The sequence below is a fragment of the Eumetopias jubatus genome, unplaced genomic scaffold, assembly GCF_037043125.1.
Source record: "Eumetopias jubatus isolate StellerSeaLion01/CBP00866 unplaced genomic scaffold, mEumJub1_p1.0 scaffold_13, whole genome shotgun sequence".
NCBI classification, from domain to species: Eukaryota; Metazoa; Chordata; class Mammalia; order Carnivora; family Otariidae; genus Eumetopias; species Eumetopias jubatus.
The window spans coordinates 39,760,433-39,904,611 of record NW_028274819.1 but is presented as its reverse complement, the minus strand read 5'-3'; positions in this window follow the sequence as shown (position 1 = coordinate 39,904,611).

Sequence of the window (144,179 nt, the reverse complement as noted above, 5' to 3'; positions counted from 1 at the left end):
GGCCTTCTTGGCCATTTCTAAAACGTTCTGGTTTTAGGCCTCTGGGCCTTTGCATTTGCTGTTCCCTCTGCCCGAAAGGCCTTTCTCCTGGACGGTATGCCATCCACCTCAAATGTCGCCTCCTCAGAGAGGCCCTTTCTGCCCCCTTATCCTATTGTCTTGCTTTATTTTTCTTTGTAACATTGATTACTCTCTGGAATTCTATCACATATATTTGCATCTGTTTGCTAAAAATTAAGCATCATGGGGGCAGAGACTTTTGCCTGTTTGTTCATTGCTGTCTGCTCAGCACCTTGCACAATGGCATATACTTGGTACAAATCCAATTTATTTCTTGAAGGAATTAATACATTTTGAAGCTCTCGCCTCTCCATGGCTTTAGGTGTGCCCCGTTCCCAGGAACACTGATCCGGGCCTAGCTTGCCGGCACCTAAGAGGCAGCAGGACTTGTACCTTACGAGGTTCACTGGTTCCTTGGAGAGAGGAAGCATGTTTGGCAAGAGGCAGCCCCAGCCCCAGAAACCTCTGCCTGAACCACTGTGTCCCAGTCTGGGAAGCAGAGGTGGGAGCAGGGGTGGAAGCACCCTGAGGCTGGACGTGGACCCATCAGCTGGAGCAGGCAAGGATGGGCAGCGCTGGGAGAGGTCAGGACCGAGAGAGCTGGGACCAGGATCAGGACAGCAGGGGTCAGGGAGCAGGTCTTGTGCGTAGGTCAGGAGGGGCAGCAGGTTGTGAGGAGCCAACTGACAGGGTGGCACATTAGCCATGTCTGGAAGGATCGTGGGGTGCCCGTTCATGTTGCTCCTAGTAGGCACTGATTCCTTAGGGCTTCCCAGCTAGCCCTGGCTGGGCCCGAAAGGTCCATTTCCTTTTTTTTTTTTGGCAGCAATAAGGACAACAACAACATCGAAATATGTAAAGAACCTTCGTATCTATGATCTTGTAACAACTATGAATATAGTTCGGTCATTCGTGTGGTCAACAAACACTATTGACCCCTTACTAAGAGCCACACATTGCCCTTGTTGCCTTTGGTCATGTACAGTAAATCTCTACTTTGATGGGGGTAACATTTCTTCAACTAAATAGATTATTTGCTAAAATACATCAGGCACTTTATCATCAGTGCTAAGAATAGTGCTTGTCACATAGTAGACGCCCAATTAATATTTTTGAGTTGTTAGACTCACATATAGGTTAATCAGTTTCTCCATTTGATAAACAAGGAAAGAGCCCAGGAAAATCAGGTATGGGAGTCTGGTCCCAGGATGGTCTCACTCTTGAGGCCGGAGGGCTCTGATCTAAAGCAGAGGTTCTAAGATTTTGGGGTTTCACAGACTGGTACATTTCTAACCTGAAAATGCCAAAACACATTGGAGGGGAAAGGTCAGAAGTTGCCAGCTTTTCATTCTTTCCAAGTAAGGAGATAGAGAAAGAGGTTACTGATGAACCTTACTTCACAAAAGGACATTTTTTTAATACTCTGGTTGGGTGAGGGATGATCCCAGAATTTTGAAAAAAATTGGGGACCTTTTTGTTCTGTGGAAAAGCCATTACATGGTTTTTATTGTTCTCATTTCACTGAGGATTGTTGAAAATGTCTCTGGTCAGCGTTGAAGAGACGGGTCAGGGCTCCGATGGGCATCTGGGAGCCTCTGGTCTGGAGGCTCCAGCCCCTCAAGGCCCTGCCTCTCTCTCTCCAGGTGTTCTCTCTCCTCCTTTCTCACCTCTGACACACAGACACAGAGTCACCTTGCAAAGCTCCTAAGAGAAGCGGGCCATGTATCGGAAATGGATCTCAGATGGATAAGAAGGCAATCTCTCTTCCAAGTACTGAATCCCTAACTCTGCCAAGGGTGAGGGTGGGGGATGGAGCATCTTTCCCACTTTCCTCCCCACTGACCTTCTTTATTATACTCTCAGTATTTGCTTATGATTCCTATTAATCACATGTAATAACACTCCCAATTATTAAATTATAGAGACATGCATTCCCTCAGCCAAACAGAATAATTATTTACTAAAATGAATTAACATATAGAAAAGCCTCAGTTCTATGGAGGCTGAAACTTAGCATAATGAATTTATCAGGCTTAAAAGAAGCCCAGACAGGCTTTTTTTCGGTGAAATAAATATACTGATTACAGCGAAGCTCATTCGTGCTGGCATCATGCCATTTGCTATTTCTTTAATAAACACAGCTTGAGTTGTTTATCTGTTTTCAATATAATTTTTTGAGGCTCCCCTTCTCAATTAACAGCCAGAGTAGGGGTGGGGTGGGGGCAGGGAGAACATGTTCTCACCAGGCTCCTCCTGCAGGTCCGGTCCCCCAAGTTGCTCATTTGGGGCCTCCTTTGTGTTTTGATAGGTCTGCCAATCAGCGGGCCTGGTGCATGGATCTGCTCTGCGTTGACAATATATTTGTCACTTGGAAAGGCATCTCCAGGACATCAGCCTTAGCAGGGAGGTGAGCCAGTGAGGGGGAAACAATTATGCAAATTTAAATTCTCTGGAGCCCCTGCCATGACCTGGTGAGAGGATAAAGGTCTGCCTTCCCTCCTACTCCCTCGAGGCAATAGGCCTTCTTGCCACATGTCTTCTGGAGGGATTCCTAAATTACTGATGTTTCTTCAAGATGGCCTCATGGACACATGGTTTGGAAATAGGATTTATGGGTAATTAGGCCTGAAAACTCCTATTTTTTCACGGTGCCTACTAAGCCACTCAGTCTCCTAAATTTATTTTTTAATAGTGATTTGGGGACTGTGTCAAATGTTTATCAAGGGACATTTAGCTCATTTATCCACTCATTCATTCATTCATTCATTCATTCAACAAACATGTATTCTATAGTGCAGCACTGGGAGCCCATGGGGCTTACAGTTTACTTGTTCATTCATTTAAAAATGTACATTGAACATCTAAGTTTCAGGCACTGGCATAAGGAGGTGAAAAAGGCAGGTTAGGTTCCTGTTGTCATTGAACTTAGGGCTGGGTGATGGAGGATGGCAGCCATGACTTTTGGAAGTCATAGCTCTGTATAAATTCCCACTCTTGAGTGTAGGCTGGACCCAGTGAGTCACTTCTCAGAAAGAGAATATAGCCACAGTAATGGGGGAACATTTCTGATTAGGTTACAAAGGTCGTGACTTTCATCTTGTTAGCTCTCTCTCTCTCACCCTCTCCCTCACTCTGTCGAAGCAAGCTGCCATGCTGTGAGATGATCCATGAAGACACCTACCTGGCAAGGTAACAAGGGTGGCCTCTGACCAATGGCTCCTGAGAAACTGGGCCTCAGTCCAACACCAGGAGGAACTGAATCCTGCCAATGACTACATACATGAGTGAGCCAGGAAGCCGACCCCCCCAGCTCAACCTTGAGGGGCACGTGGGCCTGGCCAACACCGTGATTGCAGCCTGTGAAGCTCAAAGCCAGAGGACTCAGCGGGCCACCCTGGATTCCTGACCCACAGAAACTGTGAGATAGTAAATGTCATTTGTAAGCCACTAAACTCTGGGACAATTTGATATGTAGTCAATGATAGTAGTAGGGGGAGGAGATGATAAACTATAAATACAGTTGAATAGAATAGATATAAATGCAGAAAGAAAATATCAGCTGGTGACAAGGCGGTGCTGAGCATTAATAAAGGGTGGCATACTGAAGAGTGACAGGGTGGCTTGGTGACAGTTGGTGTCTCAGGGTGGGTCATACTCGAAAATTCCTTGGATCCAGTGCTTCAGGTGAAGATTCTGGGTGCTCTGCATGTCTATTCCAAGGGCATCCTGCCTTGGATCAAATACCCCTAGTGTTGGGAAATGCACATCTTCTCTCTTCTCCTTCCAGTGGCCATGCTCAAAGCCTGGGAATTTTTTCCCCCCTTGAGCTTTCCACAGACTGTACATGGAGGTGACAGGGGACCTGAAACCGTAGCCTTGAGTCTTGTCTTGGGACATTTGAGGGCCGGTGGTATGTATGGTGGTATGATTCTCCAGTCGCTGCCCCCCGAGACTGCAGTGGTGGCTCTGGGTGATGGACGCCACAGCTTTTTCTCCCAGGCAGGAACGAGTGTGTGTTTTTATGGGAGGAGGGTGGGAAAAGGCCTGCTGGTTCCTCTGCAGAGCACAGGGCCCTGGCTGGCAAGGACTGGAGGGGAGAAGGAGGTGGTCCCCCTTGGCAACTCTGGGTTTGTGCAGGTGGGTAGCAGCTGAGGGCTGGGGAAAAGGAGAGCAGGGGGGCTGGCAGCCCAGTCTTGCCTTAGAGCGGACCCCTTCCCTGGGGGAGTAAACGGAAGGCAAAAGGCAGGCAGACAGGGTCCCCTGCTCCTCGTCCCCAAAGAGGACAAAGCTAGCAGGTATGGCCCAGCAAAGAAACCCCATGCTTCATTGGTGACCCCAGTCAACATCTGTGTGAGATGATTTCTTTCATGGGGGCTATTGCCTGTTAAGCTGGGAGGCACAGCCCTGGCCGCTTTTATGGTCATCCTTGGGGCACCCGGCTGACAACTGTGGCCCAGATACCTGTGCATCTTCAGTGTTGACAGAGCCTCCAGGTGGTCTTTACATCATTCAAGGGTCACGTCCAGAGAGCTCTGCGGTTGAGGGTAGAATTAGGACATCTATGTTTCTCTATAAAAAGTAAAAGTTCAAAATTTTTTTAAATTGCAAAAAATATGCTCACAATAAAGGAATTTAAAAATACAGATGGTTAAAAGAAGAGAGCAAATACTCAAAAAAAAAAAAGCCTTAGTCATCCTTTCAGAAATTCTTCTCTGTACATATATATACACACAGGTAGAAAATGCGTTGAAGCAAATAAATATGGTTTATACTTTACAGACTGGTAACTGGCTTCCTACACCTTCGTACCCCCCCCAACACCCACGTCTCCATCAATCAGCATTCCCTTTTGACACCCACTTTGAAGAGTGATTATTCATTTTATGGGTGTACCCTGATTTATTTTACCAATTCCCATTTTTGGACATTTAGATAGTTTTCTTTTTTCTATTAGAATGAATAGCATGATGGGCATTTCTACAACGAAATGTCTTCATACTTCTCTTATTATTTCTTTAGTATGTCTTCCTGAAAATATGATACATTTAGTTGAAACTATTTAAAAACAGCTTTTGAAAAAGCTGAAAAAAAAGTCTCCTGAAAGTTTGTAATTTAAATAATAGCTTTGGCGCTTAAAGATGCTAATAAATCATCACTGACAGTATTTTCCGTGTGACAAACATTGCACAGGTTTTACAGCCATCATCTCAGTTTCCCCACTGCCTTTATGAGACAGTGTTGTTATCCCCACTTTGCAGATGGGAGAACTGAGACCCAACAGGACAAGGTAACTTGCTCAAGGTGATGCAGCAGGAAAAGGCAGAGCTGGGATTCCAGCCCAGCTCAGACTGACTCCAACCCCCTGCGCTTATTCTCATGCTGCCTTGCCTCTCACTTGCACGTTCGTGAAAACTGCTCTCTGAAGAAGGGCCTAATGTTTTTTTCCTTACTACTAAGCTAAGTGTTCCTGCTCCCCTTTTGCTGCTGTTTACATGGGCCGAAGAAGCTCCGAGTCTCTCAGAACCATTTTTGATTAATTAGATTTTTGTTGCCAAGGAATTAATTTGCTCCCGCTGCCCCTTCCTTCTTGCTCAAAAAGCACATGAGAAAATGATTTTAGCAGCGGGGATAATTACAGAAAATGCGGTGTTAACTCGGATGGAATGCAAATATTTTAGATTTTTTTATTGTTCCACAGGACTGCCAGAGTGGAATGAAGAGGGTGAAATAAGCACCAGCAGACATTAGGAGAGAGCAGGTGCTGGGCGCCGAGCCTGCCACTCACCTTCCGGGCTGGCCCCTCTGACCGTCTCCAGAAGATGCCCCCTCCGGGTTTGAGCCTGGATGGTAGCAGGGAGGACGGCAGCCCACTGGAATCACTGGGTAGACTTGCAGGTCAAAAAGGCACAGGTGAAGTCGAGGCCCTTGTTTTTCTGGCACTTTCCTTGCCTGGTTGTCATAGTTTCTCTCTGATGCATGTATGAATACCTCAGCCCTATCGCAAGTTCTCACCTGTGGGCTTAAACTTGGAAGGCTGCAGGAGATGCTTGCCAAGAGACGGGGAAGAGAGTGGCTCCATGGGGGGCTGGGGGCAGGGTGGGTGTCACTGTCCCCAGCGGTCCAGGTGGGCGTGGATAGGACTCCATCCTTAGATCCCCTTCACTGGACCTGTCTTATGCTTTCTGCATTTACTCCTTCATTTTTGCTTGAACACTTCCTTAGTAGATTTATACAAAAGAATCCAAGAGGATAAATTGTCTTCATTTTTGCCAGCCTCAACATTCCATTGTTCTGCTGTCTCACGATTGATATAGTTTGGGTATATAATTCTGGGCTGAGAACTAGAATCTTGAAGGCATTTCTTGTCCCACACTGCTACTCAAAGTGTGGTCCATGGACCAGTGTCAGTCTGCTAACTGTTTGCCTTCCATCTGTGATGAGGTCAGTACAGAAATTGAGAGTAAGCTTTTCAAAACTTAAACTAATTTGACTGTGGCATTTTATGTTTCTTGAAGCTGATAATAACATTTTATTTAAAAAATTTTTTTAAAGATTTTATTTAGGGGCACCTGGGTGGCTCAGTTGGTTAAGCAACTGCCTTCAGCTCAGGTCACAATACTGGAGTCCCGGGATCGAGTCCCACATCGGGGGAGTCGGCTTCTCCCTCTGACCCTCCCCCCTCTCATGCTCTCTCTCTCTCATTCTCTCTCTCAAGTAAATGAATAAAATCTTAAAAAAAATAAAGATTTTATTTATTTGAGAGAGAGACAGAGAGAGCACACACATGAGCAGGGGGGAAAGGCAGAGGGAGAAGGAGAAGCAGGCTCCTTGCTGAGCAGGGAACCCAATACGGGGCTCCATCCCAGGGTCCCAGGTTCATGACCTGAGCCGAAGGCAGACACTTAATCAACTGAGCCACCCAGGCATCTCTGATGATAACATTTTAATTTGGCTTTTAATTTGTAATTTTTTGCATAGTAATTATTTCTACTCTGTTTTATAAAAGTAGCAGTCAGTGACAGATTGAAAACAAAGTAAAGCCTCTGTCTCATACTTCTAGAAGCACCATTCTAGCATACAGTGTTGTTCTTGAGAAGTCCTTTTTCAGTCTGATCTTGGTGTTTTCTTTTTTTTTTTTTTAATATATATTTATTAGACAGGGAGGGGAGCGGCAGGCAGAGGGAGAAGCAGGTTTCCCGCGGAGCAAGGAGCCTGATGCAGGACTCAATCCCAGGACCCCTGGGATCATGACCTGAGCCGAAGGCAGACGCTTAACAACTGAGCCGCCCAGGCGTCCCCTGCTCTTGGTATTTGCTAAGTAGCTAATTTTTCTCTCTGAAGCTTTTAGGGTTTCCTCCTTATCCCTAGGGTTCAGAATTTCACTGAGAAGTCTTAGTGAGGGCCTTTTGTCATTCATTGTGCTGGGCCTGCAATGAGTCCTTTAACCTGGAGACTCATTCATTCATTCATTCATTCATTTTAATTAATTTCTTCCCCCTCTTTTTATTCTGTTCTCTTTTTCTGGAGTTCTTGTTAGTTGAATATTGGGCCTCCTGCTTCATATGTTGAGTTGTTCATTTGTCTCCATATTTTCAGCCTGTTCTTTTTGTTTTACTTCTTATAAGAGTCTTCAACTTTATCTTCCAATGCTTTCATTGATTTATTTAGGCTATCACTTATTATTTGTATATGCTATCTTTTTTAAAAAGATTTTATTTTTAGGTAATCTCTACCCCTAACATGGGACTCAGCCCTACAACCCTGAGATCAAGAGTCAACACTCCACTGACTGCCCAGCCAGGTACCCCTATACTGTCATCGTTTTAATTTCAAAAGCTCATTATTTTTTTTGATTGTCTCTTTTTCATAATATTCTCTTCTTGGTTTTTTTTTTTTGGTATGCAATAATCAGTTATTTTGAGGATACTGACTAGATATACTTTTTTTTCTTTTGCTAAATCTTTGTTTCCTGTATGAAATCTGTTTCCTTCAGTTTCCTTTTCTCTATTGATTGACTTTAGCCTCTCTTCACGTTGTCAGAGATGTTGGTTGTCCATTCCTATCTAATTGCAAGGCATTACAAAGCTGATGGATAGCTCTGTGTATGCATATGGTTTTAGGGGTTGTCAATTGGCAGACCTCATGTGGGCGACTGGCACTGGAGGAAAGCCAAATAACAGTCTGTGAAAATTTTTTCTTTGGGACTGTTTGGATTCTCCAGAGAAGAATTTCCTGATGTCTTCCCTGGGGGAGGGTGATGTGCATGTCTAGCTGCTGGTATTCTGCATATCCAGTGGGATAGTAGGATGCCTGGGTGGCTCAGTTGATTAAGTGTCTGCCTTCGGCTCAGGTCATGAACCTGGGACCCTGGGATGGAGCCCCATATTGGGTTCCCTGCTCAGCGAGGAGTCTGCTTCTCCTTCTCCCTCTGCCTTTCCCCCCTGCTCATGTGTGTGCTCTCTCTGTGTGCTCTTGCAGTGTTCAGATACAGCAGGTCTGTAGCTCTGCACTGCCCCTGCCCTCTCCATGGCAGTTGTATTGTTTATTTTTTTAAAAGATTTTATTTATTTCTGTGAGAGAGAGAGAGAGAAAGAATAAGTGCATGAGTGGAGGGTGGGGAGGGGCAGAGGGGAAGCAGATTCCCCACTGAGCAGGGAGCGGAATCTGGGGCTTGATCCCAGGATGCTGGGATCATGACCTGAGCTGAAGGCAGATGCTTAACCGACTGAGCCACCCAGGTGCCCCTCCATGGCAGTTTCAATCAAGTCTAGAGCTTCTCTAGGGTTCCGTGAGGCAAACTGGGGCTCTTTGCCCTTAGCCTCCTCTGCAAATTAATTAATTTGTGTCTTTCTCTGCCCTGCTCCATCATTCATCACTCTTCCAATAACTTCTCCCCTTTCAAAAATTTAATGAAATCTCTCATCCACTGATGCCCCCTTTCCCGTTCTTTTTGCCTGGGAGGGAAAGCAGATAAATGTTTATAATCAACAGATCGTTTTTAACCAGAAGTCTACACTCTGTATTTTCAGAGTTAACTTGTACAGGATTGAATATTTATTCATTTTTCATTAGGTTTAACCCATTTTGGACTCCACTGTGTCATGTCTCCCTGTCTTCATCCAACTAATGGATAAGAATGTTGCACAAGAAAAAAAAAAAAAAAGAATGTTGCACAAGACAGGATCCAGGAGAAAGCCCAGTGGCATATTCCTAAAGACCTCCACTGATGAGTTAGGCCCTGTGTCTGTCTTGTTCATGCTGCAGCCCCTGGGTGAGAACTTAGTTGTTGTATAATGCACATTTGTTGAATATAACCATCCCAACAAAGAAAAGAAATGAGGGTGATCCTGTGAGACTTGTTTCCAGCAACCCATGCTGGGTGTAGTGCTCACCACTTCCCTCTTGCTCATGAAATGTTATTATTTAATTATCCCTTATAGGATTTTTGTAGGGATGGATATTCAACTCATGGGTTGTGGCTTTTGGAACATGCCTTTTTACTCTTTCCCAAAAGAACAACACTACCTTTTCTGGCTTTTCTTCTGGTCACAGAACCCAGTATATTATAACACTGGGACTGGAGATGCCTCTCTACCCTGAGTTCGTTGGTGTGGGCTTGGTACATCCAGCTCATTTTAAGCAGCTGAAGACTATCTTACTAGTTCTCTTTACCTTGTGTTCAAGTGTCTTCCTAAGCATGTATATTCTATGCTTTCCAGTGTGAAGATTATAGTCCTTGATAGAACAAAAGTTAAGTAGATTTTGCTTTTTTTTTTTTCTGTGAGCATGCCCTGACACACTCAGCCAGTCACCTCCTTATTCTTCCTGGTCTGAACATTGATTTTAAGAAAAGGGGAAGCTAAGAAGTCGCTTGATCAGATGCCTAAAATCTTAATACTGCATGAATTTATTTTACTTTAATCTGTCTTCTATTGGTATCAATGAAAATAGGTGTGTTTTCCTTGGTAGGGGAGCCTGCTTGTACCAGTTTTAGAATACCTCCAGGCTTGCCACACCTGATAAATGCAGTGGACCTGAGCAAAGTCCAGAAGCTGCGAGCGTCCAGGTGAGGTTACAGTGAGAGCCAGGACTCCTGGACAATGGCAAGGTGAGGTCAAGGCCAGGCCCTGTGGCTCAGAAGGCCCCAGAAGGCTATGTCTGCTGTGACCCTTGACTACCTCTTAGCCTCATCCCAAACCATACTCTCCTTGCTTGTTCCATTCTGGCCAGACAGGCCTTTCTGTTCCTCAAACCACTGAGCCTGTTCTTGCCACTAGGCTTTTGGCATTTCTGTTCTTGATGGCCTGTTCTTTGTCCAGGTCTTCGCATGTGAGCTCCTTCTCTTCACTCTGATGTGAGCTAGAAAGCACCTTCCTCAGGAGGCCTTCCCTGACTACTCTAGCCAAACTGGGCTCTCCCCTCTCTCCCTATTTCTTTTATTGATCATATTTATATAACTCATCAATACTAGAAATTTTTTCATTTGCTTGTTTACTGGGTTAGTATGTCTTCCTCCATCAGATGTAAACTCTAGGGACTTTATTTGCTTTTGTACTTCTGACTTGCAGTGCTTGAGCTGGAGCCTGGCTCACTAAAGGAATATAATACACATCCATTAAATAAATGAATGAGAACAACTTTGCCAACTTCGTACTTCTTCTGAGGATAATCCTTGACTATTGCAGGCACACCTTGAAGATCCTCAGTCTATACTCTAGAGTAAGGGTCTGCAAAATTATGGCCCTGGGGTCACATCTAGCCCACCATCTGTTTCTATAAATACATTTTATTAGAACATGGCTGTGCTCATTCCTTTCCATATTTTCTACAGCTGTTTGTACCCTACAATAGGGTTAAGTTGGTGAGTCAGACCATAGTGCCTACAAAGCTGAACATTTTTACTAGCTGGGCCTTCACAGAAAAGTTAGCCAAGTGCTGCTCTAAGAGGAAAGATTCTCCGCATTACTTCAGACCTTTCTTTCATGTGAGTTGATGCCAGGATGGCAAGAGGCTTTGTGGCCTCCCAGCTCAGAGACCTCTCTCACGCCGGCATCTTTAGATATGGAACTAAATCTTTCTACTCATAAAATTGTTCGCCTTGACAATCTGCTTAATTCAGGTGGAAAACCACTTTGACCTGAATTATCCAGAGAACAGAAATCAATGTGTTTTCTCTAATTGTTAATTATCGGGATGACACATGGTATGAGCCATTCTGCCTGTCTGTCTTTTTATCTAGAGGAAGGGTTTAGTAATGTACATGAAAGACAGACTTCAACCGTAAGATTTTATTATTTTTATTATTTCCCTTTGCTTAGATCTCTATAAGAATCATGATGTTTCCAAGGCAACACATGGCTTGGGGAAATTGGAGAGAATACTCACAATGCAAAGGGATAACATCACAGCTACCACAACAATGCTATCCTGTGCGCAAATGTCCGATGTTCAGAGGGATCGAGTCATCTTGATTAGGATCTAGGAGGCTGGAGTTTCCAAGCGGAATAATCGTGCCCATGCGCCATACATTTGCAAGCCCTCCATATAGTGTGGTGGGGAAGGGGATGTGCTGAAAACAATGCCTGGGAAGAGGCTCCTGAGCTTACTCAGGTCACGGGACGACTGTCAGGGAACATTTGATTGCCTTGCCAGGAGGAAGTAGATGCTTTTGAATCTCTTCTCTGTTGTACACATCTAGTGGGAGCACAAGTTCCCCTTCCTTAGCCACCCAAAATATTAGGAAGCTGTTCCCACAGCCAGATCATTTTCCCTGAAATGACACTCATTCCCTAAAAACAAATTGCAAGTTTATTCCAACAAAGAATATGTTTATTGTAGAAAAACCCGAACACACGGTTATTTAAAAATAAGAAAACAAAAAATTAAACTACCACTCTGAGGTAATCATTGTTCATATTTTACTATAAACCCTTCCAGACTTTCCCTTATGTACTAAAATTAAAATAAAAAATATCTAATTCATATATGTATATATGAAATTGACATGGAATAGACATGGCAAAATACTATACATGCTAGTCTGTAATCTGTATTCTTTTTAGCTGAATAGTCTGTCATGTCATTTTTACACTCTGTTGGAGTCAGAATAGTGTGGTGTCAACGTCATGTACTCTGAAGCTCGACTGCCTTGTTTCAAATACTGACTCTACCAATTATTAGCTATAAGGCCTTGGGCAAGTTATATAACCTCTCTAGTGCCTCAATTTCCTCATCTGTAAAATGGACATGATAATGATGGGATCTGCCACATCTAGTTGTGAGGATTAAATATGTTCATACAAAAAAAGTCCATGATACAGTGCCCAGAACATGGGAACGTCTCATTAAATATTAGCAATTATTACCTTTCCGTGTCAGTACCTGCGTGCCGACCTCATAATTATACCGTCTGCATGGAGAACTATCGTACTGGGATGTGAGCACCCTTTTCTGCTGTTCCTCTGGTTTTGTGATTGTGTGTGTGCTTCAAGGCTGCACGTGCTTTAATCTTGTGTTTTCATGAACCAGGGAGTTGGAGCTGTATAGTGCATCTAAGCAAAGAGAACTGAGGAGCCTGTTAACCCTCTGCTGCCAGAGCTCCTGATGATGGGTAGATTTTGCTGTGATGGTGCCCAGTGGGTAAGGGGTGATGTGGGGACTACACAGGGGTTTTATGGAACAGGGTCTTGGACCTGCTACTTTCTGATCTTCATGAGCAAGCGACTTAACCTCTCTACACATTAATTTTCACATCTGTAAAATTAGAATTCTTTTGGTATCGACCTCCTTAGGTTCCTGTGAGTGCTAAATTAGATCACTGATGTGAAGAGTTTAGCACTTGCCTCGTACCTGGCAACCTCTTAGTAAATAGTAGGTACTATTATTAGAAATGGAAGCTGCCGTCAAATAGGATATTCATAATCAGAGATACTTCTACCCATATACTCACACATGCTTGTACATTCACACTCTTGATCTATGGAACAGTCACTTGATAAAGTATCAGTTTATATCTCTTCTTCCTTCTGTTACTGTTACAATCCTGTTGTGTCTCAATGCTACTTTTTATACTTGGCTTTGTGATGCTGGGGCTGGGACTGGTAAACCCTTATCTCCTTGGCCAGCTGGATCCCTATTAGGCTCTGCCAGCAGGGAGTGCTAGATGGGGACCAGAAGGCAGGACGAGGGAAAAAAGCACTTCTTCCTGTTTGCTCCCAGATCCTGTCAGCATCACCCCACTCACCTTGGCAATGGCAGTTGATTTCAGTATAGCAGCTGACCTTGGTTTCATTTTTTTGTCACAATCTCAAAACCAGCCTCCTTGTCCCTCCTTGGAGACTCTAGCCCCAGCCAGATGGCAGGCCTTCCTCGGAGGTCACGGTTCCATGTCTGTGGGCCTCCTTCCTGCTTCTGGGTCCTAGAGCCCCAACCTTTGCTCCTCCAGCCTTGGCAGCTGGAGCTGCTCCCTGCAGCCAGTTTGGTGAAACTTCAGCATTCTCTCTTTGCTGCCTCAATTTTCCTTTTTTTTTTTTTAATTTTATTTATTTATTTGAGAGAGAGAATGAGAGATAGAGAGCATGAGAGGGAAGAGGGTCAGAGGGAGAAGCAGACTCCCCGCTGAGCAGGGAGCCCGAGGCGGGACCCGATCCCGGGACTCCAGGATCATGACGTGAGCCGAAGGCAGTCAATCAACCAACTGAGCCACCCAGGCGCCAATTCCTGGTGAACAGAACAATTCTCCACCCCCACCCCCACCGCCACAGTTTTATCCCGAGATTATTGACATACAACATTGTATAAGTCTAAAGTGTACAATGTAATGCTTATATACATGTATACATTCTACAATGATTACCATAATAAGTTGTGGATGACTTTTTATACCAGATTATCTCTATTAAAATTACTAATTATTCAGGGCGGCTGGGTGGCTCAGTCATTAAGCGTCTGTCTGCCTTCGGCTCAGGTCATGATCCCGGGGTCCTGGGATCGAGCCCCACATCGGGCTCTCTGCTCAGGGGGAAGCCTGCTTCTCCCTCTCCCACTGCCCTTGATTGTGTTCCCTCTCTCGCTGTCTCTTTCTCTCTCTCTCTGTCAAATAAATAAAATCTTTAAAAAATTACTAATTTTTCTTTTTCTTTCTTCTTTTTTTTTTTTTTGGCTAGACCCTGTCCAATACTACATACAAACTCTGTTTTTCCTAAATGAGTCCCTTGAGAGGGACACCTTCATTTTATGAGCAAAGATGTCAGCGTTGCCCTGGACAAAGGATGCTGGGAGTCTGCTCTTCGTCCTGATGCCCTGTGCAGACTCTCTGCAGAAGCAGCTGGGTGAGAGACCACCTGGCCCCTGACTGCTCCACGGGGCCAGGGCTGCTCCAGGGGGCAAGCAGGGCTAAGGCTTCAATGTGAAGGGCCACACTGGGGAAGCCGGATCATCCTTTAGGACGGGCGAGAGAAGGAAGAGGAAGAAAGTCTGGTGGAGAGAGGAGAGCTGCTGTGACCGCTGGAGTCAAAAAGGACAGTTTCTGGGGAGGAGGTATTGCAGAAGGCCAGGTGGAAGACTGGTTGCCAAGGGCTGGCAGAGGCTGGGGGTGGGGAGAGGCAGGGCATCAGGAAGATTATTAGGACAGTGTCAGCCTTTCATTTACTTACACATAATAAAAAAGGCCTGCACAATAGCCTGGTCAACACCACTTTCCTGCTTCAGTGGTTTCCAAAAGGACTCACTGCTTCCCCGCTGAGAGATTATTTCCAGAAGCCTGGTTCAGGTCACTCCCTGTAACCTCCTTACTCTGTGCTCAGTTCCTCTGCCTCCCTATCTCTAGCTGTCTGTCTGTCTGTCTGTCTGTCTCTCTCACACACACGCGCGCACACACACACACACAGCGAGCGCTGAAATCCCCTGGCCTCAGCTGGGACACCCCCCCCTCCCCACAGCGGCAGTCCCACCCCGCCCAGATCTGACCAGTGGGGCTTCAAGAGAGCAGTGGCCAGGGCACCACTGGCCTCTGACCCTTGGCTGTGTGGATCCATGTGTGACCAGGATGCCTTTGTTGAGTTCAAGCTGCTGCTGGGGCTGCTGAGGGGGGAGAAGGCAGAGGAACTCTGGTGGGGGAGGGGCTGGGGGGGTCCCCGCAGGCGCCAGGCTGCCCTGCGTAGGGTGTTATGAGTCAAAGCAGAGAAGCTCCCGCCTTTGGCTTGGAAATTAATTCGTGGCTGAAAAATAAATTATGCTCTTTACTTCTTGGGAGAAAATGCAACTAGAACAAAAGCATCTAGCGCCTCCACTAAGATGTAAAAAAAATACGCTTTTTATTTTGGAAAAATTTCAGTTTTCAGGAAAGTTGCAAAGATAGTACAAAGAGTTCTCATATGTTCCTGCCCTAGTTTCCCTGCTGTGAGCATCTTACAACATTCATCGGAAGGCAGACACCAGGAGCGGCACATCACTAGGTGTTAACTGAAGTCTTCATTCAGATTTCATTAGTGTGTCCATTTATGTCCTTTTTCTGTTCCAGAATTTCATCTAGGATACTATATTACATTTAGTCATTGTGTCTCTTTAGTCTCCTCTGGTCTGTGAGGATTTCTCAGTCTTTTTTGTTTTTGATGACCTTGACAGTTCGGGCGAGTATTGGTATTTAAAAGAATGTCCCTTAGTTTGGGTTTGTGTGATGCTTAGACTGGGGCTATGGGTTTTGGGGAGGGAAGCCCACTGAGGTGAAGTGACTGTCTCATCCCATCTATTAACCCTTCCTCCTCCAAAGTCCCTCCTGCTTCTTCATCACTGACCCTTTTCCTCATCCCCGGCCCCTGGCAACTACTGTCTGTTTTTTGCATCTAGTTTGCCTTTTCCAGAATGTCATATAAATTGAATCATACGGTATGTAACCTTTATTTTTTTTTTCAGTTTTAAAAGCAGTGTTATTGAGGTATAATTGACATATAATGTGCTGTACGTAGTTAAAGTATACAATTTGGTAAGTTTTGACATATGTATACATCTGTTGATATCATGACTACAATCAAGACAGGACACATAGCCACTGCCCTAAAAGTGTCCTCACACTCCCTCGTGATCCTTCCCTTCTGTCACTTGGCCTCAGCCCTCTCCTCAACCTCCCCTCCCACTGCCCTGGGCACACCTGCAGAACCCCTCACCCTCCCTGGCATCTGGGGCTTGTTCCCACTCTTAAGCTCTCCTGCAAAAGTACCCACCACATCCTTTTGGTCTGCCCATCACTGTCCATCTTTCAAGTCTCTCCTTTAACTCCCCCATTTAAAGTTATTCTTTGAGAAGAATTCAGCTTACACTTGCCACTTCCTTCTCTGATACTAATATACTTATATATAGCTTCTTGAAGTCTTCTTCGTTTACTCCTACAACATTTGTATCTTATTCTCCTGAGGTGAGGCGGCCCAGTGGGTAGCAGCATGTGCTCTGGAGTTGGATACTTGGGTTCAGACATTAACCTCAGCCTTCTACTTAACCTCTCTACGCCTCATGTTCCTTATCTGTAAGACTGGGGAGATAATATAATACCTACCACAAAGGATTGTTGTGAGGATTAATTGGATTTATCCACGTAGAGCCCTTAGAAAAGAATCTTTTTTTCTTTTTATTTAAAATCAATTAATTAACATATAGTGTATTATTAGTTTCAGAGGTAGAGTTCAGTGATTCATCAGTTGCATGTAACACCCAGTGCTCATTACATCCAGTCTCCTCCCTAAAGCCCATCATCCAGTTACCCCTCCCCCATCCATCTCCCCTCCAGCAACCCTCAGTTTGTTTCCCATAGTTAAGAGTCTCCTACAGTTTGTCTCCCTCTGATTTCATCTTATTTTATTTTTTCCTTCCTTCCACTATGTTCCTCTGTTTTGTTTCTTAAATTCCACTTATGAGTGAAATCATATTTGTCTTTCTCTGACTGACTAGTTCCATCCATGTCATTGCAAACGGGAAGATTTCAAGGAATCTTGTTATACAGTGGGCACTTCATAAATGTCAGCTCTCATCATCAGCATCATTATTGTTGAAAGCCCTTTAAGAGCAAAACTACGGTGCTTACTTCACTTATAGGACCACGATGCCCAGCACCATGGTAGGCATACAGAAGCTTAGATATTTGCTGGGTTTGTGATCCAGGAACCATTTTGGTGAGTCCCAAGTTCCTGTGACTGTTTCATATCCTCTAGTACATCCTTTCTTGCATCCTGCTGTTAGGCAAAACATAAACAGAACAAGCCAGAAAGCTGTGATGCTTTTGTCCGGGTAAATAGAGCCATGACATGTCTATTTCCGTGGTTTAGAATATCACCAGTGGAAATCTACAGTGGAAAATTGAGTACAAGACTTTTATCACATGATTCGTTTTACTCATGTTTGGCTATGCCACTGGTTTGGGAGCCAGGTGGCTGAACCCTACACAGCGAGGAGTCTGCTAGGATGCATTTTGCATAGAAGGCAGGAAAAGATTCAAACAGTGACTGAGCATCTACTTCAGTGATGTGCTAGAGCTGGCTCAACGGTCAAATTTTCAGGAACTTGGCAAGCGAGTTATTAAATGCAGCCGTTATAAAAATTTAGATAGACTTATAACTAAATAAACTGTATTAAAAATAAAGGTAACAAAAATGATGTTCACATCGAATAGCAATACTCAACTAATTATTCTACTATTTATGCTTTTGAGGTTATTTACATGTATTGCATCTGTGTGGTGGAAATACTGTCTGATGGTGTGCTATTTCCCATCTCTTCCCATTTGTTTTCAGTGGTGTCATGTTGGTAGATTGAAATTGGCCATGGAAGGAGTATTTAGAGTATTTACACCACAGATATTGGCAAGCATTTCAACTCAGGGCTCTTCATTCCTGGGAGCGGTGGTTGTTAAATATTTCCCAGCACACCACTGATAGTGCATACCAGGCATGGCAGGTGAATGGTTTTAGTTGCAAGAAGCAGACACTCACTCATGTTAGTTCAACTACAGTGAGGAGGGGTTTATGCTGAGGGTATTTATTGTGAGAAAAGGGAGGTAGGTTATCCTGGAGATTAATTTTTTTTAAAGATTTATTTATTTATTTGAGAGAGTGAGAGAGCACACACAAGCACCAGTTGGGGAGGGAGAGAGGGAGAGAATCTCAAGCAGATTCCGCACTCTTGAGGCTGGATTCCATGACCGATGAGATTATGACCTGAGCTGAAATCACAGACGCTAAACTGACTGAGCCACCCAGGTGCCCCCTGGAGATTCTAGAACAAGCCCTATCGCAGGGCATTATGGAGCTGCGGGCAGGAGGGTGGTTCTGGATCCAAGGCTACTCCAGTGACCCCAGAACTTGGCCTTGGGCTCTATGCTCTGGTTCACTGCTTGTTCCCATGGTACCTGCTTCTTTCTGTCCTGGTCTCAGCTGGTTCCCACGCCCTTACCCTACATCATCTCTCTGTTATTGTTGCTGCTTCCTCATAATTTCTCATCTCTTTGGCTTGTATTGATTCATCATAGCCATTCCAGCTTTTCCTTATTTGCTCCTGTTGAAAGCTGTGTTCTATTCTATTGTTTATTTGTTGCTTTACTTTCTGCAAGAGGTCCGGCTCACTTTTTGATGCAAGGTGGTATCGGTTGGTAGTTGACCAATGATTTACTGGGATTTCAGCCAATGGTTTGTATCTGGCCACTATTGGCCAGGAAGGAAGGCAGGATCACACGGTACAAATTTTGGCCTCACTTGTATGTGGAATAAAAAAGGAGAGAATGAAAGAAAGAAAGTCAAGCTCCTAGAAATAGAGAATAGAAAAGTGGTTGCCAGGGACCAGGAATGGGGTTGGGGGGACAGAGAGAGGTTGGTAAAAGGGTACAATTTTCAGTTATCAGATGAATAAGGTCTGAGGATCTAATGTATAATGTTACCATAGTTGATAACACTGTATTTTATAATTAAAATTTGTTAACAGAGTAGAACTTAAATGTTCTCCCCTCCCAAAAAAGATAAATATATAAGGTGATGGGATGTATTAATTAACTAGATGGGGGAAGCCTTTCACAATGTATACGTATATCAAATCACCATGATGTACACTTTCACTATCTTACCATTTTGCCTGTCAATTACACCTCAGTAAAGTTAGAGAAAAGAAGATGAAGCAGCTATTACCAGAATGATTAAAATCAAAAAGACCGACAAAGTTTCATGAGGATTTGGTGCCTCGCTCCAGATTTCATACGTTGCTGGAGTAAATGAAAATCTGTACAGCTAGTTAGAAAACCATTCAGCAGTATCTACTAAAGCTGGTCATATACTTACCCTGTGATCCAGAAGTTCTACTCGTGCTCATACCGCTCATACCCAAAAGAAACGAATGCTTGCTTCTGTGACAGGACGTGCACAAGAATCTTCCTGTAGCGGCACCAGCCGGTGAGGGTCACACCAGCAGCCCCTGAGAGTCCATTCACAATACAGTGAGTCCGTCAGTTGTGGTAGTTTCAGGCAACAGAAAAGAATGTTATTGCTCTATGTCACAGCATGGAGGCATCTCAGAAACATAATGCTGGGTGAGAGAGGCCGTATTGCAAAGAATAGGTACTGTATGACTTCGGTTATAGGATATTCAAGAATAGGCAAAACTAATTTATGGTCAAAGACGTCAGCATAGCGGCGGCTCTTCTGGGAGATATTGACTGGGAGGGGCATGGAAGTGCGGGCAGTGTTTTATCTCTTGATCTGGGTGGTGGCTCCCCGGGTGTAGACATTTCTAAATGTTCTTGGAACTCTACACTGAAGTTATAGGGTCTTCACTGTAGGTATGCTACACCTCAGGAAAAAGTCAACAAAAGACAATAAAAAAGAATGAGGTGTGATCATTGCTTCTAAGAAGTTCAGAGCCCACCAGTAGAGGGAAGTGAGGAAACTGGCATTAAAAACTCGGAAGTATAGGGGTGCCTGGGTGGCTCCGTCAGATAAGCATCTGGCACTTGATTTCAGCTCAGGTCTTGATCTCAGGGTCAGGAGAAGTGCCTGTCCATAGACGAATGGATAAATATGTGGTATATATATACATATGTACACACACAATGGACTATTAGTCGTAAAAAAGAATGAAATCTTGCCATTCATGACAACCTGGATGCACCTAGAAGGTATTATGCTAAGTGAAATAAGTCAAAGAGAAATACCACAATTTTTTACTTACCTGTAGAATCTAAAGAACAAAACCAAACAAAAAACCCCCAAACAGACTCATAAATACAGAGAACTCGTGGTTGCCAGAGGGGAGGGGGGTGGTGTGTGGGTGCAAGGGATAAAAGGGATTAAAGGTATACGTTTCCGGTTATAAAATAAGTAAGTCACAGGGATGAAAAGTACAGCATAGGGAATATGGTCAATAACATTGCAGTACTGTTGTATGGTGACGGCTGGTGACTACACTTACTGTGCTCAGCATTTTGTACTGTACGTAATTGTCAAATCACTATGTTGTACACTGGAACTAATATGGCATTGCGTGTCAGCGATACTTCAATTACAAAAATATGCATGAAGTGCTATGGGACCTCAGAGGAAGGGGCAACTGATTCTGCTGGGAGAATAGAAAGAAGGGGATTCACGTGTACACAGTGTCTAGTGTGTGCCAAGCGCTTTAAATAAGTTCCCTCATTTCATCCTGCCATTCTCTTCCCGTGCCATAATTTATAAGACAGGAAAGCTTTGAATGGGCTTTTGAGTGATACGTGGGTATTCAATGCAAGGTAAGGAAAATAATTATTTCAGGACTGTGGGACTATTTACAATAAAACCCTTTTATAATGATGTATTAGTCTCCAGAGGCTGCTGTAACACAGGAACACAAACTTGGTGGTTTAATGCAACACAGATTTATTCTCCAACAGTTCTGGGGGGCAGAAGGCTGAAGAGGCTGGCAGGCTGTTGAGAAAAATGCAGCTTCCGGGTGCTTGGCACTCCTGGGCTTGTCGCCACAACTTTCCAGTTTCTGCCCCTGTTGTCACATTGCCTTCTTCTCTGTTTTTTTCTTTTTTAAAAAAGATTTTATTTATTTATTTGTCAGCGTGAATGTGCATGAATGCATGTGTTCCTCCAACCAAGGAGTTTGGAGTCGGGGGCAAGTATACAATGAAATATATTATAATCCTCATGATTATATATATAGAGAGAGCACAGGCAGGGGGAGCGGCAGGCAGAGGGAGAAGCAGGCTCCCTGCCGAGCAAGAAGCCCGATGCCGGGGCTCGATCCTAGGACCCTGGGATCACGACCCAAGCGGGAGGCGGATGTTTAACCAACTGAGCCACCCGGACACCCCTCTGTGTTTCTTTTTTATAAGGATCCTTGGGATGGGGCAGTTAGGGCCCACCTGGATAATTCAGAACTATCTCTTCATCTCAAAATTCTTAAATTAATTACATCTGCGAAGACCCTTTTTCCATAAAAAAACAACATTCACAGGTCTCAGGGATTTGATATAGACATTTGCTTACCACAAATGGTTCAGTTGAATTAATAATATATACCAGTTTATGAAAAATGGCTAAGTAGGTGTTTGCTAGGCACAGGGAAAGGGAAGTCTGTGTATACAGGAAAATCCTGGAATGTGCTTCATGAGGATTATAATATTTCATTGTATACTCGCCTCTGACTCCAAACTCCTTGGTTGGAGGAACACATGCATTCACACATATGTCCACACACGAGTGCACGCGTGTGCAAACACACAACTTTGGCCTAGTCTGGGATCTTCTGGAGATCCGGAGATCCACCTACAGCCCCTAATTCACAGCCCACAATGTGCCCCTCCAAAGGGAAAACATTCTGAACTCTCATCCGTATCCTGAACCACTTTTAGCTATAATCCTTTTCTTCAAACAAAAGCATGTTGGGTATGACTGATAAGAGCTAAAGCTTGGAGCCCCACTTCTCCTTGATGCCCTTGATCCATTCTCCAAAGGACCATTTGAAAGTTATTGTCTCAGATCAGGAGTCGGCAAGCTTTTCCAGGAGCGAGCCAGAGAGTAAATATTTAGAGCCTTCCAGTTCCTATGATCTCTGCAGCAACTACTCAGCTCTGCTGTTACTGAGAAACGAATGGCATGGCTGAGTTTCAAACAAAATTTATGGACACTGAACTTTGTGTTTCAAAGTGTTTTGTTTGTTTCAGTATAGCAGACACGCACTGTTACATTAGTTTCAGGTGTACAACATGGTGATTCACTTCTCTGTAAATTATGCTGTGCTCACCACAAGTGTAGCCACCATCTGGATGGACACTTTCATATCACTTTCACGTCATGACAAATTCTTCTTTTGATCCCCCCACCCCCACTATTTAAAAATGTAAAAATTATTCTTAGCTCATGGGCTGTGCAAAAAGGCAACTGGCTGGACTTAGTCCACAGGCTGTAGTTTGTCAATCCCTGTCTTAGATACTAACAACAGACCTGTGGAAGTCCTCTTAAGATTTAAATTCCCGGACCCCCAGGATTGGAAAGGACCTCAGAGGCTCTCAGGCCTTAGTTTCCACCATAATAGCCACCTGCCCTCTAGTGCCTCGCTGCGTTGGCATCCAGCATCTTCCTGAGCTCCTTGCAGCTGCAGGAAACACCACCTCCAGCCAGCTCATTCTGCTCCCACTAGACCGCGCTGATTGCTAGAGTTCTTTCCCATGCAGAGTGGCACCTGTCTCCAGTGAGAGCATCTACAGGATACAGTGGGAACTGTGAAGCACAGTATTAACACATCAGGTTAATTTCATGCTCTACTTGTCTTGGGCTGATATTAACGAAAATTAAATTTTGTGCTAATCAGTCTTAGCGTTCAGCATGCACGTTCAGCATGCACGACACAAATTTGTGATTTCTGGCAAGGGTGGTTAAATCATATTTATGCTATTTGTGTGGTGCCTGAATAACAGGGAAATACTATTACCAACAATTAAACTCCCAGGTTGACAGATGTCACCCTGAGCAGACATAGCCCAGTGCAAGTGCAGATTCTGCTCAGCAAGTTGCAGGTGGAAAGGACACAAACCAGGGAGCCGTAGTTACTTTTCAAATTTCCTCCTTTCCTTTGGAGAGCTAATTCTGAAATTTGACCAATGCAAATGATTTTACTCTGTGCCCTGATTTCACCCCTCTCCCTCCCTCTTTCCCCTTTATTGGCTTTCAAAAGTACACTTTTAGAGACAAGCAAGAAGGAATGTTTTCCTCTTTCCAGGATGCCACAGAAAGAGGTCTTGTGAGCACCTGAAAAGCATTCCTGTTAGTTGCAGCTGGCTTATTGGTGCGAGCAGTTGGGAGGTCTCGAAGTACTCAGCAGAGCTGGAGAAAGGAGGAGTGGATTAGTGAAACTAGTCTAGGTTCAGAGTGTCTTCCCCCTGCAGGGGAGAGAGGGTGCCCAAGTCCATGGCCAGAGCACCTGGCATTTTATCTGTGTTCTCTCTGTGCTGAGTCAGTCGCTAGCCGAGGTGCTGTGTGGGTGCGTCTCATAGGTCTTATTTCCTGGAGAAGGTAAGAGCCACTGAGCACACTGGCTCCAGATGGGTTTCTTTCCAAGGTCCCCTGTACTTCATCTTCATTCACAAGGAAGCATCAGGGGATTCGAAAGTCCTTAGGCTCTTGGATAAACATTTCATGTAAGAGCCACTGGATGCATCCAGGCACAGGCTCTTGAAAGGTACCTGGCACATCTTTCTTTCTAAAGAGGAGAGTGTGCTCCTGGTTACTAAGCTGCAGGTTCAGCCCCATGGGTGCAGTTAAAGCTTTTATATCTCCTGTCTATAGGGTGACCAGTTGCCCTGGTTGGCCTGAGGAGTTTCCTGGTATTTGAGACTTTCAGTGTCCAAACCAGAACAGTCCTAGGCCAACTGGGGCGGTTGGTCAACCCATCTTTAAGGACTCGTGGGGCCAGATGGGCAGTCCTAGGCTACCACCTGGTAAATTGCTAAAGGTCCCCAAAAAGGCTCTGGTGATTGCATCTAGAGTTTGGTAAACCCACCTCTGGCAACAACCTGAGCCCCCCAGAGCCCGGTTTTGTCCCTTCTCTTTTCTTTATCCACACTTCCAACAGGGGGTGAAGAATCCTCATTTGGAAAGATGGGCCTGGGGCAGAGATGACCAGCATACCACACATTTACTGCCTCTCTTCCTCCCTGACCCCGGGGCAGTTAGTGCTAAATGATCCTGTCCCCCTGAGTTGGCCACGGGCCAAGCACTGAATCCCAAGCAAGTACTATCAATCAATACGAGTTGGCACACAAGATAAGACCTATTTACCATCTTCGGACTGAGGCATTCCTCCAGAAGCTGATGTGACAATTGCAAATGGAAACCAAAGTGCAGAAGGTAAGACTCAGCCAGCGAAGCACCTGGGCGTGAGGGCTGTGGAATCCAAGAGCCACAGAGGCGGTCGGCTGATCCAGGACAGGCCCCATTTCCAGTTTATTCAGACTGGGTGCTGATATCGCGCTAAGGGGACTGGTAAGCTGGCTTCGGGGTACTTGGTCTGGCTGACATCTGGGGCCACCTGGACTCAAGCCTGTGCCCTGTCTACCTGGTACCCTGGCCGAGCATCCAGCCATGGGGCAGTGTAACAAGCCTCTGTTCCTCCCACTCTCTCTGGTGGGTCTGGCCTCGTGACAATGGCGCTCACACGCACGGGACACTCCTGTGGGTGTGCCCGGGACCAGGGCAGGCAGCTAGCCGGCTCCCATGGGTAAGGCCATGCTGGCTGCAAAAGAGTGGAAGGGTCTAACCTTGGTTGATCAAAGAGCCAGTGTCCCGAGACCCTGGAGGTTCCCACTTCTTCTTTCCCCTCCTACTGTTGTGGCCGCCTGCCCTTCACATCAGGACCTCCAAGTCGTCTTCATCCAGCAACCGAAAGCCATGCCCAGTGCAGAGGCAGCCTCTAGGACAGATCTGTGGGGTCTCATTTGGAATATCAGCACTTTCCAGTATGATGTGATGTGTGGTTCCTCAAGACCCGGCCCAGCCTCACACTTTCTCTCCCACCCAGGAATCACATCAGAATGCCTGCGATAAATATTACATATTTGCTATTTGTATTCAGAAGCTTTCCGACATCACCCCTTTATTATGAGTAGCAAATAATCCTGTGAACGGATACATTTGTAGGGCTGTAGACATTTAAAATGTGTTCATTTGATTGTCACAGCAACTCTATGAGGTACATACTATTATTATCCCCATTCCACAGATGAGGAAACTAAGGCATGGAGAGTTACCTAAAGTCATACTGTGTGTGAGTGTTAGGTGCAAGTGGTCACAGACAGCCCCTTGGGGTCCTCACAGGCTCACACAAAGCACGGAACGCAGTAGAATGTGGTCCTGTACACCAGGACATAGGGACCTAGCAGGCCTTGGGCCAAGGCCACTGGAGAAGCCATTTGTGTGGACTGACACCCAGAGACCAGATGGGCCCAGGAGCATCCCAGTGGATGACAGGGGGCCAGGTGATTGAGAATAGACACCTCTTTCCCCAATGTTTTGGTATCCCCAAACAAAATGAACAACATAAAGGAGAAGAGCTAAAAAAACACAACAAAACAAAACAAAAACCCCACCAGAGTGAATAAAATTTCACTGAGGTTAGGTTTTAGTATAGAAAAACACAGGTTATATTTCTTGCAACCATTTCTACTTAATTTTCCCTTCCCTGCTTAGTTCTGGGAAGGGAAAACACAGCCAGACTTGTCACCTGCCCAGGCCTTTACCTGGAAAGTGCATTCCAGGGTCTCCGCTCTCAGATGCTCGATGTGTCCTGCCCTGGGGCCTGGGTCATAGGTGGGGGCAGACAGGGCACAGGTGCTCTTCTTGGGGTTCCCCTGAATCCGAGCTCTCTGCTCACCCTTTCCCTCCTCCTCTCACAAGAGCACATGAGGTTACTTAGTCTGGGGAGCGATGGGGAGTGGTAAGGAGTGGCTTGGGCTGGTCACATTTTCTTCCAGATCTGTTGTTTACAGAATAAACTTTACACTCTGACTCTTAACAAGACTCAGGTAACTGTTGCTCAAAAGCCCAGGTCTCATCACTCAAGAGCCCTGAAGGCTTTTGAAAGCTCGAACACTAAGGATCTGGCCCTACAGTTCTGCCCTGCTTCTCTGTTCTGCTGTAGTCACCCAGCCAGGAGGCGACAAGTATCTTGTGCTCCTATTTAGCTACTCCAGCGGGGTAACTGGAAATACTAGGGGAAATCCATCCATCAATATCATCCACATGCCCACTTCTTTGCCTTTCCTAGGCTCAGTAATGCTTTTTTAAAAAAAATTTATTCATTAGAGAGGGCGCATGTGCACATCTGAGTGCAGGGATCGGAGGGTGGAGGCTTGGGGCCGGAAGGGGCAGAGGGAGAGAGAGCATGAGAAGCCCAAGCAGACTCCCTGCTGAGCACAAGCCCAGAGCAGAGCATTCTCATGACCCTGAGATCATGACCCCCAAAATCAAGGGTTGAACATTTAGCCAACAGAGCCACCCAGGCACCCCTCATTTACGCTTTTAAGTGTCAGTTTACTAGTACTTTGCCTTTAGTAAATTTCCTAAATAAAACAGCTAGTATAGTTCAAGAACAGAAGCCCAAGGCTTCTCTGGTGGCAACTACAAAGTACCCAGCCCATTTGGAGAAAGGTGACCTAGAAGCAGGCAGGCCCACAGCGGGAAGTCTGTTCCATATCTGCTCCGTGGTTGCAGGACCCAGGCTCAAGCTCCAAACCCCAAGATGCAAAACAGGTTTAGTCTCATGCAATAACTAACACTGGCTGCTGGAGTACAACCGTGTTAGGAAGGATCCTGAGGCTGAGTCTGTGTTCCGCCGAAAAGAAAGAAAGCGATTAGTTGGTAATGCCTGACATAGGCCTGACCATGGAGGAAAGGGCAACATTCCTGCCAGGTTCTTGCAGAACTTATTCAAACTCCTTCTCTCTGGAAGATGTAGTGAGAAACCCCAAGTGGTAAAGCAAAATGGTTTCCCCTTTATGTCAAAACCTCAGATCACAGGGGCACCTGAGTGGTTAGTACCCTAAAGCAGCCAAGCAGGACTGGGCAGGACTGGTTCTGAGACTCGTGTCTCAGACCTCGAGAGTGTTTTTATTTGTTATTTTTTTTTTTTAACTGCTTGGAGTTGCCTTTCTGTCATCATCATCTCTGTGAAAGGTACCAATAACCCCATGGGCAAAGTGAGCAACTGGCTCTTCAGGCTCTGAACCAACAGGGGGCAGCAGAGAGCAGAGAAGAGCCAGTCTCGCTTTGGCAGCCCAGGCCCCAGGAGAACCGTTCCAATCTTCTTCTCCCTTGGAAAGAGAATCCTTGTGGACTCACAATGCTGAAACTGTTATCCATACAGTGGTGTGGTCCAAGGGCACAACAAGAAAGGCCCAAAGCAGGGCTCGACTTTCTTCGTGGTTCAGGTGGAGAAAATCCATTTGTTGGATGCCAAGTTGCTGTGAGAGTGTTACGGAACCTGGACTGGATTGCCCAATGGAAGAACCAAGTGGCACCAGGAGATCTTGGAGGATAGGAGGTTTATTTAATGCCGGCGGGCCCAGAGGAGAGTGGTCTCCAAAGGTCTGAGCCCCGAGCACAAACAAAGGGGGCAATTTATACACTTCTGCTTCCGCATACTTGGCACTTTTGGCGCGTGCGCGAAGCGGGGCAGGGAGAAGAACCCGGATTGGTGCGCGGGGAAGCAGAGCAGGGAGAAGAACCTGGAAGAGCCCCGGGGCAAGGACTGGGACTGTCGCTGGTTCAGTCGGTGATCTTAGGATACAGATTTTCCTTATCATTACCCCCTTTATGCCCCTTTAAACACCTAGTTTAGAGGGCATCATTTTCATCTTCTAAGGGACGATAGTGAGTAAGGAGTAACTGGAGTCTGATTTTAGCAATTTGAGTAGTGATAAATCTAGTAAGGGCATTAAGAATACAAGGACCAAATGCTACCATGAGGAGAAGCAATAAGAGGGGGTCGACGAGGGGGGTGAACCAAGGGAACCATTGTGAGAGGGTATCCCACCAAGTTGTCCACTGGAGTGTTTCCCACTGGCGATGTACTCGTTCCTGTAACTGGGTCAGAGTTTCTTGGACCACCCCTGACTCACTAGCATAGAAACAACATTCCTCCTGTAAGAAGAGGCAGAGCCCCCCTTGTGTGGCCATGAGGAAGTCGAGCCTGCACCTGTTTTGGAGGACCACTGAGGCCAGTGAATTGAGTTGGCACTGCAGGGCCCAGGGCCGACTGAGTGAGGGCAGAAAAATCCGCCGTGAGTTCTTGAGTTAACCCCTGGTACTGAACCTGAGACATGCTGATGCCAGTGGCGCCGAGGGCAACACCTGATGTGGCCAGCAGGCTCACGATAAGAGGGATGGCCACGGGGGAGTGTTGAGGGTGCCTAGGAGGTCTCCATGTGAGTGGGGCATAGCTCCTGGGGAGGACTGAAAGATCGGGTAAGAGGCTGACAAGTGTGCATGGCTTGATCGTGCGGGGTGATGGAGATGTATACATCTTGATCACAAGCCAGAAAAGTGTTGTTAGGAGCACAGGCCCAACTGTGGCCCGTGATGGGAGAGGAAGGGTTGTCATACAGTGGTACCAGAGCCAGAAAGGGATAATCTGAGGTCCCTAGTGCTGAGGTGGGAGGTGACATGGTAGATTGGTTGAGAATGACACCTAGGTATTGGACGGGGCTGGGTTTCATACAGATCCAGCAGTCAGATGCTAGGCGTGGATTTGAGTGGTTAAGCACTTGGTGGGAGGCGTTAATCATACCTAACAGGTGCGCTATAGATGCTTGCTGCCTGTGGATGGGGTCCCAGGGATGCGCCAGGGCAAGTTATTTTCTGTCTGACTCTGAAGGTTGACTGTAAGGCTTGGAGTGAACATGGACTTAATCATAAATTTGGCCATGGGGTTGGTCCCCATAGGGTGATATTGGCCCAACAGGAGAATGATTCCTGTAGCCCATGATGTGGCATTGGGTTCTAAGACTGAGAGGGTGAGCGGTATACAGTGATTGTTGGGGCAAGAGGATGCGGTGGTGTTGCGTGACAAGGAAATCCGGATGTCACTGCGCTGTTTGAGGCACCACCTGGTGGACCATCGTTCCATTACCGGCCAAGTCGCCAGCCAGGACTCACACCCCCAGGCTTATGAGCAGAACTGAGGGCAGGTGTTTGGCTGTTGAGGCATGGGGGCCCCACAGATGTAGATACCTACCAGCCGGTAACCTGAGTGAGGACCATGGTAGGAACTCTGTCTATGAGGTTCCCAGGAGGTATCAAGAAGCTGGCATCCATCAAAATGGAGGTTAGCCTTTGGTGTGTGCCCATCCCAGGTGGAAGAAGTCAGTGGGGGCACTGGTGCGGGATTGAGGGAGATAAGCTGGAAAGTCCATTTACCAGTAACAGTGATATGAGAATTTGCCCCCCTTGCCTGGCTGGGCAAGCTAGAGGCAGTGAGGAGGAACAGCACACCAGGTAGCAGAAGACCAGGACTGAATGGGGCCAGGAAAACCATGGTGAAATGCACTTAGGAGTAGACAGTAGAGGACCAGTAAAAGTGGGGTCTACGACCTTAGGTAGAGGGAGCCATCGTGGCTAACCCGTCAGCAGATGAAACCTGTGGACAGGTAAGTGCAGTAATACACCCTAGGGACACCCAATAAGCAATGACAATAGTAACCGCTGGGGGAAGTCCAGTCAGGAGGGGCAACAATGTAGAGTCCGACTCCCAAGTTGAGGGAAATCATGCCGATGAAAGCCAGGGACCACGGTGAGCAGGTGTCCATCAGTCGGTGGGGTCTTGTCAAAGGTGAAGCTGGAGTGGGTTCGTGAAGTCTGGCTAGACTCTCCACTGGCACAGATCCTCGTCTGAATGATGAGCTTTCTTCACTCTGGAGTGGTGGACCCACGGGGTGACACCTGAGACCTTGAGGGCAGTAGGGTGGTTAGAACAACAGTGTGGGGCCCTGTCCACTGTGGTTTGAGGGGGTTTTTCTTCCAATCTTTGACCCAAACTGAGTCCCCTGTCTGGAAGGAGTGTACCTGAGAACCTAAGGAGATTGGAGCCCTCCCAATGGTGTACTTTTGTAATTTATTTAGGTTGGTCCCCAGGGCCTGAAACTGCTCTTTTATCCCTTTATCTCTAACCTGATGCAAGTTTCCTGGAAGGCTTCCCAAGCACGGGGGAGGCCGTCCATATATTAATTCGAATGGGAAGAAACCTGATGTCCCGGGCGTGCAGCGAGCACACAGGAGAGCTAGGGGTAGCAGATCCGGCCATGGGAGGTTAGTCTCCTGATAAAACTTTGCTAAGGTTCCCTTGGAGGTACGATTCATTCGCTCTACTTTCCCTGAACTTTGGGGCCGGTAAGTGGTATGGAGTCTCCAGGTGATGTTGAGAGATCTGGTCAAGACCTGTACCATGTCTGCCACAAATGCGGGTCCATTGTCACTATGGATTGTTAATGGCAGGCCGAACCGGGGCATGATCTCCAGCAAGAGGACTTTAGCTACTTCCCGGCTTTGCTCCGTCCTGGTCGAGAAGGCTTCGACCCACTCAGACTATGTGCACACTATTACTAGAAGATATCTGAAAATCCTGCTCGGCTGCACATCTGTGAAGTCTACCTCTAGATCTTTGAAGGGGGTTGCTCCCATCCTCTGGACACCTGGCAGGGGCCGTGGTGCAGACCGAGCATTATTTTTAGCACATGTTATGCATTGTTCACTTGTTGCTCGGCACAGTGCTGGCAGCTGACTGACGTAGTAGTGCTTCTTGAGAAGGGCCTCTAATGCAGTTTTTCCCAGATGAGTGAGTTGGTGGTATTCCTTGACTAGATGCCCTCCGGTTGCTGTTGGAACAAAGATGTGCCCGTCTGGCATCATCCACCATCCCTTTTCAGTCAGGGTGGCTCCCTCAGCCATGGCCTATTCCTTTTCCTTTTTAGTGTAACTGGGCAGAGGGACTTCTTCTGGGGGTGTTAGGGCCATGGTGAGAGGAGGGGCTCTGTCCATGTCCTCACTGGCTGCAGTCTTGGCTGCCTCATCTGCCAGATGATTTCCCCGCGCTATGGGGTCATCTCCTTTCTGGTGTCCCTTACAGTGCAGGATTGCTACTTCCTTTGGAAGCCAGACAGCTTTGAGGAGTCTCAGTATCTCCTCCTTGTTCTTGATAGCTTTTCCTGCTGCAATTAGGAGGCCCCTTTCCTTGTAGATGGCTCCATGGGTGTACCAAGAGTCAGTATAGATGTTGACTCGCTTGCCTTCACCGAGGGTGAGGGCTCGGACTAAGGCATATAATTCAGCCCATTGAGCTGACCATCCAGCTGGTAATGCCTTAGCGTCTAGGACTTCAGTGGTTGTGGTTACTGCATAACCCACTTTCAGGACACCCTCCTGTAGGTAACTGCTGCCATTGCTGAACAGCGTGAGCTCTGGATTCTTTATGGCCTGATCCCACAGATCTGGATGGCTCGTGTAGACTTCATCAGTCACCTTGGAGCAGTCATGGTCTGGTTCCCCCTCTTCCGTGGGGAGAAAAGTTGCTGGATTTAATGTCCTTACTGTTTTGAGGGTGAGCGTGGGTTTTCACAGAGGAGCCCTTGGTATTGTGCTAGCCGAGAGTTGGAAAGGAAGCGGTGTCCCTGTGTGTTCACGAGGGACAGAACTATAAGTTCTTGCCCCAGGGTAAGTTTGTCTGCCTCCTTGATGAGTAGGACTGTGGCTGCCAGCACCTGAGCCATGGTGGCCATCCCGCTGCCACAGGGTCCAGCTTCTTTGACAGGTAAGCAACTGGCCATTGCCAGGGTCCAAAAGTCTGGGTGAGTACACTGAGCACTATTTTTTCCTTTTCATGCACAAAGAGATTGAAGGGTTTTTCTACATCTGGTAGGCCCTGGGCTGGAGCCGGCCCCAGGGCAGTCTTTATCTTTGTGAAAGCAGCTTCTGCTTCCTCAGTCCAGGCAGGGGGTTCTTGATCTGGTCCCCCTAAGAGAACTTAAAGGGGTCTTGCTATTGCCAAGAACCCAGGGATCCAGATGTGGCAGAATCCTGCATCCCCCAAGAATTCTTGTAGGCCCCTTTTTGTCTGGGGCTGTGGCAGGGAGATGATGACCCTTTTCCTCTCCGGCCCTAGTTCTCTTTTCCCTTTGGTGAGGAGGAAACCAAGGTATCAGACCTGTTGTTGGCAGATTTGTGCCTTCTTCCATGAGGCTCGGTATCCCGAGTCAGACAGGAGCTGTAGGAGGGCCTTTGTGCCTTTTGGTCAGTCTTCTTGTGTGTCACTGGCGAGGAGGAGATCATCCACATACTGCAGGAGGATGCATCATGTGGCCCCTCTTGGGAAGCTGGCAAAGTCCTTGACCAGCGCTTCCCCAAAGAGGGTTGGTGAGTTTTTAAACCCCTGCAGGTGGAGCATCCAGGTCAGTTGCATCTGGCGCCCTCTATCAGGTTCAGTCCATTCAAAGGCAAATGGCTGGCTCTGGGGAGCTAAGTGGAGGCAGAAGAAGGCATCCTTCAAATCTAGGCAAGTGAACCATCTGGTCCACCCTGGGATTTGGCCGAGGAGGGTGTATGGATTCGGGACCACTGGGTGCAGAGAGATGGTCCCCTTGTTGATGGCCCGCAGGTCTTGAACTGGTCAATATCCCCCTCCTGGCTTCTTGACTGGCAGGAGTGGGGTATTCCAGGCCAACTGGCACTCGACTAGAATACCTGCTTCTTTGAGTTTGGTCAGATGTTCTTGGATGCCGATCTTAGCTTCTTGTGGAAGGGGGTATTGCCTTTGCCTCTGAGGCTGGGGTCCTGGGATCAGTTCCACAATGACAGGGGCCCGATTCCGGGCTAGTCCAGGTGGGTTGTTTTCAGCCCATACTGAAGGGAAGGCGAGTCTGAACTCTGGCGGGTTGCTCGGTTCGGCCTGAGCACGGAATAACCTCCATTCTTCTTCCCTTGGCGTGGTAATTGCTCGTATTTGAGACCCTGTCTCCTCTTGCCTTGGGTTCAGTCGGAGGCTAGTGTGTCCAGTGGGCTCAAAGGTTATCTGAGCCCTAAGCTTGGAGAGTATGTCTCAACCCAGGAGAGGGATGGGGCAATCAGGCAGATAAAGGAATTCATGTCGGACCTTGTGGCCCCCGAGTTTGCACTGGCGAGCCTGGCAAAAGGGCTGTTGTATCGCCCATGTCCCGGTGGCCCTGAGGATGGTTGCAGTCCTTTTGCTGAGAGGTGCCACTGGGGAGGTGACAACAGAGTGCTCGGCCCCAGTATCAACCATAAAAGTCACTGGTTGGCCCCCCACCTTCATTTTGACTGTGGGCTCATGGGGGCCAAGGAGGAAAGAGCCCGGTCCCCCTCAGTCTGAGTCCATTCCCGCAAAGCATATGAGGTCCTCCTCTAGGGGTTCTTCCTTGTAGTGGCTGGGCTTTTGAGCCTTTCCCCAGTTGGGACATTTCGTTTTTCCAATGCCCTTTCTCTTTACAGTAGGCACATTGATCCCTTGCCAAGGGGGTTCCGGGCTTCCCCCCTTTCGGTGGTTGGGGTCTCCCCGTCTTTGTGTTGTCCTTTTCTTTCAGGGCGGCGACCGGGAGGCTGACTTTCTTTTTCATCTTTTTGTCAGCTTCCCATTTGGCTGCGACCTCCCTGTTCATGTAGACCTTATTGGCAATCTCTGTTAGTTGGGTGAGGTTCATCCAGGCAAAACACTCTAGTTTCTGTAGTTTTTTTCCTGATGTCTGGGGTGGTCTGAGCCACGAAGGAGGTGTTTACCATCTGTTGGCTTTCCTGTGCCTGGGGGTCAAATGGAGTGTATATCCTGTAGGCTTCACATAGTCTTTCGTAGTAGTCCCCGGGGGACTCCCCTGGTTGTTGAGCGACCGAGGATACCTTAGTCATGTTCATGGGTTTCTTAGCTCCTGCCCGGATTCCCCGGAGGAGGGCCTCCTGGCACCGGTGGATGTGGGCCTGTCCCTCGGTTGTGGTGAAGTCCCATGCTGGGTGCTCTCTGGGTGTGGCCATATTAGCCCAGGCAGCAGGGTCGATGACTCCCACTGGTCCGTGCTCTTCCAGGTACTGCCGTGCACCTTTCACTATTCTCCTCCTTTCCTCTGTGTTAAACAGGGTGTGGAGTAACTGTTGGCAGTCTTCCCAGGTTGGCCAATGAGTCTGGAAGAGGGATTCTATGAGGTCTACCATAGCCTGTGGTTTCTCAGAGTAGGATGGGGTGTTATGTTTCCAGTTAAGGAGGTCAGTGGTGGAGAAGGGCTGGTAATACATCATGGAACGGCCGGGTTGGACCATCCTATCTTCATCGTGCCTCTCGGGTTCCTGTGTCTCTCATACCGGCATTTGGAGGGTGCTTGCACCCGGCCTGGGGTGCAGCTGGCTGCTGGTCCTGAAGAAAGTGGATCTTTTGGGCCTGGGGGCACCGGTGGATCCTCTGGGCCTGGGGCGCCAGTGAAACCGATGGCGGTGGAGTGTCTGGAGCTGAAAGGCCAGGTGTAGGTGGTCTTGGGGGTACATACGTTGGGGGCAGGGTCGGTTCATCCTTGGGATCGCCGCTAGGATTTGTGGATACTGGGGCTTTTGCTGATTTTTTTTAGGTCATCTGGATGAGGCAGTTAAGAGCCTGGCCTGTCCCTGCCTATTGCAAGCGAATCACACCCAGGGGGGAAGGGTCTGAGCAATTCCTAGCCAGGAGTCAAGGTACGGAAACTGGTCAGGGTGTCCTGGTTCTCCTGTTAGGACTCACCATACTTGACGAATCATTAGGACATCCGGTGTCCCTTCTGAAGGCCACCTGACATCAAAGGTGGGCCATTCCAATTCACATAGGGTTCTCAACTTGCTGGGGTTCATCCTGAGTCCATAGTCTCCCGAAAACCCCCTCTTGAAATTTTTGATCATGGTCTCTAGAACTGTAGGTTTACTCTGCCCTGACCCGATGGTGATGTCCCTGTGTGCGGTGGCGCAGAGATAGACAAAGGGGGGGGGTGCCTCCTGAGGTGAGGAGACCAATCAGATGCCCGTCTGACCATCCTGAAGAGCTTAGGTGAGGCTTAGCCGTAGCGGTCTCAACGTTGCGGGAACAGCAGAGCGGGGCTGGCCTGAGGCGACCGGGGCGCAAGACTGCCGAAAATTAGGCAGCGCGTGCTTTCTCCCTTATGATCCCTCGTTCCGTCACTGCCCCACCTTTGCCCCCAGACCGGTGGCAACAATGGGCCAGCGCGTTTGGGTTTCCCGGTCAGGGAACCAAATGTGAGGGAACCTGGACCAGATCGCCCAACAGAAGAACCAAGCAGCACCCGGAGATCTTGGAGGACAGGAGGTTTATTTAACTCTGGTGGGCTCAGAGGAGAGTGGTCTCCAAAGGTCTGAGCCCCGAGCACAAAGGGGGCAATTTATACACTTCTGCTTCCACATATTTGCCACATTTGGTGCGTGCGCGAAGTGGGGCAGGGAGAAGAACCCGGATTGGTGCGCGGGGAAGCCAAGCCGGGAGAAGAACCTGGAAGAGCCCTGGGGCAAGGACTGGGACTCTCTTGCTGGCTCAGTTGGCCATCGTAGGACACAGATTTTCCTTATCAAGAGTAGGAAGGAGGAGAAAGAATAAGAAAGAATGAGTGACAGTTACTATTTACTCAGCACCTATAAGGTGTCAGGCCCTCAGTGACTGTTCTTTGTACTCACTTTCTCAAAGACTACTCAAGGTAGATGAACCTCTAATTTGCAGATCAGCAAACAGGGACCCAGAATGGTGAAGTAACTTGCCCAAGATCACATGACTAAGGAGGGGCTGAGCTAAAATTTGGACTCTTATCTGCTCAAGCCTCTGAGTTATGATGCCTTTCCAGGAAGGAGGCAGGAAGGTACACGGGCTATCAGGATGTCCTGAGGGAGTTCTGTGGGCCCAAGAAAAGGCAAATAACCTTTGTGGTGCGGTTTCCTCTCTCCTGATGGCCTTGGATGCCCCACCATATTTAGCCACCTCATTGGCTTATGGATCCATTCACCATCCCAGGCAAGGCCAGGGTGAGAAGCTGGACCACGGTGAGGATGCCCATGAGTGATGTTGATGGAGTGAAATCTCTCAGTGAGTTGGTATTCTCAAGGAAGCACGTCTGCCCAAGGAAGCCCTCCAGTTGGGTGAGTGAAGGAGCAGAGTACCAATAGGAAGCACTTGACCCTGAGCCGGCCATCTCTTAGAACCCCCTTCCTACCTCTGACCCACTTGAAGCTCTTATTTGTTCTCTTATGTCCCTCATCTTGTGCGTCCATTTATTTTATATTCAGTGGCCTCAATAATTAATCTGCCGGGTGTGGACTGGAGCCACGGCTAAAGACAGTCCCAGAAAGAGTTAGGAAGAAAGACTGTAGAAACTTGTATGAACTTTCAACTTGTATGGAACCGCTCATCATGGAGGCTATTGATTTCATCACCCACTTGGGGGGTAGTTATGTCACCTTGGAAGGACAGGGGCAGAACAGGGATTAGAACCCCACTCACCCCCTGCAGGCTCAGCTCCACCTGGGCTCAGAAATCCAGCCTGGCCTCACTTAGGGGAGGATATTGATGCACATTTGAAATTGTGGGGGTGGGCTTGGGGGCATTGGCACCAGGGGTGTCTTACTGTCAGTACTGCCCCCAATTCTGAGAACTCTACTAATGCCACATTCCTGTGCCCAAGCCTGATGCTAGGAAGTGAGCTGTTGCCTCAAGTAACTGCCCCGTCCCCTGGGTCACCCCAGACCAGGTGCCTGCCTTCTTTGGCTGGCCAGTGTCTGTCTCCCCTACCCAGCAGTCTACCAACGGAACCTAACATGGCTAAATTCCAGCTGAGGTCCAAGTTGTGAGCTAACTTCAGCTCCTAACTCCATCACTTTTTTGGTGTTGCTTCTTCTTAAAGTATTTTTTCTGATCATAAATACAATATTTGTTAGAAAATATATTAAGGCATAAAGGAGAAAAAAATCCCTTTCTACCATCCTCCCTTCTTGATTCATTTTTCATGATTGCACTTGCTACTGTCTGATGCCCTGTATCTTTTTGTTATTTATGTGGTTATTGTCTGTCTCCCCTTCCAGAAAAGAAGCTTGACAGGAGGAAGGGTTTTCATGGTTTGTTCCATGCTAATTCATTAGTGCCAGGAACAAAGCCTGGCACACTTGTAGAACGAGTGAATTTAATCCATAATGCCATGCACTCAGATCTAATTTTATTTACTGTTAGAGAGGGAGCATTTGTTAATGTCAATAAGTATTCTTCAAAAGCATCGTTTATATTTATTTATTTACTTATGTAGAGAGCACATGAGTGGGGGGAGGGGCAGAGGGAGAAGGAGAGAGAGAATCTTAAGCAGGCTCCATGCCCAGCGTGGAGCCCAATGCAGGGCTCTATCTCATGACCCTGAGATCATGACCTGAGCTGAAACCAAGAGGTGGCCGCTTAACCGACTGAGCCCCTCAGGTCCCCTCTGGACCCTGTTCTTCTGGCGGCTGCCTGTGTGGCCTTCAGCAGGGGACCTGACCTCTCCTCCTGTCCTCATCTTTGACTTTCAGTAATGCTGGTTATAATTCTCTTGCCCACATCCCAGGGATTTCCCAGGAGTGAATGAAAAAAAAAAAAATCTATGTGAAAATGCTTGTAAAATTGCTCAGAAATCTACCACCCCATCCTCTTTCACCTCCAGTCTCCATTCCAGAACAGTCCTTTACAAGAGCAAAGACGTAAGCACGGAGGTGGGAACATTCTGCCTCAAAGAATGTCGGAGCTGTGGGGCCAGGCTTATTATACAAGGCATTTTAGAGTTTATTTGGTGAGACAAGACCCAAAAAGAGCAAAGGGCCTTGATTCCCAGTAGGCTCTCCCGACTTTGGATCCTTGCTTGAGCAATTCCCTCAGTCTGCAGTGCCCTCCCCCGCCTTATCAGCCTGTGGAAAGACCCAGCTTCCAAGAAGCCTTTCTGTTACCCTTCACAAGTGGGAAGTGAACTTGTCCCCAGGCACTGCACAGAGCTCGTGCTATTCACCCCGACTGCTTCTCCTCAGGGCACTTTAGTGCATGTTTGGATTGCCTAGGACAGTGGTTCTCAGCCATGGCTGCACATGGGACTCACCTGGAGAGAGTTAGACTCACCTGGCCACGTGAATCAGCATCAGCATAGTTTACAAGTTCCCCGGGTGATGCTAACGTGCAGCCAGGGGTGAAAACCGTGGGCTGAGACTTCCTCCCGCCTCACACAGAATTTTTCTTGCAGTCTGTTCTCGAAGCCCACAGGCCCCTTTCTCTCACGATCCCGAAGGAGAGATGAGTTTCCACGAAGACTAGACTTCAGTTCTGACTTGGTATCTTAAGCGGGAAGTGGAAAACCTAATTCTCAGTGTCAGCAGGGTCCTGAATTCTTGTTCCAACCCTTCAGGCCAACTGGCAGTCTGGACTGGGGTGAACGACAGATGTCTCCTGAGCAGGACAGCCAGGTAAGCATATGCATCCACAAGCTGCCCAGAGAACCAAGAAGCATCTTGCATCTAAAGGGCAAGGTGCCCACGTTTGCTGGTGAGCACTATGAGATGGAGTTATTTACCTACTGTTGTGGGGTCAGAAAGGTGCAATTCTTCTGGGGGAATTTGGGCCCATTGGGTCACTTCAGATCAGCAGCAAGGAATTCTTCCAGCTTCCTTAGTAAACGGGCATCTGCCTACTGCCAGTTGTAAATGAAGCTTGCTTGGTCCTGGGTCCTTAGTGAAGAAGACACAGAACTTGAATCGGTGGATACTTTGAGCACATGGTTCCCTGGTCATTACCTTCCATGGCTCACCACTGCTTGGGCCCTAAACCCAGCTTGAGCCTGGACGCGAGGCCTGCTAGCAGTAGAACCTCAACTGACTTTTCTAGACCTCATCATTAGAGATCTCCTAACCCAACAGTTACTACCTGGGCTCCTGGGGTAGGGTGGAAGGCGCCAGAAACATCCCTGATAATTTATACCAGATATATGTGTATTTTTTTTCTTGAGGAGCAAATCCATAACTTTCAGGTTCCCGAAAGGATCCATACACCTCCGGTGGTTAAAGAACTGCTGTTATTGTCTAGTTCCTTTGTTCTACAGAGGAAGACCCTGAGAGGGTCATAGAGAGGTGGGCTACGGTGCCAAGCCTCCAGGGGCCAGGCGCTCCCACTGGGCTATCACGGATCAGCCCTTGAAGTTCTCAGCTGTCTCCACGATTTCCCAGAGCTGACGGGTGCAGTGTGTTTTTCTGAACTGATTTCAGCAATACCAGTCAGGGCTGGCAGGAGCCTCCACAGGCCTCTGGCCCCGATGGCCTGGGTTGGCTGATGCCGTGTGTCCTGGCGTTTGCTCTCCCTTCATCTTTCTTGGGTCCTGAGCATCCGTTCATGCAATAGGCCACCCAGCTGTGACGTGAGTCTCATGCAGGCATTTCTTACTAACCTGCTTACCTTCTCTATATCCCTTGGTTTCTGATTCACCTTAATTTAGGGTGGATAGGGCTTTCAGGTGTTTTTAATTTTTAAATTATGTTGATTTTCATTTTTTCATTTTTTTAGTGTTTTGGCCTCTATCAGATTACCATCTCTTTTGATTGCTGGGGCACTAAGTGATGCTTAGTGGATGCTTCATTATTTTGCAACTCTGATATTAGTTGAGCACGACTTATAGTCACATTACAGACAGGAACGCTGAGGCATGAAGTCCCGGTGACGGTCTCTGCTATAATTTTTTAATGATTAAATATGTGTGCTAATGTGTGGTGGATGGGTGCCAACTGAATGGTAACGATTTCTATTGTTGTGGCTGTTTTTGTGGGTTCTGCAAAGACTTTGCAGATTCCTTGAGGGCAGGGATTAGGTCTTAAACCCTCATTATCCCAATTGCAAGCTGCACAACTCTGGGCGTTTCAGCACTGCTCCGTAAATTGCTGTGTGTCGATTTTAAATCAGCTTTTCGCCAGGTAAAGGCTGCGGGAGGAGATGCCTGCGAGGAAATGGTCAGCCTGGGTGTGGTGTCTGCTCTAGGGAGAGTGGGGAAGAGTAACTTCCTGGTGAGTGGCCTTCCTTTGTCAGGAGAATCCCTCATTTTTTCTTGGTCCCAGGGGCACCAGCTGATTGGGCTGGAGGTCAGGCTGCGGCTCTGTGACTATGTGTGTCCCCCAGCATGGTTGAAGCCAGAGACCCAGCCAGGGCCCCCACCAACCATGCCTCCACTGTGGTCCCCGCGAGGGAGCCTTTGAACAGGGTTCATGGGCTATGTGGCAGACCCTCCGTATAAGCTGGAAGCTTGAACATCTGCCGACTTCTGACCTTGAACCCAAGACCTGGAAGGTTCCTTCTGCACAGAGCATGAAGGCGGGACCTGTGGCCTGTGGCACTGACTCCTTACCTGCACCCAGGAACAGGCTCACTGTGCATTCGAGACATCGGAACATGGCTCCCTTAGGTCCCATCTCCCTCCCTTGCTCACCTCCCGCAGGCAGATGGCCCTGGGAAGCCCCCACATGCACACCATTCCCCTGTGAACTCTGTGCTTCTCCCCAGCTCTTCTCTCTGCGCCCCATCATTTCCTGCTTCTTGCCTGAGATGTCCTTTTAACTCCTCTCTGAGCCAAATCGGAATCCCCTCCCCGTTCTTCCCATCAACTTTCACAGACTTGGCAGCTCTGAATCAGGTCTGCAGGGTAATGTCTTCAGGGTACAGGTGAAATCGGGCTACTCCTCCTGGTCAGGATCATCGACTTTGGCAGCAGACACACCTGAAATCAAAATCTAGCTCTCCTGCTCACTGGCCAAGGGAACTTGGGCATGATCTTCCTTTCTTCTAGCCCTAGTTTTAGCTGTGAAATGGGGAGGGGGAGGTTTGTAATACCTGCTCAGCAGATTGTGGAGAGAATTAAGAGATGCCAAATGTAAATAATGTCTCAGGCCCACAGCAAGCCCTCAGGAAATGGAAGTCATTTTTAATGGCAAGTGTTCAGCTCACTGGCTCTTTAAGTGTCTATGTGCCCAGTCCCCCATCTGCTCAGGACTCTCAAGGATGCAGGGATGCCATTGGCACTTTCGTGGCACTATCCCACAGAAAGCATGTGGGGATTGTAGTGTGATGCTCATCCAGGAGGCTGCCCTCTGCGCCCTCATTTCAGGGAGGCTGGGATTGGAGGTGGTATCTGTTCAGAAGTCAGGGAGACCTGGCCCCCCAACCTGTACCAGGGTCTCTAACCTCAGTAAATGTCATCTGGATATCATGTGAGCCTCAGTCCCCTGATCTATGCAGCAGGGGAGTAGTACTTACCAGGGCTGGTGTGGACACTAAATGAACTGATGTACCATAGTGATCAGGGGCCCAGCCAGATTCTAGAACCAGACTGCCTGGGTTTAAATCCAAGCTCTGCCACTTACTAGCTCTGCAGTTTTGAGCAAGTTAATTGCCTCCTGGTTTGAGTTACTTTATTGGAAAGTAGAGACAATATTATTATCTATCTCATAATACTTTCAAATGTAAAATACTCAAAATATTGTTTGGCAATAGGTAAACACTTGGTAAATATCAGGTCCTGTTTTATGATGATGAGAGCACCTGCTACAGTGCCTGGCAGATTTTAAGTTGCTCAATGACAAATTTCCTTCCATTCCCCTTTCTGAATCCAGGGGGATTATGGTGCCTGAGATTCCACCATTAGGAATTTTTGATCTCCTAGAGTTTGATAATCATATGGAAATACCCTACTTTGAGGATAATAATTGCCTGGGTATCATTCAGTTCCATTACACAATATTTGGCTGTTCTTGTGCCAGGTGCCCCTCCCCCCAGTGAAGTGAACTTGAATGAGATGTGATCCCTGCCTTGGGCTCACAGCTCAGTGCGGATTGACTTATTTGTGCATTTGATCCCTTATACATTTGTGTGGCACCTGCCACAAGCCTGAGTAACTGTGTTACACATGCACAGAGTGCCACAGGTGCTGGGATGGGAGCGATGGAGGCACAGGGGAAGGGCCAGAGACGTTATCCCTTAGAGGTGTTGTTTGAGCTGAACCTTGAAGTCTGAACCAAAGATGGTTGAGCCTGGGCATGAGAGTGAGCAACAGCAGGGGTGGGAAGGACATGCCAAATGACAGCAAAATTGAAACAACAGCCTGCAGGCTTGGGAGTGTATGCCCTCCATATGGTGACATTGACTGAGCATGTGGGGGCACTGTGCTAGGTACTAGACACAGGAGGGAGAGAAGACACCGTCTCTGCTCTCCACTGGCCCACAGTCTCCTGGGGTCACACCCACTGTCTGGGGGAGAAGACCGTGCATCTCTCTGTGGCTTTCCTGCTCCCTCCCAAGCCTGTCAGCTGCTGCATGAGTCAGATGGGTTGTCAGTGTTGACTGGCTCACACTCATTGAGGGTGGGTGTGGGGTAACTGTGAAATTCAGGGTAAGCATTAGGTGTGGGAAGTGGGAAGCAAGGGTGTCATTGTGCAGAAATAGGGATCACGCTGAAGAATTTGGGGGTTCGTGCTGGCCTCGCACAGAGAAACTGGCCACAGCCTTCATGCCCAGGCTGTACAAGGTGTGAACACTATTGTTCGTGGCGGGGGCTTGGTGGGGGTCGCTGATGCCATTCATGAGCTTAAAGGGGGTCATCTGTCTACTGGCCTGCCCTCGTCCTGTGACCCAAAGAGAGGCCCACCTCAAAACCTATCCCTTCTAACTCCACCTGGCTGGCTTTGCCGGGGAACTCAAGTAGTGATCTTGACAGTAGCTGACAAAATCCATGTCCGCTACCAGTCCTGGCCAGCATAGCTCTCCATTGAGAATTACAAAAAAGACAAAGAGCACATCACAACTACAAGGAGAATTAGCAACTCCAAAGAGGGGGATCAGGCTGAAAAATCAGAGCAAATAATTCTGACTGAAACAGAATTAATGTATGAAACAGAAGGGAAAATTTAAATGTCATGAATATCCTCAGAGGCATTTTATTTTTATTTTTTTAAAGATTATTTATTTAACTGACAGAGAGAGAGGGGAGAGAGAGTGAGCACAAGCAGGGGAAGCGGCAGAGGGAGAAGCTGACTCCCTGCAGAGCAGGGAGCCCAATGTGGGGCTCGATCCCAGGACCCTGGGATCATGACCTGAGCCGAAGGCAGACACCCAACCGACTGAACCACCCAGGTGCCGCCTTAGAGGCATTTTAAAAGATATTGAATCAATAGAGAAAAGGCTGTCAAAAAAAAAAAAAAAAAAAAAGAGGAAATCAGAAAACATGAGTGTTCTAAGAAAAAAATTAAAAAGAAAAAAGTCAATAGTGACTAGCAGAAGGGGCTATAGCTAAAAATAGGATTAGTTCAATTCAAAGACAACTTGGAGCGAAATTTTCCTGAATGCAGAGCATGAAGATAGAGATGGGGATTATGATGATAAATGGTACGAAACATACAAAATTAAGCTAGCAGTTCCAAGGTCCACAAAGTGAGAATACTGAAGTAGAAAACAGTGAATCAAGGAAACAAACAAACAAAAGTTTTCCTAATAGAAGAAATGCATGAATCTAGATTGAAAAGTCTCAGTTTTATCAAGGCACAAACTGGTATATATCTGAAGTTTTGGAGTTCTAACCAAGAGAAAAATCCCATAATCTTTTAAACAGGAAAAGTAAATTGGCTACAAAGGAGGAAAGGTCACAGTAGTACTGGATTTCTCGTCTGTAACATTAAAGGCTAGAATATGAGTTAGAGGGGAAAATATAGGGACCCTATCTATAACCACTCAAATTATTATGTGAAGGCATGAGAAAAAAGTATATAAGACAGACTCAAAGTATGCTTGCCACCCACATAAACTTTAAAAGATAATTCCTAAGGAAGCTCTCCAGCTGGGGCACCTGGGTGGCTCGGTCGTTAAGCGTCTGCCTTCGGCTCAGGTCATGATCTCAGGGTCCTGGGATCGAGCCCCGCATCGGGATCCCTGCTCAGTGGGGAGCCTGCTTCTCCCTCTCCCTCTGCTCATGCTCTCTTTCTTGCTCAAATAAATAAAATCTTAAAAAAAAAAAAAAAAAGAAGGAAGCTCTCCAGCTAAGTAGGAAAAGAATTAGTTCAAGACACTCAACTAGGAGGAAGGCAAGTGTACAAGAAACAGTCAAGAGCGATGGAACTCACAAAGCATGGCTGTGGTCTAATGCAGGCATGGAGAGAGTGCACTCTGGTGGGACACAGGCCTTGGCGCAAATCCTGGCTCTTGTCCTGTTGCAACTGGAGATGTTTGGTCCTTGTGATGATTGGGGAGTCAGACAATAGCTAGACCCTGACTTCTTCTTATGCAATTGAGGATACCTGTGCTACCCGGAAACAGAGGAATGAGAATCAAAGCATAACCTAACCAATATTGGTGCAAGTGTTCACAGACAGGTGGTGTGGCAAAAGTTGAATTGCGTGGATTGATAGATGGAAGGATGGATGGTTGGATAGATAGATAGAACAAGCAGCCTGCAGAATGGACTCCATCCTAATTGTTTTTGCCAGTGCAGAGATGATAGAGAAAAAGCAAGCCATGGTCAGATTTTCCCCAGGATAGGAAGCCCCATCTGGAGGTGAGAAATAGAAGAGAGAACTTTGTAAATAGCTATGGACCTTTAAAGAAAAGTAACTGCATCAAAAAATTTTCCACTGAAGATTCTGGGCTCAGGCCCATCAAGTCAACAATTGACAGCCCCTTTGGTAGTCAGTAGTGAAGCTGACAAGGGAGTGGGCAGAGCTTGGATTCATGGGCACTGGGGCCGAAGCGTCCCCTTCCTCCACATTCCTCTCCTTTCGTTCTGTCTTAATCCACTGGTTTTAGCAGCCAGGCCCAGGGACAACCAGAGCTGTCCTCACCAGGAGGACCTTAGTCTCGCCTCTGTGTGGCTGCTCGCCTGAAATCTACTGCTCTGTTCTGCCCTGCTGGGACCAGCTGGGCAGTGCAGCCTCGGAAATGCGTCAAAGCTGATCATTCTTTAACTTGGGGTCACTCTTAGGAACATGTCAAGTAAGGGTACATCATCTAAAAATTTGCTTTTATGTTTTTCATCTCAAATTCTGCCCAGCTATGTCATCTACTCCAGTGCAGAAAAATAGACAGTGAACCAAATTAATATGAGACATTCCAAGTTTGAACATGAACTCTCTTCCATTTTAAGGTTCCATTGAGAAATTAAATTTCAAGACGGAATTCCTTCTGCATATAAAATCCCAAAGGGAAAGTGTCCACAATTTCCTTCTCTGCAATTTCTTTTTCTGCCCATTCCCAGCCGGAGAGGGACCGTTCAGATAAGTGGATAACATCTGGGTTTCTTCTTTGGTCACATCAGCCTCTGTTAGCTTTTGTTGAAGTTATTGAATACCTCTTCACCTTCAAAATTAAATTCGTCAAACCTCAAATCTCTCACATGTTCCAGTTCTCTCTCCCGGTCTCAGAGTTTCGGCAGGTCAGGGTAACACCTCTAAAGTGAGAGAGTAGACTGGCTTGGCAGAGCGCTTGACCACCAGTCTCAGATATGCCTACAAATGTTGTAACTTTCTGCCATGTATCTTTTTAACAAACCACTGAATTCATAAGGACCCCTAATTTTCCATATGATGTTTTTCTAACAGTCAAGAGGACTGGCCCCAAATGGCTACCTATGATTATGAAGGCAGATGCAAATCCTTCTCTATAGAATGTTAGCAAATCAAATCCAGAAAAATATTAAAAATACAACAACCATGACAGAGTAAGGTTTTGTTCCAGGGTAGACAATATGGCTCAACGTTAGGCAATTCGTTAATGAATTAATTTTACTGATAGGTTAGAGAAAAAGCATATGACTTTCTCCATGAGTGCTGAAAATTACTTCAGAAAATTCAGCATCTTTTCCTAATTAAAACTTAAATTCCAAAGAGGAGGAAAGTTTTAAAATAGAGTATAAGAAGTGAGCAGCAAACATCATATTTAGTGGTACAATATTAGAGGTCTCTTTCTCGTAAAGACAAGAACAGTATAAGGGACCTATTGTCTCTGGGATTTGTCAGGATGGTACTGGGGAGTCCTAGCCGAAGCAATGGGATAAGAGAAAGAAATGAGAGGTACGAATATTGGAGGAAAGGAGACAATTATAATTATTTGAACATAGTGAGATTATATGGCGAAACTAAGATCAACTATTAAGAATTTTTAGTGGTAATAACTTAAAAAGTTGTATGGTGACAGATGGTAACTAGTCTCATAGTGAGGGTCATTTCATAATATATAAAAATATTGAATCACCAGGATGTATACCTGAAATGAATAGGATAATTATATGTCAATTATACCTCAATAAAAAAATTATGAATTTTTTTATCTGAAAAATTTTTTAGTTGAAGTGCTGGGTACAAGCAAAATCTACAAACAACATACACTTTGTCCATATTAGTACCACTTAGTTAGGTAACACAACAGAGAAAATGTTCTCACAACAATATGGTCTATGAAGTACACGGGAATAATTGTGGCTGGAAAATTTCAAGACCAGTATGAAGAAAATCATAGACCTTTATGTGTGCACAAGAGGGCTTAAATAAATGGCAAAACACACCATGTTTCTGCGTGGGAAGGCTCAACATTGTAAATGTAATAATTCTCCTCAAATTAGTGTGTAAGTTTAACTTAATATAAAGAACCCGATGGGATATTTTCGGTGAGGTAGATAATTTTATTCTAGAATTAATGTGGAAGAATAAATATGAAAGAACAGCTGAGAAACTCTGAGAAAAAAAGCACACTTACATTACCATATAGTAGCACAAGCTATAAATTTCCAGTGCTTTAAACAGCATGATAGTGGTGTAGGCTGAGCTAGACTAGTGGAACAGAATAGAGAATATACATAGGAATTCAGCACATTCCTGAATTTTAAGTCAGAGGTGATAAGAATAGGTAATTTAAATATCGTTATGACAATGAGCTATCCCCTTAGGAAAAAAAAATCTAAACAGAACCTGAAGGAAACATAGGAGGGTATTTTTTATAATCTTGGGATGGTGGAAGCTTTCTTAAAATATACTGAAGTCCCTGATATGATACCAAAGACCGACAGATTCGGTTAGGTAAAAATTGTGAGTATCTGAACGACAAAAGACACCATAAACAAAGATAAAAGACGAGGGACAGACCATGAGAAAAGTATTTGTGAGTTGTATAACAGAGAAAGGATTTCCATCCAAGATATAAAAGATTCCTAACAGTCAATTGGAAAAGTGCTAAGAATCTGATAGAAAATGGCCCAAAAGTATTGGGTTAGATAAGGAATGCTCACTAAATGTAACAGATATCCCCCAAATCTCATGCAAAATCTGAAATGATTGTGTATAATTATGTAGCAGTTCCCCTGCAAGTGGTGACTGAGGGACTCAGAAAGCTACGCATGTAGCTTTCAAGGTTAAACATGTTCCACTGGTGGTAAGTCAAGGTCTTCGCTCAACATGGTGCTTTTATTTCAGTAAGGGGAGACAGACTGACTGAAGAAAAAAAACGAGGACATTTTGAAAGTGAGATAATTTCCAAAAGTGGCAAGTGCCAAAGGTAGGGGACCTGAGGTAATCAGTGAGTACCTCTCCGAGGAGGTGCCATTTGAGTTGTGACATTAAGGAAGGGGTGACCCATGTGAGAATCCGAGGGAATAGCACTTTGGGAGGAGGAATAGCAAGGGGAAAAAAGGCTCTGAGGTAGGAATGAGCTTGGCTTATTTGAGTTGCACAAAGAAGCTTGGTTTGGAGAAGTGAGCAAAGAGAAAGTTGTAGCATCACCAATGGAGGTCGGTCAAGTCATGCAGGGCCCTACACAAAAAGTAAAGGAGTTGGTATTTATGCCACGAGCGATGAGAAGCCAAGCTGTCAGAGTTTCAGGGCTCTCTGCTTGATGATACCACTTGTCTCATTCCACAGAAAAACAGAAAAACCTAGTGGCAATGCAGACAGATTGTGAAAACACTCTGAAGGCCTTTTTTGAACCAATCTGTGTTAGTTCTCCACCCTCTCTTCAGGCTGAGCTTTGCTGACTTAAGTAATTTAACAAGGTTTCGGCGGCGTAAGAGTGTGTAAATGTTATGCTGAATGAATTACAGGTCTGTAGACACTCATTTCAATAGAAATGGATTCTATTAGCAAAGTTCGCCTTATGGAGCAGCCCAAAATGATTTACCCTCTGCTAGCTTCTTAATAAATGTTTCAAATGCTGCGAACGGTAAGCGGCTGATGGAATTGTTAAGAGATGTCCATTTGGTGACCGGGAGTTCTAGCTCTGATTTTGGAACGTGGCTTGCATTTGTCATGAAAAGGTGGACCAGATCCTTCGATAGAACACCCAGCACAGTGCCTGGCCCCTAGTCCATGCTCAGTGCTGGTGAAGGAGTGTAAATGTCAGTGACCGGAGAGTTCTCTCTCCCTGGTCATGAATTGGATGCGCTCCGGGAGGATGGGGCTGTGTCCCCAACACCTACAACAATGTGTGTGTGACACATGGCAGACACCCAGTCCATGTGTCTAAATGACTGAAACGTGAATGATGAGATTTCTGGAATTCGACCACATTTTTCACACATAACAGACTGTACATCGCTTGGCACCCTTGGTTTGACAACATTTCGTCGGCGAAGTGGACCACGGGTAGGACTGTTGACATGGCACGTAGACGCCTGCCGGATCTGGCGCTTTCCACACCTCCAGCCTCATCTCCTGCCGCCCCTCCCCTACTTCCTACCGCCAGTGCCGGGGCCCTGGTGGCTTCTGCTAGATCTCCTCCTCTATGTGGAAAGACCTCACCCGTACCCCACCCTCCCCTCACTTGTTGGTCTTATTAACTCCAAATTCTCCTTTAGGCCCCAGCTCAGGTGTTGCTTCTTCCGGGAGGTTTTCGTGACCGCCCCTCCCCCCACCACGATACCACTATTCCCTATGAGGCATGCTTGTGTCCTTTTTCTCACGGTGATTATCAAAGTCTATGATATGGTTCTGTAATTACTTTGAGACCGCATTGGGTATCAGTTCTGCCATCTACAAGCTGCATGAACCTTGGCAAGGTACTTCACCTTTCTATATTCACTTCCCTGGCTGTACAAGGGGATGATAGTAGTAGTTGTGAGAATTCAACAATCCAATAAATGTAAATGCCACTTAAAGTTAGCTACAATTGTTTGATGAATGCGTGTCTCCTCCGCTAGAGCTTAAGCTCCATGGGGATGAGATACAGGGTCTATAGTTTACTTGCCATTATGTCCCTGATACTCTGTGGTGTCTGGCCTCTGGTAGGCTCTCAACGTATTTCTGTGAAAGGAATGGATGAAGAAGTATGGGGCTTTTCTCCAACAAACAGGTGTAGTACTGAGGGAGGAGGCCTGCTGCAGCGAACCCAGAAGGCCCCCTCGCCGAAATGCCTCCATCCTCGGTCCGCCCGAGAGCCTGTCATTGCTAATATGACTAAGCCATGAGGTCTGGAGAGTGTTGGGAAAGTCAACAGCGCACCTGCTGTGGGACAAGCCCTGAACACCACCCAGGCCCAGCCCGGCAGCTCACAGCCTATTAATTTTCTCAGACACATGCCAGGGGTCCTCATGTGTTAGAATAGGGCAGTGGTTTTCCAACTTTTGGTTCCATCAGGGTGAGCTGCAGATTTGCTAAAACACGAATTCCCAGCCCCAGCCCCAGAGTTTCTGAATTCAGTAGCATTTCTAGAACTGGCAGGTCTAACAAATCCTAGGTGCTGTGGACCCTCCTGGTCTCAGGACTATAGCTTGAGAGCCACTGGGATAGAGGCATGTTCTATGGCTGGGGGAGGCAGCATGCATGATTGGATTAGACATGGGGAGAGTGGGCCCACTGGTGGTGACATTTGAAGTGGGTCTTGAAGGACGAGCAGGGTTTTGCAGGATGGGGAAGGGGGTTACATGCAGACATGAGGCATGAGCAAAGGTGTGGAGAGTTGAGAGTGTGTTTGGAAAGCTATGTACGTGGAAAAGGCTGGAGGCTGGGAGGGCTGCCACCCTGTAGGAGTCCTGCTCATTCATCCCTTGTTCTTAGTCGGCATGGGAAGAGACAGCCTGAGGAGCAGACAGACCCAGGAGAGGACACGGTAGGTGAGAAGAGCTTAAGCTTTGGAGTTAGACCTGGACTTGCAGCTTGACCTCACTACTCACCACCTGCAGGTATTTCAACGGGTAGTTTACCTTTTGCAGCCTCCATTTCCTCATCTGTGAAGTGGGACCAGTAATAGCATCTGCTTCATAGGGTTTTGTGGATGGACAGAGCGGATGGATGTTTGGCCGCTAGTGGATATTCAGTAACAGCGCTGTCGGTAGGTCAGTCTGATGCAGAAGACGAAGATCTGGAGACCACAGTATAGCTGTCTACACCTCTGCCTCCCTCACCAAGCTGGGCCCCTCTGGTCACAGGCTGTGACACTTCATCTGGGTCTGCCCACCCCTAGCAGAGCCAGAGCCTGGATGGAGCCCAGATAGATGCTCTGGAAATGTGACTTGGGCAGGAATCTCTGCTTCCGCGCAGGGCTCTGGTGGACTGGGGCCAGCAGACACTTGGGGGAGGAGATGGGGCAGGGAGGCAGATAAGGTGAGGCAGCCTCTGCGGGTGCTCCAGCACGGCCTCAGACCAAGGGCCCAGCCCCAGGGGGTCCCAAGCCCAATTTCAGGCCGCAGGGACTCCTCTCTCACTGGACACTGGAGAGGGCTTGCCACAGCACCCTCATCAGAGCCTCTCCGGACTCACAGTGCCATGACCTAGACACTCGTGACCCGTGGTCCTAAGAGAGCAGGTGTCACATGATAAGCCCTGTCTTCAGAGTCAGAAGGTTTGGGTCCCAGTCCCTCCCACCTCTCCTCCCTGCGGCCTTGGGCAGGCGGCTTCCCGTCTCTGGGCTTCTGGCCTCATCTGTTCTATGAAGATGTCTTTTCTCTCTGAATGCAGAGGGCTGGGTCCCTTGTTCTCTTTGGGTGAGAGGACCAGGCCTGGGGAAGGGGACATAGAAAGAAAGGGGATCCAGCTTTCTGTGTTTCCCCCTCCTTCCCTCCTGCTGCCACCATTTACTGTGCTATATACCATGCGTGGTGCAGGAGACATAGCAGCGAGCAGGACAGATATTGCCTTGCATTCAGGGAGCTTCAACTAGGTGGATTAGAGGTGAGGAAAGCTGAGCCAGGTGAGAAATCAGGTCACTATTCAAGGCGGTCATAGGAAAAGCTCTGATCCTTCCGCAGTGGCCCTAAAAACAAGTCCTGGAGACTACAGGATTGAAGGCAGACACGGCCCAGGCACTTGGCAGCCTCAGAATACAGTGTTTCTTCAAAGATGCCACAAAAACCTCTCTCACTTATTCCTTCATTCCAGAGGTTTACTGAAAGCCTGCGGTTTACCAGGCACGGTTCTAGGCCCTTGGGAGGGTCTCAGGGTGCAGCTAAGTATCCCCCTCCTGAAGCTTGCATTTAGTGTGGGAAGATAGCAAATAAGCAAATACTGATATAAATCACTGGGTGATAAGAGTTCTGGAGAAAAATAAAGTGGGCACGGGGAGAGGAGCTGCGGTGGGAGCACCTGCCCTTGTGGAACACTCCTGCAGGGAGGAGGGGCTGGTCCACTCTTGGTGATTTGGGATAAAGAATGGGTCCTGCTCTCCTCCTTCCCATTCTGCTGGGTGCAGACCTGCCCTCTGCAAGCAGCAGCCCGCCCCGCTCCTCCAGCCTTACCGCTTAGGTGTCTCTGCTGCCCAGGCCAGCGGACCTGGTTGGGTGGTCCATCCACCTGGTGTGCTGCTTGGTACCCAGAAGCCTACTTGCCCACGGGTGTAAGCCTCATTTGCTGATGTCAGTTCTATTGGAAATGTAGGCAACACTTTGTTTTCCCATATGCTTTGCATTTTCCCCCTTATTTTGCTATTGAATCAGAGTTAATGTGGGGTGAAAAGTGCTACTTAGTGGCCCCTCAAACTTTCCAGCAAAGAGCGTTCATTCCAGGGTGATAAGAGGGATGAGGAAGGCCTCTCTGAAGAAGTGACATTTTAGTAGAAAGAGCTGAATGAAGTGAGAGAGAAAGCCATGTGGGAGAAGAGCATCCCAGGGAGAGGAAACACCCGGTGCCCTGAGGCAGGCATTTCCTTGGGGGTGGGGGGGGGTGTGATCGTGGAACAGCAAGGAGGCCAGTATGGCTGGAACATAGCAAAAGTAGAAGAAATGTTTCTTAAGAATTCCTGGCTTTCTGCCTCAGACAGGTATTTGTCTGGATTGGATAAAAACAGCAGGTAAAGAGTCTGGTACACCCCAGATAACAGATACACCCTGCATTCTGGAAGCCCCGCAGGCTTTTGTTCTGAGCAACCTGCAAGTCTCTTCATCCCTGTTTAGTGCCAGGACTCCCCCTCAAGTGCCTGGAGCTAGAGTGGTGTGCCAGAGAGCAGCCTGGAAGATGCATGAAGTCTCTGGGGAGAGCCTGGCTGGAAGGCAAGATTCACAAGACAAAAAACAGAGGTGACCCTCAAGTTGAAAGGCTTGAACCTAGCCGGGTGATTGATTACCAGGAGACCGCCCTGATTTTGTTCTCTAATTACGGTGTTTATTTGATGCATCATATTGGGCCTGAAACCCTTAATACCAGCCGGTGCTGTTCATTGTTACAATGTCCTAATTAAGCTTTGATTTATATGCTAATTTTATTCCAAGTGTGTTCAAAAGAGGGAAAGTTATTAGACTTTATTTTGAGATTACATTTTAATCCTGGGGTCTGCCGGGTGAGCACCATGTTTATTCTGTCGTCTTTTGTTTCCAGGATGTTGGTGGCAATTGTGATTATTTCCTTGGAGGGGAAAGATGATGAAGTGGTAGGAGCTGTTTAGAATCGGTGGGGCTTCTGCTAATTGGAATTATGTAACCTCTTGCCTTTGCCTTGACAGTTTCGCAATGAGGCTTGCTTTGACTGCCCAGCTGGTTAGGAGGGGACAACAGGGGTGTGCCTTGGGGATGTCACAGGATGGTAAACATTTGGAAGGAAGTCCATTACATGAGGGAGTGATTGGATTTTGGAATGCGAGTGGAAATTGGGCTTTACTACACGACTCTCTGAAATTTGCCAGGGCCACACAGAAAACTCTGGTAAGGAGAGCAGCTGGTCTTTGCTATAGAAAGAATGCATTTTGTGTATCGTGTGTGTGTTATGGGTGTGTTTACATTATCATCTATCCTGAGTAGACGGCATTTGGATTTTCTGTTCAAGGATTAAAAAGTCTTGCCATGAACTATATGTTTATCTCTAGGCCTTAGACTTCATAGATACCCTGAAATAATGTGTAAAACAGTATATGTATCTGCATGTGTGTATTTTTCTAGGGAAGGGTCCAAAGTTTTCATCAGATTTTCAGGAGTACTGACATTCCAAAATGTTAAGAATCACAGACTTGGAACGAGCGCCTGGGTGGCTCAGTTGGTTAAGCGACTGCCTTCGGCTCAGGTCATGATCCTGGAGTCCCAGGATCGAGTCCCGCATCGGGCTCCCTGCTCAGCGGGGAGTCTGCTTCTCCCTCTGACCCTCTTCCCTCTCGTGCTCTCTCTCATTCTCTCTCTCTCAAATAAATAAATAAAATCTTTAAAAAAAAAAAGAATCACAGACTTGGGAAGCATTAGGCTTGGATCTGGAATTTAATGTCCTAAGAATGTCTGTGTGGCCTGAAAAAGCCAATCACCCAGTGGCTCCTTCTCCCTACCCATCCAAAGACTATCTGCTCAGGTCCAGGAGGGTGCCCTGGGTGAGGGAGCATAGGAGCAAGTTGACTTGGGAGAGGTGTCTACCCGAGCTCGTCTTTTACTGAGTGGCATGGCCAAGGACCCAGACTCTTTGCTCTGGGTGGCCTGAAAATCCCTTTTTGTCTCAATTCCCGAGGGAAGAGCTGCTTATAAAATAGATGAGGACCTCTCAGTACACTCAGAGTTACCTGGATTTTGACTAAAACCCTTATCACCTGCAGCTTGTGTCTCCCCATGTCACTCTAGTAAGTGGCCCTCTGCTGGGTCTTCAGATTTTCTGATTGGGTTTTATGGTTTCTCATCCTCCTTGTGCACCCCCCACTCTCAATCAACAGTGAACACTAGATAAGAGAGGTTTACCAGGAGTTTCATAGCCTTCCATCGTGACTGGCGCATGGTCTGTGACTCAATATCTATTGCATTTGATACCTTAGTTTATTCTAAAACATTTAATTTAGGGATTCTTTTTCTAAAATAATTATGGAAGATAATGTTCATTGAGCTCTTCTGTGCTGAGCTTTTTACCAGTGTTATTCTCATTTACTACTCCTAAGAATCTTTGAGGGTAAGTCCTATTATTATCTCCATCCTATGGATGGAGAGCCTGAGGCTACAAAAGGTTGAAGGCTGTCTTGGGGTCCCATCTATAGAATGGAGTTAGTTGGGATCAAAGCTGGGTCCAGGTCCATGGTCAGGACCACTATACTTAACTGTCTCCTATTGGGCCATTACTTCTTAGTGTCTCCTTTTCAAAATTTTATGCAGAGACCATTCATCTAACCTTTTTTTTGGGTATAAGGATGTGGAGGACAGATCAGCTCCCCTAGTCCAGGATTGTATCTTTCAAGGGAGTTCCAAAGGCTGATTTGTTAGTTATCAGAACCATGCCTCTAATCTCTGCAGGGAGAGGGCCCCCGAGTTGGACAAACTGCCTTCACTTTCTTGGGATGCCTTGGTTCTGCACCCCTCCTCAGTCTTTTGTAGTCAAAGCCTTCCATCTGACCTAGTTGCCTTATGATGTGACTTTAGGAAGGTTCTAACACTTGCTCTTGATGCTTATATATTAGCACCTCTGCTATTCCTTGCTGTTTGCCTGTATTTTTAACTTTACACTTCAGGTTCTCTCAGCTTTTCCAAAGAGCTGAATGCCCCTATCACCTAGTGTTGCTCCAGAGGAAGAACATTTACCACTTTCCAAAGATGTTGACCCTGGGATGGAGATGTCTGTTTTATTAAGGCTCCAGGTGACCCTTAAAAGTTTTCTGTGAAAAACATACCCTTTTAAATGGATAACATAGATTTTTTAAAAAATCACATATCATCTGGGGCACCTGGGTAGCTCAGTTGGTTGAGCATCCAACTCTTTTTTTTTTTTAAGATTTTTATTTATTTATTTGAGAGAGAGAGAATGAGAGATAGAGAGCACGAGAGGGAAGAGGGTCAGAGGGTCAGAGGGAGAAGCAGACTCCCTGCCGAGCAGGGAGCCTGATGCGGGACTCGATCCTGGGACTCCAGGATCATGACCTGAGCCGAAGGCAGTCGCTTAACCAACTGAGCCACCCAGGCGCCCCAGAGCATCCAACTCTTGATTTTGGCTTGGGTTATGATCTCAGGGTCGTGAGACTGAGCTCCATGCCAGGCTCTGCACTCAGCATGAAGTCTGCTTGAGATTCTCTCTCTCCTTCTCCCTCTCCCCTTCCCCTGCTCATGCATGCATGTGCTCTCTCTTTAAAATAAATAAGTAAAATCCTAAAAAAATCACATATCATCTTCCCACCTCATTATAAGGAATTCATTTGTCCTATTCCCTTCCTTACCTTTGTCCATGTGCGTATAAATTTTACTTACTAATGGTAGTGGCATATATCCATTTTATGTTTACACTTCATGTAGTGAGTAGGAATTTCACAAGTTACATGTTAAGTGTGCAAAGATGGTCATTTTATTTTTTTCTATAACTTAAATCTCTATTTTGAGTTACCTTTACACCTGGTGGCAAAAACAAAGACACACACACATACGAAATCTTACCTAATTTAATCAATTCTATAGAAACTTAATCATCCAAAGGTTTCCTAGGCCTCTTTTGGGTAAATTCAGTTGATTAGAATGTTCTACCTAGAATGTCCTTCCCTCTGAGAGTGTGATAAATTCCCAGGGGTCTCACATGGCATTAAGACCTCAGTTGAAGGTGACAGAGGCTTTTGATCCTCATTAATCAAAGTCCAGTTAGGAAATAGAAGCCAAACATAATACAGAAAATGGGATGCATCAATTATGGAAGTGCCGAGAAGCCAAACAGAGAAAGAGACTAGCTACAGGGAAGCCACTGTCACCATTAGGGTTGGAGGGACACAGTAAGATGGTGGTGGTACAGAGCCCAGAAACCAGAACCCTCTGCCTAGAACCATGGCAGAGCCTGCCTGGCTGGAGCTCTCTGACTGCATCGGAGGGGCCATTTGGCAGGAGCTAGAATCAAAAGAGACGGCCACCAGAGGAGCTACGGTTTCACCTGAGGCAGGCATGAGAGAGGGAGAAATACCCTGGCTTCTCTCCTGCTCCATCACTTCAGCCTTCCCCCAGTGCCTCTCATTGGCCAAGCCAGTTGGCAAAGGAGCCTGGGAAATGTAGTTCCCTGAGATAGCAGAAAAGGGGTACTTTGAGGGCAGGAAACGGATCTGAGCCTAGACAGATGACCAAGCCTGACATCTTTTCACCTATGCTGGCATCTGTTGAGGAAAAACCAGGCCCTCTCTGATCTTTGATGGCTGGCATCCATTTATACAGGCCTCCACTGAGATGTCCTTGAGCCAGTTGAGGCCTCTAGTTATTGGCCTATAGACTCTTTATTTCCTTGTTCCCTAAGACCCCTTCAAATTCCACTGGACCCCTTTCCACCCTTGTCCACCCATCTTGGAGGTTATGGCAAATTTTGGATGATTTGTTATGCTCTGGAATGGGGGAGGATGTCACAGGAGACCTAAGGGACCACCCCAGGTTTGCTCTGTCTAGTTCTGTCCTGCCACCATGCCTACTCCACTGTGTGAAACCATGCTGGGGCAAGAATGGTGGGGACAATTTCCCTGAGCTTCCCTAAGGAAGTGAGGCATGGGTGTCCTTGCCTCTCAAATTCCCCCAACCCTATTTTTAAAAATGACTTCTACTCCTTCCAGGGCTTGGCCTTGAGGTGGAAGGGGAGGAAGAAGAGGGTGGATGAGGGCATGGGGTTTCTGTCTCAGAGGACTCACCAGTACCTAACACTGTCACTTTGTCTCCAAGTCCTAAGGAACAGGAAGGAAAACGAAATTTAGCTAACACCTCAAAATTTTATTTGGTTGCATTTGTACGGATACGTATTCAAGGAACCTTAACTTACTTAACCATTCCCTTATTGGGCATCTGGCTGGTTTTCAGTGTTTTACTGCTGGGTGTGTGTTTGAAAAGGTGGCAGAAGATGCCCACTTGACCCTGAGCCTTTGTCTCCTGCCCTCCATGCACCTTAAAGCTAGTAAAAAGAGGAGCCTGGGGCACTTGAGCCCTGCTCATGGCAAAAAGGAGAGGCTTTTGCTCCTTGGGCTTCCATTTTGTCCTGACTCTCCCCACCTCCCAGTCTTGGCCTCTGCTTTGCCCTCGATCCCTGCTAGAAATGTGGCATCTTCTTTTCAATGCTGGTCCTTGTCTCACACCATCTTCTTGGGTTTTGCTCTCCGGTTATACCATTCTTGGCCATCTTGGGTTACTTCCTCAGAGGGAGGAAGGACATATGAGGGGGGCTTTAATTCCCAGGGTCCATGTTCTAACCCCAAGCTACAGATAATACCTCCAAAATTTATTTTTAAAATTATGTATGGGGGCGCCTGAGTGGCTCAGTCATTTAAGTGCCCTCCTCTTGATTTCGGCTCAGGTCATGACTTAGCAGGGAGTCTGCTTGAGGATCCTCTCTCCCTCTGCCCACTTGTATTCTCTCTCTCTCTCTCTCAAAATAAATAAATCTTTAAAAAATTATGCTTAATTTTAAAGTAATTTATGTATGTGTGTATGTATGTATTTATTTTTTAGTTTAAGTAATCCCTACACCCAACATGGGACTTGAACTCATGACCCCCAGATCAAGAGTTGCATGCTCCTTGGACTGAGCCAGCTGTGCATCCCAGTTTTAGAGTAATTTAAAAAGGAATATCTTATCAGCTTAGAAGACATGGAAAACACAGAAAAAGAAATGGGAAAATTAAAGTTACCCCAAATTCTACCATTCAGAGACAACCACCACAAATTCCATAGGAGGAAGGACATTGCTAATCTCATTTACTTCTGTAACTCCAAGGCCCAGGCACATCGTAAGTGCTCAGTAGATATTGCTAAATTAATAAACTTTCATTTAATTTTTTCCATCCCTTTGATACAAATGGAATCACACTCTACCAACTGTTTTGTAACCTACTTTTTTGTGTGGGAATACATCATGAACATTTTCCCAAATCCATACATATTCTTCAACATTATTTTAATAGTGATAGGGTATTCAAATGCAAAAGGGACTGTAATTAATTTAATTAGTTTCTTAATGTTAGATTTTTAGGGTTTTCTTTTCTTAACCTTTTATTCTTCCAAACAACTTTATAGTCTTGTACATATATGCATGCACAATTGTCTACCCAAAAGGCACGTATACAAGTTTTTAAGGCTTGGATGCATTCTGTGTTCTAGGAGGTGGGTGCCTATCTAGCACAATGAATTATACCAGAACGTACATTTCAGGAACCAGGGATTTTGTCCATTTATGTCCTATACCACTGTGACTCTGGCCTAGAGCAATGCCTAGGTTCTTAATAAATATTTGTTGACTTTTGTTTCCCAATGCCCTCACCAATAGTACTTACTATTACTTTAACAAGGTTTTTTGCAGTCTGATGGCAAACATAATAACAGTTCCCACCTTTAAAAATCATAAACTCACTCCACCTTCTATCCCCTAAGGCTTAATAAGCCTGCTGGAGTTGGACCTAAATATTTAAAAACTATGCTCAAAACTTAAGCTAGTCAGAAATAAGCTCTTATAGAACTGGGATCTCTGGTTTCAGTGGTTCCCTTAAGTGCGAGGTGCTATGACCTGAACCTGCTTGCACTCACATAGAGCCAAGCATCCCACCCCTTGGGAGATTGCTGTGGGTAAAGGAAGACAATGAGATTCAGGGCTGTGGCACTTCATGGATCTACTTTTCCATGAAGGATACATCTTTGTTTCCCGCCCCCCCCCAAAACGAACTTATTGACCCAGAAAGAAGAGGTTTTCTTTTTCCTTTTTCTTTGACGATTTGGAATATGTAGGCTTCCATCAGGCAGCCCCAGGGGAGAAGACACGGCATAGAGTTGTGGCCTCACCAGACTTCAAAGATGCCTTGAAGTAGGTCTTATGTGAGGGTGTGGGCCCCTGGGGGCCCTGTTGATATGGTGCTGTGTGCATGCATGCATACATGCATGTGTGTGCGTGTGCATGTGTGTGTGCATGTGCAGAGAGGCACTAGTCAGGAGATAGCCAGGAAGCCATCTAAAAAAGCCAAGTTAGGTTTTTCTTCTGCGTGTCCTTGCTCAGCCTGCTGGGCTTTGAGTAGTTAGACCACTGGATGCACTGTGAGAGGAAAGGACTTGGCCTTGATTTCCAGGCCACGTTCACCCGATGCCACAGCACCAAAACATAAAATAAAAATAAAAGTAGAATAAGATAAATCGACTAGGGCCCCCTTTCAATGAAGAAACAAATTCTGGAAATGCAAATACTCCCAATGTGCTATGCAAAGTAGCCACACCAGAGGCCCCCACACCTGCCTTCCCAGGAAAGTTTGCCATCAGTCCACACACAGGAAGTGAGGGTGGGCCTTATCAGCAAAGCAAAGAGCCTTCCCTTTGAAGAATTTAGAGAAACAAAATATCAATGGAGAGTCACACACCCAAGAAACAAACACTATTCAGATGTGAAGTAACAGCGCATCTGACCACATAACTACTCCTTCTCCTGGTAAAAATCCTCCACCGGCTCCCTATGGTCTTCAGGAGGAAGCATGGCACTTGAGACTGCCCGCTTCTGCACCAACTGGCTGGCCTCTCCTCTTCAGTCCCCGGGCCTTTGAACACAGAGTTTCCTGTGTTGGACCCCCTAGACCCCTTCTTTCCCTAATTTGTTCTTGCTCTTTGCGTCCTATCAATGTGCCTTTCCCATGGCATCATAATGATTGTTTTACAAACAACAGCTGTGAAACCACTAACCACTAGCATAGATGTTTAATTATTACTTTTTTTTTTTTTTTTAGATGAGAAACTTGAGGCTCCAGGAAGTTAGAGTTCTTTACCCAGATGATAGAAATAGTAAATGGAAGACCTGGAGCTGAAACCAGACAGTGCAGTAAGTCTCCTCTTGACCTCACTAGATAAAACATGATCATTAGCAGCCTCAGCAGCAGGGCAACATCTTTTCCCATGTTTTTCACCACCCATGTTCAAGAGCCCTTCTCAGTACAGTCTGATCTAAAGCTTAGAAAGGATTTCAGCAGAGGCCTAAGAGCAAGACCTCTACAGCCAGACTACTTGAGTTTGAATTGCAACTCCACCCCTTACTAGCTGTGTGATCTTGGAAAGGTCACTTGGCCTCTCTGTGCCTGTTTCCTTTTCTGCAAAATAAAGATAATAATAGTTTCTATTTTATAGCATAGTTAGGAAGATTAAATTAGTTATTATATACGACTTAGAACAGTGCCTGGAAGGATGAGCGATATGGGGGTGCTAGCTAAGATTACTGCTGGACCTACTAATTGTGACCTGCAGGACACAGCACCTTTCAAGAGAGGCCGACCAACCGCAGCCCCAGGCTGTGGCACTCAGGTGGCCCTGCCTCCCCAGCCCGCCCTAGTGGTAAGCCCCCAACTCAGAGAGAGCAGGATAACTCAGAGGATGGCCTAGCATGAGGAGACAAGCCAGGTCGATCAGATCCTCCTTTGGGTACCTGAACCGGGTTGACCCAGCTATCAGTGGGAAGGGAGGCTGGAGGGAGCTCTGGGTCTAGGTGAGACAGCGGGCAAGCTGAGGTCCCGGGGAACTCCATGTGGAAGTGGAGGAATCCCACTGGGCAAATGTTCAAAGATAAAATCATGAGAGATTCTGTGATAGTGTGGGTGGTTCCTCCCTAAAACTGCCGAGACTCCTGCTGATTTTCCTGCCCACCCCCCTTGATGCCTCTCTTTCCAAAATATATTCTGAATTTGTCCTTTTATGTCCCTCTCCACCCTAGGCCACTGCCTGTCTTATCTGGTGACTTTGGTGGCCTTCTAACTGGTGCCCCTGCTTCCTCTCTTATCCCTGACAATCCAGTCCCAATAGTGCAGCCAAAGTGACCTTCTGAAAACACGTTCCCTTAAAACCTTCCCTTTGCACTGAGAACAGACGTCTCTGGCCTAATTTCATAGCACTCTCCTCGTCATTCCCCACTCTCTAACCACACTGGTTTCTTGAATGCATCAAATTTGTGGTGGTCTCAGGGCCTTTGCACTTGCTGTTTCCTCTGTCCGGGAGGTTCTTCCCCAGGACCTGCGTTTGGTTGGTTCCTTCTGGTCTAATTGGCATTGTTGTCTCCTCAGAGTGGTGCTCCCTGGTCACCCTATGAAATACTGCTCTCCCCACCTCAGTCATTGTTGATCACACCATCCTCTTCTACTTCCTCTGTGAAGGTTGACCCTTTTAAAAATTATCCCGGTTATTTGTTTCTCTGTTTAATGACTGGCTCCACTGCTCGGATATAAATTCCTTAAGGAAAGGAAACATATCTGTCATGTTCACTGTGGTATTTCCAGCAGTGACAATAGTGCTAGAAAACAGAACATAGTAGGCACTCAATAAATCATTGGATTTGTTTTAAATTGTAATTTTCACTCCATTGCTAGCCCACGTATGTCCCCGCTTTGCTTACAGATATCTTGAAAATCAAATGAGCCTACTAAAATTAACTAATAGCTTGGATCTTCTTATCCATTTCAACCTTGCTAGAATGTTCCACCCCGAGCCCCTTTCTCTACATTTGACTCCTCCACAGCCCAACTGATGTGCTCATGTCACCCGTGGGAGGTTCTCAGCAGGCTTGTTTTTATAGCATCCTCCCATGCTGGTGGAGTGCTGGGGCTGGGAAACCAGAGCCGGTCTGCTTCCACCCCTTGCCAGCTGACAATAAACTCCCTCCCAGCCACTGTCTATTTTAGACAATGTGGCATTGTGTCAAGCCATTGCAGTGGGGTAAACCGTCTCCTTACATCTACTCGAGCTACTCAGCTGTGGTGGTGCTGAGTAAAGGATGGTGAGAGAAAAGTTTGAGAAGAACTTGCCAGAGGCAGGAGGGGAGGGAGGAGCAGAATGTCCCAGCCCATCCATCTCTCCCCTCCCTGCCACGGCCACCATAACCATTCTGCAGATGAGGATGCTGAAGTGACTTCCATTAAGTCACCCTTCAGGGAAGTTGCAGAGGGTGGCATGAGGGGCACAGGCTACCTGAGAAATGGGGACAGTATAGGTGGGGGATGGCTTTTCTTCAAATGCAAACCTCTAATTACTGTTATCTGGAACTTATGTTGTTCAAGAACAAAACTTCATCTGCTTCCTAAAGACTCAGAATAAGAGTCGTATTTAATATGATCACAGCAAATTGATTTCCCCCCCAAACTGTGGAAAGGATTTATCCATTCTTTGTGTGGCACTATCCAGAGGGATAGGGTCTGTGTCTGGCTTACTCTCCAATGTATCTCCAGATGTTAGCACAATTCCTGGGACAAATTTATCGGTTGGAGGAAACCTGAGCCCCTACTTTGAGAACTTACTATATGCCCAGATCTATGCTAAACATTAAGAGGAATAAAAAAGAAGAGGTAGATACTGTCTATTTCTCTCCATCTTTTGATTTGGTCATAAAAGATCTAACCAGTTTTGTGACCAAAGGCAAGTTACTCAACCCCTCTGAGCCTGTTTCCTTCCCTTTCTTCCCTCAGAAAACAAGGGTAATAACAGTACCCACTTCATTGAGTTATTGTGGGGCTTGAATGAAATCAAGTATTTAAAGCAACAGGTATGTCTTAGACTTGCTCAATAAATTATAGTTGATAATTCCATCAGCATAAAACATTGGCTGTCCAGAATTTGAATCATTTTTGGCAGTTGAACTTTCCTAGGAGCCCTGAGTTTGTCTACTAAGTTCCATTTAGCCAATTTGTATGAAAAGCTTTCCAGGATACTAAAATCTTCCCTGTCTTATAAGACCTTTGTTGAATTGAGTCAGCCTTATGATGGGTTCATGCAGTTTGATGAATGGATGAGATGTGTAAGATTGATCGCCCATTCACTAAATGGTCCCAGATTGCCTGTACCTTTGTTTGGTTTTTCATAGGTTTATTGGCCTCCTCTCTTGCTGACAGATTGTCCTCTCTTGACTTCTCATAGTTGTCAGTTTGCCAACTGCTAGGGATAAATGCTTTCCTCTGATTTGCTGTGGGCTTGGAAACTAAATAATCAGCCCCATTAAAAGTGTGAGTAAACCAAGAGCATAAAGGCTTCGAATGAGGATCTGAAATGCTATAATATCTTTTATTGCAAACCTTTGTGTCCCCTTTTTTGACTTCTCAGAGATTTCCTGATTCTTCATGTGTTCTCATTAATGAGATCATACTGCACAGACCAGTTCTTGGCATATGTAGGCACTCAGTAAAATCTATCAACTAAATGAAGGAGGAGGAAAACATAATCACATAGGTATAATATACTGTAAACTTAAGGGGTCTGTGTAGAAGGAAAGGATGGGGTGAGAAAGCATAGAGGAAAGTTAACTTGAGGCATTTGAGGTTAAATTGAGGCATGTTGGAAGAGACAAATTGAGCTAAGCCTTAAAAGAAGGGAAAGATGGTGGGTGATGATAAAGCTGGTACCATGCAAGTGTGTAGAAAAGAGGAGGAGTGGACACCCCCCTGTCCCTGCTAGCTCCATAGGCTTGTTTTCTCCAGACTAATCTGCTCAAGGTGTTTGTAAAGGATTCATCCATCCATCCATCCATCCATCCATCCATCCAACCATCCATCCATCCATCCATCCATCCATCCATCCATCCATCCAACCATCCATCCATCCATCCAACCATCCATCCATCCATCCGTCCATCCAACCATCCATCCATCCGTCCGTCCATCCATCCATCCATCCAACCGTCCATCCATCCATCCATCCAACCAACCATCCATCCATCCATCCAACCATCCATCCATCCATCCATCCCTCAGTTCACTAAGCATCCAGTGTGCTTGGTTCCTTCCCAGGTGCAGGGGATAGGAAGAGAAATAAGAGACGGTCCCTCTGTTGAGAAGCTCTCTTTGTAACTCAAGGAAAACAAAAAAAAAACAAAAAAAAAAAAGAAGAGTTGATGTTACAGCCTTGAGTCCAAAGACAAGTATGGAAGCAGAGTTTCTTCTTCCTTGGGGGACCTCAGTCTTTTCTCATCAGGCTTTGACTAACTGGATAAGGACCACCAACATTATGGAGGGTAATTTGCTTTACTCAGTCTACTTATTTAAATGCTGATCACCTCTAAAAATTACCTTTGCAGCAACATCTAGACTGGCATTTGACCAAAAACTGGGTACCACAGCCTAGCCCAAATTAACCATCACAGGGGAAAACTGGGTCTATTGGCAAAAGCCCTCCTCTGCAAGGTACATTATTGCTTACAAAGCATTCACAGTCACATGTGATCCTCAGAACATCTCCGTCAGGAGGAATAGTAGCTTCTCTATTTTACAGATGAGGAAATTGAGGTTCAGAAATAAGAATGTATGGCTGATAAATGACAGAGAGGAGATTCCAGCCTAAGCTGTTTGATTTAGTTCTGTGTTCTTCTAACTGTATCACACTCCCCACAGCTGGGCACATGATGTTCCTCCCTACCATTCCCCTGCTAGTCTTCTTCCTTGTATGACCTCAGAGAGACTTGCAGGAATTGGCTGAGAAAGTGGCATGGTTTTCATTTTTCAGTTCTCCCATTTAAGTACTAACCAGACCTGACCCTGCTTAGCTTCTGAGATCAGATGAGATTGGGTGTGTGTGTTCATGGTGGTATGGCTGTAGACCATTTTCCAGTTCTAAATGGTCCCCTCTGGGGCATGACCCAGGTGTATAATACACGTGTGTGTGTTTGGGTGGGCATGAGAATAGGTGGCCTCCCAGCCCACTCTAATTCTCTCATAGCAGCAGTCTCACAGCTGGGCCTGCTATTCTATCAATATGAGGAGGCTCCAGCACCTTTCCTGCCACCAGACCTGGGGAGTGGTAGCCACATCTGGCTGAGTACTGTGTGGGCCTCATCAGTCCCTCCTGCTCTGATGGCAGGTAGGCCCACCCCTACTCTGAACTTGAATCACCGCCCACACCTCAACCAGCAGTAGAACTGGCCTTCTGTTTTGGTCTCTGTCCTCAGCCCCTGTTCTGGTGAGCCGGTGGATAGACTCTGCAGCTTGGTGGCATCTGTAGGCTTTGGAAAGGGCAGGCCACTCTCTTGCCAGGAACTATAGGACTCCTGGCCCTCTCAACTTGGACACCCCATGTGATGGAACAAGTTTTTTTTTTTTTTTTTTTTTTTTGATGGAGCAAGTTTTGATTGGAGGAGAAAATAGGGAAATATGAAGTCTTCAAGACAAAGGCATTCACCCAGCACCTCTCCTTTTACTCTATGTTTTGGGAACTGGCCTCATTTTAGGAGATGAGAGAAATTTTTTTTTTCCAGTTCCAATCTTATTTGCAAATACTGCTGGGATCCTGAGATTCCTACCATCCAGGCACTTATATATTAGACCACTTCAGGAAAGCGGAATGCAGGAATACAACTGAGCACAAACCTCTCTGATTTCAAAATGGCCCTGAGGGGAAGACAGAAGATGAAGGAAGAACTTTCTGAAGAAGGGTCACCAGGGAATAGTATGCACACTGCCTTCTAGTTTCTGAAGTCCTGACTGTTAACTGGCCAAGAAACCTTGTTCTGTGTGTCCAAGAGAACAGAAGTGGTTGTTGGGATGGAGGCAGGTTTCACTTCCGTGTTGGAAAGAACTTGCCCCCAGTCAGAACTCTGCAAGGCGGAAGGTACTAAGCATTGCCTTGGGAGATTGTGAGCGCTCCACCCAGGGAGGTGTTCATAGGCTGGACAGCTCCCTGATGGGAAGCTGTCCAAAGGATTTCTGGATTTAGTGAAAAACAGAATTGGGTGTCCTCATGTGTCTTTCGACTAGTTCTCCAGCGACGCAGGTCTTCCTTAAAGTGTCAGGTCCAGAAGAGGGATGATGCCAAAAAGGCAGGACCAGACGACTCTCTCTACCCACCTCCCCCAACCCCCCCCCCGGAGGCCCACCTTTGAATAGAGCCGCTCCAGAGAGACCCCTGCCTCTCTCTTCGGTCCCCTAGCCTGGGAAAGGGCTCGGGACCCTGCAAGGGGACCGGGATGGCGAGGTCGCCCATTGGCTGCAAGGCGCCATGTGAATGCTGTTGGTTGGTTGGCGGGAGGGAGGAGGAGGCGGTTTCCCGGGTAACGGAGGGGAAGGAGCGGCTGCAGCGGCGGCAGCCCGGCTGAGGAGCGCTGGCCGGAGCGCAGTGCGAGACCCGCTGGAGGCGGTGGCTCCTCGAAGCCGCGTGGGCGCAGGTAGGAGCCCCCCCGCGCCGCCTCCCAGGCCCGGGCTGGGCCAGACTGCCCCGCGCCAGGAGGGGCCGGGGGAAAGTTTGCCGTGCAACGGGACGAGCGGGGAGGAGAGGACTTGGGGATGCTCTGTGCTGGGCTCCGGGGCCGGGCAGGGCGGGGACTGCCGATGGGGAGAGGGCAGGCTCCGCACTGACCCGAGCAGGGGCCACACCTCCGCTCCGGCACCCTGATGGAGGGCTGGGGCCTCCTCGGCCCGCGTGGCCGCGGCACAGAGACCCTGCGGGCGGGCGCACAGCGACCCGCGCACGCCGACGGCCGGCGGGCCCTTGTTCTGAGACGAGCTGGGAAAGTCTTCCCCGGCAGATGCGGGCTGGGGCGTGCGGCGCGGGGCTGCGAGGCGGTGCTGCGAGCTCCCGGGGCGCACTTTCCCCGCCTTGGCTACGCTGCACACGCCCCCAGCCAGAGTGGGTGTGCGTCCCTCTGGGTGTGCGTGCCTGAGGCTGGGTGGATCTCCTTGTGCGTGTTCCTATGTTTCTGGGTGTCTTCTGTTTGTGTGTCTCTGTGTGTTCCCCTCTGCGTGATTGTATCTCCGGGTTATCCTCACGTCTGGGTCCCTCTGTGTTTGCTGTTGGCATGGGTGTCTGTGAACGCCCTCTCCGGATGCTTGTGTCTGATTATCCCTGGCGATTCTTCTGCCGGCATTTCTATGTATTTTCGGTTTGTGTGTATGTTTCCTCTCTGTGTGCTCGTCTGTGTATCTATGAGTGCGTGGGTGTGCGTGCGTGTTTTCTGTCTGTGCCTCTCTTTTCTACCCACCTCTGTCTCTGAATGTAGGTCTGGTACCTGTTTGCGTGTGACCCTCTCTGGGTGGATGTGCATCCTGGTGTGTGATCTCAGCTTCTGTAGGTATCTGGGTATGCGGGTGGGTGTGTGTACCTCTAAGTCTGCGTGTGTGTATGTCTGGATCTCTGCAAGTGTCTACTACGCTTGTGTCAGTCTGTGTCTGAGTCTCTTCACTGTGTCCATATCCGTGTGTGTGTGCGCGCGCGTGTGTGTAGGTGGATCCGAGCCGGGGGCAACTAGGCCGGGCCTCGTGTTTCCCTGGCGTTCTCTCTCCCACGCTCGCTCGCTCTGGGTAGCCACAGGCGGAGGGGCGAGGGCGAGGGCGCGGGCGGGGAGGGGGCGCCCGAGCGCCGGGAGCCGCGGCGCCTCCGGTGTGTGCGCTCCGCTGAGCCGGCTCCTTTCTTGCAGGCAAGGGGACCCTGGCGGCGGCGGCGGCGGCGGCGGCGGCAGCAGCAGCCCGCGCCGCCCAGCTGGGGCCCTAGTGACTTATTTTTGTGTGTGATCCTTTCTTTTCTTCAGGGAAGAGGCGGGAGCACGCTCAGCTCGCTTGCCGTGCGCAAATAAAGGCTGGGGTTGGTGGCTGGGTCAGTCCTCCTTGCCGGCTTAGCAGAAGCGGCCGGCTCGGCAGACTCCCTTTGGGAGCAAAAACCCCCAAATCAAAAACCCAGCCTGGAAACCACCATGCCTCCTTGGCTCTCTTTCTTACATCTTATGTAACTTATTTATTGATTGATTCATGAAAGGCCACGTTTCCAAGAAGCTCCTCGTTTCCCTTGTTGGCACCGAAGACTAATTAAAAATGCTGTGTTGGCGATGAGTGTTAATTAGACCATTGGAAACACGGATGCACCCTTGTTTCAGAGGCTTAACTCCAGTTATGAATGAAACAGATCAGGCTTCCCATTCTCACAAGCACCCCAAGGCCCCTCCCCCAGCCTCTAATCCAGGTTTAAAACCAGTTTCCCCAGTCTTAGAGCCACCTGGGGGAGGGAGGTTTGGTGGGGCAGGAGTAGCTAGAGAGGGGGAGAGAGGTGAAGAGAAGGCCAAAGGGGTTTTGCCAAATTTTAAAAACTTTGGAGAATTTAAGAAGGATGTTTTACAAAAACATATAAAATGGGCTCTGGGTTCCAACACCCAAGCAGAAGGAAGGAATACATTCTACCTGGGCTGGCCTGGCCTGTGACTTGTCTAGCACCTGGAATCACAAACTGGCATTTATCAAGGAATATAATTTTATTTCAGGAAGGAACCTCAGTGGGCCTCTTGGAAGAATGCCTCTACATCTGAGACTAGATCCTTTTCTGGATCCCCATATTCTGGACTCTACCTCCAAACCAGTCTTTAAATTTTTTTCACTTGGGGATTACCCAGAAAGCAGGAAGGGTTTGAGCAGATGTGGAATGGGAAGTTGAAGCGTTTTTTGGAGACTGTGTTTGGTCCTGGCAGTGTGTTCAGAATGTCTTCAATATGACTAGATTTGTCTTCTGGACTTTAAGGGTCAGGCAGGGGCTTGCCTTCAGTGTCCCATCCCTGTCTTACAGTGCGGTTGGGTCCAGCCTTCTCCTCGTTCCCCCTTCCCTTACAGCTGCTCCTGGCAGACTTATGGCACAGAGAGAAGTTAGTGACATGTTGCTGCATTTAGGGATCATTCCAGCAAACATACTGACTTTTTAACAATCTGGTTAAATGTTCTCTTAGTCCCACCTTTCAGGTTTTTTTGTTTGTTTGTTTGTCTGTTTTAAATTCAAGTGTGTTTAAACTTCCTGAGATTTCTATGGGCAGTGAGAAACCAGAGCTTTTACATCAGGACTTGCTCCAATGAAGCCTGCCCTCCCCAATCAAGAAACAGATTGGATAGGGCAGCTAGCTGACAGCAGCATCCTTGCTTCTCCCCTTTCTCGAGTTCCCTGTATACTCCCCCCTCCACCACCACCATCCCCAGCACCAGAACAGTAATGACCCCAAAACGGGAGGAGACTGGCTCCCAGAAAAAAACAAAAGGCTCCCAAGAGGTGTTGAGCATCCTCTCACTCCCTGCTGATGGGGAGGGACTTCTGTTGTGAGAACGTCTGTCCCCATGTGCACTTGGGGCGTGTGCGCCGGCTGGCATGATGGGATGTGACAGGGTCTCACCCGGGGGAGAGCTAGAGCCCGGTGCAGAGTGCAGAGCTGTTCTCCTATATGGAAGGAGCCCAGAGCTGTGAATGAAGCAGTCCCTCTGGAGAAGGCCCTTCCAAGTAGGAGACCCTTTGGCACCTGTCCTTTTTCTTTTATTATTATTCATGAGGAGAGCCAGGAGCTGTAAAAAGTGTGGACTCTGGATTCAGGCTGCTTGTGAAAAGCCACATAGCAGTGACCCAGCCAGAGAGGCACGGATATGAGCAAGGACTCTGAAAGTCAGACCTGAGTTCAAATTTCAGCCCTACAGTTTACTGACTGTGTGACTTCAGGCAACTTACTTGACCTTCCTTATCGTCAGTCTTCTCACCTCTAACACAGGGCTAAGAATCCCTAACTAAAGCAAGATGGCTGGCAAAAAGTCCTGGAGAGAGATTTGTTGAATGGTTGAATGAATGTGTAAAACAGCAGACAGGGCCTGGCTAGCGTTCGTTCACGCTCCGTCACCTACTCTGTGTCAGTAGGTGATCCATCTTTCCACTCTTGTGTGTTGTCATTATCCCCACTTTACAGATGAGAACACTGTGGCTCAGAGAGTTTAAGTTACTTGCTCAAGGTCACACCGTCAGTTAAGCTGCAGAGATGCAGACCTAGATCTGTCTGAGCCTCCTAGTGTGAGGTCTCAGTTTAGATTCAGAGAAGGGTACTATTTGAAGCCAGTTTGCCAGAGTTTATTTGCGTTGGGATCTGGAATGATAAAAAAAAAAAAAAAAAAAAAAAGATCTGAGGTTTCACCTTTGTCAGGGATTCCATGAAGGGACTTTGAAAATGGTGGTGGTGGGCAACCAGATGGTGCCTACTTCTCTGGGAGCTCAGTTATTTCCTGGGCTAGCAGAGGGCTTCACTCATGCTGTCTTTTTTTTTTTTAATTTTATTTATTTATTTGACAGAGAGATAGAGAGAGCACAGATAGGCAGAGCGGCAGGCAGAGGGAGAAGCAGGCTCTCCACTGAGCAGGGAGCCTGATGCGGGGCTTGATCCCAGGGCCCTGGGATCATGACCTGAGCTGAAGGCAGACGCTTAACCGACTGAGCCACTCAGGCGCCCCCCCCCTTTTTAAAGTTTTTATTTATTTATTGGCGGGGGAGGGAAGAGAGAGAGAGAGGAGAGTGCAAGCGGGGGAGGAGCATAGGTAGAGGGACAAGCAGACATCGCACTGAGCATGGAGCCCATCATGGGGCTCCATCCCATGACCCTGAGCTCACGACCTGAGCCGAAATCAAGAGTCGGACGCTTAACCGACTGAGCCACCCAGGCACCCTTCATGCTGCCTCCCATGTCAGCGCCCTTGGCTAGAGGAGGTGCCCCTCTTCTGGACATTCTGCTCTCATCGATTCTTGCCAAATTCAGAACATTTGTGACTTGGGAATTCGCGTGCCAAAATCTGCTCTGGCTGAGTATTTTCTGTGGTTTAGGACAAGCCTTCAACCTTTCTGCAACTTCTTTCCCTAAGAGAAGCATTTCCCATCTTCCTCCTCACAGGCCCTTTGTGGCTGAGTCTCTTGTCCTCGTTTTAACCTGCTTTGGCATTGAGCCGTGGTGCGGAAGCCCCTTTGTGATGGGGGGTGGCTTCGGCCTCATTCCAAAGTGGCCACCGGTCAGGACAGCTGCAAGGGATGGTCTGAGGGCTTCTGTCTCGTGCCCGCTGTGGCCGGATCTGCCCACGGCTCTCCCGGAGGCTGGCGCGGCCTGAATTGCAGAATGGCCAGTGAGTTGATTAGAAACGCTGGCAAGAAGCTAGTGCCTTTTAGTGAAGGGCTTTTCCCCCGTTTTTCTTTCTTTCCTGGCGCTGCTGGTTCTATGTATGGGAAGAGGCATTCATAATTAACGTATTGGTGCCTCTTGGTGGGAATTCTCAGATGTGTTCCCCACCTCTCGGATGCGTCCACGGAAGGGCACAGCCCGTGTGAAATGTTTTCCTGGGTGGGGAGGTTCCTCCTCTCTCCTCCCTCCCTGTCCCTTCGAGCTGCTGTGACGTCAGCCGGGAGGTGACTGGGTGCCTGCTCTGCCTGCAGGTTCCAAGGCAGGGAATGCAGCTCCGTAGCACACCCTGCCTTTCAGCCCGCAGCTGATCCAGGCTGCTCTTTTTCCCCTCCCTGGCGGACCCTGGTGTCTTGCCTGCCACACACTGCCTCCGCCGCTGTAATTGGGGTGGGGGGGATGTTGATGCCTTTCTGCTTCACAGACTCTTGCTTCCCTGTCTCATCATACCTGGGTGCCTTCTTCCTGTGATGATGAGGAGGTTGATGATGATGCACCCCACATGGGTTTGAAAGAGAACCCCTTTCCAGCTCTGGTGTGCTTATTTCGAGAACAGGGTTCTCCGTGTGCCCCTCACCAGGAGGAGCGGGGAGCCCATGAGGCCCCCCGGTTGCTTGTCCATGGATGTGCTGGGAGGACTGGCGGGCTTGGAGGAAGATCGCTGGCTGCCGCTTGGTCGGGGCTGCGGCTGGTGGGCGAGACAGCTCACACCTGAGTTCTCCACAAAAGACACATCTGACTGTTGAACATTTTCTCCTCAGGTATGGGTCTCACTCCTTGAAGAAAGACGGCAGCCGGGGAGGGGAGCAACCTCTGTGATGAACACCCGTAGGACCTGTGAGGGGCGGCTTTTCGCACAGCGTTTGTGGTGATTTATGGGAGTCAGGGGCTGCCGGAGAGGGATGTGGATGCTATCAGCACGGCGGATTAAATGCCCATTTACATTGTTATTGACATATAAATTATTGGTGCCAAGGAGACAGTGAGGGAAAGGATTTCAGGGGCAGTAATGTGGCACGTGCCCCAGGATATGGACTCGTCTTTGCCCAAATTTGTCCTCTGGGCTCTCAGGAAGCCAGTCTTGGAACTGAAGTAAAGCCCCAATTCCCAGCTCTCACCATGCCGGCAGGAGCCGCCCTCATTGCTAAGGCAGTGATGGCGAGTGAGGTCCCCGAGTGGATTTTAAGAAGTCGGGAAGACCTTTGAAAGGGGTAGCGTGGATTTCCTCGGCTGTAGGGGACCGTGTCTGGCGGCGTGCATGCATCCCTTTTGCCTGGCTTATTTTCTTCCTCCGTGGATTTGGAAGCATCGCTGAAGGAGAGAGGGATTTTATTCCTGGGAAATGGAACCGGTCTCCGAGTCCAGCCAACAGCAGAAGAGAAAGCTGGTGACCCATGGACTGGAAGATCAAAAGAGGGTAAGTGGCAGAACTCTGTCGCTTGGCTCATGGCGCTGGAATCGCTAAGCAGGATTCAGAGAACCCAGGTGGTCGTCAGGACAGGACATTGTTTTCCTTGTTATGCTTGCTTGCATCTTTCTCTGGTTAAGCAGGCGGGGTGGTGGCTCCTGCTTTGCCCGGTCCTAGTGCTGGGCTTGACGTGGGCAGGGGGACAGAGGAAGGAAACATTTAATCCCGGGAGCCAGAAAGTCAAAGATTTGTAAGCTTTAGCTCCGGGAGTTAACAAAAAGTATTGTGTTAGATTCTGAGTCAAATGTGAGCTTCTTTGCACTGAAGCCCCCTTTAGGATTCATACACTCTTAGCACCTTTTGGAAATGGCGCTCCTGACAGCAGTGGTTTCGTTTGAGTTATTCTCCGTGTGGTCTGCTGGCTCTTGTGTTTATGGATCAAAAACCTATCCGACTCCAGTCTTTGGCCCCATCTGTGAGAATGTCACAGCCATTCAAAAAGGCCTGTTGAGTGTAGGTCATTTGCTGTCATCGGTCTGAAAGCTGCAGTCACCCAGGACCTGTGTCTACCAGTTAAAGTTCAACTTGTCTTTAAAAGCCGGACACATTCAGGAGTAGCATTGAGTGGCTGGCTGTCCAGAAAGAAAGCGGAAGCTGTGTCTCCTCACTCCCGGGGGACTTGCTAGGACCAGGGTGTGGCAAGGGTTAAACCTAGCTGAAGCAGAGCCAGAATCTGTGTTAATCTGAAAATAATTTCTGATATTTCCTCTGAAATGTTGTGGATGGTAGAAAAACTTCTGGTGTTTTCTCAGTATGGAGTGGAGTATTCCCTCTCCTTCTGTGTCTCAAAGTTCATTTCTTCCTGGTATGAAATCCACATGGAGGTGAAAACTAGCCTTACAACTTTTCCCTGTATTTAAATGGCTCTGTGTGTGTGTGTGTGTGTGTGTGTGTGTGCGTGCATGCAAGCGTAAGTGAGTGAAAAGGCTTTTGTATGGGGTTTTGTTCTGACTTTAGAAGGATAAAAAGAAATGGAAACAAATTACATTTTATAAACATAGAGACTGACTCCATTCCTAAAGAAAAATATTCCACTCCTGAAACTACACTTGCCATAATGCAGGAAGAATGTCCACTCTCTTAGGCGCCTAGATAAGTAAATTTGTTTTGTGCTGTTTGACTTACTCAACGTATAACCTACTAGGTCCGTCTGCTCCTATTTCTACAGGAGCTTTCTGAGAGAGAGGAAGAAAATTGATAATTGTTGTGAACAAGGACCTGGGATTGACTGCATTTTACTAAGTGTTAGCCAAGTTTGGTATCCAGACACTTCATGGAGGAACATTTGGGACCTCTGACACTGTAGAAAATTTTAATTGGGCCGGTACACCGAGATAATACGCAATTATGACGGCCTCTCCTTGGCTAGGTGTAGATGTCTGCATTTCCCATCTGTTCTTGGCTCTGGCTGTGTTGGGTCCACATGTACTGTGGAGTCTCTGGAAGTAGAATATAACCCCAAGTGAGGCTCTGCGGCAGCTGGGGTAACATCAATTGGTCATGCTCAGCTGACATTCATTTTAACTTGAACTCTAGCCGTCATGGCGATTATTAAATTTATAATGATATATGTAAGATCCATTTTAATGACTCTCCATGCTTGAGTGAGCTCTCACTTGTGCTGGCAAAATAAGGCTTAATAGAGTATTACATTTCATCTCCTACTGAATTTTCCAGGCTGTGGTCAAAACTTTGCTTAGGAGGAATGAGATCTTTTTTCCCGATAGGCATCGTGATCCAGTTCTGTGTTGCTCAAGTACAGTTTTACTCGAGTACAGTTTCTGGGCTTCTAGAAATACTGCCACTGCAGCAGCTTCTGTTGGTATGAGCATGTGTGTGTTTGTGGGTAAACACACACCTCATTTGCGTCAAGTGTGAAGCTAAACAAGGCTCCCGGCGGCATGCAGCCTGGAATGTCTTGTCCACGGAGCTGAAAGGCGACTCTACAGTGTTTTGGCTCACATATCTCGGGTGAGCTGAACACTCCTCTTCAGGGGGGATTGGCTGAAAATCCAACAAAGGCACAATCAAGGCATCTGCTGGGGAGCTGGGAAGTCTCCACCAGCATGCTTAAGTTACCAAGCGTTCATTGGCACCGGATCCTTGTGGCATTGCCATCAGTCTGTGTGTATGTGTGTGTGTATGTGTGTGTGTGTGTGTGCGCGCGTGCGCGCGTGTGTGCGTGCGCATGTGTGCACGCTCCTGCATGGAGGACAGTTGTGGGAAGCTGGGGAGACAAGGCAGAGGGAGAGTGGCTAGCTTCAATTTTGCTGTATTTCCTACTGTCCTGAGCAGCAAAATCCACTTCTCCAGGGTTTGGTTGGTTTCATGCAACTCATTGTAGCTTGGCCCTTGTTTGGGGTTTCATAGAGTCAGAGAGGCTATTCTGGGCTCCTTGGGGGCACATTTGCCTATGCTTTCTGTAGTGAAGAGTACCATGAGCTGTTGAACCCAGGAAGTTCGGTTCAAATGTCAATTGTGTTGTGTGCTAGCTGTGTAACCCTGGAAAAGCTGCTTAACCTCTCTGATCTTTAGATTCTACATTTTTAACAGGACGCTAGTATTTAATTACAGAGTTGTTAAGATTAAATGAAATAAAGCTGGTAAGGAATTTGGCACTTGGTGATTATTTAAGAAACGTTCTGTGTATTCTTGGGACAGTTAGCAATATGGGACTTTTTTCCCTCTGTTCTTAGAGGGCTGCATGTAATTTTGTTTTAAATCTTAAAAAAAACCCTCAAGTAATACATATTCATTACACATTCAAACATTACAGAAGAATACAGAATGCAAATTCCTCTTCTAATTCTACCCAGCACTGACTACTATTAACAGTTTGGTATATATCACTCCTGACCAGTTTTGGTTTGTTTCTTAATAAAAATGGAATTGCACTGTACATAGTTTTAAGAAACTTGCTTTTTCACTTAATATAGTGTAGATATCTGTCTGAGGCATTATATACACACCTTCCCCATGCCTTTTAATGACTGAATAGAGTTCCATTATAGAATGTGCCAAAATTTATTTAATTAATCCCTTAGAGGTGCACATTTAGGATGTTTGTAGGTTTTTCTTTTTGCTCTGCATTTTTTTTTTGGTATTACAAAATTCCTTTATTCATCCTTTCAACAAGTATAGTAAGTTCCTTCCATGTGCCAAGCACCATCCTAGGAGCTAAGCATAAAATAGGCCTCTGACCTGAACCTTACATTTTAGACCAGCACTGTCCCATATAACTTCCCGCAATGATGGAAATGTTCTATTTCTGCACTATACAAAGTAGTAGCCTCTAGCCATAGCTGGCCATGGAGCAATTGAGATGTGGCTAGTGTGACTGAGGACCTTAATTTTAAATCTCATTTAGTTTATTTAAACTGAAATAAACACATGTGACTAGCAGCTACTGTGTTGGGGAGTGAGTGCCTCTCTGAACAGAAAGCCACAGGCAAGTAACTACATCATTTATTTGTGGACAACGGCTTAGGCTCTAAAGAAAACAAATAGGGCATTGTGGTGTAATGGGTGAGGGAGTGGCATATTTCATATTTATAATTGTTTTTAATTTCCTTTTTAATAGAGCTATGACTTACATCCGGTAAAATGCGTGCTTCTTAAGGTTACAGCTCGGTGAATGTTTGTACCTCTTAGACACCTGTGTAGTTACCATACAGATTGAGATGGAGACCATTCCTTGCTCCCACGAGGGTCGATTTGGCTGAGTGTAGGGGATGCCTCCCTGAGGGAGTGTCTTTGAGTGGAGACCTCACCGATAAGAGGCAGCTGGCCATGGGAAGATCAGACGGCAGATTTTAGTTGTGAAAGCACCCACTCTCACCCTGCCATTCAGATGGGTGCCATTCAGAACTTCCCCTTATCTTGGCACCGTTTATGGACAGTAGGTCTCATGCATCCCCAGCACTTGTCAAATTTAAATTCTGTGCTGAAGTCAGGAAAAACCTAGAGGGGCACAGGGCTGCAAATTGCCACAGAGTGAAATTCAGTGAGGTAAGTATTGTTCAGTGCTGTAAGAACCCACTTAACTAGCATAGATGGAAGAAGTAAAATTTCCCTGACAGACACCTATTGATCAGTCAAGGGAATGACTCTTTGATTGATTTTTCTCTACTCCTCCTTAGAAGTTTGTCCTTCACAGATGGAGCTTTCCCACAGAGGATGATCACTGTAAAGTAAGAATTGTTCAGGGGTTTTTCAGATACTTGATGACTGAGTGGTGACAAAGATGGTTTAGTGTGAATTCTCCTGGCTGTCAGGTTCTCAGCATGAAAGCCTCCTGGAGACAGTTTTTAAAAAATGACTTTGGAGAGGTGAACTTAGGCTTAGTGTAATTAAATTCTCCAAGGTTGGCTGAACTGCTCTGGATTGCCAAATCCTGCCCTGCAAAGGGGAATATATTATCCTATTGCCCTATCGGCTTCTCCTCTTCATTTTTATTCACAGGACCCCCAGCTTCCCTGTCACCTGTGGTTGCAGCTCAGAATCATTTGACCTTCTGCTCCCCCCTCCCCCGCCCTCTCCCTCTCCCAGGGCCCTCTCCCCCCTCCCCCCCCCCCCCCCCACTTTGCCATGCAGGTATCAGCTGTACTTTCTTCTCCATGGCCATGTATGTGATAGCTTTCTCCTCTCTCTGATCTCACTGCCGAGTTCCAAATTCAGGAATTCTTGCCTGGTTGGTGCCACAGCCTCCTGGCTGGCTCTCTTGTTTCCGCCTCTCCTTTGGTCCATCCTCCCCTCCTGGCCAGATTAATCTTCCCAGAATCCAGTTATTATCACCTAGTTAATGATTTCCCCAGTGTGTCCTCAGAAGACACCGTCCCTAGCTCCCAGCACTGTATGCTGTGCCCAGCTTCCGGGGTATAACGGATAAAAGCCTGAAACTCACTGGGGTCTTGTTGACCTCAGCTTCAAACCTGGACAAGTTCTGTAACCTCCCTAGGCTGTGTTCCCCAGTGGTATTTACTCCTAGGTTGTAAGGTGCTTAGCGCCATGCCTGGCATGTGGTAAGTGATCAGTAAGTGGGGACTTTGCCAAACTCTGATTGCTCTTCCATGAGCAACTGGTACATTTCCCCCTACCCCTGAGTCTTTGCTTACATATTGTGTCCCCCTGGAAGGCGCTCCCTCGAGGCCCCTCACCCGTCCTCTGTGAAGAATGGATCCTCCTCATGTTCTTATGCCTTGTGCTCAACTGCTGCCAGGGTAATAGATCACCATGTTTTCTTCATGGCCCGGACGTTTCTTCACATGTCACACCCCTGCACCAGACTGTCAGAGCCCGAGGTAATAGCAGTTACAAGTTGATCTGCCTCCTGACAGCTCCCTCCTGGTTGGCCTGCCCGTCCTCCTGGTATGAATGGAGGGGGTGGTAACCAAGTGCTCAGAGGATGGACACTGCAGACCTACCACAGCACATTGCACATGTCATTGAAGAAGGATGGAGCAAGACTGTAGCCAGATGTAACTCAATTCAGTAAGTTCTGAGGCCCTATTCGGGTATAGGAGGAGAGGGGTTAGGAAAGGGGTCAGGCCAATGCCCTGCCTTCATTTCAATGGAAAGAAAGTGAGATGATATAAGATCAGTCCTATTCATTCATTCATTCATTCATTCATTCATCCATCCATCCATCCATCCCATATGTATTATGTATTATTTATTAAGTACCTACTGTATGCCAGTCAGCCACAGCATGGGGCCCTGGGGTCATAATGATGAGCTTAGGTACTGTCCCCAGTCTCTTGGCTCTTTCAGCGTCTTGGAGGACTCAGTTCAGCCAGCAGTGCAGTGACATTAGGGAAGTATCGGGTTTGGCAAGGTCAGGGGAGGCTTCCCTCGAGATGGGGGGACTCGAGCCCTGTCTCTACAGGGCCTTGTGAGAAGCAGACTAGAGGGAGGACTCCATAAGCAGCTCCCTGGGTGGACCGAATTTTGTCCACCCCCCCCCCCAAATTCTTTTGTGAAGCCCTAACCCCCAGTGTGACTGTGTTTGGAGCAGGGCTATGACTGGTGTCCTTTTAAGAAGAGGAAGAGACACCAGTGATGTCTGTGCACACAGGAAAGGCCATGTGAGGACATAGCAAAGAGGCAGCTGTCTGCAAGCCAAGCAGAGAGGCTCCAGGAAGAGCTAAACCTGCTGATACCTTGATCTTGGACTTCTAGCCTCCAGAACTCTGAGAAAATAAATTTCTGTTTAAGCTATCCAGTTAGTGGTATTTTGTTATGGTTGCCCTAGCAAAGAAATATACTGGAGCACAGTGAGAGAGAGAGTTGGTGAAAGGTATTTTGCCTACAATAACCTTGACCATAAGCTCCCTGAAAGCAGATATTAGATCTGTTCTCTAGTATCTAACGCACTGCCTGGTGCCTGGTGCGTATTTTGTAAATATTTGCTTAGTGAGCAAGTGCCTGAGTGTAAGGGATGAGGAAGCAGAATGGAGAGATGGTGCAACCCATGTGAACAGTTGGGATTTTATCCTGGAGGCGTTGAGAAAGCACTGCAGGCCTCAGAATCAGGGACTGAGTGAAAGTGATGCTTGGGAAGATTTTAGAATAAACTGGGGCAGATCCAAAGGAGTAAGGGTGGCCGTGTAGGTGAGACAGCCCAGGATCAAAGAGAGCAGTTAGGCCACAGGAGTGATGTAGGCAGGCACCCGGTGATAAACGTCCACTCCGGGGCAGAGACAAACAGAAGGGAAAAATGAGCACCATTTACAAGGGGATAGAATTGAAGGAATCAAATTTGGCCAGCGACTGGATCTGGTGGACTCCTGTCCTAGGTGACATGGACCCAAGGTTTAGAGCCTCCCCTTTGTGTCTGGTAGGTTGGTGTCCAGTGGCTATTCAGTGAGGTAAGTTTGCATCATGACTCGCCAATGCACCCTGGATGCGCTGTGATCTCCTGCATCATCATAACACAGCAGGTGATGCCATCCCCATTTGATGGCTGAGGGAAGCGAGGCATGAACAGGCGAAGTGACCTGCCCAAGGTCACACACCAGCTGAGGGTGAAGATCTCTTGTGCCCTTCTCCTCTGATTTAGGGTCCTCTTCTCCAATTTAGGGTCCCTTTCCAGGAGAAAAAAACCACCGTCTTCCATCAGCAGAAACGAATGCTGATGTTCTGTTATTTTGCTTGATTTTCAATGGGAAAAAAGACTTGGCATTTTTTTTTTTGGACTCAATTTTAAAGATGCTGGAAAAGTTAGGTTGTTTTTTTGGAACTTTAGGTGCTAGAAGTTGAATGATAATGCAGGCGGCCATTCCCATTTATCTGAAAGATTCACATAGCCAACTTTCTGGCTGGTATCCTCTGTGGGTCCCTGGGGTTGGCATATTTGTGAAAGCCCTTTTACTTACCTGATCTCTTTAAACTTCACTTTTTCCTGTTGGTCTACATTGTTTCACATTCATTCATTCCTTAAACTTTCTAAAGTCTGGTTTTAAACAGGAGCGGAAAGGTGGCAATGTCACCCAGGTTGTTTGGTATTTGTTACTAACACAACAACCTTGAGACCTTATGACATTGGATAATGGACTTCTCCTTTTAGCCTGTGCTTCTTCATCCTGAAAATTAGGGTGATAATAATAAAACCTTTGGTGAGGATTATGAGATATAGTACACTTGAAGTATTTACCGCAGTACTTAGCACACGTTAAGTGTTAAATGATAGCTCTTATAATTCTTCTGTGTTTCTCTTTGCTCATTTGGCAAAATCCTTTAAGTGGCATATTTGGGGAATAACATGGAGGATGAGGGAGGATGGGTGACTGCTGCTAGTTCATTTGAGTTTGCTTTTTTGGTTAACTGAAGATCAGGTAACATTCCTTCTAGTTTAAACTTCTGTTACTGCACATCTTTCTAAAAGGAAGTCTGCTTTTCTGCTTTAGAGTGCAGTGAGAACAATGAAACCTTCCTTTGTGTAGCAGTCCTGTAGGACCTACCTTGACCTCATCATTCCACACGTTAAATTACAGTTTACAGGAATCTGGCATATGGGAATTGGCTAAACCCTTTGTGTGATTCCAAAACCCCCCTGCAAATCACATTTTTATTTGAATATATTTCATGAATTTCATTTATTACACTTTGTGGCATCCTCTAAAACGCCAGCCCCAGGAAAAAGGAAATCTGGTTATGTAGAGGTGAGTTCCAATTGATCAAGGTTTTCCAAATCCTGTCCTGGTTTATTTTGCTCCTAAAGCTCAGATCAGACTCTTCCATGCCTGCGGTTTGAATCACAATGATGACATCTCTGACTCCCACCCTCAGGGCATTCATTTTTAATCTTCCTTCTCCTTGGGATAATTAGAGAGAGAGGGCTGTGGGGGTTGGGAAGAGAAAGGGGACGAGATGGTGAGATGGCGGATGGCAGAGCAGGAGTGGATGTTGGTATAATGCAGCCTCTTCCAAGGAGGGGAGGGAGCAACTGAAACTTCGTGTGTGCATTCCCAGTTTGCTTGATGGGGGGCGGAGCCAAGGCAAGGATCAAGATGGGGGCAGGTGGCTGATGGGGCCAGAGAAGGGTGGTTCCTGACATGGGGTCACTTGGGGAATGAGCAGAGCTGTGTAACTGTATGTATTGGAGGACACTGAGAAGTACATTTGGGTGTATGTGGGGATTTCTCCCTTGGCTAAGCTGAGCAAGTAGAGACAAAATTACTTGAAGCCTTGTCCATTTCCTACATCCACACTCCCTTGGACCTCTGGGATCACAGTGGGGCTTGAGGAACTGGAGTCAACATCTCGATTACAACTGGCAAGGGTCCCACGTCTTTCATCTCTTGTGAAGTTCTCACAGAAGAACCACTCTGGACATCTGGGAACATAATGCCTTTGGGTTCAGAATCCAGGTTTTTGCTAGTTTCTTAGGCAGATGAGTGGGGTTCCTCCAGCTCCCCCCCATGTCCACCGAAGGGTGGACTGTAGATGAGAAGCTCCCTTGGAGTAAGTGATTCTAAGTTTAAGTTAAAATATTTCTTTTTTTCCCACTGATATAATTAAAAATGCAATAAGCAAAAATCCTCATTGACACGGGAAAATCTTAATGAAAGCTAAAAACTATAACAAAGAATTGTAGTTCTTACATCTTGTTCATCTCACTTGTGTAGACTCCTGCATTTAATCAATTGCATAAAGTCTTTCTTCTTCCCTAGCCACTCAGTTTCATGTTTATTTCTATATTCTTAACGCATATACTACATTGTTTGGCACATGGTAGGTGATCAGTAAATATTTGTGGAATGAATGAATGAATGAATGAGAATCAACATCCTGAATGAGTTGGGGGGCAGGTAAAGAGGGAAAGTTAGGGTTGTCCTCTTGACTCTCTGCTGGACTCAGTGACAAAGAGCATAGCATGTTAGAATGGAGAAGGCTTTCATTGTCTTTGGTTGTGTGATGGGAGAAAGAGTGTCTGGAAGGACTGCTTAGAGGTAAATGTTCTTCATTTGTGTGTTTTTGTGTGTATGGGGTGTCTTAACTGTGAAGACCCAGTTTTATTATTGTGAATCTATTATCTCCCCCCACTGCTGCCCTGCAGCAGAGATGTGTCTTTTTCCTTTGAGTTTCCATGGGGTTCATGGTGACGGGTGACCTGGGAGGTCACTTCATTGATGTCTGCATGAGTTGCTCACTTAGAGGTGAAATTAGAGGCAAGGACAGTGGTTCAGATGCACCCAAAAGGGGATGTACTGAATAAATCAATGCAAAATATGCCCTTACATATTGCAGCACAATGGGACAAATTATGAGACCGAGTAATGAGGAGTTAAGGAGGGAAGACAGTATCCTGTTGAAGCCCGTGGAATTTTCTAAAATGGAGACTAATGATATTAGCCATTGATTAGAAATACCTGGGCCTGCCTGAGCCCTTTTTGTCCAGAAAAGAGAGTATACACTGGTAGGCTTATGGTGTTATTCTTTCAGGTGATTCTTGCAGAGCAACAGGATGACATTCAAGAGCAACAGCTTTGTGCAAGAGGTACCGGTAAGGTTGGTCCTTTGAATGTGAGCCAGGGTGGTTTGAGCCCAGTATGACCCAATGACCTCACTGATCAAAGTGCCACCATTAGCCTGCATGTCCCTTATTGTGAATTAGATTATTATTCTACAAATAGTCATTTCCCTCCTCATGAGAGGAGGGTACTTTCCTGCCCCACTGATGTTGGACTTGGCCAATGACCTGCTTGACTAGTGGAGTGTGGATGGACATTCAGTGTGCCAGCTCCAAGCATAGGCCTCGAGAGGCATAACTTGTTTCCCCTTGCCCTTCTGGGAACTTCTGACTTTCTTGTGAGAAGATGTCCCAGCTAGCTGATGCCATTCCACCCTAGGCCTCAGAAATACATGAACAGACCTGAGGCAGAGCTGCCCTAGCAAACATGCAGACCTGTGAAAGAAATAAATGCTTATTTTTATACACCACTGAGAATATTTTTTTGGTTGTTTGTTATACAGCAAAAGCTGACTAGTACACCCTGGAATCACATAAGTCTTCACTGGGCAAAGTGTGTTGTCATCTGTGATGGTTAGTATTTACCTCAATGGATAAAATACGATAATACAATTGACAAAAAATAATTAGATGCAAGGTTTGTTAAAGTTTGGTCCTAGAGCATTTGCATGAGAATTACCTGAAAAGCAGCTCTGATCCATACCTACCAAATTAGAATATCTGGGGTTAGAGCCCAGGAAGCTGCATTTAAAAAATGCATTCTGGTGATTCTAATGTGCACTGAAGTTCAGGAACTGCTTTGACAAATGGATTAAAACCTGTGACCACCTCCATTAACACCAAAGTCAGAGTCTGAAGGAATGGGTTGGAGGAGAAGGATTTTTGTGTAATTGCATGGTCTTTCACTTAAGTTCCCTTAGGGGGAAAAAAAAAGTTTGTTTTTTGTTAGTAGAAAGGGCATATGTGCTTAGGAATCCAGAGAACTTTCAAGAGCCCGTCTTTAGGAAGGGCAAGAAATAAGGCAACTCCAGGTCATGCCCATTCCTTCCTTCTTGGCTGTCATGTTGCCTCTCTGCCTCTCTTGATACGTCCATTCTTTCTCTTCTTCCTGACAGCCTTCCTCCATTGCTCTCCATAGTTTCTCTCACTTCTCTCTTAACTTCAAGACTGGCTCCCATCACCTCTACCGACCATCACCACCTGTCTCTCTCAAAATCACTGTCCATTGAGAACGTCCCTCCGTGTTCCATAGTTCAGAGTCATGAGATAATCTGATCAGCCCATCTCAATTTGTCCGGTGTGGAAGCAAGCCCAGAGAGGTAGATAAGCCTCTAGATTGGCTACTCATGAGTTCTGTGTCTGTTCCTGCGCCAATCAACTATGGCTTTGGTGAGGCAGGGTCGGTTACATAGCCGTGGAGGGTACAGTCCTCCAGGAGGAGGCATGCACGGATAAGCAGTGGTTCACATCTCTGCGCTATTGGATAGGATTTGACAGAAAGAGGAGGCTGGAGGGGAGCAGGCACTCTCTGGGGTGGACAGTCAGGGGAGTGATGGAATCATCTGTTGAGTGTTGGTCTTTCTCACTGGATTGTCCTTGCCTTCACAAAGCTCAGAGCCCAACAGAGTAACCAGGCATTATGAATAGTGAAGCAACTATCTATGTAGGTCCTGAAATTGACAAATGGGATATACCAGGGAAGTTGGAGCTTTCCACAGTAGAAAGCAGGAAGCCGATGGTATAGTGGAAAGAACTTAGGGCATTGGGAAAGTGCAATTAGAGCAATCTGGGTTTCAATCCTTGCCTTAGGAAGTACTGGCTTTTTGATCTTGGGCCAGTTTCTCACCATCCCTGAGCCTCACTGCCTTTTCTATAAAGAGTGGATACTAACAGTTTCTACCTTGTAGGGTTATATTAAATGAGACAATGTGTGTAAAATACTTAGCATAGCATCTGGTATATTGCATCGGTGCTGACCAAAAGTGAATTCTTCTTTATCTGTCTCTGAGCTCATGCTAAGCTATGAGAAATTGCCCTTTGTTACTGAGGTCTCAGGGGGTCTGCTTTGGGACCACCATTTTCCCTGTCTACAGAAGTCTGAAGAAAAGCCATGCTTTTGAGAAGTCTTGGGTTCCAATCCCAGCCGATCACCTGGCATGATGGTTAGGACTGGGCGAGTTCTGGCTTTCCCTGTGTCTCTTTTCGGTTGCACTGGTGTGAGATTCTTTGACTCCTTCGTCCAGCCTTTTGCTGGTATTTGGTATGTGGGTCACTTTAGGGGAATCCTTCTGCTTGTAAAGCAGTAAAGCAGGGCAAATGTCCCAGCTATAGAGTGTCTCCCTCCCTGGCTGCCTTCCATGATCCTGAGGCCATCACACCAAGCCCAGGCAACCAACTCACTCTGCTGATTGAGATCAAGCATGCTTGAAAATGGGAGTGCTGGATGTGTGTGCTCTCTTTTCTCATGGCCATCAATCACTGGCAGGGCTGAGGTAGGACTGTAAAGAGGGAACTGGCAAATACGCAGTTTGCATTACTAGAACAACATGAAGCGTTTTGCCTACGATCATTGAAAAAGTCCGATTTCTGCCCATGTCCCTGGAAGATCTTCCAATTTAGATTCCTATAGAGTCTCCAAATTTTATTATCAACATAACTGAGGAGGCAAAAGGGATTCATCCCCTGGAGTCGAGTTGTGAGGAGAATCCCTGGGCCCACAGAATGGTACCCAACAATAGATGGTGGATCTCAGCTAGATGGAGGAGGATGAGGTGGAGGTGACAGGGATGTGAGTAAGGACAATGCAGATGGGAGAGTGGGGGCGGGCTAGAGAGGCTGTTGCTGAGGCCTTGGGGTGCAGGTGCTTTCAGGACACTGTTACTTTGAATCCTCACTTCAACAACACACGAGAGGTGGTGCCATTGTACCCATTTTACAGATAGGAAAATAAAGGCTCAGAGAAGCTAGTAACTTTCCCATGGTTCAAGGGCTGAGAGTGGAAGACCTGGGTGTTGAAGCCTGCTCTGTCTGCATGACTTCAAACCTGTGCCCCTTTCCTTCAAATACCATTCGTTATCAGACATTGGTAAACCAGTGGCCTGATTTCTGCCATGTTATTATTATACCCTATCTGTCTTTAAATTGACTCACTTTAAAAAAAATTAGCCTTGTGACAAGGATAATATCAGTGAAATCCTGGATTTGATGGGCTACTTATTTCTTCTTTCTAATATCCATTAAAATAAAAGCATGGCTGGGGGTGCCTGGGTGGCTTAGTTGGTTAAGCATCTGTCTTCAGCTCAGGTCATGATCCTGGGTCCTGGGATCGAGTCCTGTGTCTGGCCCCCTGCTCAGCTCAGTGGAGAGTCTGCTTCTCCCTCTGCCACTCCCCCACACCTGTGTGCACACACTCTCTTTCAATCTCTCAAATAAATAAAATATTAAAAAAAATCACAGCCATGACATTTTAATTTTTTTAATGTTTAATTTTTTATTATTTTTTATTTTTTAAAGATTTATTTATTTATTTATTTATTTGACAGAGAGAGATAGTGAGAGAGAGAGAGAAAGAGCACAAGCAGGGCGAGCGGCAGGCAGGCAGGCAGGCAGAGGGAGAGGGAGAAGCAGGCTCCCTGCCGAACAAGGAGCCCTGAGCCGAAGGCAGCCGCTTAGACTGAGCCACCCAGGCGCGCCTATTTTTTTATTATTTTTTAAAGATTTATTTATTTATTTGAGAGAGAAAGAGAGAGTGTGTTGGGGAGGGGTGGAGGGTGAGGGAGACAAAAACTCAAGCTGACTCCAGTCTCACGATCCTGAGATCATGACCTGAGCTGAAACCAAGAGTTGGATGCTTAACCAACTGAGCTACCCAGGCGCCCGATGGCCACGACATTTTATTTTTTATTTTTATTTATTTATTTTTTTAAACTTTATTTATTTGAGAGAGAACGTGAGAGAGAGCATGAGAGGGAAGAGGGTCAGAGGGAGAAGCAGCCTCCCCACTGAGCAGGGAGCCCGATGTGGGACTCGATCCTGGGACTCGATCCTGGGACTCTGGGATCATGACCCAAGCCAAAGGCAGATCTTAACCGACTGAGCCACCCAGGCACCTGGCCGTGACATTTTAAAAAAGTAACCTCAGTTTGAGAAACACTGTCCTGTACATAAATAACAATGTAACAACAATAACTCCTCCCAATTGTTGAACACTCACTATGTGTCAAACACTGTGCAAAGCATCCTACCCTAGTGGGGTAGAACGTGGACTCTGTAGTCAGACCTGGATTTGAAACTCAAATTCGCCACTTCCTCAATGTGCAACCTTCAGTGACTGAGTTAGCTTCTCTGTGCCTCAGTTTCCTCATCAGTAAAACGGGGATAATAACCTTCTAGAGCTAATCTGAGAATTAAACAAGATAATAACACTTAGAATAGTGCCTTGCACTTATTGAGTGCTGTGGAAGTATTAGCGATTATTCATTCACTCATCCCATCATCCAAACATTTGACAATTAATGTTTGAGCATGTTCTGTACAGCAGAAACCATTCTCTGGTATAATCTTCTCAACAAGCCGAATGATGTGGATATTATTATTGCTGTCGTCCATATTTTACAGTTAAGAAAACTTAGCTGGTGTAGTTTCCCCCAGTTTCTAATAGCTCAGACCCGAGGAAGTGGAAAATCAAAGCCAGGTATATCTAAAGCTCTGCTAACCCACAGAACACTTCCGATACCAAATGTGGGTTTGTTTTTGACACCAGGTTGGTTCCCCCCCCCACCCCGCCCCATACTGACCAATTGTCTGACACCAGCTGGATGTCCTACAATTCAATCGAATTCTGCCACTATATACCTAGAGTTATTGTCAGACCTCACAAGTTTAAGGCTCGGTCCCATAAGACTCCCCCCACTTTAGATGCCAATTGCAAGTCCAGACCACTTGTACTTTTTTTTTTTTTAAGATTTTTATTTATTTATTTTACAGAGAGAGTGAGAGAGCACAAGAAGGGGGCAGGGAGCAGTAGAAGGAGAGGGAGAAGCAGATTCCCCGCCGAGCAGGGAGTCCGATGCGGAGCTCGATCCCAGGACCCTGGGATCATGACCTGAGCCGAAGGCAGTTGCTTAACCATCCGAGCCACCCAGGTGCCCCTAGACCACTCATACTTCTGACCAATGTTAAATTGTGGGTTCCTGTGACCCTCTCCTTGGGTTCGATACTTTGCTGGAATAGCTTGCAAAATTCAGGAAAACAGTATACTATTATGGGTTTACTATAAAGGATACAACAGCCAAATGGAAGAGGTGCCTAGGGCAAGGTATGTGAAAGGGGTGTGGAGCCTCCACGTCTTTTCTGGGTGAGCCACCCTCCCATCACCTCAATGTGTACACCAACGTTGAAGCTGCCCAAACTCCCTTGTTTAGGGATTTTTATGGAGGTGCCATTGTGTAGGCACAATCGATGAAATCATTGACCATTGGAGATTAACTCAATCTCCAACCTCTGTCTCCTTCCTGGAGGTTGGAGGGGCAGGGGGCTAAAAGTTCCAACCCTCTAAACACAGGGTTGGTTTCTCTGGCAACCGTCCCATCCTAAAGCTACCTAGGGGCCCCCCAAGAGTCATCTCATTAGCATCCCATTAGCTGATACCCAGGTATACCCAAGGACAAGACACTTCTCTCACCCCTCTCGGGAAATTCCAAGGCTTTTTGAAACTCTGTGCCAGGAACTGAGGATGAAGACCAAATAAGTATTTCTTACCATATCACAGTATCACAGAAGCCTTAGCTGTCTTTTTTTTTCTTTTTTAATTTACTCTGCCATCTTGCCATTACTGCCTCCCCATGAAGGGAAGCCCTGCTTCCTGAAAGAGGGACGCCCACCCACTCATGTCTCAGACACGTGGCCGCACTTCATCCCTTGGGCCAACTAACCCCCTTGCCTAGTTTTCTGAGAGCAGCCAGTGGCACCCTGTCTCTCCTTGTCTTCCAGTTTTGATTCTAGTTCTGTGTGCGTGAGTCTGCAGCAACTGTTAGCCTGTCGTGCCCATGGCCTCTCTGTGTCCCCCACAGTGTGCACTCAGAGCCCTGGAGCCCCTGCTCGTGGTGGGCCACAGGCTGGGCCCAGGGACCTGAAACAGGCAGATGCTACCGTAGTGGTAACAACAAAGCATTCGTACACAAGCATCTTGCTTTCCAAGGGACAGGAGTTAAAGACCTGTTTTCCACTGTAGAAAATAGTGGTTTGCTGTACAGATGCTGTCGTAGAGTTCTTCTACTCAGAGAACTTTAGAAAATTGTGGTCCTTTTGTTACTTGAAATGTATTTGTTCAATAGGCAAAGTGAGGTTTACCCCACAATATTTTGACTTTTGACCACCTTTCATAGGAAGATGTCTGGGCAAAATTGTATTATTAAGCACACTTGAGCTTCCTTCTGAGGGCAAGAAATTCACCTCTCTCCCTCTTTTGGAAAGAATGAACTAGAAATGATCCTACCTGAGGTACTTTTTCAGGTGTGTTTTGAGCACAGTTTCCAGGGAGTGGATGACCGAGTGTGTAGAGACCGAGCTTGTGTTGGGGCTGCCGTGGGCAGCACTGGCTTTCCTTATGGAAACAGAGGTGGTATCTGTCCACTTTCCCCTTACCCCTCCACCTTCTCCAACCAGCCACCCCTAGTCACTCTCCAAGATTCACCTCATGTTTCTTTCCGCTTGCCACTGTCCCTATCTCTTCTCTCTCATTCTTTTTTTTAAAAGATTTTATTTACTTTAGAGAGAGAGAGAGAGAGAGAGAGAGAGAGAGAGAGAACATGGGAGGAGCAGAGGGAGAGGGAGACAATCTCCAGCAGACTCCACGCTGAGCACAGAGCCCTGCATGGGGCTTGATCCCAGGACGCTGAGATCAGGACCTGAGCCAAAACCAAGAGTCGGATGCTCTACCAGCTGAGCCACCCAGGCGCCCTTCTCTTGTTCTTTCTTCTCTGACTTTATTCAACTCTCTCTCTCTCTCTCCTTTTCCTACTTGATCTGTTATTTCACTGAATCACATGTGGGTTAAAGCATGAGTTGTGGAGTCGAGCGAAGAAAAGCCCTGCTCCGTGGCCTTCACAAAGTGACTTCACCTCTTTGCCTTAGCTTCCTTCTTTGTTCAGTGGGAAAAACAATAGCAACCATATCCTGGCCCTATTACGAGGATTAAATGAGATAATACAGGTATTTAGCAGGTACCCGGTAGACGGTGACTATCCAGGAAATGCCGAGCCAGGAGTGGAGATCGTGGTAACGACGGGAGTTGTGTTCCCAGTTGGAGTGTAAGATGCTGGAGAGCAGAGCTGGAGTCTCGTATTTGTTTTTATCCTCCAGGGTTGATCATGGGCTATGCTTGTAGCAGCGCTCCGTAAATACCCAGTGGATTTAAGGAAGTTGTAAATTTCATGCTTTCCCTTATGTTTGCTGAATTAGAATTGCATTTAAATAAATTTAGTGTTTGCCTGGTACTTAGACCCATTTTACAGAGGGGACACGTGTCAGTAATTAAATAAAAGGTCTATTCCTAAGTGTTTATCTTCTTAGAGTGAAAAGCACCTGAGCACACCTGCTTCTGCTCTGAGCCAGCTAATGCAGAGTGTAAGCCCCAAGGGAGAGCCCCCCTTGCTCTTTTAGTGTGAAGTGAAGCAGGTCGTATTCTCAAAGCAGCCAGAGAATTAGGAGCAGCTCTGAGAATGGGGAAGTCCTATGGGAGACGTCAATAATGAAAATTATCTCTCATTTCAGCAGCCACTAAAAAGAGCCCCACCTGGCTCCTTCCCCTGGGGGCTGACCTCTCCCCTGTGCCTACAGGATGGGCCCAGAAGGGGTGATGAGGGAGCACTCATCAGGGGTCGGGTTACCAGGGGGCCTGACGTCAGGAGACATTGGCTGGCCTCAGAGAGAGGCAGCAGCTGTGTCTGAGGACTGTACATGCTCCGTGGAGCCCTTCTAGGTCTGAAACTCTGGGTGGTCGGAGGGAGGGCTGTAGATGCCCCCCCGGCCCCCCACTTGTAGTCAGGGCGGCTCTTCCTGCTCAGTTCACCCAGCAGCATCGCCTTTCTGCAGCTTTCCCCACAAGGCCAGTTTGCAGAGGGGAGCCAGGAGCTCCTATGGGGACAAGAATGTGGGTATTGAGTTGAAGAAAGGCTTCAGGTCCCTGGAATGGGCTTCCTTGAGCTGCCAATGGTAGATGGGAGGCAGGAGGATGTCCTGGGGAGAGCTGGATCTACAATCAAACAGACCCCAGATGAATTCCTGAATTCAGTCCTTAGGATAGGACCAAGTGCAAATTGCTTCTCCGCTCTGAGCCTGTTTCCTCATCTGTAAAATGGAGAGAATAACGCTTTTCAGAGAACACTGAGACTGTCTAATGCATAGTGAGAGCTTGAAACATGGCAACTCCTTGCTATGCCCAATTCTATCCCACTACTCCCAAATATTAAACAGACAACTAGCTAGAGCTTAATAGCCACAGCTTAGTAGCTGCTAGACTGTTCCCACCATAACTTGTGTCAGCTATGCACTTTTTGTTTGGGGCACTATCTTGAGCAGGTTTTTAAGGTCTGGTTGGATCGCCTCTTTGATATTTGGGTCTTCAAATCTAGAGTCATCATTGTGCACACAAGGACACCGAGGCCCAGAGTTGTCATGCCTGGAGTAACCCAGGACCAGGTCTTCAATCCTTGTCACAGAGCACCATTTGTAATTTCCTGACTGCTCAGGATCTTCTCACAGCTTCTGAGCATTTGCATATGCTGTTCCCTCCGTCCAGAACAACCACCCGCTCACCACGCTAGGCTGTCCTCCTTGAAGATTCAGATCAGAAGTCAGTTCTGGGAAGCCTTCTCTGACCACCATCGCCCTGGCTGGGTTGGGGGCCCCTCCCCTGTGCTTCCAGGGCCCCTGGAGCTGACCTCTGTGGTGCCCTTCTCCCACTTCGTTATGGGCAGCTATTTCCTTGACTGTCTCTCCTACTTAGCAATAAGATTTTCAAGGATTTAGGCCAAGTCTTACTTGTTCTTGTATTTCTGGCCTCATGTCTGGCACATTGTAGATTCTCTAAGAACTTTTCATGCAGTGAATATGTTAGTGAATGAACAAATATCAAGGATATAGGGTATTGCTTATGGTGGTAGCTTTTTCAGAAAGCCTCCCACAGGCTCTGTTAAATAAGGTGGCAGACCTCTAGCTCATCTGCCTCCCTCTGGGCTGGTCTCCCTCCTAGTAACCCATCTTGCCTGAGCTGTATGTCCATCCTTCTTGGCCCTAAGGACTAGAAACCTTCCCAAAGTGAAGCCTGGAGAAGCCTGATATTTGGGGGTCTGTACATTTCCAAAGTGAAGCCTAGAGAAGCCTGATATTTAGGTTCTGCATTTAAAACTGCCCCTGCAGCTTTCTTATGGCTCTGTCCTTGGCTAACATCCTTACAGGGGCTGAGTTCCCAGAAGATGCAGTAATGGAGACATCACTCTATTGCACTCCAGAGCTTAGCATAAATAACCCTGGTGTGCATTCATTCACTCACTCATGCATTCATTCAACACATTTCTCCTTCCATTAGAACACATAATCACAGAGTGACTGTATATAACTTTATCACTCACATGGCTCCAGTGTCACTCAGAGTAGGCAATTAGATTTTTCCCAAAGGCCAGATTTAGGGGTCAGGAGGGCAGGCTGATGGAGCATTGACAAGCGCTCTGATGTCAGCTTTAACACATGCATTAGAATCCTGAAGAAGTAATATGCCCTTCTTCCCAATATGCATATGTCCCCAACCTCCAGGAGCAGGTTGAGGGATACAACTGCTCTCTCCCCTTCCCCAGGGGAGGGAACAACCAGCCAGACCCAGAGGCCCTGCAGGATTTGAAGCCCTATGAATGGTAGCCATGATAATTCTGGTCTCTTACAGTCACAAACAAGCAAGCTTGCTCCTTCCAAGCGAGCCTCCTTGTTCATCTCTGGGCAAAGTCAAGCAAATCGGTGGGACACTGAGTGGGGCCCAACTCCCCCCCACGTATTTCAGCAGGATTGTGGGAAGCTGGACCTCAGGGTTGTGTGGCCTTGGAAGAGTCATTTTACTGCTGTGAGCCTCAGTTTTCTCATCTATGTGATGAGAGGCTGGGTAATTCCAGCCCCCCCCCCCCCCCGCCCCGTCATGTTGTTTGGAGGATGAAATAAGGTCATGTTTGTGAAAGTGAAAAGTATCCTACCAGCTAATGTTCCTTGGGTGCTTCTTCCATCCCAGGCACTGTTACAGTTTCCATTTTGTAAATAAAGGACCTGAGACTTGGGGAAGTGAAGTTCTTTGCTCTAAGTCATGTAGTAAATCAATAATAGCACTTGGATTTGTTGTCTGTCTTACCCCACAGCTTAATCTTTTCATTGCTCTGCCGTGTACTGTTTCATGTTTCAGCTGTGTGACATTGGGCCTGCCACTTCCCTCTCTGGTCTTCAGTGGTACCATCTGAAAATAAGAGACTTGGCCCGAATGAATGCTAAGGTGTCTTTTAGCTTTAAATTCCTGCTTTCGTTTTAACCAAGGATGCATGCACACACCACCCTACAACTCTCGCTTCTTCCCAGGCCAGTGTTTTGAGCATGGAAGGACTTGACCATTTGTAGCCTCTAGCCAAGAAAGTGTGCTAGAGGAGCGAGCAGATTGCAACGCACATCTAAATAGCAGAGCTGAGCCTGCCTAAGTGGGAAATGGATGTTGTAATACAAAGGCAGTTAGCAGGGTCCTTGGAGGTTTCAGCAGGATGTAATTATGGTTCTTTAAAAAAAGGCTCGCATATGTTTTTGAGCAAACTTAACAGATGCCCGGATGTCATGTCTGTATTCTTTAGGGAGTCTAGGATGACTAATTTTCTACAGCAAGTTTGCATAGCACATTGGAACGACCCATTGCAAATCAATTCCTAGGGTGCAACTTAATGAAAGCTTTCATTGATGATTCAGATTAATAATCTAAAATCCTTTATAAAATGACCACAACTTCATTTCCGCCTGGTCTACTCTGTGTTTGATAAACTAGATGGATAATCCTCTCTGTAGTTAGAGTTTAATGTGATTCCTTTTTCCATAGCCACGCCTGTTTACAGGGATTGAAGGTTTTAATGCTGTGTGGTTCATTTCTGGTGCAACATCCTTTGCAAACTTTTGGGACATCCTCAGAGATTTTCTTTGAGCTGTGCCCTGGGGAGATCTCCTAGATGGTTCGCTACCATTTTATTGTAGAATTAAATGCACATCGATTCCAAAGAATCAATGCCCAGTTAAGGCAGTTTGGGGGCCATTCCCAGACCCCAGCATACTTTATCTGGAAAAGTCTTTTGGAAACCCATGTCCCCCCTGAGGCTGTTGAGAGTATCGAGCAGCGGCATCAGGAAATCGAAAGATAACAAGCCTAGTTTCCTTCAGTGGGCACCTTGACATCTTTTTCCTTGTTGGAGCTCTATAGCCAGTCTGATACATTTCCAATTGAATTTTTGGCAGCAAGTGATTCCTGTCCCCCAGACCAGGTTGCAGCCTTCTGGGTTCACTTCTCTGTACTGGTTGCCTTGGAGCCAAGAAGTTTTCCTCATCATAATAATAAACAGTTGAAAACAGTTGAAGATAGAAGCCTTGCACGTGTCCAGCTCAGGCAGAATGTCAGTCTTTCAGTTGCCTCCAACTATTCATAACCCTCCATAATTTCATTGCCATCGATTCCCCCCGCCCCGATGTGCGCTTTCATTGGCCTGTTGCCCATATCCCATAACTGTGCCAGCAACCCCCCTGACCTTTCCTTTGCTGAGCCTGATTAATAATGTACTCGACACATTTCCCTGTTGCATCAAATACCAATTTGGCCTGAATGGGTGAAAGAAGGGCTAATGAGGAAATGGTTAAGTCTTCCTATTGGACAAGTCTTCTCATTGAGCTGGTCTTGGGAGATGGGGGAAGAGAGGAAGCTGCATGATAACATTTTGTTCAGCAAGTTTTTCCTCAAACTCTGCCGCAGAGTCTGATTCTAATTACCCAGATGCAGCTTTTGTGCAGGAGAGAGTGTGTCATCTGATATCAGGGGACTCTGAGCCGTAGAGGCCTCATGTGACACTGCTTTGTGGCAGGTGCTCGCCCGCTTCTCAAATGTTTCTGCTAAATATTTTGGACCAAAAGGAGAGTAATTACAACATGGAGTAGAATATATATTTAGGAAGGAAGGGGGAGAACCGTCCTCTCTTTCCTCCAAAACTTTCTTTGTGTCCTGAAACGACCCAGGAATGTGCTAAGTCAGAGGATAGAGTTGGGTAACCATAGAGGAGAACATGGCGCCCGCACTTGCTGACTCTCCATCCTGCACAGATACATCATTTGCAGTTGCTTCAAAGGCTGGGTTTGCTGACAGTTAATGTTAAGGGGACAAGTGCCAGGAGAAGTGACTTCTAAGCTATGTAACGGCAGCCAGCTGGACTCTCCAACTCTGAGTTTTGGGCGGATTCTGCAGCTCCCTGGGAAGAGGCATTGCCTTAAGATACCCATAGCTCCAGAGAATGTCAGTGGTGGAGGTTCTTTGAGATCTTATGGTCCAAACCCCCATTTTACAGATGGGAAAACTGGGGGTTGACACATTGTCCTCTATAATCCTTGCCATCATTGGAAAAGAATGCAGAGAAGTGGAAACAACTGTTATGAACCAAGTTTTATTGAGCGCGTATTATGTATTATTCTGTACTAAGAATTCCATATGCATGATTTCATTTAATCTTCAGAAAAATCCCAGCTGGGAGGTACTGTTTCATCTTCACTTTACTGATGGGGCAATGCGGTTTTGAGACAGAAACTTTCTGAGAGCCCACACTCAAATCCTCACCACCTGGTGCCAGTCTTCATTCCAAATCACCATGTTCTTACCACCTTCTGATTGAGTCTAGTTTAGCTTCTTTCGTTTGACAGGTAAGGACACCTGTAACTCAAAAAAAGAAAAGTAACTTGCCCAAGGCCACTCAAAGAGTGGAAAATACTGTTATTGCTATTGAAAGTAGCTAACATTTATTGAGCACCTACGGTGTACCAGAGATTGTGCTGTGTGCTTTCCATTTTCTTATTTCATTCTTACCACCATTCTAGAAGGAGGGTAGGTACCATTAGGTAAGGGCTGGGGAGGTTAAGAACAACTTGTCCAGTGATTGATAGTCAGGATTTCAGGGGAAGCTCCAAAATTCAGCTATCCTCATTCTAGTTTGTGAGGCCTGGCATCTCAGAATCCTACACATACCAGTTTCCATATCTCATTGGATCCTCATGGCAACCCTGCAGGCAAGGAATCAGGAAACCTGGATAGAATCCTAGCTTTGCTACTAAATGTGTCATGTGCTATCAGGTGAACCTCTGAGGGTCTCAGTTTCCTTATTTGTAAAAGAGGGGTAGCATCCCTATTTATGCCGCAGGATCTTGTGAAGCGTGAATGCGCATGCGCTTCCCCAGCTGAAACGTGCACAACAGGGGATTATTTGGGTTCTTTCCATTAGGTCCCTGTATCCTTTGAGGTCTGGCCACTTTCTCTGGTGCTCTGTCCGTTCAGATCACCACTGGAGGGCCCACATTTGTTGTGAGTTAGATGACAGCTGGGTTTGTATTTCCTTCGGATGGAGCGTGGCCTGGATCTTAAATGGCTGTCAGTGAGACCTTTTTTCTAGCTGCTTTGAGGGACAACAGAGCCCGGCTGTCAGGGCTTCCTCCAGATGTCTGGGGATGCCTGCAGACGGGAGCGGTGGGGCCTCCAGCACCAAGTCCCCATGTCTTGGTGTTTGAAGGATAGCGCTCAAAAAAGAATGGCTCCACGCTGAGGCAGGCTGAACCCTGCTTCAGAATCCTGCCCCACCGCCCTGAGCTGGTGGAAAGACCAGGTGTGTGACATTTGGGTAATGAGTAATGCTGAGAAATGACTGCAGAAACCAGGTTTCAGGGTCTCCTGGCTACATCAGCAGTGTATAGTAAACATTTCACAACATTTGGCCATTTGGGCCATTGGGGCTTCTAGGAAAAATTCATTTTAACCTTAAGTCTTATTGTGTGTGTGTGTGTGTGTGTGTGTGTGTGTGTGTGTGTGTGTGTGTTTAAATCAGGATGGGGGATATTGTTTCTTTCTCCCGTCTGCACTGATTTCTTTCTTTCTTTTTAAAAAGATTTTATTTATTTATTTGACAGAGAGAGAGAGAGAGACAGTGAGAGAGGGAACACAAGCAGGGGGAGTGGGAGAGGGAGAAGCAGGCTTCCCCTGCCCCTCTGAGCAGGGAGCCCGATGTGGGGCTCGATCCCAGGACCCTGGGATCATGACCTGAGCCGAAGGCAGACGCTTAACGACTGAGCCACCCAGGCGCCCTTGCACTGATTTCTTTCTTATCTGAAATCCTGTACTACCTGATTCTCTCTGAAACTAGGGGAAGCAAGTAACATTTTTTTTTTTTTTGAGAGTCTTCTCTTTGCTGGCCACTGTGCTAAAACTTTTACACACATTACCCTGTATCATTCCTACAAAACCAGATCCCTCCCTCTCCTTGCAATGTTCACATTCTCTTGCTTTTCCTGCCATACTAATGGTTTCACCTGTTCAGCATCCTTCACTGGCTCTGTCTCTGAATATCAAGTGCCCCTGGACTCAGTCCTTAGTCCTTTTTTTCTTTTCTTGAGGACTTCATGGGTAAGCTTGTCCAGCCCTTTGGCTTTATCTTCCATCTTTGTGCCTATAATGTCCAAGTTTATGTCTCCAGACCCAATAGAAGCCGGAAAGAAAGCTTGGCTCCTGCCTGCCCCTTCAACCTGTTCTTTTCACTTACCCATGAGGCACAGTGACCTTTGTGCTGTTCCTTGAACCTGTCAATGAATTCCTACCTCAAGGTCTTTGCACTTGCTGTTCCCTGTGCCTGGAAACAGTTCCCTCAGTGTTCACAGGGCTGCCTCACCCTCCCTTCAGGGCACCTCCCCTGAACATGTGCTCTGACCACGTCATCCAAACCAGCCCCTCCTGCAGGACCCCACCCCCCACTCTGTGCCCTCATCCCGTCCTTGTTGTTTTGTGATTACAGCACTTTCCTATCTGAAATGGCATTGCATGTTTATTTGTATACTTGGTTGCTGACCTCCAGGGAGGTAAAATCCACAAAGGCAAACGCATTGTCCTGTTCACCTCTATAGCACCAGCACGTGGGATGCGGCTGCACGTGGCCAGGGACTGATGAATGTTTGTTAGATGTCAAGTGAAAGAGTAATAGGAGAGGTAGGTACCCAGTTTTATAGGTGAGCAAGTGGAGGTTGAAAGATGTAATATACCCCATACCACAGACGTTTTCCCCCCTCAGAAAAGGTGTAATGGTTTTAATAAAGATCACCTATATGAGAACACTGCATTGAGTTATTTTGATAATAATTTATTACTTAAACAAAGATAGATCTCTCTTTGCTGCCCAGACAACAAAACTCAGTATGTACATTTCGTAGCAATTATGGTAATGCATTATGACCGTAATTTACCACATGTATGACCGATCTTTTCCCCCCTGAAACACATGCTTTTCTGACTTCACAAATAGTCTTGCTGTCTTGTTATTTATTATGTATACAGTAATTGGCACTCATAACCCTTTGTCAGCTCCGGTAGATGACCATTTATCTAGGAATCTAAATACCCGATGCATTCAACGAAAATTTTTCTTAAAAGATTTAAAAAGTAATTATCTATTTGCAAACCCCTCATCGCTGTTCTCGCTGAAGGATGATTTGTCACCGTGCCTGGTGCAGGATAATGGGGGTGACCTAGGGTCAGCTGGATGGTCGTGGGGCACCACAGTGTATTCTCTGGTGGCACATAGTTGGGAGATCCTCAGTCATTCCTGGGCTGCTGCAGAAGCCAGTTGTTCTGAACTTTATGTTGCAATTATGCAAGTGTATTTTATGTATCCATTCTTCCTCTGTACAATAGGAAGAAACAGCAAGAGACTCCAACCAGAAGCTGCTGAGCTGGGTCAACCCCTTTTTTTTTTTTTTTTTTTGTGGTATCTCCTTTTGATTTTAAGAAGGCTGAACTCTGGAAATACCATGAATCCAGGACAGCTCAGAATCTGGATATTTGGGGTATGCAACCTTCCCCCAACCTTGTTCCGCAGCTGTTTGTCCTACCTGGCATATTGGTGTCCTTGATATCACTAATTCCCCTGCAAGGCTTTTTCTTCTCTTTGGATTTGATGCCTATCCTGTCTCTTTATCAGGACCTTGCCCAACCTCCCTTCTGACTGGCAGCCTTCTGGCACACAAAGATGGACTTTGATTGTATCTGTCCATTCTGGTTGGATGCTGCCTGGCTCACCCAGTCTTTGGATCAGGACTAGGACCATGATGTCCACATCGAAAGCTCCTCCTGGAAGATGATACTTGCAAATGTTAGCCCAAGGCTGGCTACCTGGGCCACTCAGTAAAGATTCATTTGTCCAACTTCTTGGTTTGTGGCAAACGGTTATGCCTTTCCACAATGCCCTCTGCACATCTGGGTAAAGACTCTTCATGAGGTGATGGCAGGAGATGACTTCAGGGGCACCGTTTCCTTGCTGCAACTACTCAAAATCAGACATGCCTAAATTCATCCTAGAGAAGGGTGGGCACAGACCAGAGACCGTGCATTGAGAAAGCAAGGCAATGCATCACTGCTCCCTTTCCTTCCATTTTAGCAAAATTCTTCTGGGTGGGTCTTTTCCTAGTGCTTGCATCTTAATAGCTACCCCCTCCCCTCCAAGCTCAGCTCTTCTCTGCATCAGTTTGAATTTCCTGTTCTCCCAGCCTTGCCTTCCTATTAAATTAGGTATGAGAAGTTTCCGTCAGCCAATGCTGTTCTGGACATGCAGTTGGCAGTCTCTGTGCATGACCTGCTGGTTGCCGTGGCTTGGATGCATCTGAATTTATCTACAGGATTACATGCGAGCTTCGTGCTTTAATCTGTGCAGCTGTTCAGGTACTGTCACCCCTACCTAATAAAACACTAAGCTCTCCTGGAAGGTCTCAACAAAAGAATCCCATGTTATTATCTCTTGGCATTTCCTGTAGCTCCTTATTTTTTATCTTCTGGTGCTGATGGTAGGTGGGTATCTGTTTATGATTATTTTATTAGCTTTTCCTCACAAGGTTCATTTTTATTAAAAACACAAGTATCACTGTAAATATCTAGGCAGGGTGGCTGAAGAGGATTTCGGGAGAGACCAGGCAAAAGAATTGAATGTCTATAGGCGTAACGTGTTGCTTAAACAAACAGCTACGGGCAGCCACAGAGTTTTCTTACGGCTAGCCTCAGTTCTCATTGAGGTAGGGTGTGACCGCTAAAATCTTGCTGTTTTAAAGCCAGACATGTCACAGAGGGAAAGGCAAGTTTATGGAGATTATTTTAAGAAAATTCATGTTTTCTACTTTCTGTAGTTATTTCCTGCTCAAAATGTTTCCTAGCTGTGCGTATCTGGTTATGTGGGCCAACACATTTCCTTGTTGAAGCTAAGTTAAAATGAACTTTCTTTTGCTTGCTGTCTGAAGTATCCTGATTGGTAAATGCAGGTAACACGTACACACAACATGTGGTAGTTTACAAAGCACCTTCACAATGATGATCACGTTCAAATCTCACAACAACCCCGAGATAGGTATTTTAGATTCCCCTAGCACAGAAGAGGAGCTGAAGGTTCTAAGGGATGGGAGCCTCATCCAAAGCCATACTACCAATGAGTAGTGGTGCTACACTTGAACCTTAGTTCTTTCATTTGTGTTTCAAGTTCTTTCTACAATTTCACAATGTCTCACAAAGAAATAGGTTTATTTGTCAATCCATCCATCCATCCATCCATCCATCCATCCATCCATCCAAACTATTCATTGAGGACCTACTGTATGCCAGATACTGTCTGGAATGCTCAGTTTGGCAGGGAAGACAGTGAGTGAATAGATGGATAATTACAGCAAAGTATGACAGGTGCTCAGGCATTTGCATTAGGGCTCTGGAAAAATGAAGGAGGGACACCTGGCCTGAACCAGTAGTCAGGGAAAGCTTCCTGGAGGAAGTGATGCTAAAGCAGAGTTTTGACATGTATGTGCATTTAACAAGCATTTATTTCCCTGAGTAGTATGTTTCCTATGCACCACTTTTCTCCCCCCACCCCCCATTATACCACTCTTAGTTGAGCTCAGTTGTCAAGAAAGTAGTGGGATGGAGATAGTTCCAGAAGGAAGGGCACTCCCAGTGAGGGAACTTTGAATGATAAGGTGGCCCGGGGAAGGCTGCAAACACATGGGATGGGGAAAGAACACCAGACAAGAATTGGAAGACCTGGTTCTGATCCTGTCTTTTTTCCAGGTCTTGCTTTCTTATCAGTAGCACAGAGGAGTTGGATCTGTGAAAAGCTGAAAAACGTTGGCTGCACTGTCCCTAGCAGGCAATAAGAACAGGGCAAATAGGAATGTGGTCAGGGAGCTTGGCAGGGCGCTGCCCCATGCTTTCTCATAGCCTCATGCCTTTGCACCGGCTCTTCCTTCTGCCTGGAAAGCCTTTGCCTGTCTTGTCCTTCCATTAACCTCGAACTCATCCCCTGCTCTGTTCTGCCTGTTCCCCGGTAGACACAGAGACTCTTCTCAGCTCCCACAGAGCCCTGGGCTACGACATGTTTGTCCCACTCATGGTGTTTGGATGTTTGCATGCTTGACTCTACACTGGGCATGGGCTCCATGAGGGAGGGACCACACCTCTTCCCTCTGCGTTCCCAGCATGTAGAATGTGTGAATGAAAGATGGGGGACTATGGACTCTGGTTTGATCAGAGACCTTTGAGGTGGAAGAGGGTTCCAAAAATGACTTGGATATTCAGAATAAAAGGACTTTCATGCCTTTTTTCACGGACAGAACTCTTAAGGCCCAGAGAGGTTCAAATAACAAGCCAGGTCTCCAGCTTCCCAGGGCAAAGGTTTAGCCATTCTACCAAGACTCCCGGGATTTCAGTAATTCCTTTGGGAAAACACAGGAGGCATTCTTGCTGGTGTAAGTTGAAGGAGCCAGGAGCCGGGGTCTAACAGCTTGAGGAGAGGAATGATGGGAAGCGTGTGGAGGTTCGTTTGGGTAATAACCTTTTGAATTGATGAAGTTGGTGAGGCTGGGGGGAAGCAGGTGAAAGATCAGAGGAGGCGGCATTTGACGAGGCGGAGCTGTCTGGGCCTGCAACAAACAGCTCATCTCTGGGGAGGGCGGAGAGGGTTTCACAGAGTGTGTGTATGAGACAAGCTCCATGTTCAGTGAAGTGATGTGTACCACAAACACGCAAACACGCCCCCCCCCCCACTGCCTTGGCTGTCAAAGACCTGGCCCCTCTGCACATGTCATTTTTATTTCTGCTTCCAAGTCGCTGTGGACTCTTTCCGGCCATCTGAAAATGGGGCTGGGCTTTTTGGGGGTGCCCGCTTCATTCTCATGTCTAGTCTTCACTGCTTTGTGGTATTGTTTTGGTCTTTGTTCCTCTACCCCTGACTTTATTCCTTGGCAACGTGCCTCTGGCTCTGTGGGGCCCCGGACACGTCTTCCCAAGCTGCTGCTTGCCAAAGCCCAACGACAGGCACCTTATCAGTTCCCTGGCAGACGCAGGGTGGTGGCGCCGTGTGCACGCACCAAATCGCTGATAGACGCCACTCGCGGAATCAGCACGCACTTTTAATAAAGAGCGCCGTCTTGCTATTTGCTATGATAGGGCTGGTTGTGATAAAAAGCATCTCGTTCGGATTGGCTTTCGAAATGGCAGATGGAGAGCTGGATGGGGGTGGGCAGGGGGAGTCACTGGCAGAGGAAATGCTCCCTTTTGTAAAAAGCTGACTTTGTCTCTGCCAGAGCCTCTAGGTGCCCAGCCCAGAACTGGTTGGACACTACCTTTGATTGTGTTTTTCTGCTCCGAAAGATTAGATGATCAATACGCACATTCTAGGCACTGCCAAGGGGGTTCCGGCAGGATGTTGGCCAGAACAGCCCCTGAGCTCCTTGAAGACAGGGCCTTTGTTGTATTTTTCTGGTTCCTCAACCCAGACTCCGTGTCAGGCACATGTACCTGTGGATGCTCATGGGCCTGAGTTCAGCCCTGGCTTCACTCCTTGTTAGCCGTGTGATCTTAGGCAAATTACTCAACCTCTCTTGAATTCCTTTCCCAGAATGTGCAGGGATGGGGGGCAGAGATGTTTCCTGGGGATGCTGCCGCCCAAACTAAGTCTTGAGAGAGGAGGAGGCGGTGGCGCTCCATGGTGGGCAAGTGAGGTCGGCTCCATAGACTCATATAGCTGGTAGTGAGAAGGACTGGGGACTTGCGCTGTGGTTCAAGGTCAGGCAAGCTAGATGGAGGGGAGGCAGGGAACAAGGACACTGAAGTCCTGGTGACAGGACGGAGAAGCCAAGAAGGTTGGAGAGAGACCTATTTAGAGAGTAAGAGCCAGGTCTTACTGAGAGGAAGATGTGTAGTTGGGATGGGGTGCTATGAAACCATGACAGTGAGAGGGGACATTCTAAGTGAGATCTGGAAGAAATTTGTGCCCATACCTCACCTTCAATTCACTGGAAAATGTCCATCCTCTTTCCGTCTCCCGGTTATGTTCTGAAGCAGACTCCCGAGTGGCTGCCATGGAGGAAAGGGTAGAGATGGGACAGTGACAACCGCCTTGGACGCTGACACCTGCTGGGCCTGGCCACCTCTGTTGCCCTGACTCTTCTATCCCCCAGCATCGCTCTGATCCGGCCATGTCCCTGGGGTGCTGACCACATCCCCATGTGTACTTCTCCGGGGCTTTTGCTCTGTCTCACTTCAGACTGCCTGCTTGGCCAGGTACTCCTCCAAGACCCGCATATCTTCCATACGGCTTTGCTGTCTGCTTGCAGACCCCAGCTCAGCAGCTCTCCGCTCGCCTGCCCACAGGGCTTTCCCAGGGGGCACTTCCTGCCTCCACCAGCACCAAGAATTGAACAAGCTCTTCCACATCACCAACAGAACATTTTGAAGGACAGATTTAATTAATATCTTGGGTCGCTATGGTGTCTGTAATTATAGCCATTTATAATAGAGTTATATAATTAATATCTTGTACTATAGTTGCAGAAGGGATAAATACTGCCAGGACCATTTTTACCTTCCAGACATCCCTTTTGTCTAATCCTCCCCGCCGCCCGGTTGTTGTATTACTTGCAATTAACCATGTAAGTGGAATCTTTTTATGCAAACAAATAAAACTAATAAATAATAGAGTATATCTTCTCCCCCTGCTCTGGCAACAATCTACTTGGGCCTTAATGAGATTTGAACCAACACAGCAATATTGATATCCATCAAGCTTGTTACAGTGGGATTCTCTCCATATTGGATTTCCTTAGGCTACTGATGTCCCCTTGCATTAGATACATTATCCCTGTGGCTCTGAAAGTCTGGAAGGCACTAGCTGGAAATTGTGCTGGTCTGGGAAAAACCATGGCATGCTTGAACTGTCTCTGGAATTTCTATGTTTTGTCATCAAAGGGGCCGCTCAGGAAGTGGAGTGCTTCCTAGTAGGTTACTGTGAGACCTGTGCGTGTGCGAGAAGGAAGAGCTTCCATCTCCAGCGACCCTCTGTGATGTCGTCTGTGACTGCAGGCCAGCGGGAAGTGGCAGAGCCTTCAGTTTCATGGCAAAGTCTTGGTGGTCAGTGTGCTCTGACATTATGATGCTGTGGTTGGTGTCCCCCCTGTGCCCAACTGCAGAAGCAGCTGGAGTAGGTTTTCTGCATATATTGTAAATACAAATCTGATCATGCCTGCTTATGATCCTCCATGGACTCCTGGTCACCTTTGCAAAATGTCCAAGCCCTTTAATTCAACAAAGAGCTCTTTAACTTGGGTGACTTGCTACCCCACTTTGCCTGAGATGGAGAGGGGTTGCTGGGATGTGGGCTTCCCAGTGCTGAAAAGGGAAAGTCAGGACAAACTAGGCTGAGTTGCACCCTCCCCCGCGCCCCCCCCAAAGCCACAACCTAGGCCCACCCCTCTGCAGCCCCAATTCCTACAGCTCTCCATCTAGTGGTTCAAACTGGGTTGTAATCGTTTCTTGCTATTTTGTGCCTCTTTGCCTACACCCCTTCTCTCTTGGCTGCCTGGAGGGCTGCCCCAGCTCCCCTGTTGGCCTGATTCTCCTCTTCCTTTAAGACTCAGCTAGGGACAGCCTCATCTGGGAAGCCTTTGCTGACCCCCTAACCTGGGGCATTTCCCCCCTCTGTGTGTGCCCCCATTGTCACAGCTGTCACTCCACCCCTTCATTATCTATTTCGTACTCTCTCTCCCCTGCTGGATTGGGAGCTTGGTAGGGGCAGGAATATGACCTGGTACTCCTGGCACTTAGCACAGTGACTGGACAGAGGCATTCCTTAAATATTTAATTCAAAGATTTAACTCTTTACATATTTAAGTGAATGGATGAATTAAAATATAGTTCAGACATCGGTGGACTTTGAAAACTGTGCACCTGCGTTCTACAGACAAGCATGTGGAACAGTTCATGAGAGGCACGGAGACCCTGACTCTTTTGAGGGACAAGGTGACTGTCCAGGGAAAATGGGGCTGGATGTAGGGCGGGGATATGGGCTGAGGGTGGTGGCAGTGTGGGGCTCTGAAACAGGCTGGTGTCCCGGGAGCTGGGGTGGGGAGACAGAGAGGACATCCTGGGCATAAATGAACCAAATATAACATCAGAGCAAATTGAAGGCCATTGGTCATTTGGCTCTTTGGTGCCAAAGAGGTATTCTTATCTAGGAAGTCTACCCAAATAGGGGTTGGGGGCCAGAGAGGGAGAGAGAGAGAGAGGAAGGTGACCAGGACACAGAATTTATGAAGTTCCTTTTAGAGAGGCCCTGCCTGGGCTTCCAAGGGCGGAGCGGAGCTGTGAAGGCACCAAGCAGGACGTGGTAGAATCAAGGCTGCTAGGAGCAGTGTGTCCTGCACCAGCTGGTGGGTGGCCGAACTAGTCCCCACGCTGCTCAGGGGACCCATCACCACCTGGCCCCCTGGTGGGCGTGCTGCCAGAAGAAGAAGTCTCCCAGGCTCTGGAGGGGGCTGCCTCATGCGCTGGAATTCTGTGAGCAGGATGAATATTTCAGAAAGGCAGCTGGGAAAGGCAGTGCCTTTTTAATCTAAGCTGAATAGGAGCCTGAGGGGGAAGGGCACGGCGTCCTCAGGAGTGGAATAATGTGCTTGCAACACCACGTTCCCCATGTACAATGGGACAGGAGGGGAATGCAGAAGATGGCTTTGGTTATAGAATTCTTTCCCTCTGGGCCAATAGTGAAGGAGAGCCTGGAATTGTCGGCAGTGACGTTCGACGGCAGCACAGGGTGGGTGAGGCAGTTGCGCCGCCCCTGATGAACTGGAACACGTGGGGGCGTCCAGCAGAGCCTGCCGCTCCCAGGGCGGCTCATCGGGCTGGATGAGGGGCTGTGCTGTCCATGAATGACTTCACTCTGTCACAACGAGAGCCTTGTGGCAAGAAATGATCTCTCCCACTTTACAGAGCAGAAAACTGTGGCCCGGAAAAGTCTAATAACTTCAAAAGCACTTAGTACAATGTCTGGCAGAGCACCCCCACCATGGTATCTACATTTTAGATAAAGTTTGATCTGTGCCAGCCATTGTCGTAAGTCCTTTAAAGATACGGCACATTTAATCCTTCCGACCAACTGTGATACAGGTGCCATTATTTGCCCCATTTTCTGGATGAGGAAACTGAAGCACAGAGAGGTTAAGGAACTTGCCCAAGGCCACACAGCTAGTAAGTAACAGAGCCAGATTTTGAACCTAGGTAGTCCGACTCCAAAGTTTGAGAGCTTACCCATTTACAATACTACCTTGTATACGGAGAATGCTCCATAACGGTTAGCTGCACTTACTGTTATTACCTGCCCCCAACCCCCGCCCCTGCAAAGCACACAGCTTGGGGAGGGCAGAACTGGGACTGAACACAGGATGTCTGACTCTAAGATATCTGCATTGAACGTCTATATTAGGCTGAGGGAGGGATCTGTGGATTTTGCCAATTAACTGGGGGTTAGTAAGAAAAGCCAGTTGCCGTCAACACTGTGGCAGATTCTGCTAGAGCTCAGTAATATCTGTGTTTTCTTTCTGGGTTCATGGCCCCATTTTATGTCCCTGCTTCCTTTGCAGGGAAGTGGGGCCATGCCAATGAATGCTAGCCAACAGAATAGGAGCAGAAGGCATGTGCACCACACACTTGCCCCCAGCCCCAAATAATCCTCCCGTCCGTGATCCTAGAAGACTTAAAGGAGGGTCACAGGTGGCAGGAGCCTGGGAGCCTGAATGACTACATGGAGCAACCCTCCCTGCGCCACCTCTCCCCACAATGGACTATGATGCAGGCAAGGGGCCATCTTTATTGGGTCAAGTCACTGAGATACTGATATTACTGTAGCAGTCAGGTCCTCTTCCCCCCCGCCCCCCCGGAATAACATAGAGCTTTTAAAAGAGCTCTTGAGAAGGCCTTAATCCACTTCTCCACCACAGTAAACAGAGGACGAGAGAGTGGGGTTTTGAAACAGCACAGGCTTTGGGTCGAACACAAGTGAGTTGCGATCCCAGCTTGTGTGTCAGCAGCCCTGTGCCTCAGCCTCCCTGAGCTTCATGAGCCTGCTCTGGGCCATCAGGGCAGTACCTCCTGTGCTGGGTTGTGGTGAGTGAGACAAAATGCAGCTAAAGCCCCTGGCACAGTGCCTGCTGCACCCTTGCTTCATAAATGTCAAAGGTTTTTCCCTTTAGTGAAAGAGCAGTTGTCCAATATGTGTCAAAACCTAAAACGTTTGCACGGCTGTTCACCGAGCGATTCTGCTTCTGGGAATTTATTCTAAGAAAATAATCTTGGATGCTCAAAGATTTAGCTATCAAAATGTTTATCCCAGTGTTGCATTTAAGTGAAAAATTGGAAGCAAGCTAAAATTTCAGCAGTAGGAAATTGGTTAAATAAACCGTGGTGCATCTATTTGATTGAGAACCACCCAGCCATTAAACATTATGGAATAGAAGGACATGCAATGATATGAAAAAGTATTCACAGCAAAAAGGTAGAACAAGCAGGTTATAAAATAGGATGTGTTCCATGAACCCGTTTTTAAAAATAAAAATAAAAGCATGTATAAATATCTAGAGAAGAAAGAGACTAAAAGTTTATACCCTAAAATATTAAAGTGTTTATCTTTGGGAAGTGGGGCTGTGAGTTTTTTCTCTCCTTTGCTTATCCGTACTTTCTAGATTTCTTATTGTAAATAGGCATTACTTCGATAAAAAGAAAAAACTAAGTTATAAAAACTCTTTTTTTTTTTGGCCTTGTCTGCATTAGCCATGACGTCCCTTATCACCGTGTGTGGATGTTGACTTGGACAATGTGAAAGACAAAAACAAATGCGAATTGACACAGGATATCTCTGGAAATATGTAGTAGGGTTTGTACTGCTGTGATTTGTAGTTTAGTTGGGTGCTGGTTGTTGGATGCTTAATATCATGGGTATTACTTGTGTGGACACATGTGCACATGGATCTTTCCACTCCTCTCTTTGCCCAGAAAGTGCTGCTGCTGATGTGAACCCTGTCCCTGACCCTAATGTCCGTGTGCCCTGAGATACTGTCCAGGTGCCCAGTGGGTGTGAGCTCCTCTGGACGGATTAAGGACCACAAGATGAAAAGTGGAAACTCCCAGCCTTAATATCACCATACATCTGGCGTGGAAGCACATGATGGAGCAGCCTTCTCTGGGCTGATACACTCAGCACCGGCTTTCTTACCCTCCCGACTTGGGGACCAATGGATATATAAGTGTTTGTTTCAAGCTTGTCAAAAACACCCAGGCGTTTGGGGGCGCCTGGGTGGCTCAGTCAAGCGTCTGCCTTCGGCTCAGGTCATGGTCCCAGGGTCCTGGGATCGAGCCCCGCATCGGGCTCCCTGCTCGCCGGGAAGCCTGCTTCTCCCTTTCCCACTCCCCCTGCTAATTTTACTGTAGAAACTAGTCTTCCAGTGAGGTGGTCTTCTCGCTGTCTCTGTCTCTGTCAAATAAATAAATAAAATCTTTAAAAAAAAATCTCAGACTCTAACTTAATCTGTGATTATTAAGAATATATTGGGCGCCTGGGTGGCTCAGTCGTTAAGCGTCTGCCTTCAGCTCGGGTCATGATCCCAGGGTCCCGGGATCGAGTCCCGCATCGGGCTCCCTGCTCGGCGGGAAGCCTGCTTCTCCCTCTCCCACTCCCCCTGCTTCTGTTTCCTCTCTCGCTGTGTCTCTCTCTATCAAATAAATAAATAAAATCTTTAAAAAACAAACAAACCATGCTTGTGAACCGCAGACTGGGAGAAAATATTCACAATGCATACATCTGGCAAAGGACTCCCATCCAGAATATATAAAGATTTCCTACAAATTGACAATAAAAAGACAACTCAATAAAAAACGGGCAAAAACTTGAAGAAGCACTTCAGAGAAGAACATAAAAGAATGGCTAAAAAGCACATAAAAGGAGTCTCACATCATTAGTAATCAGGAAAATGCAATTTAAAGCCACAGTGAAATACCATTTCATACCCATTAGAATGGCTAAAATTAAAAAAAAAAAAGTCTGATAATTCCCAAAGTTGGTAAGTATATGCAGTAACCAAGATCTCAGTTCAGTGCCTTTTGAAATCAGTTTAAATTTCTGTTCATGTACATTCTGTTCAAAATCATTTGATTTATGTGATAAGGTAGTTTCTAGATAAGTATGTTTATTTATTCATGCAGTTACACAACAGTCATGTAGAGTTCATGTCTTCAAGAAGCGTGTAGATCGTTTGCAAAGTGAAACCTGGTTAAGTCAGCTACCATACAGCTAATGTTATTAACTATATTGTCTTGATTCTCAGATACATGCATTAGTTTACAACCAATTTCAAAATTAATCTAACAACGGAAAAAAAAAATGTGTTCTTGCACCAAAAGTAAGATCTCCAGGCGCCTTTGTCTGCATGTCATCTTTTCCCACGTGGGCCTGGCTTCCTCACGAAACAGACAATTTTCATCCTCTTGCCGTTTGCCTCCACATTTAAATTTTTTGAAAAAGAAGTGCATGGGAATGCATGGTATTGTTCCGTCTGTTCACGCTTTCTTCTCCCTCAGTCTCTTCTTAAATATAGCTGCATTTTGACCTCTCAATCTAAGGAAATTAGATTAATACAGTCGTCAACCATAAGTTGGCATGGCTTTATTTACTTGCCCAAATGCCTGAATACAAGGCAAAAGTTAAATCCACTCAACAAAAAAATGTTTTGTGCCCAGTGTTGAGCTAGGCACTGTGGAGTGACATAGAAGGAACAGCACTGATAACACTTTATAACGAGAAGAGCCCTCAAGTTAGGGGAGTGGGCTGGAGTATGGCCCTGCACTGTCTTATCTATGTGATCTTGGGCAAGTCAGTTTAATTTTCTGAGCCTCTGTTTTCTCCTGGGTGGAATGAGTGTAATACTACCTATCTCATATGGTTGATTTAATGGATCATGTGAAAAAAAAATCCTGCCATGTGATAGGTGCTCAAGGAATGCATGTCGAATCTGAACCTCAATAGAGACCCAAGATGTGCTTGAACAGATTCTCAGAGACAACAGGAGACAGTGCAGAGTCTGTATTATAAAGTTCAAGATTGGCATGGCACAGCTTTTATTTTTTATTTTTTATTTTTTAGAGAGGTTGTGGGGGGCAGAGGGAGAGAGAGAGAGAGAGAGAGAGAGAGAGAGAGAGAGAGAGGAAGAATCTTAAGCAGACTCCTGGCTAGGTGCAGAGCTGATGGGGCTCGATCTCATGACCCTGAGATCATGACCTGAGCCGAAATCAAGAGTTGGATGCTTAACCGACTGAGCCACCCAGGTGGCACCCCCATTTTTTGGGATGGCATTTTTTTTAAAGATTTTTTAAATTTATTTTCGAGAGAGAGCACAAGCAGGGGGAGCAGCAGGCAGAGGGAGAAGCAGGCTCCCCGCTGAGCCAGGAGCCCGATGCAGGACTCGATGCCAGCACCGTGGGATCATGACCTGAGCCAAGAGCAGATGCTTAATGGACTGAGCCACCCAGGCATCCCAGGATGCCATGGCTTTTAGAGTAACATCCCTCCGAAGATGTTTCCACAGTTTTCGGTGAGCCATTGGATAGCATCAGGAAATGCAGCCATAACTTTGACCTTGGTCTGGTAGAGAAAAAAATGTGACTTGGCAAAACTGAAGTGAGTTTTGAAACAAGCCACGTATGTTGTCTCCACGACTCAAACAGGCAGCAGGTAAAGGGTTAAAAAAGGTAACCATGCAGGCGCATGATGTTTAGAAATAATTTTCTGGAAAAGAATCAGGCACAAGGGGTGCCTGGCTGGCTCAGTCGGTGGAACATGTGTGTGACTCTTGATCTCAGGGTTGTGAGTTCAAGCCCCGAGTTGGGTATAGAGATGACTTAAAAATAAAATCTTAAAAAAAAAAAAGAATCAGACATTAAAAGGGTTGATGGTAAAAATGGGGAGAGGGAGAGGTGAGCGGAGGCCACCCTCCCAGTGGGAGGAAGGCGGACCTTTGTTTTGGCTGAGGTGTCGGTAAAGTGTGTGTGTGGGTGGGTGGGAGTGGGTTCCCAAAGTCACACAGGTGGTTACTGCCTAATCCAGGATGAGAAACTCACATTCCATCCCCCAACTGTCCTCTTTTGTCTCATTTCAAATTTTTCTTCGGTAGCACTTTCTCAGTCTCTTATGTATTGAGCACGCCCACACGCACACACCACCCTACATATACACATACAAGTTGGCAAAACCCTATCTGTGGGAAAAAAGCTGGGTTCATCAGTTCACGTGGTCTGAACTGAGGTCTTCCTTATCCCGTTTGAGGTGCTTTATGCGTGTGTGAACCCGGGCCAGCCAGTGCTACGGAACCTGGAGGCTGAAGGAGGAGTAACAATGGGGACAAGGCTGGCTGAGACCCAAGGTACCGAGAGCTTCCCTGAGCTCAGCTTAAGGACGGGTGAGGGCACAGACTGCATGAAGAAAGGGAGGTGCTCAGCGTGGAAAGGCATTTCCAGGAGGAGGAACAGCAGGTGGGGCGGCCTGGGAGCCAAGAAGTGTGGAACATGGAAGAAACCGCCCATGAGTACAGACTGTGAGGTGGGGGAGGGGGGAGGGGGGGCTGTGCCGAGAAGCTGCTGAGCCTCACACATCTTTTCCTCCTTGGGACATTTTCTTTTTCTTGCCAGTTTTGCCAACCAAGTGGAACAGAAAGGTATTTTCTTGCTCTGGTGAAGTGCCAGCCAGGGTGGGCCTGGGCAGGCGCTGGGTGTTGACTGAGGCCGCTGAGTGGCATGAAGCACGGGGGCCCTGGCTGTCCAGGGAAGGGCAGACATTAGGACCCCCGACCCAGAGAGTCCTGGAGACTGCGAATAGAGGGCAGGGGGCTTTCTAATGCCAGGGAAGGTGGTGGAAGCTGGCTCAGAGTAATACCCGTGGACAAGTCATTGATTTTCTTTAAATCTTGCTCTTTGCTGTAATTTGACTTAAATAGAGTTCTTGAATTTTCAAGCCTCCCTTAAGAGCCCTGTTCTTAGGAGAAAAGCTCAGTGAGAGGACAAACCTGCTCATGTTAGGCCCCCTCTGATGAACCCCAGGCATTAGGTACGAACTACTTTGCTCACACCTCCCCTCCTCATGTGTGACCGGGAGCAAGGGCATTGGCCAGGGGCGCATTAGAAATACAGAATCCCCAGGCCCCTTCCAGGCTTACTGAGTGGGAATCTGCATTTTAACAGGAGACTCAGGTGATTCAGATGCAGACGATAGGCATGTAAAAAGTAAACAGATGACAATGATAGAAGACACTGCCAGCCTTCCAGGAGGTGGGTGAGACCTTGAGAAAACCACTTTCCAGGAGGTGGGACCTTGAGAACACCATGCTAGAAACCTCACACTTTGCAATGGAAAGGAAAGGGAGTTACGGGATTTTAGAACAATGCGTGTAAATCTTTGTTTTGGAATACTTTATAAAACAGCAGATTATAAATTGCATGTTGGAGTTTCTCAGGATAATGGGACATGTGTGACTCCCCTTGCAAGCACATCGCTCATCTCTGACAGACCTTTCGAGAGGGTAGCTTTCTCCAGCTGTTCCCAATCCCAGAAAAAAACAGCTTTCCATCCGATGTCCCGAGCCTGGCTTCGTCGAGGTCGAGCTTCACTAGAGACGATGAGTTTGCCTGCTGATCCTTTTTCTCATTTTGAAGATTTTAATTGCTGGGGTATTAAAAACACCCATGTAATATATATTCCATCCAAGAATCTGTTTTTCTAAATGTCCCGCAATGTAATCTGTATGGAAAGATTGAATTATAGATGAGAGGAGGCTTTGCTGCTGGAAAGAAGTCTGAGGGAGAGTGGGTGGCAGTGGTGGATTTGGGTGGATTTGGAGAATGGCTGTATTTGTAGTGATTGGTCATAAAATAAACATTAACAGTGTGGTCAAGCTGCGCAAAACAAAGTCCGTGAAATCTTATTCTGTCATTGGCGTCACCCCTAATATTCATAATAGCTATAGTTTATTAAACACCTCGTCTGCACTGCAGACTTTACATACATTATCTACAACAACTGCACAAGGCAGGTGGCATTATCCCCATTTAGAGGTGAGAAGCCAAGGTTCATAACTATTAAATACCTTGTCTAAAGCCATAGGACCAGCAGGGGCACCAGCATTTGAATCCAGGCCCTTTTAACCCCAGAGGGACGCTCTCTTTCCTTTTGCCCTCATTTGTCCACTATGAGCCAGACTCAGTTTTGGCATAACATGCCACAGAACCCACCAGCCTTCTTTCTCAACGGATGGAAGCAAGTCTCATAAACGTGTTCATCTGCGAGCAGGTGGGGGATGAACAGTGACATGGCCCTCTGTCCATCCTGTCCAGGAACAAGTCAGTCTGTCAGCTAGTCAATACCACCAACATCGGGTAAATAGCTACTAGGCACGAGGCAGGGCTCTATGCCCCAGAGAGAGGGAGGAGTTATGGAGCCAAGGAACTAAATGTATTTCCCATGCACCTGCACATGCTGAGTAGCATGGGCAACACAGTGTGCTTTTGCAAAGTGTTTTCCATTTCAGAGGCTGCGGCGACATAGCAGAAAGGACACAGTTTGGACTCAAAATGTCTGGATTTGAGTCTTGCTCTCGCATCCACCAGATTTGTGATGCTGAACAGATCCATTTTCCTCTCTGAGTCTCAGGTTCCTCGTGTGGCTCATGAAGAACCAAGGACAGGCATCTCAGAGAGCGGCTGTAATGCCATGATGTACATGAACGAGCCAACACAATGCTTGGCACACAGTCGTTGCTTTAAAAATGTTTATGGATTTCTGAGTATTTCGTCTTTACTGTTTTCAAAGCTTTGCGGTTCCCAAACATCTCATCTGTGCTTCCGGGGGCTAGACAGGTTGGCCTAAGCCTCTTGAACTTCCCTGAGTGCCTCCAGCCCAGCCCACAGACCTAAGCTCTAAGCAGAGAGGGACCGACCCTGTTGCTACATCACCACTATGAGCTGGTCAGACCAAGAAAACTGTGGCCTGTGGTCCAAGGTAGAAGAACCCCGTCTTCTATTCAGTGGCCCAGGCTGCTCTGTGTCTGTCCCTGGCCACATGGGATATTTTTATCCTTTGGCCAGAGTTTTGTAATCTGCACCATTTGTACAAACATTCCAGGAAACAATTGTTTGTACAGGCTCATAAATTTGTAGGACAGTTTACATATGGAGCCCAATTAAATGATAATCGTCTGGAGCTCGGGGCACATTTCAGAGTCCTCCCTGCAGCTCTCCCTTTCTCCTGGGTCCAGCTGTGTGGGTCCCGACAGCCTGAAGCTGTAAGATTCTGCTTTGGCCCTCTTGACTCTTTCCCTCAACCCCTCTGTGGCCTTTCATGATGGCTGGTCCCTGACCTACAGTTTTTTGTCTCTCAAATCTTCCCAGGCAAGAGCTTATCCCGCCCCCCCCCAACAGCTTTCAGTCTTGTGTGGAGAACTCCCAGATCTGCCCCAATGCCCCATCCTGCTTCCCTGCCTGCAAAACAATGATCAATATGAATATGTGCTAGTCCTGGGGATTAAGGTGAATATAATACATAAAGTCCTGATGTAATAAACAAGTAAAATAAAGAAATAGATCCTAAAGTTTTAGTCGGGTGGGGGTTGGAAATGAAACGTCAGACCAGATGGTCAGGAGACACTGGGCTGATGGCCTGTCTCATAAGCGGGAACAAATGAGTAACACCTCTGGTTTGCCTGCTTTCAGGAAAGTGAACAGGGTAAGAGCTTGGCATGGGGCACCAAGGTATGGTGAGGGAAGGTTCTTCTAGGCACTGGACCTCCCAGTAGACCCTGCCTGCTTCGGAGCCAGAAGATCTGTGGGGGAAGGAAGCAGAATGTAACAGGAAGTGCTGAGATGGGAGTGAGTGTGCTGGGTTTGAGGGACAGCAACTATTTATTGTGCAGTAAGGCACTGGGTGTGGTTCTTAGTCCAGCCTATAAGGAGAGTAGTAACATTATCCCTGCCAGTGACTCAAGATGTGTGAGCCACTCTGGTCTCGCTCCTGCTTTAAGGATGAAGAAACTGGGAGGTAGAGAGGCTAAGTAACTTGTCCACAGGTGTCCCAGACCAAGCGAGTGGTAGGTCTGGCATTTCACCAGGTTCTCGGTGGCCTTTGTCCTTTGCTGCTCACTGCCCCCACACTGCCTCCTCTCTGGTGAAGCCTCACCTCCTATCTTCACTATGTTTGTCTTCCACGCCTTCCCTATCAGAGCCCCCTACATGCCATCTCTGGCCTGTCCCCCCACCTTGCACCCAGTGCAGAGGCAGTTCTTTTTCCAGATTTCCCCTCTGTCCCTTCCCAGTTGCATTTCACCTGTTCCCCAAGCCCTCGGCCTGGTTTCTACCTGTCCTGTCCACTCACCTTTGCCAGAAGAATCATCCTGTCTGTGACTTCCTCACCACCCTTGAATTAAACCTTTAGTGAGTTTGGATGCTCTGAATTTCAAAGGAGATCAGGTATTTTAGACCTTATTAGTGACATTAAGGAGGACCCCTTGAATTTGAGGAGAACCCTGGAATGAACAAGACATTCACTGTCAATGTGTGTCCTGGAAAGAGTCCTGTGCCTTTAAGTAGCAGAAACAGTGGGTGATGATTTTGAATTTGGGTGTTGCTAATGGCATCACAGTAAGAAAGTAATAGGGATTTTAACACCTATCAATGGGGTGTGGGGCAGTGGGGGAGGAGCAAGAACGAGTAGAGGAGGGGGATTTTATATGTGCATTGAAACTGAGACTGGGTTCAATCTTAACTAATTGTAAGTTTTTAATCTATTTTGAGTTTAGAATAATGAATGACAGATACTTAGCACAGTGCTGTGCACTTAGAAGGTGCTAATAAAACGTTAGTTATTTCCTAACATCCTCCCAGCACCCCCCCCCGCCGCCAAGCTTAGCCCATAACAGATTAACCAGATCTCCTGAATTTGTGTTTATTTTAAAGTTGTTTTCCTGGAGAAAACAATATTTAAATAAAGCTAAAAATTAAATAATGATTACAAATGATGGCAAAGGAGGATATACATTAAACTCTTGACCAGAATGCCCAGGGAATGGAGAGTCTAGGTTAGTGTTTTCTGAAAACTGAGAATTGATCAGACTCTCTCTGTTTAAGCCTATGATTGGACGATGAAGAATCAGGCTGAGAAGGTACTGTGTAGTGGATATGGGCATAAGTTGGCCGGCTGGGTTCAGGTCTTTCCAGTGCCAATTGTTGGATACGTGAGGGAACTTCATCTCTCTAAGCCTCAGTCTTCCCATCTGTAAAATGGGTGTAATACTAATTTGTTCCAGGAATCTGTTGCTATGTAAAAAACCATCCCAACCATGATTTAAAGCAATGACAGCATTCATCTTGCTCATAATCTGTGATTTGGACAGAATTCAGCAGGGATAGTTTTCTTTGCTCCATTCGGCATCAGCTGGAATCATCTGAAGGTTCATTCACTCACTGGCGTATCAGGTAGTTGATGCAGGTCGTTAGCTAGGGGTCTAGCTGGGCTACATGTGGCCTCTCTATGTGGCCTGGGCTACCTCACCTCATGGTGGCTGGATCCAAAGGGGAGCATCCTGAGAAAGAGTGGGAGATGGTAGACAGCAGATGGATTGCCTTTAATGACCTATCTCAGAATTCACCCCACATCATTTCTGCTACATTCTATTCATCAGAAGTGAATCTACAGTCGATTCATAAGAAGTCTGGCCCATATAAGGGGTGGTGGTGATGGGAATTAGATTCCAGCTTATGCTGGGAGGAGAGGAAAATGATTTGAAGCCCTGCTTAAAACCACCACAGAGTTCCTACCTCATCAGGGCTGTTGTGAGGATTTGAATGTCAGCCGGCAGCAAAGCCAGGCACAGTGCCTGGCACAAATGGATAACAACCGCAGCTTTATGAAGTACATCATCCTTCCAGCTTGCAGTTGAAGAAACTGAGGCTCTGTGGGGTTTAGTGACTCGCCCAGATTCCCAGTGAGTGCTAGAGCTGAGACTGGTCCCCACAAGGCTCCATCAGAAGCCAGCAAGCAGCCCTGATGTCACTGAGCCTGTTTGCACGCTGGGTCATGTTAGAATCTGCTATCCCTATACGGGAAGAGGAACTGTGAATTGAAGGATCTAACCTTTGCAGCCTTCCCCGTTCCCCAGAGTGTCCGTCCTCCTGTCTTCTTTGAAAAGGGCCTTGGGGGTTGATTAGGTGGGGATTGCAATATTTCATTTTGCCCTGTGCACCCTGTTGAGGGAATGACACAGTAAGACCCTGAGTTCCATCTTTCTCAGGTGATCATCCAAAAGGCCTTGGCGGAAGGTGCCCGACACCTTCTGGCCTATTCCCCCACTGTGCCCAGTTCCCCTTGTACCTCAAGAGGCCCCTAAGGTCTGCTGGCTTGTCCTAGAAGCTCCTGTTTTTCACATCTGCCCTTAACTCAGTTGGGCTGATCTGTATCTTTAAAACACTCCCATAGTGCTCCACTCGCTATGCTCCAGTGATTTAGAGGGAGGGTGTGGATCCCTTTGTCTGTTTACAGGGCTTGTAAATGATGAGCTGTATCTGCAGCATGAAATTATATGTGTCAATAAAATATTTTTTTGAAAAAATCGACAAAATGTGTTTTAATTTTACAATGGGAATCGTATCAGCTGTCAAATTAAAATTTACTCCTCCCCCTTGAAATGGAAAGTACCTTTTGTAGACAAACCTGAGGAAGAAGACAAATGTAATTGGGCCACTACCTGCAGGCTTTTCTCATTTGGATCATCTTCCTTTTTCTCTCCCGTATATGTCTGGTTATTTGTCTCTCCCAGGAGCAATTTGCTTGTTTTAAATTTAAAATGGACTGCATTCAGAGCCGTTTTGGTCCATATTATTAGTTGTGTTTAAAAGGGGGGAATTTATGACTTAAGGTTTTTTGGGTTTTTTTAAGTCAAATCGCAATTGTGAAAAGTGTGAAGTTCATGTATATTCTTGTATTAGGAACTTCTCTTTCTATTTGGACTGTGAACCCTTAGCTTCTTCAGAGGCAGCAGGCTGAAGACCTGCTTGATGGGAGGAGGGGAGTGAGGTAGGAGGTGGAAGGACACGTTTTGGTCTCTTCTGGAAACTAAAATCCAAACCACCCTGTGTGGTTCCCCTCCCAGTGACCACGTCATAGCCAGGGAAGCAGTTGGGTCCTCTTGGGCTTTTGGGTGCTTTGTGCAATAGCACCTAATGATTTTACTATTTGGGGACAACTTTGGGTACTGAGAAAGAGTGTATTTTCCACTTTCTATTTTTCTTTAAGGTGTAGATACTACTTTTATTAGGGGAAAGAAAACCTTTGATTTAAAAACAAAACCACAACACCTGAAAGATTACTGTTTGTAGTGACTGTTTCTAGGGTTGTTGGGCAGTTTTTCATTTATTCCTTCAGCCGACATTTTCTGAGGCACCTCTTATGTTCCAGGCATTGTGCTGGACTCTGCGAACACTATGGTGAGCCTAAATAGCTGTGGCCCCTGTCCTTCCAGGGTTTAGAATCTGGATGAGTGACAACAGCAATCATGTGGTTGGAAGGTAGGGTAGGGCATTGGAGGGTAGGAAGGGGAGATTTGACCCAGGTGAGAAGGGGATCTAAGGCTCCCCTGAGCTGAACTCTGCAGGCAGAATCAGAGTTAGTGAGTGCAAGGGGAGAGAAGAGTGTCCCAGCCCGAAGAAAGAGCGTGGGTGAAAAGCCCAGCATCAAGAGCAAGGGGAGGCTTGAGGGCCTGAAAAAGGCTCAGTGCGGTTGGAAATAGAGCCCTTGCAGCAGGAGGTAGGAGAGTTGGCAGGGAACACTGCACTCTGCACTGCAGACCACATGCGGGAATGTCGTCTTTACCCGAGAATGTAGCAAACGGCCTTGTGCGACCTGCAGTGTGTAAATGAGCAGTCCAGAACCCTTGTAAAGGAGAAGATGCAGGAAGCTGCTAAGCCCCTCTTGTCAGCAGCAAGTCCTTCTCAGTGAAATGGGAAAGCTCGCCAGTTCCCATGACCTTTGGGTGTGCACAGATGTCATGTCTGTGGGTTCACACACTATCTTGAAATCTTCTGGAGCTGTGCTTCGGGGTCAGTGAGGAAGAATGAGGCCCGAGAGCGTGTGCCCATGTGTCTGTGTGTCTGTGAGTCCACGTCTGCACCCGAAGGAGCTCACAACTGATTGCTGACACAAAGACATTCCTTCCTGGGAGGGGAGAGGAAGCCTCCACCTAGGCCCACCTTCTGCTACCTTGGACAGCGCCCGTGTTACTGTCCTTCATTCGTTCAGTGTGTATTCATTCAGCGAGGGCCTCCTCTGTGCCAGGGGCCTGGCATGGAGAGAGGATTCTTGCCTCTGACAAAACGGCCCCAGAAGGACATCCAGGCAGGGTTCAGGCCACAGCTCTGCAGGGTGGCTGCCTCCAGCTCCCCTTTGCTCAGGGGCTGGTGTGTCTGCCCACCTTCTGGCCCAGGAGGCAATCTTTGCAGGAGTGTGAAGGACCCTGTGACTCTCTGTGACTCCTGTGACAGTCCACCCTGTGCTTGGGACAGGAGGGAGCCTCCAGGGAGCAGAGGGGCTGAGCCCACCACATGTTCCTCGGTGTATCTTGGAGGCCAACCCAGCACACTGGTTGCTCTGTGTGAACCACAGAGACTGGTTTGTCTTTCGGCCTCGTCCTTCACACTGTCCCTCCTCCCACTTTTTTCTCCTTTTGGTCTCTGTTTTTGTTTCCACCCCTCCTCTGTCCCTTCACCCCAGAGGGCTCCCGTAACAGACCTGAATCTTATTTCCTACTCTGTCCCAGCCCTGGCAGACTGAACCTGGCCTCGAAGTGCCCCACCAAGTTTTAAGTTGGGAGCATTGGCCACTGGCTTCAGTCAGGAATTGAGAGTGTCCCCATCTGTGCAATGGGTAAAAATACCCACCTCCTGGAGTTTTGGGAGGATTAGCTGAGATGATGCATGGAAAGTGCCCAGAGCCCTGCCTGGCATGTCCCAAATAAATCCCTAATAAGTGACAATAGTTATTATGAATAACCAACCTCGGCCGTTTCGAAGGTACGAATGAGAAAGGGTGGCTTCTAGTCAGTGGAACAACTGGTATTTAAGCACCTGCTACTATGACTAGCTGACACCGAGCACTTTCTATGTGCTGGGGACTGAACAGGGCAGCCACTCTATTTACCCAAGAGCACACAGTGAGGGGGTGGAGACAGTCTTCAAACTCAGGCAGTGGCCTAAGGCGTGGGTAGGAGGTGGGAGGGAAGGCGTGGGACGTGTGGGACCAGACTTTGGCCCCAGTGATATCTGTGTTTGGTTGGTGTGTGATGTGCGACCACTAACTCACAACCTGCGCGGATGTCTATGCACTGCATTCTCTGTGAAGAGTTACCGCATTATTCAGAATGCCCTGTCACCGTCATTCTCACGTCCATGGCTCACCCAGGGCCATGCTGTGAGATCCGTGAAGTCTGTAGGGGTTCCAGAAGGAAGTTAATGCTCCTTCCTTCCGGGGGCACCTCACCTGGTGAGGGGGGCTCCGCTGTGTGCCGGTTCTCAGGCTCTCAGTCAGTGCTGCCCTTCTCAGTAGTCACAGGTGAGGAGACTTGGCTAATGTTAGGTTAAGGGGTGACCTGTGGGGCCCACGTTTCACGTCTGGAGTGAGGCCCTCTGTGGTAGTGTGGCTGGGTGATGCAGTGGGCTCTCTGTTAAAGCAGTCTTCACTTGCCAAAAGCATTCAAGCCATCAAGCAAATCCTCCTTCCTTAGTGGTTGGGCTGTTACATTTGGACTTAGGGACACTGGATTCTCTTGAAGTGGGTCCCATGGGTGTCTTCACTGGAGACTGCTGCCTTGTTTTAAGGGGAATATTGCGGGGTGAGGGGGTAACAAACGTGCATTTCTCCCTGCATTTCTCTGTGCTCGGGCCGCTGGTGACATTTGTGAGGACATGTGATCCTGACCATGTCCTGCAGGTGCCACCGACAGAACCAGTGATGGTTGCCAGGGTAAGGAAGAGATGCAGAGGGCTTCGGGTCCTATTCTTAGATACTCGAGGGCCCCCTTAAAAAGAGGAAGCAGTGTGTTTGGGGCTGTCAAATGGGCTGAACGAGGGCTATGGGGCCTGTTCAGTTAAAGGAGGACCTCTCTGATTATCAGAGTTATCGACCAGTGGATGGGATGCTTCCAGAGGCAATGATCTCTCTTAGTCCTGGAGGTACACAAGTTAAGACTGAATGATCACTTGGCAGGCCTATTGTAGAGAGGATTGGATTCTCTGAGGAGTCTGTGTGTGTGTGTGTGTGTATGTGTGTTGGGGTCCTTGTGCCTGTCTCCTGAAAGGGTCTGTAGACCCCTGACCCCTGACATCCCCAAACTGTTACAGTGGCTACCAGTGGTGTGTGTGTTTGTGGGGCATGGGGAAGCGCATCCTCTGTATGTTTTATTTTTATTTATGCATATTTAAGTTGAATTTGTTATAATGAGCAAGCATTGATTGTATAATAAAAAATAGATTAAAATTGCACCCTGAATTAAAATTGCCTCTGAATTCCATGTCCCAGAAGAAAGATTGGTGGACTACAAATCAGGAGACCTGGGGTCTGGCCTCAGCCTAGCTGCATCCTCTCCATGTGACTGGGCAGGGTACAATTCCACTCTGGCCTCAGTTTGCCCGCCTGTGGAAGTCTAGGATGGGGCTGTATATGCTAAGCATGGGCTCGTATAGCTCTGATACTCCGGTTGGCTGCAGTGGGGGGTCAGAAAGGGACAAAAGGCGAGAGGGCAGTACCAGTATCTCTCTATGATGAGCCTAGGGCTAGTGACAGCAAAGGAGCAATTGTTCCTGGACTGGGTGCACTTTGTCAATACTGCACCATTCCCTGATTCTCCACGGTCTGGGAGATGTGTGGCAGGGGCTGGCACGTCGTCAGTGTCCCAGAAACTCCGGGATGCCTAGAGAAGCCGGCCAGGGAGATGACGCTGCTGGCTTCCCCTTTTGTTGGCCAGTCTCTGTCCCTTTAAACACAGCTGGCTTTCCTGTGCATCATGCTTTTGCCTCCACGGGGAAGCAGGGCTGCTAGCCTTACTTACTTATACTCTGGCTTGTCGTTCCTTACTCCCCTCTGTGCTCCACCCAGCCCTCTGCTCTTCTGTCCCTGAACTTCTCACCCCTGCATCCATTCCCCCACCTACTGGAGGCCCTTCCCTTGCCACTGAAACCTAGTTTCCCTTCAGACTCTCAGCTCTGCCCAGCCCCTCGATCCTGGGCTAGACCCGCAACTGGGGACCAGTCTCAGCCACATGAAGCTGCCCCTCCTGAGCAGCAGCCTGCCTTATCCCCCTCTGACAGCCCCACCCCTCCAGGGGAGGAGGATTTGGGCCCCTTTCTTCACCCATAGACATGTGCATAGTTGGTGGGTGAGCAGTGCTCTTGGATACAGCCTCAGCCCCTGGCAAACACCTTTCCTGAACCCTGGGTCACTATTGCTTAAGTCACAGCTGGATGCTGACTTCAGAGCACATTGATTTCTCCCAGGGCTTTAATAACCCTGAGCTTCGGTTTGCCTATTGGCTCCTTTGTAATGTATCAGCCTCGTAAAATGGTCACTTTTGGTTAAAAGATCTTATTACTGCAAAAAGAGATGTTGAATCACACTTTCAAGGTCGCTGGTGAAATGTGATCTTTGAGACTCATTGGCTCTGGTCCAGGGCACGGGGAAGTGGATATTAAGAAGATAAATTAGAAGTCAAAACACAGTTCTGTTTTCCCTTGTGTGTTAGCCTGAGTGTCTGTGATGAATTTTGCAAGAAAAAAAAAAAAAAATCAGAACTCCCTCTCCCCACGCTGTACTCCCTGCCACCTTCAGAAGTCGGATTCCAACCTGGAAAGGCCGTCAGCAGCTCTTTATCTCAGCCCCGATGTTACCAGAATGGTAATTTCTCTGGGTAATAACATGGGTGGCTCTCTTCTCTCCTACAAGCCTCCAAGGTTGTCTACCCCTCAGCCCAGGTATTTTCAATTCTGTGCAGTTCAGCTAGTTCTTGTTGATGCCTTGCTCTGTGCCAGGCACATCGTGCATGGACAGGGGACACAGAGGAACATGACAGGGCTCCTGACCTCAGAGCCTGCAGGCCTCCAGTGGGGAGACAGGGAGCTCTGGTCAGAGCCCCTTTCTGCCCTCAGTGTGCTGCTGGGATAGATGGCAGGCCCTGTGCTAAGTATTCTCTGTGCATTCTCCCATCCATCCTAAGCTCTGGGGACCATGAGCAACTCCCTATATGGTGAAGAAACTGAGTAATAGGTTTCCCATGCCCAGGGCCAGTGTGGAACCAGATCTGCCTGTCTCCACACTCAGCTGGCTCATTACCCCACATATGGTACCACCCCTTGCAGCACCCAGAGAAGCCCCAGGCCCAGTGGCCAGGTGATAGAGAAGCATCTTTAATTTGTGCAGCCAACCCCCCCCCCACCCCCGAATGCCATTTCTACTTCAATAAGCATCCATGAATGGTTCTCTGTAGCAGGTTAGTGCTCTCAAATGACAGACTCCTGCACCTGGCCATGAGAGACCAGTCAGCCTTGAGGCAGCCTTTTAAGGCTAGGGCAAAAAGGGACCATGCCTGTTATCCAAAGGGTGTGTCTGGAGACAATTGGGGTGGGTACTAGGGTGAGTCCAGGGACAGACAGCTGGGGATTCAGGTAAAGTCAGCCTTCAGGAGGATGGGGAAGTATTCCAAAGAGCCTCCTCTTCCACACCCCTACCCCAGCCTCGCTTCCCTTGGTGTTTCTCCCCCCTCATCCTTGCAGTAAACACGGGCGCCAGCACCCCCCTGGAGATGGTGCCCCCAAGGCTGATTTGCTTTTTGGTATGGCTGGGCTTTTTCCTAGGGGGAATAGCAGAGAAATGGGGAGAAGAGGTTATTTCTTCCCCTATTTGCTACTAACTAAATTTTTGTGCCTCTATAGGTCATCTTTTGTGGGCACAAGTACCCCTAAAAGATCCACCATTATAGCATTTCACCTCTTTGCAAAAATAACTCTGGATGAGAGCTCTGTAATAAAACTGGAGATTTCTCAGGGTAAATACTCTACTATCTAAGGACAACCTCCAGGGAAGTTGCCAGATCCTTCTTACTCATCACTGGAGGAAGACACAGCATGGACTGGTCCATGAGTATGGCCTGTTGGGCATTTCTAAAACTCTGAGGACTACTTTGGATTGGGCCTCTGAACATTTCCCCCTCTACCATTCATTCTTTCATTCATTGGAAAGTGACTTTGTGCATTTCTATTGTGTACCAGGCACTGGCCTAGGCACTAGGGGAACACACTGTGGACAAAAACAGATCGGTCCTGTCCCTCTGTGAATGAAAAGAGGGGATAATGAATGATCAAGATAAAATGAATACAACATATAACATGTTAGATGGTTATAATCGCCGTGAACAAAAATGAAGTCAGGTACAAAGATTAGAAACATGGTGACAGAATGCTGGTGGCATGTTACACAGTCTAGTCAGAGAGGGCCTCGTGGACATGGCCCACGATTCAGCAGAGTCCTCAGGTGACAGCGTGGGGCATGAGAGTATCTAGAGAAGAGAGAATAGCAAACACAAAGGCCTTCCAATGAGAATGTGTTTGGTGTCTCGAGGATGAACAGGGAACCAGAGTGGCTGGAGCCGAGGAGGAGCCAATGGAGAGGGGCTTGGGGCCTTCTAGGCAATAATAAGGACTTTGGTTTTTACACTGAGGGAAATGAAAATCCAGTAGAGGGTTTTGAGCAGAGGAAAGACAACATCTGGCTTACTTTTTCAAGGATTCACTGGAGCTGCTGTGTGGACAGTGGCTGAAAGGGGCATGAGAGCACAAGGAGAGCAGTTAGAAGAAGGTGGTCCTGGTGATCCCTATGGGTGTTAAGGGTGACCTGAACTATGGTTGTAGCCATGAAGGTAGAGAGAAGTGGGCCAATTCTGGATATGTTTTAATGTATGACAAACGATACTTGCTGATAGGTCGGTTCTGGATTATGAGAGAAAGCAAGGAGTTAAGGAAGACTGAAATTTTTGGCCCGAGCCAGTGGAAAAATGGAGCTGTTGTTTAATGAACCTGGGAATGCAGCTGAAAGAAGCAGGTGTGGGGAGAAGAAAATGTAGAAGTTTAAGCTCTGGACACACTAAGGGTAAGATGTCTATTAAACCTCCAAATGGAAGTGTTAAGTAGGCAGTTGGGTATGAGTCTGAGGTTCAGAGAAGTCCAGTCCTCACATATGCATTTTGAAGTCATCAAGTCTGTTTAAGTTGTATTAAAACCATGACACTGGGAATAAGTATAGATAGAGATCTGAGGGAGGACTGATCTTTGGGTACTCACTCCAACATTAAAATGTCAGGAAGATGAAGAGCAACAGTGCAGGAGAAAGAAGGAACGGCCAATGAAATGAGAAGAGAAGCAAGAGTTGTGTCCCATTGTGACCAACATCAGAAAGATACGGTTCCTTGCCATCCTCTGCTTCTTCCATGCCTTGCGGGTCTCTAACTTTGAGTTTCTCCTGCAGAGGTAGCAGGGCTCGCCATAAGACTACATCACAGCAGACTCAAAGATGCAGAGTCCTCATCCCATCATATGTCCTGAGTGAGTTTCTAAGGAGATCCATTGGCCTTTTGGCCAGGAGGAATCAGGACTACATTTCAGGGGGCAAGTGGTCTTAGATCAATTCCAGTAGTTAGGATGGAGGAGGTTTGCTTATGAATGGAAGAAGGGCGGAGACTCTTTAAATTCTGAATTACAAAGCAAGAACATACAGACATCTTCCAGTTTTAAATCTGAATTGGAAGTCTGATCTTGGTATAAAGAGACAATGAAACCTGGTGACATTTCTGGGGAGTAATTATGGAACCACTCCCTGAGCAGCTGTTGCCTATTAGAAACTGAACTGCTGTGGCTTCAACAGAAAATATTGGAGGGAAGAGACCATTATTTTACTTCGATCAGAATGTAGCCTGATGTCTTGGAAAGAACAAGAGCCCTGATCTTGGTTCAAATTCCAGATCTGCTCCTGATTAGTCATCTGTCTGACTACTTAAGAACTTGGATCTCAGTTTTTTCATCTATAAATTAGGCATAACTTTTCTCTACCTGTAGAGACATTAAAAAAATTTAATGTGTGCATAGTGCCTTGTTTACTGTGGGGCTTGGTTAGGGTTAGTTGATTTTTATTTTATTTTTATTCAGTTGCTTTTAAAATCAGTTAAGGGAAAAACATGTATTTATTACTGTATTTTTTTAAGTTTTTATTTAAATTCCAGTAGTTAACATACAGTGTAATATTAGTTCCAGGAGAGTCAGTTGATTTTATTTGCTTTCCTCTAGTAAGGAAGGCAGGGGCTTTTTAGGAAGGTTAAACAGCATACATTGTAGGCATGTGTGCGTGCCTCCGATTCTGAGAATAGTCCTCTCTCACAAGGACTCCTCAATCCATTTGGAGACACAAAACTGCTTGCATGAGAGCATACTGAAGAGTACTGTGGTGGGAGACAGTCTGAGGGGAGAGAGGAAGCTTCAAGCATGATCTGTGATCTGGGCTGAGCCAAGAAGGATAGACAGAGAGTCTGGACGGGTGACTTGGAGAGAGATGGTGTCTCTGCATTTAGTTCTGGATGGTCCAGAGGTGAGGCAGTTCAATGAAAATCCATTTAATTTGAACCCGTTCATTCATTCAACAGAAAATTGTCAGAAACTATGGCAGAAAAAAATAACAGAAGAAGTTTTTGTTCTCAAGCACTCCCAGGCCTGTAGGGTGTTTGAGATGCAAGAGACATTCCTGATACGGTGTGCTGAGTTCTCTGATGGGATGGGCAAAGGGGCTGTGGCAGCACTGAAGGGAGGCCTCTCATAGTACAGACAAACCTGATAAGCCAGGGTTTAATTCACTGCGAGCTTTGGAGAATCTGATAGATCATGAGTCAAGAAGAAGGAAATGAGTTGTCTTCATCAAAGGAGTAGAGATGTCTTCATCATGTTCCAGATGGAGGCTCTGGTGAGGTGCTTTGCTGGTTCCAGCCAGCTAGCTACATCATGAGGAAGCAAGGCCCTGGCTTTCTCATCTCTTCCAGCTGGTATCTTCTTCAGTCTCCTGGAGTTACATCGGTCCCTCCTACTGGCCAGCTTATATGTTGTTCAGGGTAGTGCAAGGTAAACAAGACAGGATTTGAAGCCCAGAGGACTGAGCTTGAATCTCAGCATCAATCTTCGTGAGCTGTGGGGCTGCCTAAGGCCATTTCCCCGAATGTAGAACGGGGGTAATGATCCCTCACTTGCAGGTCATTGTTGGATAACTAGCTTGTATAGTGTCTCTGTGGGAGTTAGAAAAAGATATCCCTTCCTCACAACACTTTACTATCATCTTCCGGCCTGTGATGGGAATGGTGCCCCCTAGGCGGATGTAGGGTAACACATTATCCATTCTACAAATGGTAGCTGCTGCTACTATAATCATTATTATCACCTTGGTGGAAAGTAGCTCCAACCTGGCCTTTTGGTGGGTTAGTTGGATCAGCCTGATGCCTGATTAATCACATTTCATCACAGAAGAGCAGTACTCCTCTGACCAGCTAATATGTAATCATGACAACAGGCAGGGTATGACAGGAGCTGTGTCTTCTTATTAGAGCTTCTGTAACACTCGGTGTCAGAAACTGAAGGTCATCAAAATGTTGGTCATCTCTAAATTATTGTGTGGCCAAAATAGCTCCTACCACAGAGCAGACTGTCTCCAGCCGTTGGAGATCAAAATAGAACCTAATGGATTTAGGAAGCAATCAATGCTTCTAAAGACATTTGTGGGTTGTAGCCCATAAAATATTAATTCCCTCTGTTTGTCTTTAAGAATATATTTTATATGTTAATGCATTATTGAAAGGTGCTTATAATGTTAAGTGACTTAAGACCTGAACATTGAAGGACCAAATTTATTGTTTTCTGTGATATAAATGTAAAATGTAATGACAAAACCCAAGCCCACTAACCCTACTGTTAGCCATGAGTCTACAGCCATGGAATCCAGCTGTACCTTTGTACCATGAAGTTGTTTTATTTGCGTTTGGATAGGTAAACAAATAACTTAGGTATGACGTTCCCACCTAATAAAATGTTTCACTGTTGGATTTACTGTGCATGTTTATGAAATCACAACTGTACAGCTCAGCTTTATTTGGCCTTAATGACATTGGAGCCAGGGAGGATTGTGTCTGAATCTGCAAGGTAGAGAACGTTGCAGTTGCAGGAGGAGTGATTGCAAATCAAAGGAAGCCAGGGCCATCCGGAAGATGCAGGGCAAACTGTTGAAGATCGACTCAGAATTCACCTTCTAGACAGAAAGTACAGTGGACATTTGGGTTCTTCTGTGTGTGGCCATGGTAGGATCTATAGAAAAGCACAAAAAGCATGTTTCTTGGTATATTTCATGGAACACTACATTCTGGAAGGAATGATTTACTGTACTTTTTGGGGGGCCACAGAGCACTGTGAAAATTTAAACCAGGGTGCCACACTTAAGATATGTGGTCATATTTACATGTATATAAAATTCTTCACTTGATTTCAGAGGGTCCTTCTTCCCCTACAGAAGACTCTTGGCTCTGATCGAGTCCAGCAGTCCTGTTTTTTACTTCAGAATGCTGAAGCTCACAGCAGTGGTGGCCTGCCCAGGGTCACACTGCTCCTGGTCCCTTATTCCAATACCACCTCTCTAGATGGTAGAAGAAAAGTGTCCCCTTGGCATGGAGGAGTGTAGACTCTGGAACAAGACTGCCTTGGTTCCTGTAGTTGGTTTGCTACTTCTTGGTGGTTTGACCTTGAGCAAGTTATTTATCTCTCTGTGCCTAAAATTTCCTCATGTGTAAAAATGAAAATAACAATAGCACCTACTACACAGACTTGGCGAGAATAATAAGGAGACTGATATAGGGAGAGTTTGGTGCTTGAAACATAGTAAGCACTTTGTACATACTGGTTTCTGTCATTGTGTGTCTAGATCAAGCCCCCTGCTATGTGCTTTCATAGTTCTTTGTATGTTTTCTTCTCCGTCTGGTTTTTTCCCCTTCTTATGCCTATAATGTAATTGATATATCTTTGAAATTATCTTGACTCTGTTTGTTTGCTTATTTACTTTTGGTTTATTTCGGTGTAAACAGATACTGCTTCATCCCCAGTACTTAGAATGGCTCCTGGCACATGGTAAGACATCAAAAGACATTTATTGCACGAATGAATGAAGGAAGGAATGGCTCTTGTTATAATCTGTCCCTGTGTACTCATGTGATTAAATAGCATCTGTCTCCCTCCTACACAGGAAGCTCCAAGAGAATACCGCAGAAGTTCTCTCCATCCCTCAGTGCTGTGCCTGGCACATTGGGGGTTCTCAATAAGTATATGTTAATTGAATGTACAAACGCTTATATGGAGAGAGGAGAGACTAAGAGTAACAGAGGGCGCATAAGAGAGAAGAGGGAAGAGGAGGGAGGAAGGACAAGATTTAAGGTCCAACATTTATGACACTTACCTGTTCATTCATTACTAAGGCAAGAGGGAGTGTTGGTGAAGAGCCCAGAATACAGAGCTTGGGGTCAAACCCCGTTTCAGCCACTTACCTTGTATGAATTTGGGGCAACTTACTTAAGCTCTCTGTGCCTCTATCTATCTATCTATCTATCTATCTATCTGAAATATGGGGTTATATTAGCACCTACCTTACAGGGTTGTTAAAAGGATGGTGAGTTAACCTCTGCCAAGGGCTTAGAGCACTGACAGGCAAATAGTAAATGCTCCATAGATGAGAACTGTAATTATCATGTATTTGCTAATTCAGCAAACATTTATGGAGTATTTACTATCTGCCAGGCCCTTGCTTGGTGCTTAGGGTATATAGAACAAACAATACACTCCTCCCGTGGGGAGCTCAGAATCTTCTAGGACAGACAGAGAGCACATCAACAGTTATACTCTGGTGCAATAAAAAGGGTCAGCCAGGGCATAGAGCTGGCACCCTCGCCAGGCCTGGGTCTGAGGCCCAGGGACAGGGAAAGCTGCAGAGAAGAAGTGGGGTTGGGGTTGAAGGAAAGCTGAGGTTAGCCTAGTGATGGAAATGGGAGGAAGGGCATTCCCCGTAAAGGAACATGTTCAGAGGTAGGGAGGCCCTCAGCAGCACACTATGTTCGGGAACAGCAGACAGAACCGGATGCCATTCACCCATTTAATTCATTCTATCCATATTCACTGAGCACCAACAATGTGTGTGCCCCGCGGATAGTGCAGAGAACAAAATGGGCTAAGTCCCTGGTGTCATGAAACCTCAGGTCTAGTATGGGAAGACAGACAGTAAACTGATGTGGATATCATGTGTCAGGTGGCCATGAACAGGCTGGGGAAAAATTAAGCAAAGTAAGGGATATAAGGCGTGTGGTTAGGGGAAGGGCTGTCATTTTTGATGGGGTGGTAGGGAAGGCCTCTTCGAGAAGTGATGTTTGTACAGAGCCTGAGGAAGTGAAGGAGGGAGCCGTGTGACTCTCCAAGTGGACGCTGGTCTGAGTAGACACACGGTCCCTGAGTTAGGAGCAGGCTGGATCTGTTTGAGAAATAGTGAAGCAGCCAGTCTGGGGAGTGTGCAAGGGCAGTGTGAGAGGAGGTCAGGCGAAGGCGCGGCCGTACGCTGTTGGGCCTCATGGCGCCATGGTGGAAACCTTGAGCACAGAGTGGGAAGGAAGACAGAGCCATTGGGCTTCCGATTGCTCAGGCCCCTGGTGTAAGCTCTGCCACGTGATTGGATTATCTTATGAGAGCCAGGGGAGCCATGGAAAGATTTTAATCATGAGCAATGGGATGATATTGTGTTTGACAATGGTAACTCTACACTGAGAGTTCATCAGAGGGGATGGGAGTCAGGTGAGGAGCTCACGGGCTCTCCTAGGTGAGAGAGGAGGGAGTCCCGAACTCGGTGGGGGGCAGCAGAGCTGATTTCACCTGCATCTGTCTCCTTCACTCTTGGCAAGTCCCCTTCCCTCCAAGGCCTTGCCAGTTGCCTCACTTGGGGTAAGCATTGCCTCCTGAATTGAATTGTGGGTGGGAAAGGCCAGAATTCAGTTGCGGAAGACCAAGAGGCCGATAGTGAGACAGCACCTTGCAGCTCTGCGATGCTTTCATAGATACGATTTCTGCAGCCCCAAGCCTAGGCTTGTGACACGGAGACATTTTGAAACTGCTTCCTGCATTGCAAATCAGGTTACTTTTTAAAAAAATTAATGTCATCTGTCATTAACAATTTTTTAAATGCATCTTTTCCTCTGTTCTTGGAAAACATTCTTAATTTTTAGGCTAAATTGAGTGATCACAACCCAAGAGCTCAGCGATTTTGCACTTTAAACATTTACTTCATGATTTATTTCCTTCCCATGAATTCATGATTAAATTTTAAACCCACACTCTTATTCAGCAGGGAATCACAGAACAGAGGGTAAAATGACTTTTTTCTTTTTCTATTTTTAAGTTTTAATTCAGAAGTCCTGTCTGTCTGGTCTTCAAAACCCCATTGCTGAGCGTCTGCCTTCTCTCCTCTCTCTGAACAATCCACCTGAATCTCCGGTTACAGAAGGCAGTGGACAAGGGGTGAGGACCAAGGACAGAGGCAAAAGGTGGCTGACGTGTCCATCCTAGATATTTTGTCTTTAGTGCCTGGAAGAGAGGAGTGGGTATTAACTGTCCTAGCAGAGTTCAGAATCCTGATGCCTCTGAACATTCATGAATAAGAAGAGAAGTACTCATTGACATGATTGCTGAGGGCTGCTGGCTTCAGACCACCAGGTCCCCCCAAACAGATAGGGAAGCAGATGTTTGGGAGGGGCCTGCCAGGAAATTGATAGTTTTTCACCCCAATTTTGACACTGGGCTGACTCCCTCCCCTTCTCCTTTCCCACCTGGGTCTCCGTCCCCCACCCATCTGTGATAAATGGTCCCTTCCTTCTTGTAGTGGGTGCTTCTGTTCTCCATTGAGTTCTCTCTGCAGTCAGGGCTATATTTACCCTTATATGAAGGACTGATGTGGAGGCTATCAAAAGGTTTGTTTATCCTGAGAGCCCCTCCCTCTGCACCCTGCCAGTGAACCACCCCTTAACCACCCCACCCCACCCCCACATACCCACAGGGGCTTGAAAACACCACCCCACCGAAAGACAGCTTGACACAGGGGAATAAGCCACATGCGAGATTCATACAGGCCTAGGTTGGAAGTTTCACCCTGCTACTTTCTAGCTGTGACATTGGATGAGTTGAGTTTTTTCAGACCTCAGTCCTTGCTCTGTAAGATCCGTGTATGCCCCAGCGCAGAGTAGGGGGCCAGAGAACAGTCATTGTTCTCATTTTCTCTATTTTTATGAGGTCTTCGGGGGAAGGCATTAGGTCTCCAAACACAGCCCTGTAACACTGTAAAAGGGTTATTAAGGAGAGATGCTATATGATGCTGTCACCCATAATCACCCTGGTACAGATTGCTTATTAGATAGACAAGCCGGGGCCGTGGTGAGAGTAGGAGAAGCATGGCATTGTGTGCTTGTGTTTGTGTGTGTGTGTCGGGGGGGGAGTGGGGGGATACGTAATTTAATGTTAGGTATGAAGAAACAAGTATTTGGGAAGAGCTATTGGGCACCTGTGAGGTAGGCACAGGTGGAACACGTTTTGCTGACTTCCGGTGGCTGGCTTGGCTTCTGTGTTCTCACCTGGCAGCGTGGGCCACCTGGCAGCCTGCCGGGCTCAAGGGAGTGCATGATTTGGACTTAGCAGGTTTGAATCTGGGCATGGCCAACGACTGGCTAGGTGAGCCTGGACAGGTGACTATCTCTCTGGTCCTCAGTTTCCTCATCTGCTAAAAGAGGGACTTGCCTACGAGGGTGTGTGGAGAGTGAATGGTTTCAATGAGGAAAACCCCCTGAAGAATGACAAGGTGCTAAGCAAGCCGTGGAGGGGGATGTTTTCCAGAAGAGAAAAAGGGAACACAGAGATAGCAGGCAAGTTGCTGAAAGCCACGCTCTCTGCTCTAGGCTGGCCTGCTCAGACACTTCCTGGCATGCCTCTGGGGGTCTCCTAGAACTGTTCATTCCCTTGGGATGGGCTCATGTCCCCAGGAGTCTGCTCCTATTTCCCCTCATCCAGGCTTCTTTTCTTTGCAATTAGCCAAGCTTCTTTGTCTCTTGGAATCCCTACCATCACCACTGCCTTGTAGGGCATGTGGGCCTCACTGCTGGAGCACCCTATAGCCAAGAGGGTCGAATTTGCTCCCGGCCTTTAAAACATACCCGTAAAGGCAGCGGGTACTCATGACTCTTTTGGGGGAAACTCTCTGGAATCACCTTCTTCCCCATCTGCTCCTAATTCTCCAGCACCATCTCTTATCTCTCTGGCCCCAAACTTCTGCTTCACATGCCAAATACCATATCTACCTCTGCTCCCCTATTTTGGGGTAACTTCCAAGCTCCCTCCTAGAGATTTTGTCTCTGGTGTCCTGTAGGGCTTTCAACTTAGCTAACTCATTTGATCTCTGTCTCCCAGTGCCAGATGGAACCTCATTTGGATGAGGGCAGAGGAGGAGATGGGGATCCTGAGCTTACCTTGGCAGGACATGTGGCCCACTTGGGATTTCTGCATCCTGCCAGTGAGAAGGTTCCTTCTCTGCATATTTACTCATTCATTTTATGGACAGTTTCAAGCATTTACTCTGTGCCTGGTATGGGGTAGGGTACTGGAAATGCAACAAATAAGGCAGACCCTGCTCCAATGGAGGGGACAGTCTATCGAAAAGTAACAAGGTGCCAACAATACAACTGAAACAGGGTGGTGCTATGAGAGCCGACGGGGAGCACTAAATCCCAATTTCATGGTGGTCAGGGAAGACTTCCTGGAGGAAGCCAGTCATGGATGAGACATAAAGGAAAACTAGCCACATGTGTTAGCTACATGAAAGAATGGATAAAAGAGTGTTGCAGGGACCCATGGGCATCTGAGTGAGTGAGGTGTGGCGGGAGCGTGGCATAGGGTGGAGGGATTTAAGTGGTGCAAGCAGGGTCCAGAACATGAAAGGGTGTGTAAGTGTGCTAAGGAGTTTGGACTTTCTCCTGTGGACATCGGGGAGCCATGAGGTGGTTGTGAACAACAGATTTGCATTCTGGAGAGATCCCTGCTGCTGCAGTGTAGTGGATGGATTCTGCGCCCAGGCTGCGGTGGTGATAGATGACCTCAGCCCTTGGAACTTGTGCTCTTTAGAGAATGCCCCACCCCCACAGCCCCCAGGGCCCCCCCACTTCCAACTTGCCACTTGAAAACAAAATGCCAGCCTTCCTTCCCCTCCACACTTGGCGTTTAGTGTGTCCCAGGCTTTGTCCAATCAGCACCGGCTGGCTTAGTGCCGCTCTGTTCCCTGGCTGGGGCCTGATAATGCGTGTCCTCCTTTGTTTCATTGTTCAAATATGTGTCTGTGATGTGGTTGGGACTGATAAGTAAAGAAAATTGTGTAGCTTAACAGCAGACATTTCATGACCTCTGGAGTCCCCCAAGATGCATGCTCCCAGCAAATTGTCGGCAAGCTCATTTATCACCGCTCTGACCTGGGACTTGGTGCACATTTCCCTATGAAAACAAGCCAGTGCCGTCAGTTCCCATCTGCCCCCATGCCACCATAATGAAGCGAGCTTTAACTAACCCTGGTACCCACTGAGTGGCCCCATCACAAATGGCTTTTGGGATGCAGACACCTGCACACAGAATGCATCATCTTCCTAATGTTGGATTCGTGTGGAAATCCAATACACCCTTGAAGCTTTATTTATTTTTGGCTTGGGTAATTGGATAGCATTAATTATTTATATTTTATGTTGCAAGCGGGCAGAGAAAGGGCAGGCCGGGGGAGGTTGGGAGAGGGACTGCTGACCAATTGGGACCATAGCAAGCAGCTAAAATATTCTAAACTTGATTAAGTACGGGTAATCGTGTGCAGTATTCCAAATAATTTTTGTGAGAATTTTTTTGACGTGGTTTCTCAGAAACTGTTGGGTGACTCAGAAGGCAAAATAAAAATTTATCATTCTTTGGGAAGTCCCTTGTCAGTCCAGTCCCTGCTACCCCAAACCTCATTGCACACCATAGTCGTGACTTCAGTGATAAGAGCAAACTGCAAACCTTTATTGGGACATTTACCATGTGCCAGGGCCCGTGCTAAGTCGCCACAAATGTTTGAACCTCACAACTCCGTGACTTATCTGTTTAATTATTATCCCTGTTTTATAGATGAATAAACTGAGGCCAAAGAGATTCAGTATCTCATCCAAATCCCAGCTAGTGAATGACAGAGCTAGGATTTGAACCTGGGCTTGGCTGACTCAGAGTCTTCAGCCTCTTTTTTTCTGAGGATGTTAATACTCCAGACTGAAGACAGGCACCCGCCCAGAAACTGTGAGTCCCACTGGGGTTTTAAGCTGCCTGGTAGGATCAGGACGGTAGGATCAGTGGATAGAGCTCCCTCTTTTATACTTGGCTTTCTTTATGAGTTGTGAAGCTAAAGGTTACTCTGTTAATTAAATGGGGAAGAAAGGGGCTATTGGAGGATCAGTGGCAAAGTGACTCCAATTAAACCTTTAATGAGTATATTAAGCCATGTAAATCACACGCTTTTTTTTCCCCCTTTGGGAACATCAGCGTCCCTTGGTGAGCAAATCATTGACCTACCCGTGTCAGCTGGGGCCTCCAGGAAGCTAGAAACATGGTGTATTCTGCAAGTAAAAAAGCTAAGTGGTGTTTGAGGGTTTAAGAAAGAGCAAGTAAGAAAGAATCCCCTTTCGATCACTGGTGTTTTACGAAATGTGACTTCCAGATTTAACAAAAAACACCAATTTAGGTGTCACCTTTCCTAATCTTTCATGAACAGAAGTTGGTTTTCTTTGAAACTCTGAGCCACTGCTGGCTGTCCCCCAAGCTCTCAGCCACGTTCTTGGTGGCGGGTGGCATCTGGAAGCTCTCCTCCTGTTCCCCTCTCTAGGTTGAAATACGCTTGGGCTGCCTGGAGGGGCCTTGGCAAGGATGAAAGGAGAAGCGATTTGGTGCTAGGATCTCCTCCTCACTAAATGGAGTGGGAGAGGCCATGAGCCAGAGTCCAAGACTCTGGTCTGTGTGATCGATCATTCATTCATTCATTCATTCATTCATTCAGCAAATCCTCATAGGACCCCTAGGACACTCCAGGCTCCGTGCCCTAGGATTTACCACTGCTCTTTAATTTAGTTTTCTCAAAAACCCTTGGAGATAGACTTTGTGACTCTCACCCCCATTCTAAAGATGAAGAGACAGACTCAGAAAGGGTAGTTACTTATTCAATGCCACGCACATAATCTGTTGCAGATTTGGGCCTTGAGCCAAAGTCTAATAGATTCCAAAGTTTGGACTTTACTTGACTTGGAGTTGGAGAGAAATGACTGAACGTTCTAGGCTAGGCCCGGCAGGGTTCAGGATTCCGTGGGAGAGAGCTGGGAGCCCTGGGGTCAGACTTGGGGCCAGGATCTGGGCACAGGAGACCAGACCCTACAGAGAGAGCCCAGGATATACAGCACTTCTGTGCCCCAGCGTCCTCTGTGGAGCTGCTTCTCTACCTTCCCACTCATACCTCCTGCCCAGCTTCAGGGGGCACCGGCAGAAGAGGGACCTTCCCGAGAGATTGGGAACAGTGTTAGAGGATGTGTTATAAAGGTGTCGAATGTTTTGTATCAGACAACTCCTGCACTGCTTTATTGGGGCCCTTTTCTCCCTTTCATCTATCACATGGAACTTTATTTTGACTTTCTACTGGTTTTCATCTAATCCCTGCTGTTTTATGTATTCAACACACACTTAAACAGTGTTAATGTGCTGGGCACTATTCTAAGCCCTTTATAAACACTAACTCATTTACCTCTGTAACTACTCTACTAAGTAGATATTATTTTTTAAAGGATTTATTTATTTATTTTAGAGGGGGCAGGGGCAGAGGGAGAGGGAGAGAGAGTCTTAAGTAAACTCCACACCGAGCACAGAGCCCCGTGTGGGGCTCGATCTCACGACCCTGAGGTCACAACCTAAGCCGAAACCAAGAGTTGGACGCTTAATGGACTGAGCCACCCAGGAGCCCCCTAAGTAAGTATTATTATCCCTGTTTTACAAATAAGGAAACCGAGGCATGGAGAAGTTAATGAACTTCTGCGAGACCACACAGTCAGGACATGGCTAAGCTGGAATTTGAACCCAGAGGATGTGGCTCCAGCTTCTGGACTCTTGACAACAACATTGTGCTGATGTTTCTGACAACTCTCTGATGGGGTATTTTCATTCCAAAGAAATATTTAGAAAAACAAAAATACTCTGAGGCATGAATAATGAAGGCTTAATGGACAGACGGCTGCATAATAGGGTCCATGTTTGGAGGCAGGACTTTGTGTGCCATCCTTCACATCACACTTCAGACTGGGGGGTTGGAGGACAGACCTCCCTTAAGGCTAGGCTTCCTTGACACAAGAAGGGCTCTTTCCCTTAATGAATCACTGAACAGATGTTTCCTGAGCATCCAGTATATACGAGGCACTGTGCTGGGTGGTAAGGACTGAAATGAAATCTCTTCACTTAAGAATGTCATAATAGAGTGTAGGGGAGAGGAAGGGACCGTGTGTGATAAGGCTTGGGGTGAGGGGTCAGTAGAGTTTACTGGGTAAGAGAACAGGCTTTGGCACCATCTTCACCTCGATTTAGTCTGGCTCCACTACAGTGGTGCCTTGGTTTTTTCATCTGTAAAGTGGGGATAACATTATTATCAAGCTCTCAATTTTTTTTTAAACCTGGCTCCAGCTCTCAGCAAACACGAATTGAATGCTGTGGCTGCCATTAGAAATGAACACGGATGGAACATGATGATTTTCCAAAGACATAGATGGTGGGAGCGCAAGGCCAGATTTCTAGACGAGGGTTATATTCTTTTTTTTTAAATAATTTTTATTGTTATGTTAATCACTGTACATTACATCATTAGTTTTTGATGTAGTGTTCCATGATTCATTGTTTGTGCATAACACCCAGTGCTCCATGCAGAACGTGCCCTCTTTAATACCCATCACCAGGCTAACCCATCCCCCCACCCCCTCCCCTCTAGAACCCTGTTTGTTTTTCAGAGTCCTTCGTCTCTCATGGTTCGTCTCCCCCTCCGACTTATTCTCCTTCATTCTTCCCCTCCTGCTATCTTCTTCTTTTTTTTTCTTAGCATATATTGCATTATTTGTTTCAGAAGTACAGATCCGTGATTCATCGGTCTTGTACAATTCACAGTGCTCACCATAGCACATACCCTCCCCAATGTCTATCACCCAGCCACCCAATCCCTCCCACACCCCCACCACTCCAGCAACCCTCAGTTTGTTTCCTGAGATTAAGAATTCCTCATATCAGTGAGGTCATATGATACATGTCTTTCTCTGATTGACTTATTTCACTCAGCATAACACCCTCCAGTTCCATCCACTTTGTTGCAAATGGCAAGATCTCATTCCTTTTGATGGCTGCATAATATTCCATTGTGTATATATACCACATCTTCTTTATCCATTCATCTGTCGATGGACATCTTGGCTCTTTCCACAGTTTGGCTATTGTGGACATTGCTGCTATAAACACTGGGGTGCACGTACCCCTTCGGATCCCTACATTTGTATCTTTTTTTTTTTTTAAGATTTTATTTATTTATTTGACAGAGAAACACAGCGAGAGAGGGAACACAAGCAGGGGGAGTGGGAGAGGGAGAAGCAGGCTTCCCGCGGAGCAGAGAGCCCGATGCAGGGCTCGATCCCAGGACCCTGGGATCATGACCTGAGCCGAAGGCAGACGCTTAATGACTGAGCCACCCAGGCGCCCCACATTTGTATCTTTGGGGTAAATACCCAGTAGGGCAATTGCTGGATCATATGGTAGCTCTATTTTCAACTGTTTGAGGAGCCTCCATACTGTTTTCCAGAGTGGTTGCACCAGCTTGCATTCCCACCAACAGTGTAGGAGGGTTCCCCTTTTTCCACATCCCCACCAACATCTGTCGTTTCCTGACTTGTTCATTTTAGCCATTCTGACGGGTGTGAGGTGGTATCTCATTGAGGTTTTGATTTGGATTTCCCTGATGCCGAGCGATGTTGAGCACTTTTTCATATGTCTGTTGGCCATTTGGATGTCTTCTTTGGAAAAATGTCTGTTCATGTCTTCTGCCCATTTCTTGATTGGATTATTTGTTCTTTGGGTGTTGAGTTTGATAAGTTCTTTATAGATTTTGGATACTAGCCCTTTATCTGATATGTCATTTGCAAATATTTTCTCCCATTCTGTCGGTTGTCTTTTGGTTTTGTGGACTGTTTCTTTTGCTGTGCAAAAGCTTTTTATCTTGATGAAATCCCAATAGTTCATTTTTGCCCTGGCTTCCCTTGCCTTTGGCGATGTTTCTAGGAAGAAGTTGCTGTGGCTGAGGTGGAAGAGGTTGCTACCTGTGTTCTCCTTTAGGATTTTGATGGACTCCTGTCTCACGTTTAGGTCTTTCAACCATTTGGAGTCTATTTTTGTGTGTGGTGTAAGGAAATGGTCCAGTTTCATTCTTCTGCATGTGGCTGTCCAATTTTCCCAACACCATTTGTTGAAGAGACTGTCTTTTTTCCATTGGACATTCTTTCCTGCTTTGTCAAAGATGAGTTGACCATAGAGTTGAGGGTCCATTTCTGGGCTCTCGATTCTGTTCCATTGATCTATGTGTCTGTTTTTGTGCCAGTACCATACTGTCTTGATGATGACAGCTTTGTAATAGAGCTGGAAGTCCGGAATTGTGATGCCGCCAGCTTTGCTTTTCTTTTTCAAGATTCCTCTAGCTATTCGGGGTCTCTTCTGGTTCCATACAAATTTTAGGATTATTTGTTCCATTTCTTTGAAAAAGGTGGATGGTATTTTGATGGGGATTGCATTGAATGTGTAGATTGCTCTAAGTAGCACTGACATCTTCACAATGTTTGTTCTTCCAATCCATGAGCATGGAACGTTTTTCCATTTTTTTGTGTCTTCTTCAATTTCTTTCATGAGTATTTTATAGTTTTCTGAGTACAGATCCTTTGCCTCTTTGGTTAAATTTATTCCTAGGTATCTTATGGTTTTGGGTGCAATTGTAAATGGGATCGACTCCTTGATTTGTCTCTTCTGTCTTGTTGTTGGTGTATAGGAATGACACTGATTTCTGTGCATTGATTTTATATCCTGCTACTTTACTGAATTCCTGTATGCGTTCTAGCAGTTTTGGGGTGGAGTCTTTTGGGTTTTTCACATACAGTATCATATCATCTGCAAAGAGTGAGAGTTTGACTTCCTCTTTGCCGATTTGGATGCCTTTGATTTCTTTTTGTTGTCTGATTGCTGTGGCTAGGACTTCTAATACTATGTTGAATAGCAGTGGTGAGAGTGGACATCCCTGCCGCGTTCCTGACCTTAGGGGAATCATCTTTTCCCCATTGAGAATGATATTCACTGTAGGTTTTTCATAGATGGCTTTTATGATATTGAGGTATGTACCCTCTATCCCTATACTCTGAAGAGTTTTGATCAAGAAAGGATGCTGTACTTTGTCAAATGCTTTTTCTGCATCTATTGAGAGGATCATATGATTCTTGTTCTTTCTTTTGTTAATGTATTGTATCACGTTGATTGATTTGCGGATGTTGAACCAGCCTTGCAGCCCAGGGATAAATCCCACTTGGTCCTGGTGAATAATCCTTTTAATGTACTGTTGGATCCTATTGGCTAGTATTTTGGTGAGAATTTTTGCATCCATGTTCATCAAGGATATTGGTCTGTAATTCTCCTTTTTGATGGGGTCTTTGGTTTTGGGATCAAGGTAATGCTGGCCTCATAAAGTGAGTTTGGAAGTTTTCCTTCCATTTCTATTTTTTGGAACAGTTTCAGGAGAATAGGTATTAATTCTTCTTTAAATGTGTGATAGAATTCCCCTAGGAAGCCATCTGGCCCTGGGCTTTTGTTTTTCGGGAGATTTTTGATGACTGCTTCAATTTCCTTAGTGGCTATAGGTCTGTTCAGGTTTTCTATTTCTTCCTGGTTCAATTTTGGTAGTTGATACATCTCTAGGAATGCACCCATTTCTTCCAGGTTATCTAATTTGCTGGCATAGAGTTTCTCATAATATGTTCTTATAATTGTTTGTATTTCTTTGGTGTTGGTTGTGATCTCTCCTCTTTCATTCATGATTTTGTTGATTTGGGTCATTTCTCTTTTCTTTTTGATAAGTCTGGCCAGGGGTTTATCAATCTTGTTAATTCTTTCAAAGAACCAGCTCCTAGTTTCGTTGATCTGTTCTACTGTTCTTTTGGTTTCTATTTCATTGATTTCTGCTCTGATCTTTATTATTTCTCTTCTCCTTCTGGGTTTAGGCTTTCTTTGCTGTTCTTTCTCCAGCTCTTTTAGGTGTAGGGTTAGGTTGTGTATTTGAGACCTTTCTTATTTCTTGAGAAAGGCTTGTATTGCTATATACTTTCCTCTCAGGACTGCCTTTGCTGTATCCCAAAGATTTTGAACAGTTGTGTTTTCATTTTCATGGGTTTCCATGAATTTTTTTAATTCTTCTTTAATTTCCTGGTTGACCCATTCATTCTTTAGTAGGATGCTCTTTAGCCTCCATGTATTTGAGTTCTTTCTGACTTTCCTCTTGTGATTGAGTTCTAATTCCAAAGGACTGTGGTCTGAAAATATGCAGGGCATGATCCCAGTCTTTTGGTACCGGTTGAGACCTGATTTGTGACCTAGGATGTGATCAATTCTGGAGAATGTTCCATGGGCACTAGAGAAGAATGTGTATTCCGTTGCTTTGGGATGGAATGTTCTGAATATGTCTGTAAAGTCCAGTTGTTCCAGTGTTTCATTTAAAGTCTTTATTTCCTTGTTGATCTTTTGCTTAGATGATCTGTCCAATTCAGTCAGGGGGGTGGTAAAGTCCCCCACTATTATTGTATTGTTTTCAATGTGTTTCTTTGCTTTTGTTATTAATTGCCTTATATAATTGGCTGCTCCCACGTTAGGGGCATAGATATTTACAATTGTTAGATCTTCTTGTTGGATAGACCCTTTAAGTAGGATATAGTGTCCTTCTTCATCTCTTATTATAGTCTTTGTTTTAAAATCTAATTTGTCTGATATAAGGATTGCCACCCCAGCTTTCTTTTGGTGTCCATTAGCATGGTAAATGGTTTTCCACCCCCTCATTTTCAATCTGGGGGTGTCTTTCGGTCTAAAATGAGTCTCTTGCAGACAGCATATTGATGGGTCTTGTTTTTTAATCCAATCTGATAGCCTGTGTCTTTTGATTGGGTCATTGAGCCCATTTACATTCAGGGTAACTATTGAAAGGTATGAATTTAGTGCCATTGTATTGCCTATAAGGTGACTGTTACTGTATATTGTCTGTGCTCCTTTCTGATCTATGCTGCTTTTAGGCTCTCTCTTTGCTTAGAGGACCTCTTTCAATATTTCTTGGAGGGCTGGTTTTGTGTTTGCAAATTCCTTTAGTTTTTGTTTGTCCTGGAAGCTTTTTATCTCTCCTTCAATTTTCAATGAGAGCCTAGCTGGATATAGTATTCTTGGCTGCATATTTTTTTCATTTAGTGCTCTGAAGATATCATGCCAGTCCTTTCTGGCCTGCCAGGTCTCTGTGGATAGGTCTGTTGCCAGTCTAATGTTTCTACCATTGTAGGTTACATATCTCTTCTCCCGAGCTGCTTTCAGGATTTTCTTTTTGTCTCTGAGACTCATAAGTTTTACTATTAGATGTCGGGGTGTTGACCTATTTTTATTGATTTTGAGAGGGGTTCTCTGTGCCTCCTGGATTTTGATGCCTGTTTCCTTCCCCACATTAGGGAAGTTCTCTGCTATTATTTGCTCCAATATACCTTCTGCCCCTCTCTCTCTTTCTTCTTCTTCTGGGATCCCAATTATTCTAATGTTGTTTTGTCTTATTGTATCGCTTATCTCTCGAATTCTGCCCTCGTGATCCTGTAGTTGTTTATCTCTCTTTTTCTCAGCCTCTTTATTTTCCATCATTTGGTCTTCTATATCGCTGATTCTCTCTTCTGCCTCATTTATCCTAGCAGTTAGTGCCCCCATTTTTGATTGCACCTCATTAATAGCCTTTTTGATTTTGACTTGGTTAGATTTTAGTTCTTTTATTTCTCCAGAAAGGGTTTCTCTAACAACTTCCACACTTTTTTCAAGCCCAGCTAGTATCTTTAAAGTCATGATTCTGAACTCTAGGTCCGACATCGTACTAATGTCCGTATTGAGTAGGTCCCTGGCAGACGATACTACCTCTTGTTCTTTTTGCTGAGGTGATTTTTTCATCTTGTCATTTTGTCCAGAGGAGAACAGATGAATGAGAGAACAGAATGCTAACAGGTTAACAACGTCTCCAGCAAATATACTCTATACAAATCAGAAAAGACCTGAAACCAGGGGACAAGAAAGGGAAAGAAAGAAGAGAAAAAAAAAAAGGAAAAAGAAAAAGATAAAAACGAACAAAAACAGAACAAAACAAAAAAAAAACAGAATATGATCAAATAT